This window comes from Notolepis coatsorum (genome assembly GCF_963971535.1).
Source record: "Notolepis coatsorum genome assembly, chromosome: 12".
Taxonomy (NCBI): domain Eukaryota; kingdom Metazoa; phylum Chordata; class Actinopteri; order Aulopiformes; family Paralepididae; genus Notolepis; species Notolepis coatsorum.
In genome coordinates, this window is record NC_140176.1 from 10366115 (window position 1) to 10510293 (window position 144179).

A 144179-nucleotide genomic window follows, 5' to 3' on the forward strand; every position below is an offset into this window, starting at 1 on the left:
GTACAGAAAAAAGGTACAAGTTGTGACGCAATCGCCTTAACCAACTTCTTATTAGTTAAACATTTTGTAGTTCAGTAACAAAAAAATACCTGTTTGATAACTGTTTGAAATATCAGCACAAAAAAAAAAGAGATGAGCAGCCAGAACCGGATCGAGAGTTCGACGCGGCGGAGGTTGGATATCCGAGGATGCAAGTCTAGCGAAAAGTCTCTGCACACGTCCACACAAATGCAGCGTTGTTTTCTGAGTGGTGTGTGTTTTGTCCTGCCCCAGGGAAGGACATGGCAGCAGTGCAGAGAACCCTGATGGCCCTGGGAAGCGTGGCCCTCACCAAGGACGACGGCCATTACAGAGGGGACCGCGACTGGTTCCACAGGTAAGCAGGAAGCTAGTGGCGACCACAGACAGCCCTGCATCGCAGCACTAATATGGGCAACGGACGTTTCAAGTTTGTTTATTAATTGTCACAATAAAATACGTGTACTTTTACGGTGAAATGCTTGGTTCTGTATGAGCCCCTGAGAGTGTGCTTCATACAGTAAAAAAAAAAGTAAATAAAAAGTAAGTAAAGAGGAATATACAATTGAATATACATATATACAATATACAATCTAAAGTACAACCTAGGTACAGTCTAAGTGCAGTGAGTAAAAAAAGTGAGGTACAATGCAGAAAATGAGGTACAAAACTTTGAGGTAAGGTGCAATTGCAAATGAGGTATGAATGTAGTGCAAATCTCTTTAATAATAGATAAATATAATGTAGTGTTAAGGTGAGTGTTAAGGTGAGTGTTTGTTTAAAAGTGAGTGTGTGCATGTGGATGTGTGTGCAATGAGTGTAGATGATGGGTTGTTACATGGAGTCATTGAGCATCCTGATGGCCAGGGGGATAGAGGTTTAGATAAGATTATATTAGATTAAAAATGTATCGTCATCATACAGCACAAGTACAGTACAACGGTATAACTAGTAAGAGTAGGTAAGGTACAGATATAGATATAATATATACATAATATATGTAAAAAGGATTATATAATAATAATAATAATTCATTACATTTATATATGCAGGTATATACAGACAGATATGGATAAATATAGGCGACTGGGTGGCGTAGCGGAGATTGCGCTCGTCACCAATGCAAGAGTCTCCGGTCTCGACTCCCCGAGTCGGCATTGCCTGCGGCTTGGGCCAGTCGTCATACTATCTCAATTGGCAGAGGTAGCGGATGGAAAGTCGATGGGTGGGGGATTGGACGTTGTGGACAGCGACTCCTACAGGTCGGTTGGGTGACCCCTGTACAGCAGAGACAGGAAGTATCGGGGGCAGCGTGAGCCTCCCACGCATTACTCCTCGCCACTGAGAGTCCGTGCTGTCTGGTGAAAAGATGCGACAGGCTGCCTCCTTGTGTACCGGAGGGGACACGTGATGCAAGGCTTCTATCCTCACTACAGCCGACCAGTGGGAGGCATAGTTTAGCAACGTTCAAGACAGGGGAGGGGAGAATTGGCGATATGAAATTGGGATGGGAGAAAAATAAGGAGAAAAAGTGGATAAAAAAAAATATATGGATAAATATATATACAGTATATATAAATATATGTATACGGTATATACAGCAGTATGTATCTTTACCTCTACATAGAGCAGGGGAAATAATTATGTCATGGCATTCAGACGGAATTCCTTCGATAACGACGTACATCACGGTATCGGCTTAGGTGAGGAAAATCACATGCTAGGCAATCCAATTGATTTTCATCATATTGGAGCGCAGAGTGATGGACAGTGTGACACAGTATCAACATTAAACTGTAAACTCTAATATTTTAGAAACACTTAATTAACAGACTTAATTACAGTAAAATTGTGTATCGTGATTTATGTGTACAGTATATATACACACACACACACACACACACACTGCACAGAGACTAGTTAATATATAGACACTATATATACTATATAGACACAATATCTCAGACACTAGGGCGACAGTCTCAACAGTGTTCTTAAAACAACGACCAAGGCCCAGGACAGCTTGACTTAGACATGACATGTCCAAGAAAATCACATCTTGTTCTTTTCTTGTTGTCTTCATATCAGTCTTGTGTGAGACACGACAAAACCCCCTAAACCCATCTTTGTTTTAATAGTTTCATCTTTGTCTTCCTCCCCAACTGGTGTATTTAATTGTAAGTCTGACCAGAGAGTCTTTCTCACTTTCTGGTCAGACGCTCGTGTTTCACTTGTCTCCGATTGTAAACTGAGGATACTTTTCTGTGGCCACAGGAAATAAACTACTATCTGAATTTCTACAGTTCACTGTCTTGGCTCCTTTAACCCTTTCACTACCCCACTACCAAAGGGTTAACCTTTTTCACTGCGACAATACAGAAGGATGACCCTTTCACTGCCACACGGCAAAGGGTTAACACTTTTCACTACCACACGACAGAAGGTTAACCCTTTCACTGCCACACTACAGACGGTTACACTACCACACTACAGAAGGTTAACCCTTTGTAAAGTATTTATTTATTATTATAATTTTTCTGTTTCTGTGCTTGCATGTAATTTTAGCCATCTTAATTGTTAGTTTCATTATGTGTTGAGTACTGACTTTTAATAATTTTGTTTTTGCAATAATACTTGTTTTTGTATGTTTTTTTGTGTGGACCCCAGGAAGACTAGCTGGTTGCTATGGCACCAGCTAATGGGGATCCTTAAAATAAAAATAAAATAAAATCTTTCACTACCACACTATAGAATGTTAACCCTTTCACTACCACACTACAGCAGGTTGTGGTAGTGAAAAGGTTAACCTTCTGTAGTGTGGTAGTGAAAGGGTTAATGAGAGATCGTTTAACCCATTTCATCCGCAGTGGCGATCATTTCACCTTGTAATATAATAACAGGCCCACGGGTTCTCACCGCGGAACGAGCGATTAAAATCTTCTCTAGTGCGGTAGTGAAAGGGTTAAAATATTCCACAACACACACACACACCACACACACACACACACACACACACACACACACACACACACACACACACACACACAGACACACACAGACACACACACACACAAACACAGATTGATGATAAACATGGATCAATAATATCCCTGTGTTGCCAAGTTCTACTCCCACAGTATGTTATGTTCCACCGCCTTGTCTCACTGTGTTACGTTGTGTGTGTGTGTGTGTGTGTGCATGCGCGTGCGTGTGCGTGTGTGTGCGTGTGTGTGTGTGTGCGTGTGTGTGTGCGTGTGTGTGTGTGTGTGTGTGTGTGTGTGTGTGTGTGCAGGAAAGCTCAGGGCTACCGGCGGGAGTTCACCGAGGAGCAGCTCCGGCAGGGCCAGAGTCTGATCGGCCTACAGATGGGCAGCAACCGCGGAGCGTCCCAGTCCGGCATGACGGGCTACGGCCAGCACCGGCAGATCATGTGAAGCCCTCGGGGTCGCCCGCAGTGCCCGCGCCCCTCGCTGCTGCTTCTACGTCTTATTTGCCCAAGGATCCACCCGGTCCTCTATCCCGAGATCTTCCTATATGTAACCTTTTGTACCTGGTCGCTGTGTTGAACCATAGATATATATATATAAAGGCGCTGCTGGCCAATGGAGACCGACGTTGCCACATGGCGGCCATCTTGCCACAGGCAGCACTCATAACATGAATGTCTATGGTGCATGTACTATTGAAATAACCATCGCTTGCTCAATCTTCAACCGATTTCCAAACGGTTTGGTTTGTTATAAACGTCAGAGATGTAGTTATCATATCTGCATACTTATAATGGACTTTTTTTTTCTTTTTTTTTATCCACTTTTTCTCCCATTTACTATTTCGTATTATCCAATTCTACCCTCCCCTGTCTTTGAACGCTGTTTCTTGCCTCCCACAAGCCGGCTGCAATGTGGACTAGTCATACATAGCACGAGTCCCCTCCGGTACTCGAGGTAGCAGCCGTCGCATCTTTCCACCTGCGCGGCGCGATCTTTCAGCGTCAGGGGTCTGCGCTTTGGAGGGACGCCGCCCCCGTCGCTTCCTGATTCTACAGCGCAGGCGCACCAACCGACCTGTAGGAGTCGCTGTCCACAACGCCCGATCCCCACCCATCAGTTTTCCCTCTAATACTGCCAATTGTATTAGTACGGACTACCAGCCAAACTGAAAACAATGTGGAGAGCTGGGCTCGAACCCTTATAATGGACTTTCATATGAAAATAATTTCAACGTGTCCAAGCACGTTTGTAATAAACCAAACCGTTTGTAAATCGGTTGAAAATTTTGCAAGCTATGGTTATTTCAATAGTACATGCACCATAGAGACGTTCATGTTATGAGTGGGCGTGCTGCTGCCTGTGACAAGATGGCCGCCGGTGAACCACGCTGGAGACTCCGCCTTGCACCATATATCTATGTGTTAAACCCCCCCCCCCCCCACAGTTTAGCCCCTTTAGCCTGGACCCCCCCCCCCCCATTTCTGCATCGCACACTTCTGCCCTTTTTCCCCAAACCCCATAATCATTCAATTCAAGTGATCGCCTGATTTGAATCATCAGGATCATTATGGGGATTTTGAATGAAAGGGCGGAAGTGGGCGAATCTGGGAACGGTTTCCCTTCAGCTGCTGCTAGTCCCCAACGAGGTGCCCCTCTGTCCCCCCCCCCCCTCTGTCCCTCTGTCCCCCCTCTGTCCCTCCTCTGTCCCTCCTCTGTCCCTCCTCTGTCCCTCCTCTGTCCCCCCCCCCCCTCTGTCCCTCCTCTGTCCCTCCTCTGTCCCCCCTCTGTCCCTCCTCTGTCCCTCCTCTGTCCCTCCTCTGACCCTCCTCTGTCCCTCCTCTGACCCCCCTCTGTCCCCCCTCTGACCCCCCTCTGTCCCCCCTCTGTCCCTCCTCTGACCCCCCTCTGTCCCTCCTCTGTCCCTCCTCTGACCCTCCTCTGTCCCTCCTCTGTCCCCCCTCTGTCCCCCCTCTGACCCCCCTCTGTCCCTCCTCTGACCCTCCTCTGTCCCTCCTCTGACCCCCCTCTGTCCCCCCTCTGACCCCCCTCTGTCCCTCCTCTGTCCCTCCTCTGACCCTCCTCTGTCCCTCCTCTGTCCCCCCCCCCCCTCTGTCCCTCCTCTGTCCCTCCTCTGTCCCTCCTCTGTCCCTCCTCTGTCCCTCCTCTGTCCCTCCTCTGTCCCTCCTCTGTCCCTCCTCTGTCCCCCCCCCCCCTCTGTCCCTCCTCTGTCCCTCCTCTGTCCCTCCTCTGTCCCCCCCCCCCTCTGTCCCCCCTCTGACCCCCCTCTGTCCCTCCTCTGTCCCTCCTCTGTCCCTCCTCTGTCCCTCCTCTGACCCTCCTCTGTCCCTCCTCTGTCCCCCCTCTGTCCCTCCTCTGTCCCCCCTCTGTCCCCCCCCCCTCATCTGTCCCCCCCTCCCCCCTCTGGCCCCCCCCTCCTCTGTCCCCCCCCCCCCCCCTCTGCACCCCCCCACCCCCCTCCCCCCGTCCCTCCTCTGTCCCCCCCTCCCCCCCCCTCCCCCGTCCCCCCCCTCCCCCGTCCCTCCTCTGTCCCTCCTCTCTCCCCCCCCCCTCCCCTGTCCCTCCTCTCCCCCCGCCTCCTCTGTCCCCGTCCCGCCAAAACATGATGTCAAACGAACCGTTGCCTCTGCTTGTTTACACGTCACGTTGTTTGGTGTGTATTATTACACTGACTTTGGGATCTCTACCTTTCACCTTCCACGTCCAAATTGTCGCTTAATACTTAATAGGGAACAACATTCACCGTTGATTCAGTCTCACAGAGAACCTATATAAGATTCAAAAAATCCTCTGCAAAACAATCCAGTTGTGTTGTATTATTATATTATGTTTTCTCAGTATCATAGAAGGAATACTGTAACAAGCCAGTATTCTAGCATGTTGTATACAATATATATATACTTTTTTTTTGGTATTGTTATATGTATTGTTATGTATGTCACTGTCCAATGCTTTTTTTGGATGATGTATTATTACAGAATGATTGTTTCACATAATTTGAACTCGATGAACGACGATGCCTCTGCTGTCTGGCTGCAGTGTCCTCTGTCACCAGACCACCCTCACGTTGTGCCTGGTGGGGTAAAGGGACGACGGGCACTCCTGTTATGTTGGCCTCGAGCTACGAACTCCAATGAGTTTAGTTCACTCTATGCTGTGCCCTTTACGTGTATTTGTTTAAAAGGGCCATTTCACTGATTTTCAACCTTAACCCTATTGTTCTGTCGCGAGGAGGACATGATAACGTGCTAAAAGGACACAAAACCTACCAATGTGTTCCGTGTCTTTGAGAGCTCGACGTGTCCCATTTTATGCTCAGGCAAGTTCATGATTGTGTAACAGATTGTGTGATAGAAGTGAAGATGCTATATTCAGTTCCAGGTGAGGATATTGCTTGAATGTGTGTTATTTATGTTTATGTGCCATGTTTATATTTTGAAATATATTTATATCCTGAGGCCTATGTGTGGAAAGAAGTTGCAGAAATAAAGTCTTAAACACGTATTTGTTTTATTTAGTGTGTATGTTAAGGATGGGGCATCGTGATGGTTCAGCGGGGAATGAACGTGTATTTGTTCAACGGGGAATGAACACGTATTTGTTTTACTTAGTCTGTGAAGTGTATGTTAAGGATGGGGCATCCCCGATGGTTCAACGGGGAATGTGCTTGTAGTGGCACGTGGGTTTGGGTCTAGTGACAACATGGATAGAGCAGAACAGAAAAGGGACTTTCAGTGTCTTATCACAGTAAATTCCTTTGGTACACCTAAGATGGCTGACATAGAATTTTTATAATGTCACCGTGGAAATGAGCGCTGCTTCGCGTGTGGACAGTACATGAGTCTCAGAAAGTTTGAATGTGGCCGTGCATGAAATGTGTGTAGTTCTTCCAGTATGGCTGTCTGTAGCCATTGGTAACCACTTTCAGAAGAAAATGTCTAATTTCTGTGCAGTGATATATTAGTAGGCAAAACACTAGAAAAGCATGATGTTACTATTCTACTGTGACTACAAGATACCATAATAAGACCAAATTATTACGTTTCTCTTGATATATTTCTCATATATCAACACATAGCAACCGTGGTCTCTTCCATTGGCATGTACAAAGCAACAGTTGCTATGTTACAGGCAGCCATGTTGGAAGAAAGAGAACTACACAAACATGTGGAAGTCCTCTATTTCCATGACATCATCAAACATCCCATGTCAGCCATCTTAGCTGTGTACAAGCCAAATGGCCATTCAGCAATGTACAGTAGATTTGAATGGGAGTGACTTTTCTAACAATGGACCTATCTTAAACCCTGCCCTCTTTTCTTGATCCTCCAATCACAACGGTCGCTGCCCTAGTCTTCTGTCATGGACATTTCTATCTTTCCTGTCCCACTCCACTGTATACTATACCCTAGAAACAAGCTTTAAGGGTCCCATATTGTGGAAAAACTCACCTTATCAGTGGTTGTGCACATACATTTGGGTCTCTGATGGGCCTACTAACACTCAAACTGAAATAAGACAACTCAGTCCGATTTTACACACAGACCGTATTCAGAAACTGCCTTTACACAAGTTGTTTTGACTTCTGTCTTTATGTGATGTCACATGAATAAGCTTATTGCAATGCGTGTCCGTTAAACGAGTGTGTACAAAATGGTGGCTTGCTCACTTTTTTCTGCCTAAAGTTGAACCTAAAACATTTTTAGCAAAACGTTTGATATGATATTGCTGGATCTTGAGTCATATTTGATCTACAACGCCTAGTTTTACACTTTCAACTGAATTTAGTTTGACGGTACAGGCTCATACAGCATTTCTAGATACACGATAATGATTGTATTTGTACAATCGAGGCAGCTCGTTCATTGCAGACACAGAAACAGCCCGTTGAGAACAGGACTGAAACAGGTATAGAGGCTGCTAGAATGAGAACTGAAACAGAGGTATAGAAGCTGCTAGAATGAGAACAGGACTGAAACAGAGGTATAGAGGCTGCTAGAATGAGAACCGGACTGAAACAGGCATAGAGGCTGCTAGAATGAGAACAGGACTGAAACAAAGAGGTATAGAGGCTGCTACAATGAGAACAGGACTGAAACAGAGAGGTATAGAGGCTGCTAGAATGAGAACAGGACTGAAACAGAGGTATAGAGGCTGCTACAATGAGAACAGGACTGAAACGGGGGGGTATAGATGCTGCTAGAATGAGAACAGGACTGAAACGGGGTTATAGAGGCTGCTACAATGAGAACAGGACTGAAACGGGGGGGTATAGATGCTGCTAGAATGAGAACAGGACTGAAACGGGGGTATAGATGCTGCTAGAATGAGAACAGGACTGAAACGGGGGTATAGAGGCTGCTACAATGAGAACAGGACTGAAACGGGGGGGGGGTATAGATGCTGCTAGAATGAGAACAGGACTGAAACGGGAGTATAGAGACTGCTACAATGAGAACAGGACTGAAACAGGTATAGATGCTGCTAGAATGAGAACAGGACTGAAACGGGGGTATAGAGGCTGCTAGAATGAGAACAGGACTGAAACAAAGAGGTATAGAAGCTGCTAGAATGAGAACAGGACTGAAACAGAGGTATAGAGGCTGCTAGAATGAGAACAGGACTGAAACAGAGAGGCATAGAGGCTGCTAGAATGAGAACAGGACTGAAACAGAGAGGCATAGAGACTGCTACAATGAGAACAGGACTGAAACAGAGGTATAGAGGCTGCTAGAATGAGAACAGGACTGAAACAGAGAGGTATAGAGGCTGCTAGAATGAGAACAGGACTGAAATGCCTCTTTGAACTGCTGCGGTCAGGCAAGCGATACCGGAGTCTTAAGGCGAGCACAGAAAGACTCAGAAGAAGCTTCTATCCCCAGGCCATCAGGCTGCTAAACGAACAATAAACACTATGCAACAACCATCAAATGCACACAGCACACACACCCACACGCACACACTCACTTAAACAAACAACACACTGCAGCACCCACTCTCCACACTTTAGATCACACAAACACACTTTATATTTATTGATAAAGGATTTGCACTACAACTCGTACACCTACTGTAAATTGTACCTAAATTGCACCTCATCCCATTTCTGCCTTGCACTATATATAGTATTGTATATTAGTACACTGCACAGTATTGTATATTGTATATTATATGGTAACTCAGTTATGTCTATTCTGCATCGAACATTGTACATATGTCTATACTGAACACTGACCTCATTTTTTTTTACTTCTAATTTACATGCTATACTATGTTATTTTATTTCATACTTATCTTGTCTTGCACAGTCTCTGGAGCGTAACAGTAAGAAGCATTTTGTATAAAAGTATTCTGTACTTCTGTATGACAACTATTAAAGAAACTTGAAACTTGAAACTTGAAATAGGGGGGTATAGAGGCTGCTAGAATGAGAACAGGACTGAAACAGGGGGGTATAGAGGCTGCTAGAATGAGAACAGGACTGAAACCGAGAGGCATAGAGGCTGCAATGAGAACAGGACTGAAACAGGGGGGTGTAGAGGCTGCTAGAATGAGAACAGGACTGAAACAGGTATAGAGGCTGCTAGAATGAGAACAGGACTGAAACAGGTATAGAGGCTGCTAGAATGAGAACAGGACTGAAACAGGGGGGTGTAGAGGCTGCTAGAATGAGAACAGGACTGAAACAGGGGGGTGTAGAGGCTGCTAGAATGAGAACAGGACTGAAACAGCGGGGTGTAGAGGCTGCTAGAATGAGAACAGGACTGAAACAGAGGGATATGGAAGCATGCTAGAATGCATAAAAGAGTGTGCGTTTTTTTTCAACAAAAAACTAAATAATATAGACATTGCTGTGGGAGCTTAAATTCCATCCCACACTTCCAAAGGATTTCCCAGCCCATGGAAGTGCCAGACGACTGAGGAATGCTATCAGTAAAGAAAGATAAGAGGATGGTGCTTAAACAAGAACCACTCCAGCAAGGCATTCGAGTGGGGGGTTGGGTGTATAGGTCGTCAGAGGGAGCGCAAACTGAAAAGGTCAAAGTTTATGGCAATGGTGTAATTCATGGGGTCAAGTTGTTGACATAAACGAGAGATAATCAATTGAGTTGTTGTTTCACATGGTTGAGACGGGATAAGCGCGTATGAATTAACGTCTCGTCCTTGTTACGTGTCGGTTAATAGTTTCCGTCCACACACAACCGCGGGCCACTTCATTGCTGTGCTCTGACATTCAAAATAAAAGCAGTAAATCGAAGCTTATGGGATATAAAACAAGACAACCGTTCTCTATTGTCTTGCACACTTAATAGCTTCCCTTTCTAATGACTGATTACAAAAGGATGCATGCATCCATGTTGATTGGAATGAAGACTGTTATAAGAAAATGTACAATAATTCGGGACGAGTTCAAAATCCTACACCGTTGTCACTGTACGTACGGTAAAGTGAAGACAACACACGTTGTGAAACGGATACTTTGCTTTTTCCGTGTGTGGTTCTTCTGACGTTGCTACACATGGTGAATCTCTCGGCTGATTATTAGCTCCGAGGTGGAAAGGAGAACAACAGCCAGAGGGTCACAGGTGAAGTGGAACTGACGGAGGGGCACAAGCAGAATAAGTAACCCAAAAAGAACAACAACAGTGTGTGACCAATGGGGACGAGAGGCCGGGTGTATTAACGTCACTCGTTGTCCAACGTCCTTGTCCAGTGTGTCTGTCTTCGGTCGATGTCGCGGTTGCCTTTGTCCGCGTTCTTCCTTCTGTGCTCAGACTTTGTGTGTGTGGACCTTTTGAGTGCTTAAACAATGGGGGTGTCGTTATGATTTAGTTTGTGCCTATAGTGGTGTGATTTCTTTAGGGCCAGAGGCAGGAAGTGTTTTGCACGTCAAGGACAATGCTAGAGCTGAGGCTCCGTGTCGCTCTCTTGCTCCTCCTGTTGGCAGTGAGGTGCGTTGCACAGCCACAGACGCAGGCCCAGGGGGGGGTCGCCCCCCAGAAGGGTGCGTGTGTCTGTGGACACCCTGGCATACCAGGGGACCCCGGACACAACGGTATGCCTGGCAGAGATGGCCGAGACGGGCTCAGAGGCGACAAAGGTGATCGAGGTAAGTTAGAAATGTTAAGTTAAAAAAGGCTAAGTTATCCTTCTATCCTATCCTACTCAAATACCCGGTATTTATTCATTATTTCAGATTTTCTTTAAAGGGATAATTCAGATTTTTGGAACCGTAGCCCTATTCTAATGATGCTGTTGATCGTCATGGGGTCAAGCTCCAAGCTGAATGAAGCTCACGAAAATCTACTTTGTGTGCACTAGTGTGTGGAGTCAATTTCAGTGAGTCAGCTTTTATAGATCGGAGCTTGACCCCATTAACCCTTTCACTGTCTGCCACACTACAGAAGGTTAACCCTTTACTATCACACAGTTCAGGAGAGGTGTTTTTGGCTATGCTTCCATTCATTTGTGCTAAGCTATAGGTTTAGGCTTGACTCTAGAGAAGACGGTAAGCATATTTCCCATAATGTTGGTGTGTTCCTTTAAGATTAGATTAGATTAGATTCAATTGTTGTTAAATTAACTCTGCACTGAGCACAGAGTGACAGTTACCATCTTCCTGGACTCTTACTTTTGAAACAGCACTGTGCAATATTACACCTACTGTAGACTTCAGTATATTTTTACTGTATTTATTTACTGTATATTTTATTACATTTTTATTCTATTCTTATCCTAGGCAATTTGATTTGTTTTGTTATTCTTATTCGTGACCTGTTCTGTCTAAATGTTTAATGTTGAGCGATTTGCAAAATTTCCCTCTGGATAACAAAAGTATTTCTATTCTATTCTATTTCTATTCTAATAATTTGTTCATAACAGGTGAGATTGGTGCCAGTGGACCAGCGGGGACAAATGGTGTCAGAGGAGACAAGGGGGAACCTGGTGAGAGTCTTGCAAATATTCTGCACCATTGAGAAGCAAATGTTATCAATTTGTCATGAATAATGTAATCTATAAGAGAGGCCTTTCTCCTACTACTACAAACCGTACAGTATGCTCTTTTAGACCCGTAACACATAGACCTCTCCATGAAGGGGAGGACCCTCCCACCCAAATGGGGGACCCTGATGTAAACAAGACAAAAGTCTTTCTCTGGTCTGCATCCCCTTAACAATTGTGTGGATTGAGCCGTACTGTATTGTACCCATTCTGCAATCTGTTAAATAAAGTTTTCATTCATTCATTCATTCAAGGGTGAAAGGCCTCTAAACATGTGTTTGCGGTCTGCAGGTGTGGTCGGCCCATCAGGGACCAAAGGGAAACGAGGGGACAACGGAGAGAGGGGACCACCGGGGAAAATGGGGCCCCAGGGGGTCCAAGGGCCCCTGGGTCTTAAAGGAAACACGGGAGAGCTGGGACTACCAGGACCCAGAGGGCCTAAAGGGGATATAGGACCCCTTGGAATGGAGGGTCCGAGGGGCGAGGTCGGCCCTCAGGGAGACAGAGGCATTCAGGGGCCGTTCGGCCCCCCCGGCAGGCCCGGCCCCAAGGGGGACCTCGGCGTCCCCGGTCACAAGGGGAGCATCGGCTACCGCGGAGAGAAAGGGAATCAAGGAGACACGGGGGAGCGGGGCGACAAGGGCGACGCGGTGGTCATCCCCAAGAGCGCCTTCTCCGTGGGTCTCACGGAGGCCAGCAAGCTGCCGGCGGCCAACGGGCCGATCCGCTTCGACAAGATCATCTTCAACCGGCTGAACCACTACGACCCGCAGACGGGCCGGTTCACGGCCAGCGTGGCCGGCGCCTACTACTTCGCCTACCACATCACCGTGTTCTCGCGCAACGTGAAGGTGGCGCTGGTGAAGAACGGCGCCAAGGTCATCCACACCACGGACAACTACCAGAGCAGCGAGGACCAGGCGTCCGGCGCCGCCGTGCTCTACCTGGAGGCGGGGGACCGGGTGTGGCTACAGGTGGTGGGCGGGGAGCTCTTCAACGGGCTGTTCGCCGACGAGGACGACGACACCGTCTTCTCCGGGTTCCTGATCTACGGGGCCGACTGAGTCACGGTGACATTTCTTATGAAGCTTGATCAGAGCCGAGGACCAGAGTAACACACTTCAAATTCAAGATTATTTGTCATAATGTCATATGTAGATTTTTGGATGACGCGTCCTGTCAGCGTCTATTCGAAGCCTAACCGGTTCATGCTTCCGCGTTCGCGTTTTGCGAATCTGATTGGCCACTGCCGTTTCTGGTGCGATCTGATTGGCCACTGACGTTTCTGGTCATGTGACATGTGCGCCCAATCGCGTGACGCGCCCATTTCCGCCTCGACCAGCGGCAAACTACCTAACGCCTAGTTTATCACTGGTTAAGCTTAGGCGACTCTTTCGAAGTTGGTTAAGGTTAGAGTTTGGAATCAGGGCTGGCGTTCTATCGCCCTGCTCTAAGACAAACTCTAACCTTAACCAACTTCGAAAGAGTGCCTAAGCTTAACCGGCGAAAGAACTTGCCGTCACACGATTGGTGCGACCAGAAACATCAGTGGCCAATCAGAGCGCAAAACGCAAACGCGGAAGCATGAACCGGTTAGGCTTCGAATAGACGCGTCCTGTCATAAAGATTATCGTAACGTTTATTAGGAGTCTATTATATGGGATCATTTCTAACCTGGGTCATACATTTTATTTTTCAAATAGTTCCAAGCATTACGTTTTAACCTGCTTGGAGTGCCAGGTGGGTGGGGTTTGCCACACACAGGAAAATACAGTGTGAGTGTCAGAAGGTTTTTTAGACTATTTGAAAGTTGAATTGTTATAGATCTCTGTTATTGGCACCATAACTGACACTGAATCTGAACAGTGCCGATGGAGTCAAATCCACCCATCTAGTACTCAAAGTACTTGGAATTATTTAAAAAAAACATTATTTGATCCAGGTGTGGATTAGGTGTGTGTATCATCTAATCTCACTAACTGTGGAGGTGCACCAATACCACCTTTTGCTGATCATGTACAAGTATATCCTTTGTTTTGAGTACTCAAATGAGTACCGGTACTTTGCTTGATATTGACAATTTTTAACACATATTCGATTATTTTGAAAATCGCGGGAGAAAACATTCTTTATACAGTTACACCTTAATGTGTAATCAATCAAATCCCAACCTCTCATTGTATTTTCTAATGTAAATGACAGATAAACATAATTTCATTTCAACTACCACACTACAGAAGGTTAACCTTTTCACTACCACACTACAGACGGTTAACCGTTTGGTAGTGTGGTAGTGAAAGGGTTAAACATGATTAAAAACACTTAGATTTTCCACTGTCAGTGCCGAGAGGTCCTCACTAGTTCATATTAAGATATATAGGGCATAGGACTACACATATAATTCTTAACGGTGATGTATTTGACTAGAATTAGGCTACATGTTTTGAAGATCCAGTGCTGATGATGAATACATAATCTGTGGCTTTCTGCAACTGATAACCATGTCCTTGGTTTTCAAGGCGTTATCTTTGAGGCAACAGGTTTGGCCACATGCAGTAACTGCCTCTGTCTGTCCAGGCAGAGATCCCATCAGATTATCAGAGAGGGATTCGGCCTGATACCAGGCAAGTTACTAAATCTTCTTATTTAATTATGTTTTTGGTAGATATTTTTATTATTGGTTTTTGCTACCGGGCAGTCTGGTAGAGAGAGAGAGAGAGAGAGAGAGAGAGAGAGAGAGAGAGAGAGAGAGAGAGAGGAAGTATGGGAGATAGAGGGGGGAAGACATTCGGTGGCAGAAAGGTCACCGAGTCCGGGAGTCGAACCCGGGATGGCCGCGTTGCACCGCAGCGCTGTACATGGTGCGCCACCATGGCACCCTACTCAATCTTTTCTTTTAGAAAGTGAGTTTAGTAGGAGGAAATAACATTTTAAACATTTTGGATGTGTCCTTCAGTTATTGATGTAAAATTGTGGAATTCTCTTCATAGCGATCTTAAGGGGTGTAATAATATTTATCAATTCAAAGAAATGTATACAAATTAAATATTTAGTCATTATCAATATGAATCTGAATAGTGAGATCTTTTATTTTCTTTATTTCCTTTTTTTCTTGTTTCATCTGTGAATTTGTTTCTTTGTATATTGTATAAATGATTGTTGTGTGTAAATTAGGTTGTGCACCGACCATCAAGTGTTACTTGTTTAGTTCAGGAATAGGGGGCATTTTCATTCCTGCTCCTTTTTGATGGGGGAACTGGATTTATGTTGTTTATATGAGAACTGTATGATTTATATTACTTCCATATGGCAAATAAAACTGAATCTGAATACTCATACTCCAATGTTCGGAATTTCCATAATGTAATTTGTCATCGTTATTGTTCATGGAAGAAAATGTCTGATAAATGTCCGTAAATAAAATGTTATCATGCTGTTGTCTAGTTTTCTGCATCCCCTTGATCTTTACAGCCTTTCAGTTGACTATAGTTGAGTTCAGTAGCCCATCATAAATGCAATAGACCTGGGGAGAGAGGTTCCACCTGTGATCTATAGACCTGGGGAGTGAGGTTCCACCTGTGATCTATAGACCTGGGGAGTGAGGTTCCACCTGTGATCTATAGACCTGGGGAGTGAGGTTCCACCTCCACCTGTGATCTATAGACCTGGGGAGTGAGGTTCCACCTGTGATCAATAGACCTGGGGAGTGAGGTTCCACCTGTGATCTATATTATATGTGTTTTATATCCTAATCTTTACTCGTTTGCATGGTAACTACTACAATACCCATAGACCTCACCAATCTTTTACAGTCTATGGACCAATCAGATCACAACCACTCCAACGTTTGTATCCCTTGTCATTCTCATTGGTTATCACGGCATTCACCGCCATCTTTGTTTTCATAGAGAGGCGAAGTCCCTTCCCCTGGACCACCATGAGACACTATTTTGAAAAAAATATCAATGGCGAGAGACAAATAGTTTTTTGATCCTGTTTGAATTGTGCCATGAATTACACATATCACATGTGTAATGTGTGTAGGGTGCGACAGTGGCTCGGGAGGTAGAACAGTCATCTGGTAATCCGCAGGTTCCCGGTTCGATTCCCGCTCCTCCCGGGCAGCGTGTCGAAGTGTCCTTGAGCAAGACACTTAACCCCTAACTGCTCCCGATGAGCAGGTCGGCACTTTGCATGGTCGCCTCCGCCGTCGGTGTGTGAATGTGTGAACAAATGTGAGGAACAAATTATAAAGCGCTTTGGATGAAAGCAATATATAAATGCAGCCATTTACATATCACATATTACATATCACGTGACTCCCCTGTGCATAATTCTATGATTAACCTAGTAGTGCATGAGCTTGCCGCATGGCATAATATGAGGAAACAAGCCACAGAACGTGCACTAGCAAATAACTGGACAGTCCTGTCTTGTTTGTCTCACAACACTGCGCATGGTTAGGAGAAAATGCATACCACAGTTAAAAGAAGGCGCAGGAAGGAAGACTTGCATTCGTCTTGCTACTTTATTCAATGGAGTACATCTCAGGGTGGACAGTATTCCACTGTATTTGTATTCTAATTGAGTGTATACTCTACTTCTACTACATCCTGCACAATTGTACCCTGTCCTATATTCTATTCTATTGTACTTTTAGTTCAAATGTGTTGATATATATTCCATTATTATTTTATTCTACCATAATTGTCTGTGAATGTTGCACCAAATGGCCAAAAAACATTCCTTGTATCAAACTTACTTGGCAATAAAGTCAAGACCTTTCTGATTCTGAAGTATGATATTTAGACAAGGTCCCTCCCCACAATTATTGGAAGTGAATTAAGTAGACTAGTAGTGGTGTTGACAGCGGAGACAGGGACAGCAGTGATCACTAACTTACTAGTAGATGACTTTACATAGAGAGGTAAGAAGACTGTTGAAACTTGACAAGTTCCACTAAAGTGAAATATCCCTTTAAGTGGTCACGGTACTTGTCAAGTGAACCGTGATTGGCGCTCACCAAGGAAATAAAACAAGGACGGGGCAATACGTCACCGTGTAGCGCGTGAACGCACATTGGTGCCAAGTGTGGGAAACTTTGAATGGGCTCACCATCTCCTCCGTTTATGACCTGCCGCTGCCATTGATTTAAGTTTAACCCAGGCTATTACCTCTGGTGTCAGAATCATCAGTAATCTGTTGCATTGTTAACTAGCTAACGTTTAATATATTGTATATTTTGAATTTAAATACAGGCTTGCCTTCAATATAACTGGCAAAGTCTAGCAACAAACAGAAGCTGGTATTCCGACGTGTGTGTGACCCTTCCTTGTTTTATAGCTTCCTTGGCGCTCACCAGGATGGTCACGTCGCGCGCGGTCAACCACAAACCTCGTAGCCACGCCCCCCCCATGGCCCCTCCCCCAGGATGGTCACGTCGCGCGCGGTCAACCACAAACCGAGTCGTAACCACGCCCCCCCATGGCTCCTCCCCCAGGATGGTCACCTCGCGGTGCTCGCGGTCAACCACAAACCTCGTAGCCACGCCCCCCCATGGCTCCTCCCCCAGGATGGTCCACCTCGCGGTGCTCGCGGTCAACCACAAACCTCGTAACCACGCCCCCTCCCCATGGCTCCTCCCCACGGAACCGGTACACGCAGCCAGGATGGTCACGTCGCCTCGCGGTCAACCACAAACCTCGTAGCCACGCCCCCCTCTCCATGGCTCCTCCCCCTGCAATCATTGCAACAAGTGCAGTGATGCTGCCGCTGCTCCTCCGAGCTCCGAGGAACACTGCTCCTACTTCAGCATCAACCGACTACTTCTGAGTTTGTTTCAACGACTTCGGGGGCTAAAAGTGACTAATTCTTTACCTGTTATTCCAGCGTCAACTCTACCATAGTGTCTTTTTCATTTGGGGAAAAACCCAAATAAACCAACTTTGGCTGAATTGGCTGAATATAAGTGACTAGTGGGCGAGCTGTAGCTCCGGGAGGAGGAGGCAGCAGCTCCGAGCAGCACCGTGTTTGAAAGTTAGCCGTTTGTCTCTCAGTAATAATATCATGTCGCAAGGTTGGTTTTCCTGGAAGCAGATCACCTGCTCACATCCGACATGTTTTCGCGAGTGATTATCGATTACAACAACGAGGCGGAAGACCTTTGGACCCCGGAGAGACTAGGTGCGAAATGGCAACAAGAAGACAACAAAACCAGCTGCTCGTCTTGAGGTGAAACTCTCGGTGTGTCTTTTATTAAAGACAGGACGACGGCGAGCATGAGGAGGGTAAGTACGTTTCATTGGGAATAATAATACCCCAGCTGTTTACTAATATATACACGTAAATACATCTGTCGTTACAGTGTTGTTACATTAACTGAAAAGGGCAGCCATAACTTGTTTTTAAAATGTTGCTCCATTTGAAACAAGGAGCCAGGGGGTTATTTATTATTGCAGCCCTGGTTGTTATAGTGATGCTGAGGGATGCCAGGCTGTGCAGTGAGGTGGTGGTGGAGGGGAGGGAGGGGCTGCAACAACAGCTACAAAGAGCTTTATGGCCACAGCAAGTTAATTAATGCACAAATAAATAAGCAGTTTGCACCCCCCCCCACGAGTAATGTTAATCCACCTCACTCACAGCTCCTTGTTTTCAAGTTCCATTCACCCTGATCACTCTCCTTTTTTAAAGACCACCACTAGATTAGATTAAAATGTATTGTCATTATACAGCACAAGTACAGTACACAACGAAAATAAGCTTGGCATCTGCAGTGCAAATGTAACGGTAAAGTGCAATAGTCATTTACAATGTGCAGGTAATTGGACTTGATATAAAAGATATACATTTGTACGTCTACTGGGTAATAGTGCTCTAATCAGATGTATGTACAGAGTTGTAGTATTATTGTTTACAGTGATACAGGTATAAAGACACTATGGTAAAGTAAGTTAGTCATACTGGCCAGCAGTGTAACTAGTATGAGTAGGATTATATGTACAGATATAGATATAGTGTATCATCTACACAGATATGTAAAAAGCACTATATGCAGGTATACAGATGTGGATATAATAGGATGTCCGATATTATCGGCCTACCGATATTGGCATTAAAATGTGATATCGGAAAATATCGGTATCTGTTTAAAAAAAATATATATATATTTTTTTACATTTCTATAACCTTTATTTACCCAGGCAAGCAAGTAAGAACAAATTCTGATTTTATTTATTGTCAAAAGTATGTATAATGTTGTGTTAATTCCACAACAAGAGATATGTAATGTTAATTACCTGAAATTATTCCATTTGGGGGGGGGGGGGGGGGGGGACCCTGCATATATCGGTATCGGTTGATATCGGTATCGGAAATTAAGAGTTGGACAATATCGGTATATCGGTATCGGTAAAAAAGCCAATATCGAACATCCCATGTATATATACAGTCATACATACACATATATATATACACATACTACACCAACCTTTTCTGCATGAAATTACACGTGCATGCAGCCATGCACACATTACACACTCAGTCTTCCCCTTCAAACAACTTTTTTACATCGTCTCCCAACTCGCTGCACAGCATCGATGAGAAGAATGGTGACGTTTGTGTGCAACATTCTTGTTCTATTAATAGTTCAGCGGGCCAGAGGTCTCATTCTGTAACTGGTTGTTGTTTACACTATATGACAAAAGAGAGTGACAGAGTAGAATAACTAAGTTATAATAAAGAGATTCCAACACACACACACAAACAAACAAGCTTAGTAGAATGCTACTTAACACATTGGCGGCCACTGGGATGAGTCTAATATCACTAGAGACGACCAGCATTTGTAAACAGACTTGGGGCTGTTTGTAGAGCTAAATCTATACTTTATTATAGTATTGCTATCTGTCCATTCTCATTGTCAATTGAGTCCATAAACCGTCCCTTCAAAATGGCTTAAAGAAAAAAAAATGTCATCAATACGTTCTCATTTTATAGCGCCGTGAATATAAGCGTTATACAGCATTTGGTCTAGTATATTTCCTGGAAGCCGAGATAAAGGGCTAATAGGTAGCTACTAACGGTATATCCAATGGCATTTTTGTTATACATAAGCTACAGTTAAAACTCAAACTGCATATGATCGGCACAATCCTCAAGCATGTATGCATGAAAGGGGGCGGGGGACGTCGTTTCTTATTATTGATTACCAATAACCGTGTTTGTCTAAGTAGCCACATACGCTGATCGTATTGTATCATGACAAGGCCCGATCGGGCTGTAATTTACATGAAAAAGATCTTACCATGAGCCGGTTGGATCCCCCCGAGCATTTCCCCGTTATCGATCGCCATCTGGTAGATCGATATGTCCATTGGCTGATGATAAATCCCCTTCCTTATTGCATAGTGAAATCCGCGATCCAAAACGTATTCTGTGCAACAGACATAGCCATCGCTTCAGGTGAGTAGAAAACGACATTAGAGATAAAAAGAAAAAAAACGTCAACTTCGGCCACAGGGAACACTGCATTATCGCGATAGCGCCCCTAAGAGGATCTGGCCGGTAAGCACTTTCTCGAATTCAAAGAGTAGGGTACATCTGCAGTGCAGCTCGGCGACCTTGAATAGGTTATTAAAATGGAATAAAAGCCAAAACAACTTGCCACGGATGTATCCGTCCTTTGGTCCATTAAGCATGGATTCGAAAGCCGGATATATCCGTGCTTGGGCGCCATTGTGTTAAAAGGGACAGTTCACCCAAAATAAAATAGAAAACCCCCCCCCCCCCCCCCCCCCCCCCCCCCTTACCCGGAGTGCCATCTATCCATCTAGATCGTTTCAGTGTGGTTTGCTTAGTTTTGGAGATATCTGCCGTAGAGATGTCTGTCGTCACTCCGATACGATAAGATGGAGTTGAATGCCACTCGTCATAATGGTAAATATATGCATAATAATGAATGTGTGTGTGTGTACTGTAGTAGTTTGGTTGAAAATAGTTCCTACGTGAAAGGTCTGTGGATTTTCTTGAGTAGCCAGGTTATGATTTCTTGTAAGAGACATTTGCTTTTGAGTTTTTCAAATGTTATTCAGAGCTTGAGCCTGTAACCCTGTTTTCCTCACAAAGTCTCCTTCCTAATAAGAATCCAGAGAGCAAGCCAAATGTCTTTGTTTTTAACCCTTTCACTACCACACTACAGCAGGTTAACCTTTCACTACCACACTACAGACGGTTAACCTTCTGTAGTGTGGTAGTGAAAGGGTTAACCTTCTGTAGTGTGGTAGTGAAAGGGCTAACCCTTTGTCGTGTGGCAGTGAAAGGGTTAACCTTTGGTAGTGTGGTAGTGAAAGGGCTAACCCTTTGTCGTGTGGCAGAGAAAGGGTTAACCTTCTGTATTGTCGCAGTGAAAGGGTTAACCATTTGGTAGTGTGGTAGTGAAAGGGTTAACCAGGCTTCATCCACCGCGGTCACCGTTCTACTGAGCTCACTGTCCTTTCCCTTTTACATTAGCAAAGAAGTGTGCGACTGTGCGCATGGTCAATGTGCTGCAGTGCAAAATAATGTTTTTTAAGAGTGAGAATACATTCATATGCTGAATCCGTGAACGTAAAGCGTAACTTGTTTTACATGCGATGCATGTAATGTTTCATGGCTTCTGGACGGACTGAGTCGACAGTAAGCCGTGCTCTCCCTCCCACCACCTCCCGCCACAAACGGGCTGTATCACATAATTGGCATGTTTTTGAATTGGCTGCATTTGAAATCGTTCTCCTCCTCATTCATGCGTTGTGTGTTAAAAAGCAGATATAGGATGGCAATATATCTCATTGTTGTAAAGCTGTCGGGTCATATTGTTGACTGTCGACAACTAGGTCTGGTCGTGTATTATCCTCTCTTAAGCTCTGTACACTGTGTGGTGTTGGGTGTCTGGGCGACTGTCTCTATGACAATCCACAGTGGATCAGGTGAATCACTGGAGCAACCACTCTCTTGAGTGTGGTTGACACACCCTCACTTAGCCCTTACCTGGCTTCCCACGATATATGGAGGGGGGGGGGGGGTGTCCTTCCACTCTCTTGTATTTTCTCATTGGCTCATAAAACAAGGAACTAGGTCACACAGACATGTGAGAAAATCCAACAAGGTGACTACAGAAGGAACCTACCGCTACGACAGCTTTGTGTTACGGCCGGGAGTTTAACCCGAGCTAGACGAGACATGTTGCCCATTTCGCCAAAATCACTTCAATCTGTTAAGCAGCCTGATGGCGTAGGGAGGGAGATTGCTGCCTGTTGTTGACATTTGGGTTAGTGTCAGTGAATCTGTCTCCCCGCGCCAAGCTTATGGTGTCACCCTGATGTACAAGCAGATGGGCAACGCTGATCTCTCTCTCTCTCTCTCTCTCTCTCTCGCAGTCCTTTGCGTAGCATTTCTATAGGGACTGGGCAGGGACTAAGAGGCTGACGCACTTTTATTTATTCATATAATTATCATTGTTTATTATTATTTTTTGTACACTTTTTTTTATTTGGGGAGGGGACTGGGTGGCGGGTATGTGTGGGTTCTTCTGAGTTCAGGGACAGATGAATGAATATGTTGATTTATACTAGGGATGGTTCGTATACCTCTTTTTAATTATTTCTGAAACCAATATCGCAACCATGAGTACACCCCCCCCCCCCCTTAAACAATTACTAACCTGTTAATAATCCATGTGTATTGGATGTAGGTTGCTTAAGTTAGCCATCTAAAAACATGCAGAGGCTGTGCAACAAATACCTACACTACCCCCCTAAAGGAAGAGATCCATAGCCCACAGTATGACACAGTAGTATGAGTCATGCAATTGTGCTGCTGGTTTTTATTTAGCCAAACCTTTTAACACAGAACAACTTCAGCATGTTTTAATGGCCAGCAGCACTGGAATTTGGCACATGGGTACAAGCATGTAGTAGTTCAGGCTAGATTTGTCAACAGATCGTATTGGATTAAAAAAGAGAAATCTCCCAATACGGGTGTCCCCCAGGGCTCGGTCCTTGGACCCCTTCTCTTCTCCCTCTACACTAAATCTCTGGGTAACATCACGTCTCATGCCTTCTCATATCATTGCTATGCCGATGATACTCAACTCTTCTTCTCCTTCCCTCCCTCAGATATCCACGTCTCTGAGCGGATCTCGCCCTGTCTGTCCGACATCTCCGCCTGGATGACGTCCAACCACCTCAAACTGAACCTAAGCTAAACAGAATTGCTTCACCTGCCGGCAGGGACCGAAACTAAAGCCTGCCGCCCGCCAGGGGCGGTCAGTTTTTACCTTTGGCGCTTGACACTTAGAGGGCTGCCCGCCGTGTGTCGTGTAATCAATCAAGTTCATAACGATACTCTTATTTTGAAAATCTGTGCGGGTCTCATTTCCGCCCCAAGCGCATCTCCAGTCATAATATCGATTAGCAACAATTAGGTTTGTATGATACTCTTATTTTGAAAAGAACCGTGGCAACGAGTCATATCCGCCCAGCCCTGCAGCGGGATACTATTGGCTAAGGGCTTCTGCTCCCAGTGCTCATGTCAACACAGGCAGTCTGCTCTAGAAGAGCGGACTTCCATGAGCTACCGTTACTGTTTAAACAATGACCCAGTCAACTATTCACTTTTAGTTTAATACATGACAAGGCATTGTCTAACGGTATCTAGCTGGCTAGCTACTGATAGCTGCTGATATCAACAAATGCTCCAGCAATAGTCTACTCGAGTGCATAATACCTCCGTTCCCTCGTTAGCTCGCGTTAGCTAGCTCACGATAGATCGATCTGTCCCAGTAAACTAAATTGTCTTAACGTTATCTACCGGGCTAGCAGTAGCTACAGATAGCTCCTGATATCAATGTCTTATAACATTGATTGAATGCGTATTCTAGCTGAGGGCATGTTGAATGTGATTTGACAAAAGAACCGTAACGTAACGTTATAAATAGGGTCCAGCTGCATCGCCGGAGAATCCTTGCATGCTGAATGTAGGGTCTAGCTGAATATAGGGTCTAGCTGCAGGGCCGGAGAATCCTTGCTGGAGCTGGAGGCTACTCAAGTATACACACAGACAGTGGAGCTGTTTGCAGATAGCAAGCATTTTGACTTATTGCGTGGTGGCGATGTCTCGCAGATAATACAACTACAAGTATGATTATATAATATATATTTTATTTAAAAAAATTTTTTTTATATAAAATATATATATATATTTTTTTTAATCAAAAAATTTTTGGCAGGTAAGAAATATGCTTGGCGGGTAGACTCTTCCCATCTACCCGCCACTGGCCGGTGAGTCAAAAAGTTAATTTCGCTCCCTGCCTGCCGGCCAAATCCTCCCCCCTGACCGACCTTTCCATCACAGTCGAGAATTCAACTGTGACCACATCCCCGACCGCCAACAACCTTGGTGTTGTCCTTTGACGACCAGTTGAACTTCTCCGCTCACATCGCAGCGACAACCAGAACCTGCAGATTCCTCCTGATCAACGTCAGAAGGATCCGCCCCTTCCTGACAAAAGAAGCCACCCAACTGCTCGTCCAATCAACAGTCATCTCCCGCCTCGACTACTGCAACGCACTACTTGCTGGCCTTCCGACCACTGCCACCAAGCCTCTTCAACTCATTCAGAACGCAGCGGCCCGCCTGATCTCAATTCTCAAACCTACCGAAGTCAGCCCATGTCACCCCACTTCTCGGGGACCTGCACTGGCTCCCCATGGCCGCTCGAATCTGCTTCAAGGCCCTTGACCTGGCATATCGCACGGCGAAGGGAACGGCTCCCGCTTACCTCCGGTCAATGGTCTCTAACTACACACCCTCAAGACCCCTACGCTCTGCATCCTCTGGCCGCCTCAGACCCACTCCTATCCGAGCTCCGGGAGGGTCATCAAAGAGAAGTCGCCTATTCTCGGTCCTTGCCCAGCAATGGTGGAATGAACTACCCACCACAGTTAGGACAGCCGAAACCCGTCCAATCTTTCGCCGTCGACTAAAGACGCACTTCTTCAATCATTATCTGAAATAAAATCACAAAATAAAAATAACCTTACTGTCATGCACTTGTCCTAATATACTAACCACCAGCACTATAACACTCAACACTTTGATGAACATTGTTACTCAGCTGATAGAGTTGTACCCTTCCTGATGACTTGTTGTACAAAACTTGTAAGTCGCTTACTCGCTTTGGATAAAAGCGTCAGCTAAATGACAAAATGTAAATGTAATGCAATATCCCACCTAGTGTTTTTGTCCAGTATTGGACTGATACCAGTACTTAGTATAGACTGTTTCACTGGAATTTTGGACCCAAGTGTATTTCTTGTCCGATGATTGCATTAGCAAACATTGCAACAGGAAATAAACATGGGTCCTTTTTAGGATCGACCCCAAAGTATTTAATTTTCCACTATTCTCCACCGGGGATGTATAATACTGTGTATATTCGATTTCGATTTTTAAATAGAAAATGAAGAGCGTTCAATTTCGGATATCTAAACTAGACACAGAATCCACGATTTCTGGGTCATGTCATGTTTGGCCAACCACTTTTAAGTCAAAGTCTGCTTTATTGTCGCTTCTCATAATGTGCAAGACATACAGAGAAATGAAATCTCGTTTCCCCCTTCCCACGGTGTATATAAAAAAAGATCTAATGGGGCGCCCAAGTGCCGAACCACGTAACGCGCTGCGTTGCGGCGCGGCCGACCCGGGTTCGATTCCCGGACCCGGCGTTCTTTGCCGAATGTCTTCCCCCCGCTCTGTCTCCCATTCTTCTCTCTCTCTCTCTCTCTCTCTCTCTCTCTCTCTCTCTCTCTCTCTCTCTCTCTCTCTCTCTACCGGACTGCCCGGTAGTAAAAAAAACAATACAAATCTACCAAAAACACAATAAAAAAAAATATAATAATATAAACATAAAGTAACATAATAGGACACTATAAACATAAGTAACATTATGGGACACGATGTACATACACTATACAGGATTATATAGCTTTGGCTAACACTGTCTCACACATTTACATTTATGTTCATTAATGCTGTCCCTGTTCAAATAAAGTTTAAACTGAAACAGACTATATATACAGTATAAGCAGTGGCTAAAAAATTATTAAAATAAAAAAGGTTTAAGGTAGAGTAAGCACGTGTACCACGCCAACTTCAGTGACTCAGAATGTAAACAGAAACCGACTTCAAAGCTCTTCAGAATACCGGTAGCTCAGTGAACGTAACGTGAACCTCTTCCAGGACACAGATACTGCTTGTTGTGTTGATCCTCTATCCAGTCAGTCAGCGCTACAGAAGCACTTCGGCTTCCTTGTGACTTTGTCTAACAACGTTTTTTGTGTCATTGATGAAAGGGTTGCCGGGTCCGTTATGTATCCGTTTTGGCTACTGTACCAAACCCCCCCCATGCAGTGCACCACGGTCGACAACACGAGTTACTTACTAACATGACCGCATTTCAACACAAGTGCATTAGCTCCCGCTGTACAATGATGCTGAGGCTAACGTTACTGAGGGCCTGGCGGCCGAGGATGGGTGGGTTTCCACTGCAGAGAACACAGAGCTGCTTGACCGTCGCAGAACACTAGAGAGGTTTGTGAAATCGAAAACCCAGTTTTTCAAACTCTCAATCTATGATGCTCACTCACACACACGTTTTGTTATCTATAAAAGGTTTAATAAAATGTTTTGAGAAACCGATATAACAATAGTTGATCCCATCTGTTGAAGAGGGGGGGGGGGGGGGGGGTAAACAATTCTAATTTCTACCTTTTTTACTGCCAGTTATGCCAATTCCCTCCTGGTCGTTCAGTCTACTGTCCGTCTGGGGAGGGTGTGGAACTACCACATGCATCCTCCCGTACACGTGGAGTTGCCAGCCGCCTCTTGTCACCTGACAGCTAGGAGTTTCACTGGGAAAGTGCAATGCGTGCAGCGGTTCATATATACTTACTGATAGTGCCGTTATTCAACTAATAACATACATGCATACTTGCTGATAGTGCCGTTATTCAACTAATAACATACATGCATACTTACTGATAGTGCCGTTATTCAACTAATAACATACATGCATACTTGCTGATAGTGCCGTTATTCAACTAATAACATACTGTACATGCATACTTACTGATAGTGCCGTTATTCAACTAAATAACATACATGCATACTTACTGATAGTGCAGTTATTCAACTAATAACATACATGCATACTTACTGATAGTGCAGTTATTCAACTAATAACATACTGATAGTGCAGTTATTCAACCAATAACATACATGCATACATATACTGATGGTGTATTATCGTCATTACGACTGAAATTCATAGTTTACTCACCTTTTATTTGACCACTTCATCATTGATCAACATTCACCCTCCTGTAAAGTGCAGGACACCTAGGCCTAGTTGCCCCTTTCACCCTCCTCCAAAGTGCAGTACACCTAGGCCTAGTTGCCCCTTCCACCCTCCTCCAAAGTGCAGGACACCTAGGCCTAGTTGCCCCTTCCACCCTCCTCCAAAGTGCAGTACACCTAGGCCTAGTTGCCCCTTCCACCCTCCTCCAAAGTGCAGTACACCTAGACCTAGTTGCCCCTTCCACCCTCCTCCAAAGTGCAGGACACCTAGACCTAGTTGCCCCTTCCACCCTCCTCCAAAGTGCAGTACACCTAGGCCTAGTTGCCCCTTCCACCCTCCTCCAAAGTGCAGTACACCTAGACCTAGTTGCCCCTTCCACCCTCCTCCAAAGTGCAGGACACCTAGACCTAGTTGCCCCTTCCACCCTCCTCCAAAGTGCAGTACACCTAGGCCTAGTTGCCCCTTCCACCCTCCTCCAAAGTGCAGTACACCTAGGCCTAGTTGCCCCTTCCACCCTCCTCCAAAGTGCAGTACACCTAGGCCTAGTTGCCCCTTCCACCCTCCTCCAAAGTGCAGGACACCTAGACCTAGCTGCCCCTTCCACCCTCCTCCAAAGTGCAGGACACCTAGACCTACAGTAGTTGCCCCTTCCACCCTCCTCTAAAGTGCAGTACACCTAGGCCTAGTTGCCCCTTCCACCATCTTGTAAAGTACAGTACGCCTAGGCCTAGTTTGCTGCCCTCCTGTAAAGTGTGGTTCACCTAGACCTTCCTGCCCCTTCCGCCAAATTAGACTTCTCACAAACATCTTATATGGCTAATTAGTTGTCTCTTTAATCATCAGGTTATAATGTGTGGATGAAACCAGGTAAAGCTCCAGTAATCAGATTAGCATTGGGAGGGAAGAGGAGCAGGCTCCACACACACACTCCCACTCCCCCCTCGAACACTGGCCTCTGCTGCTGGACTCAGCCATGCATGTCTTGCTTTGATGTTTCCCCACACAGCCGCTCTCTGGCCTGGCCTGGAGAAAGGCTTCAGAGGGGCGAGCTACACGCGGACCTGAGCAAAACCACATCTTTTATATTGGTTTTTTAGGTATGCTTGATTTATCTTAGGAAACATAAACATTAGGGGTGTAACTGTACACACAAAACACGGTACGGTACGTACCTCGGTTTTGAAGTCAAGGTTCGGTACTGGTTTTCGGTACAGTGGGGGAAAGTTTGTCTTTCCATGTTCCACTCAGGGTTGATGTAGTGTGCAGTAACTAATTGTACTTGTAGGGCTGTCAACGAATATTCTATATTGAAATTAATAATAGAATAATTATATTAGATTGTGAAAAAAACAGCCCCCGAACATACCGTTGTATTCGTTCGGTACGCTACACAGCCGTTCGGTACGGTACACACTGAAACTTGTTCGGTTAGGTACGTATACGTGTACCCCTAATAAACATAGCATCAAAAGTGGCTGCACCTGCAATAAACTGCAATATGCAATCAAATTCAAATCAAAATCTTTTTCTTTCTTTCTTTTTCTCACCCAGTGTTGAAAATGTAGGGATACCACTTCGGGAGGACTACAGTCTGTATGGAGTACCGATCGATCCGCCAGGGGCCATTTGTTAGGAACTAGAGCCAGCCTAGGGGTATGTCTTAAGGCGATCCAGACTCTAGCCTTAACATCAAGTGTATTGTTGAGGAAAAGACGAGGACACGGAACAAAAGGGCTGGTTTTCAATTAACAGAGAAATAACCATAGGTTATCTTACCAGAATCTGCCACTGTCTGGGCCCTCCCGGGGGGGATGTGACCACTGTCGGGGCCCTCCCAGGGGGGGATGTGACCACTGTCGGGGCCCTCCCGGGGGGGATGTGACCACTGTCTGGGCCCTCCCGGGGGGGATGTGACCACTGTCTGGGCCCTCCCGGGGGGGATGTGACCACTGTCTGGGCCCTCCCGGGGGGGATGTGACCACTGTCGGGGCCCTCCCGGGGGGGATGTGACCACTGTCGGGGCCCTCCCGGGGGGGATGTGACCACTGTCTGGGCCCTCCCGGGGGGGATGTGACCACTGTCTGGGCCCTCCCGGGGGGGATGTGACCACTGTCTGGGCCCTCCCGGGGGGGATGTGACCACTGTCGGGGCCCTCCCGGGGGGGATGTCATGTGACTACTGTCTGGGCCCTCCCGGGGGGGATGTGACCACTGTCTGGGCCCTCCCGGGGGGGATGTCATGTGACTACTGTCTGGGCCCTCCCGGGGGGATGTGACCACTGTCTGGGCCCTCCCGGGGGGGATGTGACCACTGTCTGGGCCCTCCCGGGGGGGATGTGACCACTGTCTGGGCCCTCCCGGGGGGGATGTCATGTGACTACTGTCTGGGCCCTCCCGGGGGGATGTGACCACTGTCTGGGCCCTCCCGGGGGGGATGTGACCACTGTCTGGGCCCTCCCAGGGGGGATGTGACCACTGTCTGGGCCCTCCCGGGGGGATGTGACCACTGTCGGGGCCCTCCCGGGGGGGATGTGACCACTGTCTGGGCCCTCCCAGGGGGGATGTGACCACTGTCGGGGCCCTCCCGGGGGGATGTGACCACTGTCTGGGCCCTCCCGGGGGGCATGTGACCACTGTCTGGGCCCTCCCGGGGGGGATGTGACCACTGTCTGGGCCCTCCCGGGGGGATGTGACCACTGTCTGGGCCCTCCCAGGGGGGATGTGACCACTGTCGGGGCCCTCCCGGGGGGATGTGACCACTGTCTGGGCCCTCCCGGGGGGCATGTGACCACTGTCTGGGCCCTCCCGGGGGGGATGTGACCACTGTCTGGGCCCTCCCGGGGGGATGTGACCACTGTCGGGGCCCTCCCGGGGGGGATGTGACCACTGTCGGGGCCCTCCCGGGGGGATGTGACCACTGTCGGGGCCCTCCCGGGGGGGATGTGACCACTGTCTGGGCCCTCCCGGGGGGGATGTGACCACTGTCGGGGCCCTCCCGGGGGGGATGTGACCACTGTCGGGGCCCTCCCGGGGGGGGGATGTGACCACTGTCGGGGCCCTCCCGGGGGGGGGATGTGACCACTGTCGGGGCCCTCCCAGGGGGGGGATGTGACCACTGTCGGGGCCCTCCCGGGGGGGGGATGTGACCACTGTCGGGGCCCTCCCTGGGGGGGATGTGACTACTGTCGGGGCCCTCCCGGGGGGGATGTGACCACTGTCTGGGGGCCCTCCCGGGGGGGATGTGACCACTGTCGGGGCCCTCCCAGGGGGGATGTGACCACTGTCTGGGCCCTCCCGGGGGGGATTGTGACCACTGTCTGGGCCCTCCCGGGGGGGATGTGACCACTGTCTGGGCCCTCCCGGGGGGGATGTGACCACTGTCTGGGCCCTCCCGGGGGGGATGTGAGCGTGGCAGCGGTCAAGACGATAGTTATTTCAGTTTTCTTTATAGTTTAGTTGGTCTGGTGACAAACAAAATGCTGTTTTTCTAATCAAACAAATATGAATCGGTCTTCACCATGAGTAGCTTCTAGGGGTGTCACTGTACACAAAAACCACGGTTCGGTACGTACCTCTGTTTTGAAGTCACCGTTCGGTATGGGTTTTCGGGACAGGGGGTATGTTCCACTCAGGGGGGATGTAGTGTGCAGTAACTGTTAAGTAGGGCTGTCAACGAATATTGTATATTCAAATTAATAATCGACTTGTTAAGAAAATAAGCCCTGGTTGGAAATACTTCGGATTTGGATTAACTTGTGGAACCTCGAGACAGTTTGTATGCAAGCTACTGTATGTAAACTACCGCTGGCCTACCTGGTCTTTTATGCTAATGCTATTTTGGGAGTTCTATAGCGTCAAGAATGTAAGTAGTCTACTTTTCTGTTTTAGCACTTTATTGTAAATCATCCCTCAGGGTAAAACGTTATTGAATAGAGATAGAAGTGTCATGCAGGTCCTGTTTCATGCCAAGGAAAAGATATCGCTTCATGTTTATCACACCTTGTTCGGAGGCGTATTGGGCGAAATTGGAGCCCGCCAAGCGCCATTGGCGGTCAGTTTTTACGTTTGGCGAGTGCCACTGAGAGGTCTGCCCGCCGTGTGGCGGGTACCAAATAGTCAGGAAAAAAAATTTAAATCTGCGGTGTGTTTTGGTTTTACGACAGTCGCAGTTTTTTGGCAACCCTGTCTCTCACGGCGCGTCATCTCGTTGGCTTGTTTACCAACGTGACATCCGCTGCACGCTCTTCTTCTGCTCTGTAGGGAGCTCGGCTAACGTTACGCCCACCTAGCTAACGGCGAGTAGCCAACGTTAGCGAAATGTAATAACGTTAAATAACATTAATCACTGATACAGTATGTGGAACCATATTAAAGGAGTAAGCCGGCCGGTAAAAAGACAACTCACCGCGGAAGAAGTGGCAGCGAGAGCGAGCTGGCTCGTTAGCTCACGTTAGCTCTATATGTCCCAGTAAACGAAATAGTTCACTGAGGCGTTGTCTTAAGTAACGTTATCTAGCGGGCTAGCAGTAGCTACAGATAGCTCCTGATATCAATGTCTTATAACATTGATTCAATGCGTATTCTAGCTGAGGGCATGCTGAATGTGATTTGACCAAAGCACAGTAACGTTATACCAATAGGGACCAGCTGCAGCGCCGGAGAATCCTTGCATGCTGAATGTAGAGTATAGGTCCAGCTGCAGCGCCGGAGAATCCTTGCTGGAGCTGGAGGCTACTCGAGTATACACACAGACAGTGGAGCTGTTTGCAGATAGCGAGCATTTTGACTTGGTGGCGATGTCTCGCAGATAATACAACTATAAGTATGATTATATAATATATATATTTTATAAAAAAAAATTAAAAAATTGGCTGGTAAGAAATTTGCTTGGCGGGTAGATTCTTCCCATCTACCCGCCACTGGCCGGTGAGTCAAAAAGTTAATTTCGCTCCCTGGGCGTATAGTATATGAGACGTAAACGATCATTCATTTGATTTCCGAGAGACGGCCCCTTCTCAATCTAGCACCAATTCCACCTCACGCACACAGAGAGAGAGAGAGAGAGAGAGTGTGTGTGTGTTCGCCACACTATGAGGCTATGCTAAATTACAGGTCATCTCTGTGTTGCGTGTGTGGGCTATAAATTAATTTTAATCTTTATCTAGACTCAAAATCACATTGAGGGGCAGCCCTAATTGTCAATGCCGTTAAGTATAATTATATAGTCATCATCGATACATTTTACAAAGAAGAGAAAAAAAATAACACTGTACTAATAAAAACAGATTGTGATGACCTGCTTGGTCACCAGTGCTCTAACATGTACAGTACACTAGTGCAGAAGACCGAAGACAAAGGCAGATCTAACAAGTTCAGCATAAACTCTAGACACTTTACGTTTGAGACAGTCATTTGTTTGTGTACCATAGGTCCAGAGGTCCATTCCAATAATGAAGTGTTGGACAATATCTTCATATCTTCAATCAATATCTAAAAAAAACAATAATAATCACGCAAGTGCTTTCATGCACTCGTCCTAATATACTAACCTACAGTACACTGTAGCACTCAACACTTTGATGAACATTGTTACTCAGCTGATAGAGTTGTGCCCTTCCTGCTGACTTGTCGTACAGAACTTGTAAGTCGCTTTGGATAAAAGCGTCAGCCAAATGACTAAATGTAAAAATATTATTTGGACAATCGCCAATTATGGCTTTACAGTATATAGAAACGAGGGGCGGCTACGTGGCGTAGTGGGCAAGGCGCTCGCCACGAATGCGGAGACGCTGGGCTCGCCTGTTCGAGCCCAGCGCTCCACATTGCTTTCAGTTTAGCTGGTCGTTCATACTAATACACATTGGCCGTATTAGGGGGTGGGAAACTGATGGGTGGGGATCGGGCGTTGTGGACAGTGACTCCTACAGGTCGGTTGGTGCGCCTGCGCAGTAGAATCAGGAAGTGTCGGGGGCAGCGTGAGCCTCCCACGCGTTACTCCTCGCCACTGAGAGATCGAGCTGCGCAGGTGAAAAGATGCGACTGCTGTTACCTCAAGTACCGGAGGGGACTTGTGCTATGTATGACTTAGTCCACATTGCAGCCGGCTTGTGGGAGGCAAGAAACAGCGTTCGTGACAGGGGAGGCCAGGGTTGAATTAGATGATACGAAATTGGGATGGGAGAAAATATAGAAAAATGGGAGAAAAAGTGGATAAAAAAAACAGTATATAGAAACGAATGCCAGTGCAAATCTTGTCTTTCCGCCAAAGAGGACCATCCAACCCTATTGTACAGGACACAATGGTGAGTATAACTATCACCGGTGATAAATCTAATGGCTGAATGATATACAGAGTCTGGAAACTGTCTCATGTCTATAAATCACATCTCCATAATCCAAAACACAGGAAAACGGCTCCAACAACTCTTTTCTCTGCTACCCATTGGCAAGCTGGCTCTAATTCTGTACAGAAATCCAATCTTTTGCCACAATTTACCGGCAAGAACGTTCACATGGTATTTAAATGTAAATATAATATCACGTTAAGTCAAATTCCATGGTATTTTTCATGTCTGACCCATTCACAGTAGATATACAAACGTCATTGTAAACTATATCTCTGGCTCTAGAGAACAACATAATGTGAAGTGAGTAAAGTGACTGTGGCGAGTAGCGGTGCTATGGGTTAAACTCCCTCTCATCCTCAAAAGACACATAGACACGTTACAAAGCAGTGAGTTCACTTCTTGGTATAGCGGTCTGTGCTGTTGCCCGCAGTGTGAGAGACCACGGGTTCGAAACTCCCTCGGGGCATCGAAGTTTAAGGTGACGATTTCACAACCGTTACATATACATAATCTGTTTGATCTAATAACTTGATAATGTTTTCAGTAATGATTAATTATTAATTTTTTTTTTAATATCTATACTTTAATTAATTAATAACTTTTATTTATATAGCACCCTTCACAGCACGAATGCACAGGGTGCTTTACACTACAGCTTAGTATATAAAAAACAAAATTCAGAAATAAATGACAACAACAACAGACAGCAGTTAAAAACAGTGAAACCAGATACAAAGTAGAATAAAATAATTTAGATAAAATCATCAGTCACTAATTAAAAAACAAAACTATAGGAACAGTGAGGACAAGAAAGAGTGCCTATGTATGACCAAAGCCAAAGGCCTGTCTAAACATGTGTGTTTTTAGTTGTTTTTTTAAAAGAGTTTTCAGAGGGGGCAGTTCGCAGGTCCAGGGGGAGAGCGTTCCAGAGCCTTGGTGCCGTCACCTCGAAGGCTCGATCACCCCTTGTTTTCAGCCTGGACCTGGGGACCACCAGGACCACTTGTCACTGTATCGACATAATACCGGCATGCAAAATATTGCTGTATATATTGCTGTATACATTTATTTTCCCACCCCTAGGGACCTCCGTCTGAGAAGACCCCACTCTGAGAACCACTGAGCTAGACGACCGGTAGAGTAGCCCAGCTCAGGGAGGAATGGCACCAGTGCCTCAGGGTACCTGTGTCCGTCTCTGAGAGCTTAGCCCCACCATACAACATGGTTACAAAGCTCACTTTCCCCTGATACTCTCTCCGTCTGTCCCCATCTTCTGTGGGTTCTCGGTTCATTTCAGCCTAATTAGCTTTATCCCGGCCCAGGGCAGAGCATACCTCTGCAGAGGTGAACTAGGGGCAGTTGTTCACTAATCATTATGCATTTATGGCCCCTTATATAAGAGGATGACTTCTTCAGCCCAACGGGAAGGGAGTCAAGGTCAAGGACTTGGACATGCCTGCCTCCCCGCTCTCTCTGTGTGTGTGTGTGCGAGTGTGTGTGTGTACACTGTACGCACTGTGAGAAACAACGTCCCTACCGCATTCTTTATGAGATGTTTGTTTGTGTAGTGCACATTTTGTGTGTGTGCAGACATGTGGGAAACAGCATCCCTAAACTCATTATTTGCATGTGTTTGTGGAGTGCACATTTTGTGTGTGCAGTGCATACTTTTCACTATTCGATGTTCGTGTGTGTGTGTGTGCGTGCATGTTGTTCCTCTCTGGGAGTGTAAGCTGTGGCTGGCTCTAGCTGGCAGCCATGTGGGGGGGGGGGGGGGGGCTCTCTGAGCTCTTAATTAACTGGACCAGAGCTTCAGAGCTCCACTCCCATCCACGGCTGAGGCGGGAGGAGACCATGGAAGACCCGGCACTGAAACCACTGGTTCTCAATGTGGGGTCTGGGGACCCCCACCGGGTCCTTGAGTGGTTTCCAGGGGGTCTCTATTCCAGAACAATGGGGACTAGTTTAATTGCACTTCAAAAAAACAAAAGATGTCACCAACTTTGAGAACATTCATACCTACATACTCTTTGGATGTTGTTTTTTTAAGTGTATGTTTTTTTGGTTTAGTAAGTAAGAGCTTCTTTCTTGGAAGGCGTAACTCTATTAATTAATAAATTAATTTCACTATTTCATTCACTAGAATTGACCGTTCCCATCGGTTTTCTCCACTGTTTATCTCCAACCACAGCACAGACGGCTATGTAATCCTGGACAAAACTGAATCGACCTGGAGCATGTTTTATGCTCGAGCATCAAAGTGGGTGGCACCGCTAGTGGGTCTACAATGTGCAGCTGGCCCAAAATGGAACCGCACGTTGGGCGACACCGACGACGTAGAGGTGTGCTGGTCGGAGAAAGGTGCGGCGACGGAACTATAATTCAGCCTTTATTTGTATCAATTTAGGGGTCCAACAACGTTAAGAACCACAGCTGTGAACGAGAGAGCGAGGATGATACAGCAGATCAGGAGGAGGAGATACAGGAGAGGAGCTCAGCGCAACTACCAGTAAAAGTGAATTGCACCAATTGCACCACAGTTATAGTCAAATGATTTTACGAGCGGTAGAGAAACGAGACATGATTATAGGCTATTGTAGTGGATGAGTCGCAGTACCGCCGCATTGGTGCTCGCCTCAAAGGAGCAAGATATATGGCCCCTCATGACATCATAATGCTGGAAGGGCAGGCGGAGCGAACGCAGGTAAAAGTGCTTCTAGATCGTTGTTGATGATTTACACAGCGGGGGCAGACTGCAGTGTCTTGTCCTGCTGGCCTGGCACATGGATTATCCCACCGGTGTGATGCGGGTCCGGGCAGACTGTGGTGCCAAGAGCTGGTTGATGCCAAGCCGGGTGAGTGGGCATAGGGGTGTTGTTGAGGGGAATTTTTGTGTTGTATTTATTTACCCAGAGAACATTTGCTGACTGCCGCCATGGGCTATGCGTAGCAAATTATCATACATGTCACTCATGCATGGACATTTGCGAGGGACGTTTCATAGGGCGCATCATGTGTAGGTCATGTAGGTGTTTGTGCATCATGGGCCTGGACTAGGGCTGTAACTAACAAACGATTATTTTGTTATCGATTAATCTGTCGATTGTTTTATCGATTCATCTAAAGTTTAAACGATTAATTTACCAGAAAAATCAACAATTGATTCTATTTGCAATTGAATATTTCAAAATGTTCTACTAGTACCCTCGGGTCACATGGGGGTAGTTGCCTCTCTGACACCACCTACTGAATACCCAGAGTGGGAGATGAGCCATGACGTTTATTTATGAATCATTGCAGCCTGTCTGAGAGAGTCTGGAGAGCCTCATGCTTGTTCAGCAGCATCTTACTTCACACTCACACAGCTCCACTGTTGGGGGTTAAGTGCCTTGCTCAAGGGCACTTCAGGCAGGGTATACCTCTGTCAAGTCAAGTCAAGAGTTTTATTTGTCACGGCATACAAGCATACAGTGAAATGCGGGAGGTCATGCCTGCAGCGATTGTGCAATAATACAAGTAATAAGAATAGGAATGAGAATAAGACATTTGTGCAATAATACAAGTAATAATAATAAGACATAACAGGTATAATGTACATAAAGTTTACAAAAAGCATGGTAAGACATGCTAAGGTCCTGCGATAGTGCAATACAATGTTAGCTACGGATGAGGCTCTGGCGCCTAAGTGTAAGTGGTATTGTTCAACTTGAATGCATAGTATGTGTGGTATAGGCATAGTAGATAGTAGTATAGACATAGTAGTAGTGATGCACGATATATCGGCCGCTGATATAATATTCATTTTTTTTTTTACACATCGGTATCGGTCCGATATCAAGATAGGGCTGATATAAAAAAAATATATATATATTTTTTTTTTGTAATCTTATTATTTTTTTTTACATGTTTTGGTCTTAAATAGTTTCAAAATATCAGTCATTTCTGAAAAGAAGTTACAAAAGTAAAAAAAAAATGCTTTTTGGAAAATAGCTCTTTATTTGATTATCATAAAAAAGTGTTTTCTATACAGAGATATCGACATCGTTAAATATCGGTATCGACCAGAACAGCAATATTAATATCGGTTATCGGTATCGGCCACAATTTTCACATCAGTGCATCTCACTACATAGTAGAATAGTATATAATAGTAGAAGACAGACCATTGACCAGAGATAGGAGGGAGATGTTCGCCTTGTTGCACAGTGTGCCAGGTCGAGAACCTTGAAGTGTAGATGCACCACAATGGGAAGCCAGTGCAGCTCTCTGAGAGGTGGCGTGACGTGTGCTGACTTTGGTAGGTTGTAGATCAGGTGGCGGGCCCCTGCGTCCTGCATGAGTTGAAGAAGTGCCTTGGTGGCGCAAGCCAATAAACCGGCTAGCAGTGCATTGCAGTAGTCGGGGGGAGACATGACTGTTGATTGTAGGAGGAGTTGGGTGTCTTCTTTTGTTAGGAAGGGGTGGATGATCCTCAGGAAGAAGCAATTCTCCACTTGCACAACCTGAAAGTAGGCACTTCCGGCTGACTTCCGGTTGCCAATGGTACTTCCTGTCCCATCCAAATACATTGGTTTTAGCTACTTTTCTCCCCTTATTTAAACAACTTTGTCATCACAGAGAGGCAATGAAACGTTTGTATTATTATAGTATAGAATGTATTTAATAAGCAAACGTTTGTCAGCAGGGTTTTTGGGCTGTATTTCATGTAAAAACGTTTACTGTTAGTTTCCTTGCTCAGCCAGCATTAGCCTTCATTAGCTAACAGAAGCTAGTGGTTAAACAGGCCGGATTAGCTTTGAGCTAACTATCTTTCCCGACCCATGTATTCATTCCATTCTAAACATAACGTTACAAAACATGACCTGTCTATATAACGTTGAGGAACAAATTATAAGTGTGTGGGTGTGTGTTTTGGTGAACATTGGACTGCAAACAGAAAATGCATCACAGTTACAGACAGTAGCTACTGTTAGCTGCACTCAGGCTGGCTGCACTCAGGCGGCGCGATCAGCCTGTTGGACAGGGAATGAAGATCTCCAGCGAACACTTCATTGCCTCGGATTATGTTGTTGGGGGTGGAAGGTTTGTCCAGAAGACCACTAATCAGCTGAAGCCTGATGCGGTTCCCTCGGTCTTCGACAGACAGACCGGCGCAGGCTCCCGGGAGCGATGGCTAGCTAGTTAGCACCAGCCGAGGACCGGCGTTAGCTGCCGGGAGCGATGGCTAGCTAGTTAGCACCAGCCGGGGACCTGGAGCGATGGCTAGCTAGTTAGCACCAGTCGGGGACTGGCGTTAGCTGCCGGGAGCGATGGCTAGCTAGTTAGCACCAGCCGGGGACCGGCGTCAGCTCCCGGGAGCTGACGGTTGGTCCCCGGCTGGTGCTAACTAGCTAGCCATCGCTCCTGGCAGCTAACGCCGGTCCCCGACTGGTGCTAACTAGCTAGCCATCGCTCCCGGCAGCTGACGCCGGTCCCCGACTGGTGCTAACTAGCTAGCCATCGCTCCCGGTCCCCGGCTGGTGCTAACTAGCTAGCCATCGCTCCCGGGAGCTGACGCCGGTCCCCGGCTGGTGCTAACTAGCTAGCCATCGCTCCCGGCAGCTAACGCTGGTCCCCGACTGGTGCTAACTAGCTAGCCATCGCTCCCGGCAGCTGACGCCGGTCCCCGACTGGTGCTAACTAGCTAGCCATCGCTCCCGGTCCCCGGCTGGTGCTAACTAGCTAGCCATCGCTCCCGGGAGCTGACGCCGGTCCCCGGCTGGTGCTAACTAGCTAGCCATCGCTCCCGGCAGCTAACGCCGGTCCCCGGCTGGTGCTAACTAGCTAGCCATCGCTCCCGGCAGCTAACGCCGGTCCTCGGCTGGTGCTAACTAGCTAGCCATCGCTCCCGGGAGCCTGCGCCGGTCTGTCTGTCGAAGACCGAGGGAACCGCATTAGGCTTCAACTGATTAGTGGTCTTCTGGACAAACCTTCCACCCCCAACAACATAATCCGAGGCAATGAAGTGTTCGCTGGAGATCTTCATTCCCTGTCCAACAGGCTGATCGCGCCGCCTGAGTGCAGCCAGCCTGAGTGCAGCTAACAGTAGCTACTGTCTGTAACTGTGATGCATTTTCTGTTGCAGTCCAATGTTCACCAAAACACACACCCACACACTTATAATTTGTTCCTCAACGTTATATAGACAGGTCATGTTTTGTAAACTAACGTTATGTTTAGAATGGAATGAATACATGGGTCGGGAAAGATAGTTAGCTCAAAGCTAATCCGGCCTGTTTAACCACTAGCTTCTGTTAGCTAATGAAGGCTAATGCTGGCTGAGCAAGGAAACTAACAGTAAATGTTGTGAAGGGCCAGATTAAACCGAATATATATATTTATTTATATATATATATTTAATTGTATTTGTATATTCTCTAATATTCCCTGATATCCCTTGTATATTCCTTGTACAATATGCATTGAATATCCATTCTAGCCTACTGAACATCCCATAATAGTCTCCATTCTACTATTGGTCGAGACCTTGGTGCCAGGCTGCCATACCCCTCAGACCCAGTTCAAACGTACCGCTCCACATGTACGAACAAGTCCTAGTTCCGCGTAGGAATCTGGCTACCGCACCACTAATGGGACTATTTGTTCATAGTGCGTATATATACTGCGCTACTAAAGTAGGACTTTCCTTTTCAGTCCAGTTTCTTACCCTCCAATAGTCACAGACGTAAAGCCTCCCCGCGACGCCACGTGTGGGAGTAAGGCCAAGTTCGCCTACCATCGGTATTGAGACATCGTGTATATTAATATTTGAATAGTCATATTTGGTAGGGGTGCACCGATATGAAAATTGGCCACCGATACCGATAACGATTGTTCAACTAACACAATCGGCCGATACCGATACCGATACCGATAATTGTGGCAAAAAATAAGTATTTTTTATTTTTTTTTATTTTTTTTTTTATTTATTTTTTTTTTTTTTAAAAAATTTTAATGAAACTACTGTATATTTGTATGTGTGTTTGTATTTGTAGGCCTCTTTACTTACTTAAAAAAGGAAACATCAAGAAATATGTTTATGGTATCACTGATCCCTCTCCCAGTATCGTCTGGCGGCCTGCAGAGGGATACTATTTTCTCAACCAGAGCTTTCAACCAATGCAATGGAACCATTCTGGCGGCCTGCAGCGGGATACTATTCTCTCAACCAGAGCTTTCAACCAATGCAATGGAACCATTTTGATTGACAGTCGATTCGGCCAATTACGCCACACCGCTAGCACCCACCTCCTGCTTACCACCAAGCGTTTATTCATTTTTCTACTTCTGGGCATGCCGCCATTGATCTGCTTGCGAGAATGCGAGTCAAACTTAGAACCACAACAAGCTAATACGTTAGCTGCCCGGCAGTGCCCGCCGACCAGCGCGCTCCACAGGATGGCCAAACGAGACACAATGATTTTACTGCAACAAATTTTATAATAAAACAAAGCCTTTCTATACATTTGTCTGGTTGAAAACTTTATTAACAGATTGCAGAATGTGTAGTTGGGTACGGAATGAGCAACGGAATGTAACCGAGCTATGCACGGCTTGCTTGCTATCTTCGGGTAAATACTATGCTGATGTAATTGAACGTGTAACTAACTATAATAACGTTAATGCCACAAAACGAATGTTTGTGTCATTTTAACAGCAGATACTTTCTTAAATGCCATCCTCCCGACAGAGCGGTGTTGATGGGGAGCTCTGATGGATTCGCTTGGTTGTGTTATTAACATTGAACAGCTAACCGAAAGCTAGGGTTAACTAATGTTAAAGGTTTAGCCATAACGTTACGTTGGCTAAAGTTGGGGCTATTCTTAATCCAGTAATAATGGCTGCAGACCTGCAAGCAAAGTACAGCAAGTTGGCAAAGGAGTATTCCAACGTAAATCACATTTTCACCAGTAACGTTAGTCTTCTGCCTCCCGGCTATGAACGGACTCGGAGTAATGCCTTGCTGCTATGGGTAATAATAATATGCTGATGTTATTGTCCGTGTAACACTAACTATATAACGTTAATGCCACAAAACGAATGCCTTGTTAATCATAAATAGTAACTTTGATGCAGTAGCTTGTGTGGTGTGGGGGGGACGGCGGGCGTTGTGCAGGTAGGTCGCGAGTGAATTTTTTTTTTTGCCTTTTGACGCTACACAAATGGATGGTTAGTTATCGGCGACTGCTATCGGCACATTTGAGCTTATCGGCCGATAGGCCGATAGCAGTCAACAAGGCACTTATCGGCCGATACCGATACCCGACCGATATATCGGTGCACCCCTAATATTTGGCACTATATCGTCGAGTTGAACGTAGTCTATTAAGCTAATAATAGTCTGTTAATATATAGTGCTTCGTGCGGTGAGAATACTACCGTAGTCAGTACCCCATCGTTTCGGGCAGAGAACTGGCTGCTTACCCAGGGTGGTTGACCCTACGTGAAGCTGCACCCGAGGAGCCCCAGAGCCGACGAGCGAGTGGACCTGTATACCGGATTATTCTACCGACGACAGCCCGCCTTCCCAGGCACGGATTATGCTTTGTATACTTTGATTATTCCATGGATAAAGACCCCCGACACTGCCGTGTGTTGGAACCCCCCCCCCTGGAGAGGACGCAAGGTGAGGAGACGCTCTGCAAGACGAGGTCGCTTCACGTCTCTCCCCCGTGGACCGGAGAGAGCCGGCCCACAAAGAGTCCACCTGCTTTCATCTGTGGTCCAAGGATCGCCGGCGCATTGAACGGCACTACAGTGGGTTCACCTGGGATACCCTTGGCCGGACGAGGCAGCCGGATTCTACCCCCCCCCCCCCTCCTACTCCTGTCGGCTTACAAGCGACCGGATTAACCCCCTCTAGTGTATCTAGTATATAATCATTAAAGTATCATTGCTGTTATTCCTTACCTATTCCAGGTCGTATATTTACCACCTGCGCCTTCAGAGATTGGACATTCTCTATTGATATACCGAGGAATACTCTTTGCCATAAAAGTGCATACTATTTCAATTCATAAATGTAATTAAGTGATTAAGTGCTTGTTCTACACACCATCGCTGTGTAGAAATAAAGACCTGTTTCGACTTCGTACATTTGTGTTGGATCCGTTTCATCTACGTGAGAGTGTTTATGATAATATATTTATGCCGTGTACTGGGTGGCCGAATATTAAGTACAAAGGTAGTGGTAGTAAGTATCATATCTAGTAATACAGTCAGGGAATTGTACCCCTCAGTTACAGTAAACGTTTTTACATGAAATACAGCCCAAAAACCCTGCTGACAAACGTTTGCTTATTAAATACATTCTATACTATAATAATACAAACGTTTCATTTGCCTCTCTGTGACGACAAAGTTGTTTAAATAAGGGGAGAAAAGTAGCTAAAACCAATGTATTTGGATGGGACAGGAAGTACCATTGGCAACCGGAAGTCAGCCGGAAGTGCCTACTTTCAGGTTGTGCAAGTGCCTGCCGCCGAGGACCACACCTAGGTTCCTGATGGTCAGCGACGGAGCCACGGCTACCTTCTCCACTGTGATCGAAAGGTCAGTCAGTGAGGAGGATTCAGCCGGCAAGTGAAGTAACTCCATTTCTTTTTAGATTCACAAAAACATTTTCAAACCTAATTTATGTTGTGTTGTTGCTTCCATTCAAGGCTTGAATCCTGTCTGATGATGTATCACAGTGATTAGGATTAACTTTACAGCTGTAAATGCATGGGCTCTGGGCTATCCCAGACATTTTAAAACTGACTTATATGGTTCTTTCTTGTTGCACTCTTTTTTGTCTTACTACTATTTAGGGATGGGTGTGGTTACTTGAGTATGTGACTATTCATTAAAAATGACACAGGCATTCTACTGTAGCTCATGGTTTAATTTGGTTTCCCCCCCCCCTCTTCTATGTATGTTCAATAAATTAAACAAATGTAATTTGATTTCTTTATTTGATGAAAAAATAGAATGAGAATTCATTACATTTATAATATAGCGCTTTTCTAGACACTCAAAACGCTCTCCACAATGTAGGGTGGAAATGGCCTCCTTCACCACCACTGGTAGCACCCAACCTTGGGCTACGCAGGCTCAATGGCTGCCATACACTGGCACCCGCCACACATCACACTACACAATGGCTGAACGGCTCAGGAGACAGGGATGGATATCGGCCAATTAAGGGGAAGGGATGATTAGGTGGCCTTGATGTCAGAGAGACCGAATTGGGAATTTGGCCAGGAACGTCGGGGAACCCCCTACTCTTTGTGATAGGCGTCCTGGGTTCTTTAACGACCGAGATTCAGTCATGCAATGATAATAGCTTGTTTAGTGAATGCAAGGATCACGGGAAGCCCTTCAGGCTACAGCATGAGATACAATATCCTTTTCTTTTAGGTAACTGAAGTTTTGTCAATAGAATAATTGAATATTTTCAAACCTTTATTTCACCTCGTAAGACGAGGTTACCCTCATTTACAGCAACGACAAGCTTACAAAACAACACATAGTTTATTAGCAAATTCATACATGATATAGGCACAACAAATAAGAAGAAAACAATACAATATCAGCTAAGACCGTTACAAGCCGACACATAGACATGGAAGAACCTTCAGCGTCAGAGTCAGTTGGAGCGTATTCCAGGTGTTGGAAGCATAGAAGGAAAAAGCATTTTTCCCCCCTAGTTCAGAGCAAACTCGAGGAACCCTAAGAACTAACCAGTCATTTGAACATGTAGAATAGGTTCCAGGATTTCATCCCAACAGTTTTGTGAGTGGGGAAGTTTACCAATCGGGGCTTTAAAAATAAACAAATACACCTTTCAACTAGGGCTGAACGATTAATCGATTTTTTTAAATCGAAATCGCAATTTGAAATGATGCAATTAGCAAATCGCTAATTCTTTTATTTTTATTTTTATTTTTTTTAACTGTTTTGTTTTTAACCAGGAAGTCCCATTGAGATACAAGATCTCCTTTGCAAGTTGTTGTTATTGTTGTAGGGACGGTTTGGGAGAGGGAGGTAAGGGGTTTTAGATTGTGTGTTGTGAAGTTTAGACTTCAGAGAGGGAGAGTAAAGTACAGAAAAAAAGGTACCGTTGGGTACCGGTGTCGATTCCCAGGTAAAAAGAAAAATTTTCAGGCTCGGTGTCCCGAACAGACTCACCGTGTAGGCCAGATGCAAGCTGCATTTTACAATAAACCTCTGTGGGGCTGCTTAAAAATAATTTATTATAATCGCAAATTTAATCGCAATCACAATATCTGTCCGAAAAATCGCAATAGATTAGAGGATACAGTGGTGGGTATCATATTAACATGCCTTCAAATGCTCCCCATTGCTACTACCGTTCACTGCCCGTTTCCCAGTCGCCAGGGAAGAAGAAAGAACAGACAACAATGCAGCGTACAAGCTTTGACAGCGGCGCATTGTCCGCTGCGTACTGTCCATCAACAGCGGTGCTTGGCAGCGGAGGCTCTGTGTTTACACAAGTGTGCAGTGTGATGGAGTGGGCCGCTTGAGATGACAACCGATTCCAGAGGCATCTTGAGTGAGAAAAGCCATCTGCCGTGGGAAGAGCACAGCGCCCCGGGGCGGGGGAGTGACGGGAGGGAGGGAGGGAGGGAGGGTCCTCCCTGTGGGAGAAAGTCCCACGCTGTAGTAGACCACGTCATTATGATGAGCCCTGTGCCTTCTCTGTTCTGCCTGGGGTAGAAGTCCTTTCCTTTCCCCTCTCCCAGTAATGTTGTCCTTGGTCCTGCATGTACAGGGTTAATGGGGAAATTGCATTTTACCAAAGGATTTTATGTTTTGTTAATGTTCCAAATCGAATGTTTACTTTTTGTTATGTTTAATTCATACACACTTGGTAGTAAAACGTAAAATGATTAATAAAAATATGAATCCAGCAAAGAAAACAATAATAATGAAGATTGTACTGGGTTCCATTGTTAGAAACCTTCATTTGACACACAACAAACTGAGCCAAATAGACACATTCAATTGTCATTGCTGATAATCATAGATAACCATGATGAACAGAAAATAATCATCCATAACTGACTGAATTCGGTCGTTAAAGAACCCAGGCTGCCTATCGCAAAGAGTCGGGAGTTCCCCAGACGTTCCTGGCCAAATTCCCAATCAGGGCTCTGACATCAAGGCCACCTAAATCATCCCTTTCCCTTAATTGGCTGATATCAATCCCTGTCTCCTGAGCCGTTCAGCCATTGTGTAGTGTGATGTGTGCCGGGTGCCAGTGTGTATGGCAGCCATTGAGCCTGCATAGCCCAAGGTTGGGTGCTACCAGTGGTGGTGAAGGAGGCAATTTCCATCCTACATTGTGTGGGGAGCGCTTTGAGTGTCTAGAAAAGTGAATTATTATTATTATAACTGGGAGTAGAAATGTTTTATTCACATTGGTTGAGGGGGGCGTTATGGAACATGGACATCAGATGGGGGAGGGGGGGGGGCGTTATGGAACAGGGACATCCGGTATGGGGGGGGGGTCGTTATGGAACGGGGGGGGGGCGGGCGTTATGGAGCATGGACATCAGATAGGGGGGCCTTATGGAACATGGACATCAGATAGGGGGGCGTTGACCCAAAACAGGTTGAGAACCACTGTGCCAGAGGGACCATGGCTTGTCAGTAGGAGAAATACATTGTTTGTTTGGGCTTTTTCATAGGCTATGTTGACACTAAGAAACGTATAAAATGACACTGGCCTTATGTTTTAGATGCTTCAATGGGTCACAGGAATGTCAGGATGGGATCACCTGGCTGAAAGGGTTAGGTCCACACTCCTACGCAGAGCTGTCTCTATGCCTGCACATCACAGCCTGCCCAAGAGAGTAATGTGTACCAAAACAGGAGGTCCGCAACCAAATTAGTTTGTAAGAAAATGCGGCTATAACGTTGAATTGGGTGTATTACTAGTATTTTACTAATACAAATTATATCTTGTCTGAACATTTATGAGTTATGCAGTGATGTTAGTTATAAGAAAACTAAACGGACTACAGTGCTGCTATGTCTTTTCTGCGTACCTTTACGGTTGCATTCATTTCCATAGACACAGTGAATAAACGAGGAGGCTGCACCATAAAATTAAATAATTAAACTTTTTTCAACAACTCTTCGATTCTTATTTATAAAATATGTGGGGAAAGATAATAACACATAATATATTTAGCATGTTAAAGGAAAATAATACGAATAAAAGGTAGCAGCACCGTTTGTTTACTTCCTCTTTGGGCACAGATGTTTGACAGTGGAACGTTGTCCAACTCTCTGCGTAGGAGAATGGGTTAGGTGCTCTAACCTTAGTTGTGGACAATCGGGAGAAGGAGCTGAACATTCCCTCAGCGATTGGACTTCAGGAACCACACAACCACCCCCCCACCCCACTGATCTCCTCTCACCTCCTCCTCCTCCTCCTGCTGACTCACCTCCTCCCGCTAACTCTCCTCTCCCTCCACAGCCCCAGATCCACCTCAACCGTCAGCGTAATCTGGAGAAAACCAGGCAATTTACTGCATTAATCACAATGGATTAGCGATTCTCATTGCTTAGTCATGCTTAGTCAATGCTCCCCAAAGGCCGTCATCAAAGCCCTGATGCGTTAACTACCGCCTTGGCTCACAGTCTCACACTTACTCTAACACACACACGCACGCACGCGCACGCACGCACACACACACACACACACACACACACACACACACACACACACACACACACACACACACACACACACACACACACACACACACACACACACACACACACACACACACACACACACACACACACACACACACACACACAGGGGGCTCAGTGCACCTCCCTTGGCTGGGCCTCTTGGCTCCTTGGACGTAGAAAGAAACGCAGCACTAAGGAGAAATAACCTCAGTGCTGCTTTCACAGTGAAAGATGGCCTGCTACTCCCCCTACTACCACTGCCAACCTCTCTCTCTCTCTATCTCTGTCTCTATCTCTATCTCTCCATATCTCTGTTGCACTCACGCACACACACACGCACACGCACACACACCTCACGTCAAACAGACATGCACACAAACGGAACAGACTGAAAACACAGCACAGTTCCCTTCCACACACACTCCCCTCCTCTCCCATAAACACATCATGTAAACTGTCCACGTCATCATCACCAGACCCTGCAGGAGGAATTCTTACTAAAATGTCTTCACACTATTTTCTGGGAAGAAACGTGCTGCTATCAGTACTATCCTACTGTACCATAACAATCTCTCTCTCTCTCTCTCTCTCTCTCTCTCTCTCTCTCTCTCTCTCTCTCTCTCTCTCTCTCTCTCTCTCTCTCTCTCTGTTCAACAACTCCTCCTACCTCTCGTTGTCTGACTCTGTGTTTGAGATCTCTCCCCGGGCTCAGCCTGTTGTTACGTTAGCCCATGTTAACCTTTGAATGAGGACAGAGGGGGATAAAGTTCATATTTTCATGTTATGTGAATTTCAGTGTTTAGCCTACAGCAGGGACTTACTGTGTCGGCCTAAACACGCTTGTGTACCAGATTCCTTTATTGTCCAGTCAATCAGTACTTTTCAGCACAAAAAAAAGAGTGAAATTCACTTTGTTGTGGTTCCTCAACAATAGTAGCATCCAATATAAATACAATTGGCATAGAATAATAAAAAAGAAAAAAAGACTAAATAAAGATGACTATGTACAGTTCTAAAAGGTGTGCAGTGCAGATAACAGGATAGCTATTATACTAATTAAAATAACAAAAGGCTATTGTCCATAGTCTATACCAGGGGTTCTCCCACACTTAATGTATCGGGTAATTTCAACGTGGAATTAAGGAATATCAAAATAAAAGCACACGTTGTTGAACTTGAGCATGCATATTTATTAGAAAATGTTATTACAGCACTATGTTATCAATACACATTTATAAAATGAGGCATATTTAGCAAAAATATTTGGCCAGAACATAAAAAAAAAAAACATTATTTTTATTTAATCTTTTTGCTTTCCAATGCGCGACCCCACTTTCACCTACCCGCGACCCCAATTTGGGTCGCAACCCTTAGTTTGAGAACCACTGGTCTATACCATAGTCTCCAAGTGCAGGCCTGCGTGCACACTGTGTGGACGGACAGTCCACAGTCCTTTCATAGTCCAGACGTAGCGGCCCTTTGATCCACCGGCCTCCTTTGATCCGCACACATGCTGAGCCATAATAATTTGCTGACAGAAGAATTGGACGTGCCTATGACGTTCTGGCTTTGAAATCTCTTCACTCGCTTAAAAGAAAAGAGGGCAAAGCATGTCCTTGTCATTCCATGAAAAAGTTGCATAGCGCTGGTTTAAATTCACATCGCCTGACAATATTAACTTCAATGATATGGATGAACATAACGGGCTTAAAGGAACACGCCAACATTTTGGGAAATTAGCTCATCGTCTTCTCCAGAGAGAGAGACAAGAAGATAGAGACCAGTTTCCTCTCTGTGCGTTCAGTAGAAAGCTGAAATCTGGCTGCATGTTAGCCTAGCTTAGCACAATGAATGGAAGCGGACATGAGCGGTTAGCCTAGGCATTGTCCAACTAACACCTCTCCCGAAGGCTAACCGGTTATGTCCGCACAGGTTACTGAACGCACAGAAAGGAAACTGGTATCTATCTTCTTGTCTCTCTCTCTGGAGAAGACTGTAAGCTAATATTCCAAAATGTTGGCGTGTTCCTTTAAAGGTAATGTTTTCAGGTGATGTGAATTTAAACCAGCACCATGTAGCTTTTTCATGGAATGACAAGGATATGCTTTGCCCTCTTTTCTTGATCTTCCAATCACAACCGTTGCTTCGTTTGTCCGAGGAAAGCAACGGTTGTGATTGGAGGATCATGAACACAGGGCGGGGTTTGAGATGGGTCAATTGCAGATACTAGCTCTTCTGGTCTGGCATGAACTCTACAAACGTTTTTAGAACTACTGTACATAAAAGGCTTTTTGGAGCATACATGTGAAAGACATACAAATTAAAAACAGTGCCCAAAGTTACCTTGGTTGAAGATTAAGAAATGTCTTTTTCTTGCCATTTCCTTTGCCATTGTGCAAAAGTTAGGCCGAGATAGAGCAGCTTTCATGAGTCGGAGACCATTTAGACTCAACTATCATTACATTTTCTTCATTGATTTAAATAATTTAAAAATGTCTTTACGCCTGACGATTGCATACCCAAAGTAATTTGCTTATAGCAGCACATGCATGAGTCTGGTCTATTTTGAAAGGAAACATTCTGAACTTTCTTCCACAACAGGAAGAATCACTCGGAGTGCTAATGAAGTTACAGAGGTTTGAACACGTTTTGTTTTCTCACATTTCTGTTTACTTGTTGCCAGATGCCTGTTTTTGAGTTCCAGCTGAGAGTAAAGGCTTCCGCAGAGCTCCGCGCGGACTGTGTGTGTGTGTGTGTGTGTGTGTGAGGTCCGCGCCAACTCAAAGCCACGCTTTTCTAATGTGCGGACGTCCGCGTCGCCCACCGGTCTCACACAAAAGGCTGCTCGCCGTGTTTGTTGACATCGACCTGCGTTAACTCATTGACTGCCAGCTATTCGACGGGGCCCGTCGTCGTAGCAATGCCACGCTTTAAAAGATAGGAGTGTGTCACCTTGTTTGTAGAGCTATAACTATATTCTATATTATAGCTATGGATATACAATACTATGGCCCATTTGACATCACCTATCTATCGTTCAATATGTGAAAAATTATAAATTTTCTTCATCCATACGTTCCCGTGTTATACCGTGGTCAATATAAGTATTGTTATAGCGTGGTCTGGGGTAATTCCCGAAAGGCTGAGTAATAGCCTTATATGTCAATTGTACTATAAACGTTGCCGTTTTTTGCCTGTACACGCTACTATTCCCAAATCTATATCATAGGTAGGGGGGGGGGGGGGGGGGGTTGTTTTTTGATGCTTTGATCGTCACAAACGGCATACGTTGTGGAGTAACGTTACACACACTCGTTGCAATCGAGGTGAAGACATGGTTGGATCAACACAGGATTGATATCATATATAGCCCTTACCTTCACTAGGATGTACCCCAAAAACAATATTCCAATTATCTGATTGCGAGTCCCAGTATTTGTGTCGATCGTGTCGCCAACATAATCCACCACACATCATGCATCGGGAGCATATTTGACGCTTCTCAATCCGATCGCTATAACCGCTCCATTCGCCCGACAAAGAAAAGTGCGCCCGGTGACATTTTGACCGTTGCACAGGCCAAGATACAAGGTTTCAAAGGGTGCTCGATACCGCCGTCTAGCTGGATGCGGCCGGTATTGCACTTTGGCGATCTCAGACTCATTCCCTATGGTAACGCCAAGGTCCCTGGATGAATAATGAATAAAAATATCGAATAAAAGAATAAACGACCAAAACCCGAGATATCTCGGGTCTGGCAGCCAACGCATGTCGAGTTAACCCGACTTATCTCGGGTTTGGCAATTAAAGAGTTAAATGTAGTAAACTAACACATTTTGATCTGTCGCAAATCGCTTCCGCACTACCTGTTGAATACGGGGGTCAGCACATCACAGATGCAATCCGTTGCTTCCGTTTTGCACACGGCCCTGGCCTTATAAAGAGACGGCGGGGCTTTTTATTAGTATCAGTATTAGTATCATTAAGAATAGCCTGATGCTGTATCTTCTATGAGTTGAGTGGATGCATGACCAGAGCACTAGCTTTAATAATACAACAATAATAATAATAATAATAATAATAATAATAATAATAATAATAATAATAATAATAATAATAATAATATATTTGATTAGTAGGGCGCTTTATAGTTGTGGAGCAAATCCCAAAGCACTACATTGTAAAATAACATAAAAGCTAGCAGGAGAGCAGGGCGGCTGAGTGGCGCAGTGGGCAAGGCGCTCGCCAATCATGCAGGAGATGCTGGTATCGAGTAGGGGTGGGAATCACCAGTTTCATCATGATACGATATCGATTCTTTGGACAACGATACGATATTTGCCGATATCACAAAGTCTCTCACGATACAATACGATACGATTAGATTCAGGTGCCTGCGATCGATATGAGATGATATCATATGCCCATTTAACACAATCAGTAACATTTAGATCAACTAAAAAAAGGTAATGAAAATATCATTTGACATTTGTATTTTTGAGCTCTTCCAGACATTTTAAGGAAAATCAATCTATTGTTTTTAATACAAATAGACCTCCTGTTCACTGTAAAGTGCCACGTTTTTATATATTGAGCTTTAAACTTTAAGCTACATTTTTTGGAACTCAAAACTCACAACCTCCCTCTCCCAAACCGTTCCTACAACAATTTGTTGATGTTGCATGATCATGTATAGGCCTACATTTATTATGTATTATATTGTTTATGTTTAAATAACATTTAAACATCAAACTCCTCTGACCTCATCTGGTCTTTCCAAAGACGCGCGCACACACACACACACAGAAAGGGAGAATGCTATGCTGTAACATCTACACACACGGAGCTACTGCTGTTGTTCTTGGGCGGATATGAGACTCGCCACAGGATTTTCAAAATAAGAGTATCGATATGAATCGATCTTATTACATCGCATCGATCCGATTCGATTGTTGATAATTACATCGATGTATCGATCTGGATCGATGTATCGTCCCACCCCTAGTATCGAGCCCAGCTCTCTGCGTTGCTACCGGCTGGCCGGCCGTCATACTAACACAATTGGCAGTGTTAGAGGGTGGGAAAGCCGGTGGGTGGGGATTGGACGTTGTGGACAGCGACTCCTACAGGTCGGTTGGGTGACGCCGGTGCGACAGGCTGCCTCCTCGTGTACCGGAGGGGACACGTGATGCAAGGCTTCTATCCTCACTACAGCCGACCAGTGGGAGGCATGGTCTAGCAACGTTCAAGACAGGGGAGGGAAGAATTGGAAATTCGAAATTGGGATGGGAGAAAAATAGAAAATGGGTTGAAAAAGTGGATAAAAAAAAAATATATAGCAGGAGAGTAGAGTTTAAATTTTGTAATTTTTTATAATCGATTATGTTCTGCCACTGCATCGATGCAGAATCATCAACATCCGCATCGCGATGCATCTTAGAATCAAGAAATGTCCACAGACACCCCCAACGAGAATGTGCTTCTAGTTTGAGAATGAGTGACGTACTTCATTCAGGGGATCGCAGCTGCGATCGTTTTGGCAACTTACTGTAAGAGAACCTCTCCACGCGCCGTTGATGAATCCGGGGGTAACTGTCGTAGGTTTTGTCTTACCAATTTCCAACGAGGTTGTCGTAAGAGAAAACTTACGACAATGTTGGTGAATGAGGTCCAGCAGTGTCCCACTGGCCATCCAGACCCCAAAGTATTTTAACAGGCAGGCAGGCTGCCCGCTCCATGTTCAGCAAGTCTATGTATTCCTCCAGCCAAGAATCATTAGAAAAGCCTTCCTATAAGCCAGTTGTCCAGAGCGAGTTATTTGACACCGTTATCTGGTATTTGGCCCAGCAGGCATGTTATGATTCATACAGAGAAATTAACGTTTAAAAAAAAAAACTGACATTCGGCATATTACTTCTAACCAGTGTTTTAACAGCTGCTGGACATTCCCAAAGCAGATGGAGTAATAATACGCTTCCATTGCCACATTTGCCGACATACATCTTGACGTTTGTTGTCCCATCTTGGATGATCTAATGGGGGGTAATAATGTACGCTGTACTCGGAATATAATTGTATTGTATGATCTTAAATCTCATACATTTAGATGAGCTCAGAAGTTCGAACCGTCATCCAAATTGTACTTCTACGCTGAGAAAGCAGTCGAGGATAAATTATGTTATGGTCACGCTCCCAAGCCAGCTGGACAGAAGAATATGCATTAGAGGCAGCCCTAAAACATTAACCCTTTCACTGCCTCACTACCAAACGGTTAACATTTACATTTAGTCATTCAGCTGAAACGCTTTTATCCAAAGCGACTTACAAGTTTTGTACAACAAGACAGCAGGAGGAAGGGTACAACTCTTATCATCTGAGTAACAATGTTCATCAAAGTGTTAACCCTTTCACTGTGACAATACGGAAGGTTAACCCTTTCACTGCCACACGACAGCAGGTTAACCCTTTCACTACCACACGACAGCAGGTTAACCCTTTACTATCACACTACCGACGGTAACCCGTCGGTAGTGTGATAGTTAGTGATGCATCATGCACCGATGTGAAAATTGTGGCCGATACCGATAACCGATATTAATATTGCTGTTCTGGCCGATACCGATATTTACCGATGTCGATATCTCTGTATAGAAAACACTTTTTTTATGATAATCAAATAAAGAGCTATTTTCCAAAACGCATAATTCTTTTACTTTTGTAACTTATTTTCAGAAATGACTGATATTTTGAAACTATTTAAGGCCAAAACATGTAAAAAGAAAAAAAAAATATTATTATTATTTTTTTTTAATATCGGCCCTATCTTGATATCGGACCGATACCGATGTGTAAAAAAACGGCCATATCGGCTGATATTATATCGGCGGCCGATATATCGGTATATCACTAGTGATAGTAAAGGGTTAACCTTCTGTAGTGTGCTAGTGAAAGGGTTAAACTTTAAAATATAAATATTGAGACTAAACGCTTGACAAGGTTATTACGTACTTAATTCGTAAAGTTTCCATGCGGTCGAGTGTACTGTATGTGGTCTTCATTCCACTCGATTGGAAATCTTACACGGAGCAGCTTTAAGTGTTTAGCCCGTACTGACTCCAGGGAGTGTCGGCCTGCTACGTACTTTCATTGGAGCCAGCAGCACAGTGGGAGCTTTGTACATTTAACAGACCGTCGATGGGTTTTTGCCCCCGAGTTGTTGTTGGGCCCGGCTGGGGTATCTGCAGTGGGTTAAGTCTGCCAGCCTGCACACAACGTGGCAGGTTGACCTACCTGCCTGGCTGCGTGTTGTTCTCTCATAACGCAGTCTGAGGATATTCCTTTATTGATCCCCTTGGGCCTGGGGGAAGGTCAGGTGTCATAGCAGCATGGGGGGGAGGGGAGATACAGGTATGGGCAGGGTATTAGAACGAAGACATAAATATAGGCAATACAAAATTTTATCTGATTATAGAATACGAGAAAACTTTACATTATACACACAAAGGTGCAGATAAGGGTCTGTACGGTGAGGGTTATAACTTATAATACATGTGGCAATAAAAATTTCATCTGAAATATAAACTGAATAAAAGTAAACTGTATACACAGTAATACATTGAAGTTAAAGCCATCTGTGGAATCCCTCTCCTTCCACAAAACTAATTGGCAGCATGTCCTTCACACTACCATCTTTGTGATTAGCCCGGTGGTTTCTTCTGCACGCTTGTCATCACAAGGACGCGACCTCACGGTGAAGCTTGTAATGGATGGCTGTTGTGAAGTCTCTTTAGCCGTCGCTGTTGGACGCTTCGCCTTCACATGCGTCGTGTGCATTGTTGTTGTTGATTTGTGTGGTAGGCCAACTTGGCATTGCACAGCTTGCATTTGACCTCGCTTTCATTGGTTTTGTCGAAATAGTTCCACATGGAACTTTTCATGCGTGCCTTTCCCTCCATCTTTGGACGCTATAGTTAAATGCGCCGCATCGCCCTCTCATGTGAAAGGTGCGTGTTAGGGCTGTCACGATTCGTCGACCTAGTCGACGTCGCCGATGAGCAAATTTAGTCGATTTGCATATTAATTATCGACTTTTGTGGTGGAAATGGCAGATGTGCAGATAACATGCACAATGTGTAATAAATGGCTAAATGGTAAATGGCTGCATTTATATAGCGCTTTTATCCAAAGCGCTTTACAATTTGTTCCTCACATTTTACCCATTCACTCACACGTTCACACACCGATGGCGGAGGCAACCATGCAAGGTGCCAACCTGCTCATTGGGAGCAATTAGGGGTTAAGTGTCTTGCTCAAGGACACATCGACACACTGCCCGGGAGGAGTAGGAATTGAACCGGGAACCTCCGGATTGCCAGACGACTCTTTTTTTTGCTCTACCTCCTGAGCCACTAATGCGCAGTGAATCACGTTCAAAATAGAATGACCTTCTCTTAGACCACTATTGGTGATTCTGCCTAGAGCCAGGACTCGACAGTCACATAACTTCCGTGTTTCGCTCCAGCCAGGAAGCGAGGGGCTGAGCCTGGCTGAGACCCACACTTTACAGTTTAGAAGCAGCTTGGCAGCTCTTCAGCCCTGCGTTCTATAGCCTGTGATAACTCCTCTTGGGAGTCACGCTGTTTCTATGTAAACTCCGCGAGCAACGGGTCCAATAAATGCGTCTTTAACCAGCTTTATATCCTCGCCATTACTATAGACCGCTGCACTTCCGCGTTACATTGAGCTCATGGAGGCGAGAGCGGGGGGAGAAAATAGTGCGCATAAATATACACTGTGTTCCAAACACGAGCATCCTGTACTCCTTTTTGTAAAGATTTGTATCTTTACTATTTGGTTATTTTCTTTTAAAATACAAAAGTGAGTCATTGCTTGTTTTGTTTTATTGATAGGCGTATTTAAACTAAAACAAATTTTTTTAAGAAGTGTATCCTGATGCCCCCCAGTAAAATAAATATAAAAAAGTAAAGAGTTTACGAGGCTTCAAAATCTTTGCATGAAGACTCTCGATGGCTTGAATCATTCCGCTCCTAAATGACTCTTTTCTCTTCCCCTCACGCAGGCAGGGCAGACGGACGGGGCTTTGTCCACCAGCCAGGACTCCCTCCCCTCCCTCCACAGCTCCCCCGCTCCACCGCCGACCCGGAGTCGACCCCTCAGCGACGTCTACCCCCTCCTCCACGCCGGTCACCACGCCGAGAGGAGCGGCGCGGGGACTCCGTGCCGGCGGTCCGGCTGCGTGGCCCCGGTCCAGCCGGTGACCTCGGACCGGCGCTCCGAGGAGAGCCGGCTGAACGGCCTCAACGCCCCCCCCCCCGCCGCCTGGTCCTCCGGCCCCCCCGTCATAGGACAGCCGGAGGGCAAGCCGCCGCCGCACCCCTCCAGGATCATGAGGCTGTTCTCGAACCCCCGGAAGTGCACCGTCCCGGGACACGCTCCCGCCACCGTCGGCGACACGCTCGCCTCCGTCCAGCAGGGCCCCCACCACGGCGCCCCCACTAACGGCCCCTGGGGGCCTGCCGTCGTGGACTCCTTCAAGAGGCTCCGCTCCTCCGTGCTCCAGGGCATCCAGAACAGAGCCAGTCAGGAGGAGGAAGAGTGGGACCCCGCCGTAGCCAACCGGCAAACCGAGAACGGCACGGCCATCGTGACCGATCACGGCCACGGGACTGGCGATACGGCCGGTCACGTAACGTTCCGCGAGGGCTCCGGCGGGTCTAACGGAGTCCTGCGTGGCCGACGGTTGGCGAGGGTGAGGAGCCAATGTGGCGGCTCTGAGCACGAGGAGGACGAGGAGGATAACGAAGAGGAGGAGGACGCCGATGGAGACGGACTCACGAGGAACTCCAGGTTCTCCAGGAGCATCAGGAGAGCGTACAGGGCGGGTCGTATCTCCTTGCTCGACGCGGGGCTGGGCAGACGAGGGAGTAGCCGAGACTCGGGCGCTGCCGCTGCGGACGGTCCGAAGGTTCTGAGGTGGTCGGTGTCGGAGGTGGACCGCCCCCCCGCAGCGGGAGCCAACGAGAACGCCAACGGCAAGGTTCTGAGGTGGTCGGTGTCGGAGGTGGACCGCCCCCCCGCAGCGGGAGCCAACGAGAACGCCAACGGCCGCGTCCTCCGCAGACTGAGCAAGAGCGCGGAGAACATTAACTTATTCAAGACCCCCTTCAGACGCAACGCCCCGTCTCCCGGGCCGCCCCCCTCTTCGCCCCGGCCGGACTCTCCGGAGGCCCCCAGGCCCAACGGCACCGCGGCGCAGCCGCACATCCAGAGGACGGCCAGCGCCTCGTCCGTGGACCGTCGCGGCCGCAGCCCCAACCGCTCGAGGGCCAAGGGCCACATGCTGAAGCTGGTGGGCAGCATGACCGACCTGACCGTCCGACGCCGGCCCAGCAGCCCCTCCCCCGGACCCTCCTCCCCCGGACCCTCCCCCGCCTCCCCTCAGTCGCACCTCAGCCGTCTCCACGACGACTACTCGCGCCGCACGCCGTGCTTGCCCGTCGGCGAGCGGCAGCGGCGGCCCTCGCCCCCCGGGAAGTGCGCGGAGAGGGGGGCGGAGAGGACGGGTAGGACGACGCAGCAGGCGCCCCCCGGCGAACACGCGGTTCACCGGCAGCCCGAAGAAGCCGAGCCGGTCCAACACCACCGGGCCCTCATCAGCCCTGTTCACGCGGAGCCCCCCGAGGAGGAGGAGGAGGCGGACCGGGCCACTGAGGCCACGCCTCCTCTCTCCTCCTCTCACCGGGAGGCCCCTGAGGACCGGGCCACGCCTTCTCTCTCCTCTCACTGTGAGCCCCCTGCTGCAGACTCCACTGGTGCTCCTGGGCTGAGAGCAGCAGCGTGTGCCTCCTCCCCTCCGCTCCCCTATGGAGGTGAACCCTCCAGACACAAACACCACGACGCGTTACTAACGGAGGAGGTAAGAGAACAACAACGCTCAGCGATGGTTTCAACACGTAGTATAGACTCAGACCAGTAGTTTTAGGACAGAAAGGATTGAGGTAGAATCCTTTTTTACACACACACTCACACTCACACTCACTCACTCACTCACTCACTCACTCACTCACTCACTCTCTCACTCTCTCACTCTCTCACTCTCTCACTCTCTCACTCTCTCTCTTACTCACTCACTCTCTCACTCTTTCTCTCTCTATAAGGCTGTCCCCGAAGCCTGTTTTTGGGATTCGAACTTCGTCAGGGTTTTACGAACGAACGTTCAAACCTTCGTTTTTAATAATTTTATTTTAAATTTTTTAATAAAAATTCAAAGTTTTAAATATCCTCAAACTAAATCCTCAATTTGAATAGTGATTAATCTGATTAAATGAGTCTCTTTTTTATTAAATCAACTTTCTTTAATGAATATAATGTTTTTTTTAATACTATAATATTAGTGTAGCCTAATCTTTATCTGCAACTGAAGAAAAACCACATTGGTTCAAACAGAATGAATAGACGCATAAAAGAAACATAATTTTTATTTTATTTTATTATTAAAAATAAAAAATAAAAAATAAAAAATTCAAATTTTGATTTAAAATTCAAATGTTAACATAACGAACGAATGTTCGAACATTCGGGCTCAGCCTTAACACACACACACACACACACTAGGGTTGCCGTGATGGTGAGATTTCCCATGATTAATAAACTCATCATGACTGGACATTTTACAAAATGATGCTCAATATCTGTAGGGCGCTTACTTTGATATTTAAAGGAACACGCCAACATTTTGGGAAATTGGCTTTTACCAGTTTCCTCTCTGTGCGTTCAGTAGAAAGCTATCTGGCTGCACGTTAGCCTAGCTTAGCACAATGAATGGAAGCGGACATGGCCGGTTGGCCTTCGGGAGAGGCGTTAGTTGGACAATGCCTAGGCTAACCGCCGGCCATGTCCGCTTCTATTCATTGTGCTAAGCTAGGCTAACGTGCAGCCGGATAGCTTTCTACTGAACGCACAGAGAGAAATCTCAGTGGTAAGCTAATTTCCCAAAATGTTGGCGTGTTCCTTTTAATGTTATGCAGCTACATTGATCCGCTGTGTCTATCCATCACAGGCCAAATTCCCAATCAGGTCTCTGACATCAAGGTCACCTAATCATCCCTTCCCCTTAATTAGCTGATATCAATCCCTGTCTCCTGAGCCGTTCAGCCATTGTGTAGTAGTGTGATGTGTGCCTGGTGCCAGTGTATGGCAGCCATTGCGCCTGCGTAGCCCAAGGTTGGATGCTACCAGTGGTGGTGAAGGAGGCCATTTCCACCCTACATTTTGGGGAGCGCTTTGAGTGTCTAGAAAAGCGCTATATAAATGTAATGATCATTCATTCATTAATTCAAGCCTAACACACACACACAATAAAAACAAGTTGCTTTGATTTTTACATGTTACAAATCCTCCCAATAGAGAATGTGAAGTGGGCGGTTACTACACTACAGGGTTAAGCTACCATCTGTCGAGAATTACTCTGGTGTGTTGACATGATTTGTGGTTTAGAAGATGGGTTTTGGACGTCTTGTCGTGTGAAAAGCTGCTGCAGAAAGTCTCACGACCGTCATGAGAGAAACTTCAACCCTTCCTCCATTTTTTACATTTGACATTTCTCAATACAAATCAATGTAAGTGAACCTCACAAGATGGCGACCTGCATCCACATAGCAACCGTCTTAATTCTCTGCCCTTTTCACGTTCTCTATACTGTTAGCCCTATTTTAGCCTGGTGTCGGCCCCATATCTGATCTTGGTATCCATGGAGGTAAGGGAATTAATAATAGGGATGCCCGAAACGACTTTGTCAGTACTGATACCTGGGCCATCGGTATCGGTCGATACTTTTAATGAACAGTGTACAGACTTGGACTGTCATTTTGGCGTCATTGGACAAAATGAATTGAGAATTTGAGATATAATTGACCTATAATACATTTACAGTTAACGGTGTCAAAAATGCAGGAAATCAAGTCACTTTGCTTTGATTTCTGGCACGTTAGACGTGTTTTTTGGTATCTGATTTAGTATCTGGGAAATTCTCTATTCTATTTGAACCCGGTATCGGACTGGTATTGGTGCATGATCCCTAATTGATGACGTAACACTCAGTAGTGACTGTGAGTAGGGGTGGGAATCGCCAGAGACTTCACGATACGATACTATCGCGATACTTGCGGCACGATACGATAGTATCGCGATACTAAATATATCGCGATACACTGAGTATTGCGATATTAATATTGCGATATTATTATTATACTTTTTTTTATCACATTTTATGTATTACCTTTTTTCAACTGCAAAGTAAAACTGTCAACATGTTTTATCTAATAAAATAAAGTTCAGTCTGTTCATCTCACTTCAATCATTTTTATTGCAGAACATGGTATTTTCTCAAGCAGACAGATATGTAAACACTGTAATCTGTGTTGCATGTACCTGACAAACTGAACTGTTTGTATTACAGTCATATTCAGTACAGTCAGTGGACTACAGTGGACTACTGTACTATTACAGGTATTGAAATGAACAATGCAACTTCCTTATACAAAAACATTATTATTATTTTTATTTATTTATGAATAATTAAATATCGATACTTGGCGTCCCTGTATCGATACAGTATCGCCACGCAAAGTATCGCGATACTGCTACGTATCGATTTCCCCCCTCACCCCTAGTAATGAGCAGTCAGTTATGTGCAGTCAGTGCCTCCGGTCTCCCTCTCCCTGGTTCATCACACTGTTCTGTTCCACGTCCTCTTGTGTCTGGCGGGAGTTGGTGTTTACATTCGGATGCTTTGCGCTTGAAGGACAAGATTACGATTAATAAAAAAGAACAGGAGGCTGTTGTCTGTATGCAGCTGTCTGTGTCACTGTCAACACGGTACTGCGCCATAGCTTGATCAGCTATGGGCTGGAGAGGAGAGGAGAGTAGGGGAGAGGGGAGGGGGGGGTGGGAAGAGAGGAGAGTAGGGGAGAGGAGAGGGGAGGGGGCGGTGGGAAGAGAGGAGAGGAGAGTAGGGGAGGGGGGGGGGGAAGAGAGGAGAGGAGAGTAGGGGAGGGGGGGGGGAAGAGGGGAGGGGGGGGGTGGGAAGAGAGGAGGGGAGGGGGGGGGGTGGCAAGAGAGGAGAGTAGGGGAGGGGGGGGGGATGGGAGGAGAGGAGAGGAGTGGAGAAATATAGAAATCAAGGTAAATATTGATTACTGTATATATATATTAAAAAAAATTACAAGTTGAAGGTGTTCTGAACATTTTGTCCGTAAATCAATCTGACCTTATAACCACACTCGTTATCTACTCCCGATTATCTTAGCTGACCTACACAAAGCCAGAGGCAATCAGTATGACTACTACTACTACTACTACTACTACTACTACTACTACTACTACTACTACTACTACTACTACTACTACTACTACTACTACTACTACTATAACCACACTCATTATCTACTCCTGATTATCTTATCTGAGCTACAGAAAGCCAGAGTAAGATCAGTATGACTACTACTACTGCTACTTAGGGATGGGTACCGAATTAGGTACTTTTAAAGGTACCTACCGAATCACGTCGGTACTACCGAGTACCGATTCACGTGAGATTCGTCGATGCCAAGATTTCGGTACTGTAAAAAAAAAAAAAAAAAAAAATCTAATTTTTTTTCTTTTTTTTTTCTTTTTTCATCTTTTTTTACGTCAACGTTCAACACGCACAATATACGCTTACCTAGGATTTTACTTGATTCAACAACAAAGAAGTTGGGGCAATGGCAAGCCGAAAACGGTCGAAAGTGTGGTTATTTGATGTTTGGATTTTTTTTTCTCACAACTGTGGTACCGGTAGGTAGATTACATTTTTAGAGACTAAAGTACAGAAAAAAGGTACCGTTGGGTACTGGTATCGATTCACAGGTACCGGTACCGTATCGGTTCAAATGTGAACGGTACCCATCCCTACTACTGCTACTACTACTACTACTACTACTACTACTACTACTACTACTACTACTACTACTACTACTACTACTACTACTATTATTATAACCACACTTGTTATCTACTCCCGATTATCTTAGCTGACCTACAGAAAGCCAGAGGCAGATCAGTATGACTGTTGGTATTTATTCCTCCATACTTATACACGATCACAACGGCGGACCCGTGTTCAGGTGATGATAATCTTAACATCAGCTGGACACTTTGGTACAACGCTTAAATGTAGGAGATTAGCTCTCCTTCTTTCCCTCCGTTACTCAAGAAGTCTCCAGCGTTCAAGACCCCCAAGCTCACCTCCCTCAACAGCTCTCAGTCTTAACCCTTTCACTACCACACTACAGACGGTTAACCACACGACAGCAGTATGTAGTGTGTGTGTGGTAGTGGAAGGTTAACCTTCTGTAGTGTGGTAGTGAAAGCGTTAAAGCAACGCTCACACAGTTGCATGTATTATTGCTACAACCTGTAGATCCAGCAGAGCACAGGGTTATTTGAGACCTCGTCCAGCCATCTCACTGTGTTAACAACAGCGCAGGCGTTAACGTTCTGCCCACTTAGGAGACGGGAATTATTACATGATTTTCACCCCATTGTTGTTGCTTTGACTGAGTTGTCTTTCCTTATTTTAGTATCTTTGATGATAGGACCTGTACTGTGTGGTTGAAATAGACCTGGGAGCTAGGGCTGGGCGATATTGGAAACAAATTATATCACCATATTCATAAGCCCTTTTGTGATTGTGTGAAACAGCTCCCATATATATATATATATACTGTATCAAATTGATTGCGTCACACCGGCTCCCATTACCGTACATGATCAATGTAAGAAATATTGATTGGATTATATCATATGCGATTTTTCTAAACCTTGTAAGCAGATATTGTGATATATATGATCAATATTGATATATATATCACAATATCTGCTTAGGTTTAGAAAAATCACATATAATGATGATATAATCCAAGTTCAAGTTCTTTAATAGTTGTCATACAGAAGTACAGAATACTTTCATACAAAATGCTTCTTACTGTTACGCTCCAGAGACTGTGCTAGACAAGATAGTATCAAATAACATAATAACATAATATAGCATGAATTTAGAAGAAGAAAATGAGGTCACAGTTGTTCGGTATAGACATATGTACAATGTTCTGAGTTACCATATAATATACAATACACAATACTATGCAGTGTACTAATGTACAGTACTATCTAGTGCAAAGCAGAAATGGGATGAGGTACAATTTTAGGTACAATTTACAGTAAGGTGTACGAGTTGTAGTGCAATCCTTCATCCATAAATATAAAGTGTGGGGAGTGGGTGCTACAGTGTGTTTGTTTAAAGTGGGTGTGTGCTATAAAGTGTGTGTAGTGGGTGCTACAGTGTGTTTGTTTAAAGTGAGTGTGTGCGTGTGGATGTGTGTGCTATGTGTGTTTGGTGGTTGTTGTTGTGTAGTGTTCATTCATTGTTCGTTTAGCAGCCTGATGGCCTGGGGATAGAAGCTACTTCTGAGTCTTTCTGTGCTCGCCTTGAGACTCCTGTATCGCTTGCCTGACGGCAGCAGTTCAAAGAGGCAGTTGTTCGGGTGGCTCGAGTCCTTAATAATTCTCTTAGCCTTCCCCTTGCAACGCTTGTAGTAAATGTTCTGGAGGGTGGGGAGCCCCCCTCCAATTGTGCGTTCGGCTGAACGTGTCACTCTTTGTAGTCTGCTTTGGTCTTTTGCAGTGCTATTCCCAAACCAGGAGGTGATGTTGCCGGTCAAGATGCTCTCTATTGTACATGAGTAGAAGTTCTTAAGGATCTTCTGGCTGACTTGGAACTTCCTTAGGCGCCTGAGGAAGTAGAGGCGTTGTCGTGCCTTCTTCACCACACTGTTAATGTGTATGGTCCATGTCAAGTCCTCGGATATGTGGGCTCCGAGGTACTTGAAGCTGTTGACTCTCTCAACCGGTGCCCCGTCGATGCTGAGGGGGCTGTAGTCCTTGACCCCCGACCTCCTGAAGTCCACAATCATCTCCTTTGTTTTGCTGACGTTCAGGGAGAGGCTGTTTTCCTGGCACCATCCCGCCAGGACCTTGACCTCTTCCAGGTAGGCCCTCTCGTCGTTGGCAGAGATCAGGCCCACCACCACTGTGTCGTCAGCAAATTTGACGATTGTATTGCTACTCCGCTGAGCCACACAGTCGTGTGTGTACAGGGAGTAGAGGAGGGGACTCAGAACACAGCCCTGGGGGGCCCCTATGTTGAGGGTGATGGATGAGGAGGTGCAGTTGCCTGCTCTCACCACCTGGGGTCTGCCAGTCAGGAAGTCCAAGACCCACTGGCAGAGGTCATAGCCCAAGCCCAGGTCCCTGAGCTTGGCTATGAGTATGGAGGGGACTATGGTATTGAATGCCGAGCTGTAGTCGATGAATAGCATTCTCAAATAGTTCCCCTGCCTCTTGTCCAGGTGTGATGCTGCTGTGTGCAGCACATGGGATATGGCGTCCTCCGTGGACCTGTTGGGGCGGTATGCAAATCGATATTTCTCACATTGATCATGTACGGTAATGGGAGCCGGTGTGACGCAACCAATTTGATACAGTATATATATATATATGGGAGCTGTTTCACACAATCACATACTAGTATCTCCTTTTAATCAGTGAACACAAACCATAGGAAGTGGGGAATTGTAAATCAATCGTTGGGTCACTGGGATTGTGTGCAGCTATGGCTCAAAGAGGAAGGAGACATTGGGTCTGTGAGACGGAGACAAAGGACATAATACGTCTCGTCCTTATCATTAAGAGCAGTATTATTATTGAATTATGAACATCTGATGTCATTGACCCTTGGAAGGAACACACTGACCCTGATGGTAGTGTTTTTATGAAGTGTTTTTTTTTATGATAAGTTGAAAGCGGGCGTGATCGGAGCGGTGCCGGTCTCTCATGCTGCCAACACATTAGGACGGTAACTGGTAAGGGTTGTGTGTAGCAGGTCCAAGTCCCAGCCAGCGTTATGGGACATGTTCTTCTTACCGTCTTCTTCAGAGTCAGACGAGAAGATCGATACCAATGTCCTCTGCGCGTTCAGTAGAAAGCTATCCAGCTGCTAAGCCAGCCTAGCTTAGCTCAAATGAATGGAAGCGGATACGGACCACTAGCCTGCCTAGCTTAGCTCAAATGAATGGAAGCGGATACGGACCACTAGCCTAGCTTAGCTCAAATGAATGGACGCGGATACGGACCACTAGCCTAGCTTAGCTCAAATGAATGGACGCGGATACGGACCACTAGCCTAGCTTAGCTCAAATGAATGGAAGCGGATACGGACCACTAGCCTAGCTTAGCTCAAATTAATGGACGTAGATACGGACCACTAGCCTAGCTTAGCTCAAATTAATGGACACTGATACGGACCACTAGCCTAGTTTAGCTCAAATTAATGGAAGCGGATATGGACCACTAGCCTAGCTTAGCTCAAATTAATGGACGTGGATACGGACCACTAGCCTAGCTTAGCTCAAATGAATGGATACGGGCCACTAGCTTAGCTTAGCTCAAATTAATGGAAGCGGATACGGACCACTAGCCTAGCTTAGCTCAAATGAATGGAAGCGGATACGGACCACTAGCCTAGCTTAGCTCAAATGAATGGACGCGGATACGGACCACTAGCCTAGCTTAGCTCAAATGAATGGAAGCGGATACGGACCACTAGCCTAGCTTAGCTCAAATGAATGGACGCGGATACGGACCACTAGCCTAGCTTAGCTCAAATGAATGGAAGCGGATACGGACCACTAGCCTAGCTTAGCTCAAATGAATGGACGCGGATACGGACCACTAGCCTAGCTTAGCTCAAATGAATGGACGCGGATACGGACCACTAGCCTAGCTTAGCTCAAATGAATGGACGCGGATACGGACCACTAGCCTAGCTTAGCTCAAATGAATGGACGCGGATACGGACCACTAGCCTAGCTTAGCTCAAATGAATGGACGCGGATACGGACCAGCTCAAGCACAAGACCCGTCTCTTCCCCACTGCCTTCTCATAGCCCCCCCCCCCCCCCCATCCATCTTCGTGTCTTTGTTTGTGTTACGCTTGTCTGTTGTTTGTCTCACTACCACCACCCCTTATTTTATTTTTAAATGTTTTATTTCATCTTTATTTACCCAGGCAAGCAAGTAAGAACAAATTCTTATATACAAAAGCAGCCTGACCAAAAAGCAAAGGCCTTTTGAGGAAGGGGGGGGGGGGGGGGCTGCAACAAAAACAAGGTTATGTACATGCATACAAGTAAATAAAAAAAATAATGACCGTAGCAATAGTATACAAGGAAAATTACAATAAATAAGGGAGAGAGACGGAAAGAGAGAGAGGGAAAAAGGGAGAGTGAGAACCAGAGGGAGAGTGAGATAAGAAAGGGGGAGAAGGAGGGAGGGAGGTAGGTGAGGGGGCTTCTTAGGGGGAGGGGAGGGGAGTCTGAGGGCTGTGCATGTGATTGGGAGGCAGTCAGCAGGTGCAACAGTCGGTTATGATCTTATTGTAAAGGGACTTTGAGTTCTAGAAAATTATTATTATTAGTATTAATAGTAATATTAATATTATTTATTATCCCAGCTTGTCGCTACCACAGATAAAAAAAAAACTGTGTAAAACACTGCATCATAATTAGGGTTGGGCACCGAGAACCGGTTCTAATAGGAACTGGTTCCTAACTTCCGGTTCTGGAACCGGAAGTAACATATTTGCATTTCGATTCTTAATTTCGATTCTTAAAAAAAATTATACATTTTTTATTTTTTTTTACTTTGTTAATTCATACCCTAGTTACAGTACAGCAACCAAATTAAACTGTATCAAGTCAACTAACAATGTGAATAGTATGAACAAAATTAAAGATTTTTCAAAAAAAAAAAAAAAAATTCTCCTGCGAAATAAGCTGTGACCTGTCTTGACCTGCACCTCAAAGAATCGGAACCGAGAACAGGAATCAAAATGGAGAATCGGAATCGGAACCGGAATTGTTCAAATCCAAACGATGCCCAACCCTAATCATAATCTACTAGCATTTGTCTGGTAACGCCCCGGGCCAGTGGCAAGTTCCCACCCTTTCGGCCGCCCATCAAACGCCGCTGCCGTTGCCCTTCTGAAAAGGCACGACGACCTTTGTCTCCCCTCCCGTTCCCTCGTGTCACATACATCTGGGTGTTCTTTTCTTTCTTGTCCTCCTTGTGTCCTTCCCTCCCGACCACCATGTGACGTCGTCGTTCCACTAACTCCCGCCGCAGAGCGAGGTCACATGATGATGCTCCCTGAGTGGCCCCAGCTGTGCTGTGCGCTGCTACCTGCCACACTGAAGGAGCGACCCTGGAGTTAATGATTAGGCTTTGTTTATGATTAGTGGCCTGTGTTGCGCAAAAGCTCCTCGCTCTCCTGCCCCTCGCTATGGCCGAGCGAGCGGAGCAGCCATATCAGTAAGTGTCGCCCCCCCCCCCCCCCCCCCCTCTCTCTTGGCGGCGGTCCACCGGATCAAAGTCCAACGGCAACAGCCACATGAGCCAGCTAGAGTTACAGGTATACAGCCGGGTGGTGCAGAGAGAGCCACAAACGCACCGTTATATTGACCGAGGATTTTTTTTTAGGAATGTGTTTTGACCGAAGGCGAACCAAGACGACTGGACTCTATTGATGGGAGGGAGACGGCAGATTTCTTTACATTAGAAGAGCGAGAGGCGGGAGGCGTCGACCGAATGGGTGGGGGGGGGGGGTGTCTCTCACTCTTCTTGGCCTTGAGGACGCGGGGGCCTGTGTTTGTGTTGGACCACCATGGTGCTCGTCCACTGTGTGCCGTTCCAGTGCATATGGAGCGCAGGGGCACGGGACCAGGAGGAGGTGAGGTGGTTTCATCACGCTGCTATAGCTTCTCACTCACTGGCTTATTGACGACTTAGAAAAACACACACTTTCACATGAGTGACCTTTAGCCTAATGTTTGAGTGTTAACCGGTCGTATGATTGATAACATTGAATGAGGAGAATACTTGTGTTTTATTATTACTGCTGCCGCTCCTGTTTGCAGACGTGATAAGGCAATGTGCCGAGTGTATTGTGAGCCAATCACTGTGGGAACTTGGAATACTTTCACATGACGACCATTGCCAAGTTTCGGATGAGATCGTCGCCACAACGGTGTTTCCTGAAAATCTGCGGTTTTCCTTTGAAAGATTCTGCCCGTCTCAGAGCTGTATTCTTTTAAGACCATTGCACCAATTTTGGCGACTTTATGACGCGTCAACTAAACACCGTGTTCTGTTTCTGATTAACAGACGTTCTTAACTACAGACGCTTGTGTTCCTCAGGCTGTCGTTCACCTCTGGACCGCTGTAGGTCATTAACATGGAGGGCCAATATTAACGCTAGCTGACCTGTGACCTTTTAACCTTTCCCCTCTGACCCCTAGGATACGTCGGACCAACAGAGGAGAGACTCTCTTCTCCCGGCCTCTCCAGCGTCACCCCGCACCCCCCCCTTCTCACCGCCCTGCCTCTCGGACTCGCCCTCGTCACCCACGGCAACGGATGTCACACCAACGACGGCCGCCTCGCCCACAGAAACTCCGCCTTCGTCGTCCGTCAGTCACAGGCGGAGGGCGGGACGAGCGCGGCCTCGGCCAATCTCTGACTTCGGGCAGCTTGTGTCAAGGAAGTACCCCATCCCGGAGGAAGAGGTGGAACTGCGTCTCGAGGCCAGGACTACAAACGACTCGCCGGGTCCAAACTACAGTAATGGAGGCAGCCCGGAGAGCTGTGGCGTCGACGGGGACGTGCAGGACGGGAGGCAGAGGCCCAACTCGGTGATCGGAGGCGTGGACCTGTACTCTCTGTCCCCCGGCTCGGACCGAGAGGACGGGCTGCCCTCGGTGAGGCCTTCACCCTGGCACTGCCACACTACCAACGGGTTAACCCTTTCACTCCCACACTACCAACGGGTTAACCCTGGCACTGCCACACTACCAACGGGTTAACCCCTTCACTGCGACACTACATGAGGTTAACCCTTTCACTCCCACACTACCAACGGGTTAACCCTGGCACTGCCACACTACCAACGGGTTAACCCCTTCACTGCGACACTACATGAGGTTAACCCTTTCACTCCCACACTACCAACAGGTTAACCCTTTCACTGCCACACTACCAACGGGTTAACCCTGGCACTGCCACACTACCAACGGGTTAACCCAGTTTCACTGCCACACTACCAACGGGTTAACCCCTTCACTGCCACACTACCAACGGGTTAACCCCTTCACTGCGACACTACAGGAGGTTAACCCTTTCACTCCCACACTACCAACAGGTTAACCCTTTCACTCCCACACTACCAACAGGTTAACCCTTTCACTGCCACACTACCAACGGGTTAACCCTGGCACTGCCACACTACCAACGGGTTAACCCAGTTTCACTGCCACACTACCAACAGGTTAACCCTTTCACTGCCACACTACCAACGGGTTAACCCTGGCACTGCCACACTACCAACAGGTTAACCCAGTTTCACTGCCACACTACCAACGGGTTAACCCAGTTTCACTGCCACACTACCAACGGGTTAACCCTTTCACTCCCACACTACCAACGGGTTAACCCTTTCACTACCACACTACCAACGGGTTAACCCTTTCACTCCCACACTACCAACAGGTTAACCCTTTCACTCCCACACTACCAACGGGTTAACCCTTTCACTGCCACACTACCAACGGGTTAACCCTCTCACTGCCACACTACCAACGGGTTAACCCTCTCACTGCCACACTACCAACGGGTTAACCCTTTCACTGCCACACTACCAACGGGTTAACCCAGTTTCACTGCCACACTACCAACGGGTTAACCCTTTCACTGCCACACTACCAACGGGTTAACCCTTTCACTGCGACACTACAGAAGGTTAACCCTTTCACTCCCACACTACCAACGGGTTAACCCTTTCACTGCGACACTACATTTTTATTTTTTATTTGACCAGGGAGTCACTTGAGATCAAAGATCTCTTTTTCGAGCAAGACCTGGCCAAAATGGCAGCAAAAACAAAAACAAACATACAAAATACACAAAACACAGACAGAGACATAAAAGGCAAAGTGGGGCAAGGGGATACATTTGAGCTGCAGCAAATCAGATTGAATGGGATTGGGGGAGATTGGAGGGTAGGGTAAAAAGGTAGAAAGAGGATGGAAGGTGAGGCTTTGCAGGAGGTTGCTGGGGAGAGAAGGTCAGGTTAAATATAAAATATAACACACCACATTATGCAGTGAAGCAGCGACATTCTCCCATCTCATTCTTTAAAATGCCCTTAATTTGAACTTTAAAATCAGATATGGTAGTGAGGGCCTGCAGTTTCAACGTTTTTTGAAGTCCATTCCAGGCAGAGGGAGCAGAGAACATGAAGGCCCTTTTCCAAAACTCTGTGCGGGTTCTGGGTACTGAGGCATATAAATAGTCCTGGGATCGTAAGCTGTAAAATGGGTTTGATGTGATGGTGAGGTATGAACCGAGGTAAAAAAGGGAGCTGACCAATAATTGCTTTATAAATGAAGGTGTACCAATGAAGCAGTCTACGGGCAGTCAAGGACGGCCAGTTAACTTTAGCATACAGAGTGCAATGATGGGTAAGTGATCTATATCCAGAAATAAATCTTAATACACCATGGTAAGCACTGCAGTGTCCAACATGTGTAGTGAGGTGGAACAGGCATTCATGTATAAAACATCACCATAATCTAATACTGGTAAAAAAAGTGGCAGCAACTAGTTGCTTCTTTGCAATTAAAAGAAAAGCTCGATTTGTTTCTGAAAAAGAAACCCAACCTCACTTTTAGCCTCTTGACCAGGCTTTCAACGTGTGGTTTAAAAGACAAGCTGTCATCAAGTAAAAAGCCAAGGTATTTAAAAGTCGACACAATCTGAATTGGAATGCCTTGCGATGTGTGTATAGAGGCAAGACAAGGCACTTTTGTTTTGGATTTAGTAAAAATCATCAACATAAGGTTAACCCTTTCACTACCACACTACCAACGGGTTAACCCTTTCACTGTGACACTACAGAAGATTAACCCTTTCACTACCACACTACCAACGGGTTAACCCTTTCACTACCACACTACCAACGGGTTAACCCTTTCACTAGCACACTACAGAAGGTTAACCCGTTCACTGCCACAAATGGTTAACCCTTTCACTACCACACGACAGAAGGTTAACCCTTTCACTACCACACTACGGAATGGTTAACCCTTTCACTGCCACACTACAGAAGGTTAACCCTTTCACTACCACACTACATAAGGTTAACCCTTTCACTACCACACTACAGACGGTTAACCTTTCACTACCACACTACAGAAGGTTAACCCTTTCACTACCACACTACAGACGGTGTGTTAGTGAAAGGGTTAACCTTCTGTAGTGTGGTAGTGAAAGGGTTAACAATGTTTATGTTGATGATTTCAACCTAAACTCTGGATATGACACCATTCAATGCATTTTTGCCATCGATTTGAAGAATGTACATGTTCTACCCGTGCCTCGGGACAGTTCAGTGGATATTTGTGTTATCGGTTACAAAACATGATAACGGTCATAGTTTGCACCCAGCGGATAGTGGGGCGTAGAAATAAAAGTGTAAAATAATATCTAATCTGGCTCAGAGCTGTTAGCAACACTAGCATATAAAGCTCATCCAGGCAGAACTGAACTTAACATATAAAGCTCATCCAGACAGAACTTAACATATAAAGCTCATCCAGGCAGAACTTAACATATAAAGCTCATCCAGGCAGAACTGAACTTAACATATAAAGCTCATCCAGGCAGAACTGAACTTAACATATAAAGCTCATCCAGGCAGAACTGAACTTAACATATAAAGCTCATCCAGGCAGAACTTAACATATAAAGCTCATCCAGGCAGAACTTAACATATAAACCTCATCCAGCTGCAGAACTTAACATATAAAGCTCATCCAGCTGCAGAACTTAACATATAAAGCTCATCCAGGCAGAACTTAACATATAAACCTCATCCAGCTGCAGAACTTAACATATAAAGCTCATCCAGGCAGAACTTGACATATAAACATCATCCAGGCAGAACTTAACATATAAACCTCATCCAGGCAGAACTTAACATATAAAGCTCATCCAGGCAGAACTCAACTTAACATATAAACATCATCCAGGCAGAACTTAACATATAAAGCTCATCCAGGCAGAACTTAACATATAAACATCATCCAGGCTGCAGAACTTAACATATAAAGCTCATCCAGGCAGAACTTAACATATAAAGCTCATCCAGGCAGAACTTAACATATAAACATCATCCAGGCAGAACTTAACATATAAACCTCATCCAGGCAGAACTTAACATATAAACCTCATCCAGGCAGAACTTAACATATAAAGCTCATCCAGACAGAACTTAACATATAAAGCTCATCCAGGCAGAACTTAACATATAAAGCTCATCCAGGCAGAACTTAACATATAAACCTCATCCAGCTGCAGAACTTAACATATAAAGCTCATCCAGGCAGAACTTAACATATAAACCTCATCCAGCTGCAGAACTTAACATATAAAGCTCATCCAGGCAGAACTTGACATATAAACATCATCCAGGCAGAACTTAACATATAAACCTCATCCAGGCAGAACTTAACATATAAAGCTCATCCAGGCAGAACTCAACTTAACATATAAACATCATCCAGGCAGAACTTAACATATAAAGCTCATCCAGGCAGAACTTAACATATAAACATCATCCAGGCTGCAGAACTTAACATATAAAGCTCATCCAGGCAGAACTTAACATATACATTTACATTTACATTTAGTCATTTAGCTGACGCTTTTATCCAAAGCGACTTACAAGTTCTGTACGACAAGCCATCAGGAAGAGCACAACTCTATCAGCTGAGTAACAATGTTCATCAAAGTGTTGAGTGCTACAGTGTAGGTTAGTTTATTAGGACAAGTGCATGACAGTATGGTTAGTTAGGGTTAGATTTTTTATTTTTTTTTAATTCAGATAATGGTTGAAGAAGTGCGTCTTTAGTCGACGGCGAAAGATTGGACGTGTTTCGGCTGTCCTAACTGGGGTGGGTAGTTCATTCCACCATTGTGGGGCAAGGACTGAGAATAGGCGACTTCTCTTTGATGACCCTCCCGGAGCTTGGATAGGAGTAGGTCTGAGGCGGCCAGAAGATGCAGAGCGTAGGGGTCTTGAGGGTGTGTAGTTAGAGACCATTGACCGGAGGTAGGCGGGAGCAGTTCCCTTTGCCGCACGGTATGCTAGGTCGAGGGCCTTGAAGCGGATTCGTGCAGCAATGGGGAGCCAGTGCAGGTCCCTAAGAAGTGGGGTGACATGGGCCGACTTCGGTAGGTTTGAGATCAGGCGGGCCGCTGCGTTCTGAATGAGTTGAAGAGGCTTAGTGGCAGTGGCCGGGAGGCCAGCGAGCAGTGCGTTGCAGTAGTCGAGGCGGGAGATGACTGTTGATTGGACGAGGAGTTGGGTGGCTTCTTTTGTCAGGAAGGGGCGTATCCTTCTGACGTTGCTCAGGAGGAATCGGCAGGTTCTGGTTGTCGCTGCGATGTGAGCAGAGAAGTTCAACTGGTCGTCGAGGACAACACCAAGGTTCTTGGCGGTCGGGGACGCGGTCACAGCTGCATTCTCGACTGTGATGGAAAGGTCGGTCAGGGGGGAGGATTTGGCCGGCAGGTGGAGCAATTCTGTTTTGCTTAGGTTCAGTTTGAGGTGGTTGGTCGTCATCCAGGCGGAGATGTCGGACAGACAGGCCGAGATCCGCTCAGAGACGTGGATATCTGAGGGAGGGAAGGAGAGGAAGAGTTGAGTATCGTCGGCATAACAGTGGTAGGAGAAGCCATGAGACGTGATAATGTTACCCAGTGATTTAGTGTAGAGGAAGAAGAGAAGGGGTCCTAAAACCGAGCCCTGGGGGACACCCGTCCGCAGGGGGCGGGTGGCCGACAGGGTCCCTCTCCATGACACTTGGTAGGAGCGGTCATTGAGGTATGATGACAACCATGTCAGCGCAGAGCCAGCCACTCCCATTCCTGCGAGGGCCGCGAGGAGGATCTGGTGGTTGACTGTGTCGAAGGCTGCAGATAGATCTAGGAGAATCAGGACAGAGGAGAGGCCTTTCGCTTTTGCTAAGTGAAGTGCCTCTGTGACCGCAATGAGGGCTGTCTCTGTGGAGTGACCAGTCCTGAAGCCTGACTGATTAGGGTCTAGGAGGTCATTCTGTAAGAGATAAGCAGTAAGTTGGTTGGATACAGCACGTTCAAGTGTTTTAGAAAGGAAGGAGAGAAGAGAGACAGGACGGTAGTTGCCTATGACGGTAGGGTTCAGGGATGGTTTTTTTATGAGGGGCGTGACTCTGGCTTGTTTTAGGGAGGTGGGGACCACCCCCGAGTTGAGTGAGGAGTTGATGGTTGCAGTTAGGAATGGGAGGATGTCTGGTGCTATGGACTGGAGGAGTGGGGAAGGTAGCCGGTCCAGCTGGCATGTAGTCAGACGGTTCGACGTTACCAGTGTCAGGGTCTCGGCTTCTGTAATGGGAGAGAAAGATGACAGAGTGAAGGATGAGGTTCTCGATTCAGCATTTGGAATGGGTGGGGGTTGGGAGAAGGAGCTGCGGATGTTCTCCACTTTTTCCTCAAAGAAGATCGCAAAGTCTTCGGCAGAGAAAGATGAGGGAGGGGGGGGGTGGGGGGGGAGTGAGGAGGGAGGACATGGTAGCATGCAGTTTGCGAAGATTCTTGGCAGAGGCCTCGATCCTATGGTGAAAGAAAGAAGCTTTGGCATTAGTAATGGTTTTGGAGAATGTTAACAAGAGGTTGTGATATGTGTCGATGTCAGCAGTGAGGCGTGACTTTCTATACTTCCTTTCAGCTGCTCTCAGGACCTGTCTTTGTTCTCTCACTGGATCTGTCAGCCATGGACTGGGTGGGGAACGGCGGGCAGGTTTCTCAACGAGGGGACAGAGCTTGTCGAAGGAGGTTGCAAGGGCTGAGAGGAGGGTGGAGGTTGCCATCTCTGTGGAGAGAGCAGAGAAGGTGTCACTCAAAGGTAGAGTGGATAGTATGTCAGAGGAGAGGGTGGAGGGGGATAGGGAGGGCAGGTTGCGTCTGAGTGAGACGGTTTGAGTTGGGGTGAAGACCTTTCGGTTAAGCATGAGAGTTAGTGAGAAGGATATGAAGGAATGGTCAGATACATGTAGGGGAGTTACCGTGGTGTTAATGATGCTGGAGTTACGGGAAAATATGAGATCCAAGGAGTTGCCTGCTTTGTGGGTGGGAGGCATGGCAGTGGGAGTCAGGTCAAATGATTGTAGGAGGGAGACTACTATGACTGACTGAGATGAGTCAGGCAGGTTGAAGTCGCCCAATAGAAGGAGAGGGGTACCATCTTCCGGTAAGGAGCTTAGAAGCATGTCCAGCTCATCTGTGAAGTGATCGAGCGGACCTGGAGGGCGGTAGAGTGTAACAATGGTGAGATTGAAAGGATTTGAGACAGATACTGCATGATATTCAAAAGAGGAGAGTGACAGTGCTGGGAGGGGTGTTAAGTTTGTAGTCCATGAAGGAGATGTCATGAGGCCAGTGCCTCCACCCCGCCTGGAAGGTCGAGGTGTGTGAGTGAAGTTATAGTTTGTAGATAATGCTGCAGGTGTTGATGAGTTATTGGGGGTTATCCAGGTCTCAGTTAGAGCCAGGAGCTGCAGATTTTGACTATGGGCGTAGGCAGTAATGAAGTCAGCTTTCTTGACTGCTGATTGACAATTCCATAGGCCTCCCTGTACTGTGACAGGTGTATTAGTGGCTGTAGGAGGGTAGGATAGATTAGCCGGGTTGCTAGCAAACTGCCGTGGGTGGGTTGAGTCTGTTCTGGGGGAGCAGATTGTGGATATGAGACACATTGTGGTGTCAAGAGTGGCAGGGAGGAAGTAGAGAAATAGCAGAGTGGGAGGGAAAGGGAGATTTTTCAGAGTGGAGTGTAAGATAGGATTATGATGTACTTAGCACTGGGTGGATCCCTGGATTCCTCCAGGAAAACTCCTCTTTGTCCCTAAAGCTCATCCAGGCAGAACTTAACATATAAACATCATCCAGGCTGCAGAACTTAACATATAAAGCTCATCCAGGCAGAACTTAACATATAAACATCATCCAGGCTGCAGAACTTAACATATAAAGCTCATCCAGGCAGAACTTAACATATAAAGCTCATCCAGGCAGAACTTAACATATAAAGCTCATCCAGGCAGAACTTAACATATAAAGCTCATCCAGCTGCAGAACTTAACATATAAAGCTCATCCAGGCAGAACTTAACATATAAACCTCATCCAGCTGCAGAACTTAACATATAAAGCTCATCCAGACAGAACTTAACATATAAAGCTCATCCAGGCAGAACTTAACATATAAACCTCATCCAGCTGCAGAACTTAACATATAAAGCTCATCCAGGCAGAACTTAACATATAAACCTCATCCAGCTGCAGAACTTAACATATAAAGCTCATCCAGGCAGAACTTGACATATAAACATCATCCAGGCAGAACTTAACATATAAACCTCATCCAGGCAGAACTTAACATATAAAGCTCATCCAGGCAGAACTTAACATATAAAGCTCATCCAGGCAGAACTTAACATATAAACCTCATCCAGGCAGAACTTAACATATAAAGCTCATCCAGGCAGAACTCAACTTAACAGTTTAAGGCCTCCATAAAGTTGGAGCCCCATTCACAGTCATGGCAGCAGCCCCAGATTATACATCCGGGTGACATCATCACACATACAGTGTCTAGTACAAGGGATCCCTTTCTGATTCCCGGCCTCGGGAGAGAGCGGTGCGGTGCGGTGCATGTTCACACATGGGCTGCTTTCAGAAGGATTCTGTTGCCATCCCGTTGCCAGGGGCAACAGCTTCGGCCCCTGTCTTTATTAACCCGTCGGCGGCTGTATTAACGAACAACAACGCAACAGGAAATACAAAGGTGTCTATTTTAGAACGTTTATAATATGTTATATTGGCCGAACTGTCCCGGGGGAACAGGAATAACACGTGTGCATTCTTAAAATAGACGGCATTCCCCTTTAAAACTGCTAGTGGAGTGTTGTGTGTTTTGACCATAGACATGTCATGAAAACAGGCTGTTTTAACCCTTTCACTGCCACACAACAGAAGGTTAACCCTTTACTATCACACAACTGACGGCGATACTCCATCCGCGGAGCTAATGATGGAGCATCGCCGTCGGTTGTGTGATAGTAAAGGACTAACCTTCTGTATTCTCGCAGTGAAAGGGTTAACCGGCTGTCGTGTGGCAGTGAAAGGGTTAACAGTAGTTAATCAATACACTACCTGTACTTCATGATGCGCTCAAACATGTGTCCTTTTCCATCGTACAAACGGACACACACAAAACTAAATGAACACCTTTGGTGGTGGTTGCACACCCTAACAGTGAAGATGTCCTCCGTACAACAAAACGATGAATAGTGTGAAATCAGTGAGTTGTTGAGTGTCTTCTCGGGTCGCTTGCTGCGTCTCGACAAGGCCGGCGTCCTCCTACAGGCCTCAGCTGGTTGTTTACATGCCGGTGAAGCACCGTGCGAAGAATTCCAGAGAATACCAGAGACGTGAGCTGTTCCCTAAACCCAGGATGTTTTCCTCTCCTCTCTCTCTTTATGTCTGTCTGTCTCTCTCTCTCTCTCCCTCTCTCTCCCTCAGCCCGTGTCCCGGCCCCCGCTCCCGTCCCACCAGGTGCCCCCCTACAGGGCCGTGTCTGCCAGGTTCCGCCCCTCCTCCACCCTCTCACAGAGCACCCCCATCGGACTGGACCGCGTAGGACGCCACAGGCTCCACAGAGTCCTCAGCGGTGGGTAGAGAGAGAGAGAGAGAGAGAGAGGGAGAGAGAGAGAGAGAGGGTGAGAGAGAGAGAGAGAGAGGGTGAGAGAAATAAAGAGGGAGGGAGAGACAGACAGACAGAGAGACAGACAGACAGAGGGTGTGAGAAATAAAGAGGGAAAGGGACGGAGAGAGACAGAGTTAGAGGGAGAGTTCATCACATCTGCGGTAGTCAGTCAGTCAGTCTGGGAATGTCGTGCGTGTCGGAGGAGGAAGATGGAAATGTAGAAATAGGTCTGTATGGATGTCTGTGTGTGTGTGTCTGACTACGTTTGATTTTGTGGCGCTTATGTTCATAGTGGAAAAGTGTATATTTACTGTTCTTGTAAACACTGCTGTGTGTGTGTGTGTGTGTGTGTGTGTGTGTGTGTGTGTGTGTGTGTGTGTGTGTGTGTGTGTGTGTGTGTGTGTGTGTGTGTGTGTGTGTGTGTGTGTGTGTGTGTGTGTGTGTGTGTGTGTGTGTGTGTGTGTGTGTGTGTGTGTGTGTGTGTGTGTGTGTTGCAGACGATGTCTCTGAGTGCGCCGCAGGGCGGGACGACAGCGTGAGCGAGGAGGAGGAGGGGAGCTTCGACGAGCTCAGTGACGCCACGCCCTACCTGCAGCCAGGGGTGGAGCTGTCTGTGCTCAACAGGGTGAGTCCGTCCGTCCGTCTGTCTGTCTGTCTGCCCGCCAGGCACAGACCCCTTTTTCTCAACAACCAAAGCCGTCACAGATGGGTAAAAACAAACACACAGGGGTTTGTAATGAAAGGCATCCCGAATGTCCCCGGGGACGTTAGACATTGTGGCTGGGACTGGGACAAAACAGATTAAGGGACGGACTCTCTCCCTGGATGGTAGAGGGGGAAAAACGGTGTGAATTGAAGATGAAAAACAAAAAAAGCACACTGGCTACAAAAAAAACAATTATCCAGAGCGGAGGCTTACTGATGCAAAAAATAGTAATGCATTTGTTTATATAAGGCGCCCCAGTGCAGAATAATGTGCTAAAGTAGTAGGCTACACCTCACTAATTCATATACAACCACATTCTTTGGATTTAGGGATGGTTTTGTTTTCCAGTCTGGGGGGGGGGGTTGCCCTAGTTTGGGACGGTTCCAAGACGGTTGTGAAACAAGTTAATTCTGAACAGTCACAGTTGTTTTTGTTTCACTGGAAACCTGCCTGGCCCGGTCCGCCAGATGTCAGCCGTAGAGATGGATAAGACGGATAATTGATGATTTTATTTTATTTAACCAGGAAAGTCCCATTGAGATTAAGAATCTCTTTTCCAAGGGAGACCTGGCGAGACAATTAAAAAAAAACACAGAAAACAGACACAATTATTTAAAGACAATAAAAGCATTTCAAGAGAAATCTTTCATAGCCGGATCAATTGAAAACATTGACATCCTAAGGAATATTCCACTAATCCTTTCATCTGGGATTTAAAAGCATTTAACTAGATTCATTTGTCGAGTCATTCTGCAACATCAGTCATCCAAGCGTCATCAAGGTCACACAGACTTCCCAAGTGTTGTCGTCATTTGGAAAGATCTTGAAATTCATGCTCTTCTTTTGAACACACTGCAGGCTGTTGAGCAACAGTTGTGATTGGAGGATCAAGAAAAGAGGGCGGGGTTTGAGATGGCTCAATTTCCTTACACCCCCACTATGAGACTGCACTGAAGCCGATGACGTCGGGAAGCCCGTGCTCTAATTCTAAGCTAGTTTTGGCTACCAATTATTATTATTATTTTTATTCAAAATCCCCTCCTTATATCAAAGAGAGAAATCAATATTAGAAGGCTTATTTGATTAATTATTTGGCATGACTACCTTATTTGGGCAGGAGAAAGACACACGAGAGAGGTCTATTGCTTGGTATGCTGGTGGGGCACTGGCACCTAAATGGAGTGGAGCCATTATTAATGTCATCAGCTGCAGCTGTGTTGACCCACCGAAGACCGGTCTGAAGGTTCATTGTGAAAAGGGGGTCCTGTATATTCACTGCACGTCACATCGCTAGTAGACTCTCCCCCCCCCACCACGACCGAGCAATGAAAGACGTGAGTTTGATTCGTCAGGATGTAACATTCCTCCCCTCTCTGTCCGTGTGTGTCGTCAAGATGTTTGGCAACAACTCTGCGCAGCTTTTGGCCGCAGACACCAGCGGAACAAACAACCGCTGTCCCAAGAAGTCCAGATGTAATCTTGTTTCCCGGCTTTCCCGGCATGTAATGGTATCTCTGTGTGTGTGTGTGTCTCTGTGTGTGTGTGTGTGTGTGTGTGTGTCTCTGTGTGTGTGTGTGTGTGTGTGTGTGTGTGTGTGTGTCTCTGTGTGTGTGTCTGTGTGTGTGTTCCTCAGCTGGTGAGCTCCGGCCATGCCGTGAACGCCGAGGCCCTCTGGGACCACGTGACCATGGAGGAACATCAGCTGGCCTTCAAGGCCGGGGACGTGATCCGCGTCCTGGACGCCTCCCACAAGGACTGGTGGTGGGGCCGGGGAGCCGACGGGGAGGCCTGGTTCCCCTCTTGCTTTGTCAGGGTAAGTGGACACTCCGACCCCCCCTGTGTCTAATGCATGTTTGCTCTCCAACCCCCCCCCCCCCAAAGCAAAGGCCCGCATACTGGGCCCGGGGCCACACTAGTCCCCTTAACCCTTTCACTACCACAATATGAATTGAAAATGGGGGACCCTGATGTAAACAAGACAAACGTCTTTCTCTGGTCTGCATCCCCTTAACAATTGTGTGTATTGAGCCGTACTGTATTGTACTCATTCTGCAATCTGTTAAATAAAGTTTTCATTCATTCATTCATTCACACTACCAAAGGGTTAACCCTTTCACTGCGACGATACAGAAGGTTAACCCTTTTCACTGCCCCGCGGCAAAGGGTTAGCCCTTTCACAACCACACTACAGAAGGTTAACCCTTTCACTACCACACTACAGATGGGTTATCTCCACATTGCCTGTGGTGCATTTTTTCCTATTGCTAGGTTTTAGTGAGTTTTTCCTTACCTTCACGTGGGGTATTGTCTGGGAGTGTTGCATTCATTTAATAAAAATTCTTTGGACTTCATGGTCTTTTTGTTTTGTTCTTGATTTATTGTGATGTTTCTTCTTGACTTGTTTAAAGAAGACGTGTCCGGCCCATGGGGACATTAACGTGTGTTGTCGGGCCTTACAAATACATTTTGATTTGATTTAGTGCGGTAGTGAAAGGTTAACCTTCTGTAGTGTGGTAGTGAAAGGGTTAATGCCGTGCGTGGAGGGGGCGCTTTGGGGTCCAGAGGCTTCATCCGTTTCTCTGGTGACTGCTGTTGATTGACAGTTGAGTCTTAATTAGTCAAGCTGTGGTAACCATGGTGAGTTAAACTTGATTGACAGACGGGCAACTGCTGTGTAATTGCTTGTAGTGTTCGGCCTCTTATGTTGACGGACGGGAGCTATAGTCAACTGCATATGGTGTTGTTGCCGTGGAGTCTTTTTTAAAGGAATATTCCACCCTGATTAGCTTGATTTGTTCCAAATTGAGTCCTTTCATCAGTTGATGTAAAATGACTTGCTTGCCGTGTTTAGTCTTTTACAATACTGGAAGAAGGAAACCTGCTAAGAAGAGAGGACGTCATGGGGTATGAAAAAAAGCACACATCGCACAAAAGCCCCAGGCTTGCAAACCGCAGTCACGTAAGGGGCTAACATCGCACCTTCGAAACAGAACAACATGCGTTAAAGCTGCACGATGTAACTTTTTCATGTAAGAAATATTGCCACTTTAATAAGCGAAATCACAGCGTTGGAGAAGAGAAAACCCTCTTGATAGCTCTGCGTGAAGCGCAGTGAAGTCCTCCATACTGTAGTAGAAGATCCTCCGGTCAGGCAGGACCGGTCCCACGGAATACATGAAGAGGCTACGGTCTCGGTTGTAAAAATGCAAACGATACAAATGTAAAACAGTCTGAAGTTACATAAAAATAAGGAAGTTCCAGGCACTCTTCTTGTATATAAAAAAGGCTTTAATAAATAGCTTAGTTCATATTAGAACCATTAAAAAAACACCAACATGTTTCGGCCTCTCTATCGGCCTTCTTCAGGGCATACAGACGTACAAATGAGTAAACAGAGCTATATACAAGGTGGAGGCTGTGCTGATTGCTCTATTGAGCTCAGGTGTGTGTACCTAGTCAGCCTGAGGTCTAGCTGTCACAATAGCATGTGCCTCTAGAGGTCCTCAAACATCTAGAGACCAAAACAAGCATAAATCATCATGTATACAATTTTAAACTAGAAAGGCAAAACACCAACACAAATTATTCCCATATTTACAAGTTACCTTGGTGGAAGACATTTATTTTCTTTGGGCTGGTTTTCTCTTATCCACCATGTGTCCCAATATGTTTCTGCATATTCCATGCTTTTATAGGAGGACATAAACATTATTTATTTTTATAGATGTGATCTTCATACCCTGTTGGATTTTTAAATCCACTAGCACTGCTTACAAATGTTAATAATTTCTTCTTTCAATATCTTTGAAAATAATAATAATAATAATAAAGAGAGAAAATACTGGCCTTTTTTTGGACAGATTAAAATGACACCGTTTACATTTTCTTTTTAAATGGGTGGAGTTGATTGCCTCCATTTTTAATGTGCCACGTTTCAACTGGTGCCCACCAGAATGTGTTTTTTTTTTTTTAATGGGGTCAACGGAACGTTTAGATTAATGAATCCATACTGGCATATACGGCACCAGACCCTTCTACTCAAATGGTGCAAATCTGCTGACTGGAGGCGTTCCAGACAGTCTCTCATGCAGTAGTAAAATGATGACCTCACTCTGCCTGTAAAAATGAACACATGATGTAATAACTATAAATCTAGCTGCTATAAATGCGCTGCACGGTGGCAAAGTGGTTAGCAGCACTGCTGCCTCACAGCAAGAAGGTCCTCCTGGGTTCGAACCCCAGCAGGGGGCCTTTCTGTGTGCAGTTTGCATGTTCTCCCTGTGTTCACGTGGGTTTCCTCCAGGCACCCTGGTTTCCTCCCACACCATGAAGACATGCATGTTAGACAGCGACTACAGATGGAAACATAACTCATTAGCTAATTCTGGCACATTTACATTGATGTGGAAACTGAAGATGTTGATTAATAATTAACTGTCCCTGGGTAATTTTTTTTATAAATAACTTGAACTCAACCGGTCTACATGAACCCATTGAAACCGGGAAACACATTTATGTGTATATAAAAGGGGCTGTTCAACCCATTAAAAAAAACATATTTCCCCATCCAGATAGTGTGGTTCTCCTCCTAGCTGTGGAGATATCTCTCGTCTGCCGCCACTCTAATACAATGGAGCTGACTGCCGTTGTTTTTTTAATATTTTTTTATGCATTTGAAAATCTCATAAATCTCTTTCGAGAAATCATGAGCCGGTTACTCAAAGATAACTATTTTCCACAGAACTACACCCCCCTCACCAGGTCATGATTGATTTCTGGAAAGACACATTGCTTTCGGGTTTTTTTCCAAATGTTTTTTTCTTCTTTTATTTTCTGGTGCTTTGAGCGCCACAAACCGAATGCCATTCAGCTCCATTGTATTGGGAGTGACGGCAGATATTTATCAGATATACTAGAATCACACCAGAACTATCTGGATGGATAGATGGCACTCGGTAACAGGGAAACACACTCCCGGTAACAGGGGGAAAAACATGTGTTTCTTAATTTAGGCTGAACTGCCTCTATAAACAGCCTTGATCAAATGCCTATAGAACTATATATTTTTAAACTGGACTTTGAAGAAGTCTTTATTCATTGCACACATTGACAATGTCGTCATGCAGCGCCGCACACACAGATACACACACATGACATCATCTTTAAACACTACATTGTCATCGTTGTTTTCTAGGGATGTCCGATATTGGCATTAAAATGTGATATCGGAAAATATCGGTATCGGTTTCAATTTCTTTTTTATATATATTTTTTAAACATTTCTATAACCTTTATTTACCCAGGCAAGCAAGTAAGAACAAATTCAGATTGTATTTATTGTCAAAAGTATGCATAATGTTATGTTAATTCCACAACAAGACATATGTAATGTTAATTACCTGAAATTATTCAGTTTTTTGGGGGGGGGACCCTGCATATATCGGTATCGGGGTTGATATCGGTATCGGAAATTAAGAGTTGGACAATATCGGTGTATCGGTAAAAAAGCCAATATCGAGCATCCCTATTGTTTTCCCAGGTGCGGGTGAATCAGGAGGACTCCAGCAGCGAGAGCGCAGAGAGCGTCCTGGTGGACCAGGAGCAGTCGGCCCCCCGGGACCCTCACAGCACCCAGCACAAGGAGCAGATGAGGACCAACGTCATCCGGGAGATCATGAACACGGAGCGCATCTACATCAAGCACCTCCGGGACATCTGTGAGGTACGTGATGCTGGACGTCTGTGAGGTACGTGACGCTGGACATCTGTGAGGTACGTGATGCTAGACGTCTGTGAGGTACGTGATGCTAGACGTCTGTGAGGTACGTGATGCTAGACGTCTGTGAGGTACGTGACGCTAGACGTCTGTGAGGTACGTGATGCTAGACGTCTGTGAGGTACGTGATGCTAGACGTCTGTGAGGTACGTGATGCTAGACATCTGTGAGGTACGTGATGCTGGACGTCTGTGAGGTACGTGACGCTAGACATCTGTGAGGTACGTGATGCTAGACGTCTGTGAGGTACGTGACGCTAGACGTCTGTGAGGTACGTGACGCTAGACGTCTGTGAGGTACGTGATGCTAGACGTCTGTGAGGTACGTGATGCTAGACGTCTGTGAGGTACGTGACGCTGGACGTCTGTGAGGTACGTGACGCTAGACATCTGTGAGGTACGTGATGCTGGACGTCTGTGAGGTACGTGACGCTAGACATCTGTGAGGTACGTGATGCTAGACGTCTGTGAGGTACGTGACGCTGGACGTCTGTGAGGTACGTGATGCTAGACGTCTGTGAGGTACGTGATGCTGGACATCTGTGAGGTATGTGACGCTAGTCGTCTGTGAGGTACGTGATGCTAGAAATCTCTCACAGTAACACTTCCGGGTGTGATATTATATGAATGAATGATCATTACATTTATATAGCGCTTTTCTAGACACTCAAAGCACTCTCCACAATGTAGGGTGGAAATTGCCTCCTTCACCACCACTGGTAGCACCCAACCTTGGGCTACACAGGCTCAATGGCTGCCATACACTGGCACCAGGCACACATCACACTACACAATGGCTGAACGGCTCAGGAGACAGGGATTGATATCAGCCAATTAAGGGGAAGGGATGATTAGGTGGCCTTGATGTCAGAGACCTGATTGGCATGCCTCAACCCTTAAATCCTTGGACTCTGTATATCACTGTATATCAGTCTGCCCTCAGATTCATCACTAATGATAGGGGTGTAACGGTACACAAAAACCACGGTACGCTACGTACCTCGGTTTTGAAGTCAAGGTTCGGTACGGTTTTCGGTACAGTGGGGGAAAGTTTGGCTTTCCATGTTCCACTCGGGTTATGTAGTGTGCAGTAACTAATTGTACTTGTAGGGCTGTCAACGAATATTTTATATTGAAATGAATAATCGAAATAATAATAATTATATTAGATTGTGAAAAAAACAGCCCCCGGTGGGCGGTCGTTAGTGGTTAACATACCGTTGTATTCGTTCGGTACACTACACAGCCGTTCGGTACGGTACACACTGAAATGGTTCGGTTCGGTACGGATGCGTGTACCTTTACACCCCTACTAATGATAGATACAACACTCATCACTGTGTCCTTTATGAGAAGGTTGATTGGCCCTCTTAACGGAGAGGTGCAACAAACACTGGTATTTGTTAATTTTTAAGGCTCTTATTGGTAAGCTACCTCCTTATACTACATTATTGGAATGGAATTTTGGTACCTATGTAACCTCTTTTAGTAACTTCTCGAGTTTGCTCTGAATAGAGTACATCTGCATTTCACTATGATGCCCCTCTAGCTCATGGAATGAACTCCAACAGTCCTTAAAGCTTGAGATTCTCCCCTCAGTTTACAACCTTGATCTCCAACCTTTGCAATGATGTTGTACGTGTTTTAATTGATTTGTTATCCTTGCTTTTTGCCTCGTCTTGTTGTCTTATTGTTGTGATTTTATATGCATTTTTAGATAATTTTTATATGTACACTCGACGTGGCTGTAAATGAGAGAAACCTCTGTTGCCTTTCGAATTTAAATAAAGGTTTGAAATTAAATGGAAAAATATCTCTTTTCAATTTCATGACATTTAAAGTGAAAATCAACCAATATCTGTACGGTATTGTGTATTTTAGAAATACAAACAGAATTCATTCAGACATAATACAATAAACACTTTTATATATTATGTTGCACCTTTTATATGAACCACTCTCGTCACCTTTTTCATACATCATTATTATGCTGGTTTTTATTGCGTTTTAATGTGTATTGTATTGTTCTCTCGTGTATTTTATTACCATGCTGTAGGTCGAGGGGACAAGACCCAAGAATCTCGCTCTTTTTTAGTATGAGAAATATGACAAAGATGCAACAATAAAGCTGAATCTGATCTGAAATTGTATTCCCACGGTCTTGGAACATGTCCTATTCTGCAACTCTCCTCTACCCTTGTGCTCCCCCTGTTGGCCAGCCTGTGAACTGTCTCCATATTTCACACCACTGCTGGTCTTAATAATGTGCTTCCATCTCCTCTCCTGCAGGGCTACATCCGCCAGTGTCGTAAGAACCCGGCCATGTTCACGGAGGAGCAGCTGAGGACCATCTTCAGCAACATCGAGGACATCTACCGCTTCCAGAGGCAGTTCCTCCGGGACCTGGAGAAGAAGTACAACAAGGACCAGCCCCACCTGAGCGAGATCGGCTCCTGCTTCCTCCTGCAGGTGAGAGGACCTCTGGGTGCCGGGTGCCGGGGGCGACGGTGGCTCGGGAGGTGGAGCCTTTTGTCCGGTAACCCGAAGGCACCACAGACCGTGGTGGCCCTCAAAACACATCTTTTTAATAGAGCCTTTTGTTGACTTTTATCTAGTTTTAGCTCCACACATTTTATGTTCTTTTACTAGTTTTAGCCCTTCACATTCCATGTTCTTTTTACTCCTTACTAGTTTTAGTAATGCTTATTTTATATATTTTTTTTTCTCTCTTGCTAGCTTTTATGTTATTTTACACTGTAGCGTTTTGAGATTTGTTCCACAATTATAACGCGCCTCTACAACAAATCAAATATATTATTATTAAGGTTCCTGGTTAGATTCCGGCTCCTCCCATGTCGAAGTGTCCTTGAGCGAGACACTTAACCCCTAACCGCCCCCTCGATGAGCAGGTTGACACCTTGCATGGTCGCCTCCGCCGTTGGTGTGTGATTGTGAGGCATAAGTTATAAAGCGCTTTGGATAAAAGAGATGCACTCATTTACATACAGTGCCGTCCGTAACGCCCCGTTTCGACCGACTCCGGCCGAGTCTAGCAAGCACGGCTGCTTTCCATTAATTTCCTAATGTAGAGGAGCGTATTTTTTTTATTTTTTTTATAATATTTTATTTTTTTTAACCAGGAAGTCCCATTGAGATACAAGATGTCTTTTGCAAGGGAGACCTGTCCAAGATAACGGCAATAGAATGTGCGATACATCACACAAGAACTCAAGTCTGAGTCCAGTGAGGCATTTGTTGTCGTTTTGATTCCATACTCCGCCATATTGGATTTGAAATTAAACGATGACTGACTGAGGTTAAAAGTGCAGACTTTCATCCTCACTTGTTTTCACAAGTATAGGAATGTGCAAGTGCACACAGATGTATGAATGCACACACACACACACACACACACACACACACACACACACACGCATGCATTAATTCACTCTTTTCTTTCGTTTATCTGTCTCTCTCTCCTTCTCTTGTCTCTCTCTCTCTCTCTCTCTCTCTCTCTCTCTCTCTCCTCTCAGGGGACAGACGGTTTCTCCATCTACTCTGAGTACTGTAACACCCACCCGGTGGCCTGCTCGGAGCTGCACCGCCTCATGAAGCTGGGCCGCTACAAGCACTTCTTCGAGGCCTGCCGGCTCCTGCAGCAGATGATCGACATCTCCATCGCCGGCTTCCTGCTCACACCCGTCCAGAAGATCTGTAAATACCCCCTGCAGCTGGGAGAGCTGCTCAAGTACACCCCCAAGGACCACGGGTAAGAGACCCCAGGTCCATAATGATACAAGTACACCCCCAAGGACCACGGGTAAGAGACCCCAGGTCCATAATGATACAAGTACACCCCCAAGGACCACGGGTAAGAGACGCCAGGTCCATATAATACAAGGAGGCTGGTCCATCACTGGGACATCCAGTCTAGGGCTCCGCCCCCTTTTAACCCATTAGTCCATTAAACGGTTGGTTTGGACTTAAACCAAACACACAATGCTGATTTTTATTTTGCACATAATCTCACACAAATTCCCAAACTGTTTTGCACATATTAATGTAGTTGGATAGTCATCTAAAGTAAATGAGTTTAAATATGGCCACCAGTGATGTCATCGGGGACATTGAATTATTGTGTTGTTATTAAGTTATTAAGTGAAAAATGCTAAGCAGCTCTCTGGTTTAATGAGCTGGGAAACTGATCTGTTGATTTAAATCAACTAACGGAACATATGATATTACTATTACTGGACTAAGTATTTCTCTAGTCGAAGTCATATGATATTACTATTAGTGGACTAAATATTTCTCTAGTCGAGGTCATATGATATTACTATTAGTGGACTAAGTGTTTCTCTAGTCGAGGTCAGCCCTAGTAATGTCATGAAGGGCTACGCTGTCATAGCAGGTAAATATTATTCCCACAATGTAGCTCTGTACTGAAAGTACATGTTCTGCCACGTTGTAGGGACTACAGTGGAGTGAGCGACGCGTACCAGGCGATGAAGAACGTGGCCAGTCTGATCAACGAGAGGAAGAGGCGGCTGGAGAGTGTGGACACCATCGCTCACTGGCAGGTCTCCATTCTGCACTGGGAGGTAAGGACCGTTATCACATTATCACTGGAACATTCTGCTCTGGGAGGTAAGGACCATTATCACTGGAACATTCTGCTCTGGGAGCTAAGGACCGTTAACACGTGATCACTGGAACATTCTGCTCTGGGAGTTAAGGACCATTATCACTGGAACATTCTGCTCTGGGAGGTAAGGACCGTTAACACATTATCACTGGAACATTCTGCTCTGGGAGGTAAGGACCGTTAACACATTATCACTGGAACATTCTGCTCTGGGAGGTAAGGACCGTTAACACATTATCACTGGAACATTCTGCTCTGGGAGGTAAGGACCATTAACACATTATCACTGGAACATTCTGCTCTGGGAGGTAAGGACCGTTAACACATGATCACTGGAACATTCTGCTCTGGGAGGTAAGGACCGTTAACACATTATCACTGGTACATTCTGCTCTGGGAGGTAAGGACCGTTATCACATTATCACTGGAACATTCTGCTCTGGGAGGTAAGGACCGTTATCACATTATCACTGGTACATTCTGCTCTGGGAGGTAAGGACCGTTATCACATTATCACTGGTACATTCTGCTCTGGGAGTTAAGGACATATTATCACTGAAGGGAGGTAAGGACAGTTAATACATGATCACTACAGGATCATTCCAGTTCAGTGAGTGTGTTTACAGGGAGGTATTTAGGTTCAAAGGTGGTTGGGGCCCTTCTCTCTCTCTCCCTTCTCACCATGTTTATTTATTTTACTGTTTCTCTATTCACTGAAGACCAGAGTAGTGTTTTGACTTCGATACGGATTCTAAAACGATACCACTGCAAAAACCTAAAATATCAGGAAAGGTAATGGAATATACAATATTAGATGACAGAACATGGACAAGTCTTTAATATGAATATTCTTGTGAATAAAATGTTGGCGCTGTTGAAACTTATTATATAATCAAAAATTATATAAGTAAAATAATAATAATTATTCTGTTACAGCTGCTGAGCTATATAAGAGAGAGAGAGAATGGCTTATATAAGATAATGGTATTTCTTTGTTCAAATAAGTGTTAAAAGCTCTACATTCTGACAGCAATCACTGTGTGTTTGCCGTTTGGTCAGCACCCTCAGCTCTGCTGTAAACAATTTCTTTCTGATATCCCATTCCATTTCATCTACCGTAATCAGTAGAGAGAACCTAGATATCTTCACTTATTTTAAGACATTTTGCCAAGCCAGATTTGCTTACTGCACTAGCAGAATTTTTTGCCTGTTTAAAGCATATTTTTGCTTGAAACTAGTTGTTAATTCTTATTTTTGTCAGACCGTTCTCTCTCCTGATTGGATGAAGTTTATTGTCCGTTTACTGCAGAGCGGAGGGACTGGGAGACTCATGTTACTGACTAGGGATGCCCCGATCTATCGGCCAGCGATCGGTATCGGCCGATATTCACTAAAATATATCAGTTTAATTTTTTTTTATATTTTCTTTATATAATATAATAATAAATAAAATAAAAAATAACAATTCAGTACATTTATATCTGTGTTAATTTGTTACATTTAGTTTCACTAAGTTAGGAAAGTAATGTTTTAAGTCAAGCCTGATGTTGCCTTGCACAAAATAATGATCCCAGTCTCTTCCACACAGTGAGGCATACAGTTTATTAATTGAACAATGGGTATTTACATTACATTTAGTCATTTAGCTGACTCTTTTATCCAAAGCGACTTACAAGTTCTGTACGACCAGTGTTTCCCACAGGATTTTGTGAGACTGTGGTGGGTGAACCTCGGACCCTCTAGGGGGTTTTATGTTAAATGCATCAATCTGGTGCACTTTGAGAGCAAAATAAATAGGCTAGATCTATGATGAACTTTGTGCTCAAAACACAAAATCGACTAGAGCATACATTTGAGCCATCAAAGAAATGAAGCAAAAGTGGTTACCTGTGTTGAACTGGTTTATTTTTTAGAAAATAAAAAAATATACTGGATTACTATTACGACTACTACCACTGCCACTACTACTGATACATCCCTAATCCCTATTGGCAAACTTTATGTTAAAAAAAAAGAAAAAAATTTATTAATAAAAAAAGAATTTGTTCATTATAAAACTGTGACGGCACCCAGTCTAGGTAATTAATGGGAAACGCTGACAACAATTCATCAGGAAGGGCACAACTCTTATCAGCTGAGTAACAATGTTGGTTACAATGTTGGTGCTACAGTGTAGGTTAGTATATTAGGACAAGTGCATGACAGTAAGAGTAACAAGTAACAAAACCAAAAACGATCGGTATCGGCCGATATGGCTCATAGAAGATCGGTGATCAGTATCAGTGGCAAAAAACTGATCAGGGCATCTATATTACTGACCAAACATTCTATATCAGTGAAACTTATTTTTGCAGAGAAACTCCGCTTAACTAGCTCCAGGATTAGTTTAACTGTTTTGGGACCAGCTTGGTTGACATTAGCAGCTAATGTTAGTTTAGGTCATTGAACTAAAGCTTGTATGATATAATCTTTACTTACAAATTTTCCGGTTCGCTATTTCACTCGCAAATGCAAGTGAAACGCTTGCACTGTCGAGTCCTGGCTTTAGGCAGAATCACAATATATTTGCGCACATAACATAGCAAATGCTGCTGTCACAAAAAATGCTTAGGAAACGTCAGACGTACGTAGACAAAATGATTAAAAATAGATTTAATAGATTTGTGTCAACAAGGAAGAAAAACATGGGGGGGGGGGGCGACAGTAATTTAGGTGTTCACCTGTGTGAAGAGGTGTGTTTTGAAGGCCGTTTTGAATGTTGACATTGTGGCTTTTATGTAGACTAGAAGTGCATTCCACATGTGCAGTAGAGCTAAAATGCCATTTCAAAATAAATAAATAACTCCATTTGAACCCTTTCACTACCACACTACAGACGGTTAACCATCTACATTTACATTTACATTTAGTCATTTAGCTGACGCTTTTATCCAAAGCGACTTACAAGTTCTGTACGACAAGCCATCAGGAAGGGTACAACTCTATCAGCTGAGCAACAATGTTCATCAAAGTGTTGAGTGCTACAGTGTAGGTTAGTTTATTAGGACAAGTGCATGACAGTACGGTTAGTTAGGGTTAGATTTTTTTCTTTTTTTTTTTTTTCTTTTTTTTTTAATTCAGATAATGGTTGAAGAAGTGCGTCTTTAGTCGACGGCGAAAGATTGGACGTGATTCGGCTGTCCTAACTGGGGTGGGTAGTTCATTCCACCATTGTGGGGCAAGGACTGAGAATAGGCGACTTCTCTTTGATGACCCTCCCGGAGCTTGGATAGGAGTAGGTCTGAGGCGGCCAGAAGATGCAGAGCGTAGGGGTCTTGAGGGTGTGTAGTTAGAGACCATTGACCGGAGGTAGGCGGGAGCGGTTCCCTTTGCCGCACGGTATGCTAGGTCGAGGGCCTTGAAGCGGATTCGTGCAGCAATGGGGAGCCAGTGCAGGTCCCTAAGAAGTGGGGTGACATGGGCCGACTTCGGTAGGTTTGAGATCAGGCGGGCCGCTGCGTTCTGAATGAGTTGAAGAGGCTTAGTGGCAGTGGCCGGGAGGCCAGCGAGCAGTGCATTGCAGTAGTCGAGGCGGGAGATGACTGTTGATTGGACGAGGAGTTGGGTGGCTTCTTTTGTCAGGAAGGGGCGTATCCTTCTGACGTTGCTCAGGAGGAATCGGCAGGTTCTGGTCGTCGCTGCGATGTGAGCAGAGAAGTTCAACTGGTCGTCGAGGACAACACCAAGGTTCTTGGCGGTCGGGGACGCAGTCACAGCTGCATTCTCGACTGTGATTGAAAGGTCGGTTAGGGGGGAGGATTTGGCCGGCAGGTGGAGCAATTCTGTTTTGCTTAGGTTCAGTTTGAGGTGGTTGGACGTCATCCAGGCTGAGATGTCGGACAGACAGGCCGAGATCCGCACAGAGACGTGGATATCTGAGTGAACGGGTTAACCTGTAGTGTGGTTGTGAAAGGGTTAACCCTTTGTCGTGTGGCAGTGAAAGGGTTAACCTTCTTTATTACATGGCGTTTTCACAATCGACGAAATGCTTGCTTGTGATTGGTCAATAGCGCGCGTCAGAGGTCCGTTATCACACAATAACGGACCTCTGCCAAGCAATAATGACCGCTGTGTGCAGCTGTTCGCAATCAAGCCCACTACAACACTGTATCAGTGCTGCTCAGCATATGCACAGCTGCACTCAGTCATCAGTGCAATCAGACCACAGACCTGCCGACTGCCGATAATAATAATCACTTTATTTGGGCTGACAGAGCCACAGAACAACTGCGTTTGCATTTGATCTCGTCTTGTCGATGGTGTACAATGAATTAGGTATATTTGTTAGTAAGTTAGCCATGTAATAAGCGGGATAATGTATAGCTATACTCGATCATTGTCGCAAAATAATTGACCTTCACTGACGTTTAAAACACCTCGGCGCTGCGCCTCGGTATTTTAAACTCTGTGTCGGTCAATTATTTTGCGACAATGACCTCGTAGCTATACATTATCCCTTACGTATTGGCACAGTGAAAGGGTTAACCCTTTGGTACTGTAGTGTGGTAGTGAAAGGGTTAAGACAGTATCTGAGCGTGTGTGTGTATCTGTTGGTGCAGGGAGCGGACACTCTGGAGCGCAGCTGGGAGTTGATGCACTCCGCAGAGCTCACGCTGTGTGTGTATTAGGGTTGGGTAACTTTCACATTTGAACCGGTACCCAACGGTACCTTTTTTCGGTACTTTAGTGTCTAAAAATGTAATCTACCTACCTCAGTTGTAAAAATCTAAATCAAAACTTCAAAGAATTTATTATCATTATTATTTGTTTAGAACAATTTGTTAATATATATATATAATATTGCAGCGAGCGTTGTCTGCATCTAGCTTTGTAAAGTGTAACAACACTTGCGACCGTTTTCGGCTTGCCATTGCCCCGACGGCTTTGTTGTTGAATCAAGTCAAATCCTAGGTAAGCGTGTATTGTGCGCGTGAACGTTGACGTGAACGTGCGGCACACTTCATAGGTTTCGTCTTTTTACAGTACCGTAATGTGGCACCGGCGGATCTCACGTCAATCGTTACTCGATGGTACCGACGTGATTCGGTCGGTACCCTTAAAAGTACCTGATTCAGGGCGGCCGGGTAGCGCAGCGGACTAAGCGTCTGTCTACCACCACGGAGACAGTGGGATCGAATCCAGCTGTGGTGCTTCCGGGTTGGCCGACCGTCCATACTGACACAATTGGCAGTGTCAGCGGGTGGGAAACCCGGCGAGGGTGGGTCCTGGTTGTTGTAAAACAGCGACTCCTACAGTTCGGTCGGGGCGCCTGCACAGCGAGGGAAGGATCTGGGAGAGGTAGTGTGACCCTTCCACATGTTACACTCTCCCAGTGAGAGTCCGCGCTGCCAGGTGAAAAGAAGCGGTGGGCTGGGTACACATGTGTCGGAGGAAGCATGTGATAGTCTCCGCCCTCCCGGACCGACGGTAGGGGGTAGAGTGCGCAACGACCAGGAAGGGGATTGGGAATTGGCATAACGACTAACATTGGGATGGGAGAAAAACGGAAAAAGAATGAGGAAAAAGATGATAATAATAAAAAAAAAATAAAAAAGTACCAGATGCAGTACCCATCCCTAGTGTGTGTATCTGTTGCTGCAGGGGGCGGACGCTCTGGAGCTGATCCACTCCGGGGAGCTCACGCTGTGTGTGTGTTTATATCTGTTAGGGTGCAGACGCTCTGGAGCGCAGCTCGGAGCTGATCCACTCCGGGGAGCTCACGCGGGTGGTCGTGCGGCACGGCAAGACGCAGCAGCGCAGCTTCTTCCTGTTCGACCACCAGCTGGTCTTCTGCAAGAAGGACGTGCTGCGCCGCGACCTGCTCCACTACCGCGGCCGGCTGGACATGGACCAGACGGAGGTGTCGGAGCTGCCCGACGGCCGGGACCCCGACCTGGGCCTGAGCCTGAGGAACGCCCTGCGCCTGCGCGACAGCTCCACCCTGGAGGTCCTGTGTGTGCTCTGCTGCAGGAAGGCCCAGGACAAGGAGAGGTGGCTGCAGGCCTTCGCCCAGGAGCGACGCCGGGTGCAGGAGGACCAGGAGATGGGTGAGCAGCCATGCTGTTTTTTACTCTTTATTTGATCTACATAATTTACTGTAATAAACATTTGTGAAAATGTGTCTGTAATGGAACTCATCACTGTTCCAATTTGGGAAAATCACATTGCAGTTACTGATCTAACAAATGGGTTGTTATTGTTACTTGCGTTATATACATCAGCCTAGCATCCCCCTTCTCCTGTTGTGGAACCCCTCCTAGTTTAAAGGAACACGCCAACTTTTTGGGAAATTAGTAGGGATGCACCGAATGGGAAATTCTTGGCCGAAACCGATACCGAAAATAGGAAACAGTTGGCCGAAAACCGAATGCCGAAAGGCCGAAAATGATTAATATAAATATATATATATATATATTTTTTTTTTTAGCTACCTGATTATGGCAAAAGACATGATTATGGCTAAACTTAACTTAAATAATATTAATAATCACTATTATGGGCCCATAAAACATTTATTCAGCACTTTTGAATGCATACATTAATTCCAGACTGTTAAGACTAAAAGACTACAACGATTGATGACGACTTCCTGTCCTCGCATTTCCATTTCCGGTTTAACGATAATACATTTTCAACAACAGATTGCTGCTAATTAAACACTTCATTTAAACGGAGTAACGTTAACGTTATGTCGAGTTCATACGTGTAGTGTAGTATGAACTCGTCATAACGTTAACATTACTCAGTGTCCACTGTTGCTGCCACCGTTGCGTCGCAGATGGATGGTACACTGTTAGCTCCGTAGCTAATCCGCTCCTAGACTACTGATAGCAGTACCGTTAACGTCGGAGCTGATCAATACTCCGGTTTTTTCTAATTTTGTTTAGAGCCGGGTTTCGGCCGAAAGCCGAAAGAGCCTTTTTAACCATTTTCGGCCGATAATTTTCGGTAGCCGAATTTTCGGTGCATCCCTAGAAATTAGCTTATTTGCATTAGGCTTAGGGAACAGCTGCACCGTTAGCCTAGCTTAGCATCATTCATTGGAAGTAGGTGTGCCAGTGTAGCCTAGTTCCCAACAGTTATGAAATACACTCCAAATACAACTCCACAACTTTCCTGTAAACATTTGGAGTGCATTTCGTGACTGTTGGGAACTAGGCTACACTTCCAGTGAATGACGCTAAGCTAGGCTAACGGCGCGGCTGTTCCCTAATCCTATTGCATGCACAGAGAAGAAAAGGGTATGTATCTGCTTATCTAACTCCAGGGTAGATGGCAAATAAGCTAATTTCCCCAAAAGTTGGCGTGTTCCTTTAATGCTTGTTCCAATTGCTCATCTGAGTGAGAGAGTATACCTTAGAGAGAGAGAGAGAGAGAGCAAGACTACCATTACCCTGTGTTAAGTCATTTGTCCGTTTTTGAGAGAAGCAACAAGTCATGTATAATATATTACTTGTTTTGAGTAACGACCCCAACACTGGTATTGGACGACTGACTCGTTTTCAACTGTACCAGGGCAGTTGTTAGATACACCAGGGCAGTTGTTAGATACACCAGGGCAGTTGGTAGATACACCAGGGCAGTTGTTAGATACACCAGGCCAGGGCAGTAGTTAGATACACCAGGGTAGTTGTTAGATACACCAGGGCAGTTGTTAGATACACCAGGGCAGTTGTTAGATACACCAGGGCAGCTGTTAGATACACCAGGGCAGTTGGTAGATACACCAGGGCAGTTGTTAGATACACCAGGCCAGGGCAGTAGTTAGATACACCAGGGTAGTTGTTGGATACACCAGGGCAGTTGTTAGATACACCAGGCCAGGGCAGTAGTTAGATACACCAGGGTAGTTGTTAGATACACCAGGGCAGCTGTTAGATACACCAGGGCAGTTGGTAGATACACCAGGGCAGTTGTTAGATACACCAGGGCAGTTGTTAGATACACCAGGGCAGTTGTTAGATACACCAGGGCAGTTGTTAGATACACCAGGGCAGTTGTTAGATACACCAGGGTAGCTGTTAGATACACCAGGGTAGTTGTTAGATACACCAGGGCAGTTGTTGGATACACCAGGGTAGTTGTTAGATACGCCAGGGTAGTTGTTAGATACGCCAGGGTAGTTGTTAGATACACCAGGGCAGTTGTTAGATACACCAGGGTAGTTGTTAGATACACCAGGGTAGTTGTTAGATACACCAGGGCAGTTGTTAGATACACCAGGCCAGGGCAGTTGTTAGATACACCAGGGTAGACATCAAATGCACACATCAAGACCACAGCAAATTATAAGCAGCGTCCAATGGCAGGGGGGGGTTAGGAGCGAAGGAAAGGGGACCGGGTGTGGATTGGATGATTAAACTGAATGGCTAACAGAGGAACAGAAAATTACCATAAAGACAGATTATTAGAAGTGTGTTTGTCTGTCTTCTCTCTCATGGCAGGAATGGAGATTAGTGAAGATCAAAGAAAAAAGGCCATTTTTAATGCCAGAAAATCCAAAAAAGGGAAGATCAAGAGTAAGTATAATTTTTTTTTATAATAATAAAATGTCCATGCGGTTCAGAAAGTCCTTCATTCTAAGAAGTGAGCTTTTAAGTGAATGCTTTCATGTGTTTTTGCATTTCCCCCCCCTCTCCAGCCATCGTGTACTCCGGCTCCGTGCCCATCCCTCACCAGAACCTCCTCCCGATACACCAGCGCCACGCCACCGTGCCCACCAGCCTGCCCCAGCAGCAGGTCTACTCATTGGCCGAGCCAGCCAGGCGAAAGCCCGCCCACCTGTGGTACACTTTCACCCGCGGCGCCCTTTTCAGGAAGTGAGGTCGTCGCTCCCGCTCGTCAGTGTCTCTCCATCTCCGTCCGTCCATCTGTCTGTGAATGTCCTGACCGTCCACAGCCGTCCACAACCCAAAAACTGTCCTGAATGTCCTCACCGTCCACAACCCAAAAACTGTCCTGAATGTCCTGACAGTCCACAACCCAAAAACTGTCCTGAATGTCCTGACCGTCCACAACCCAAAAACTGTCCTGAATGTCCTGACAGTCCACAACCCAAAAACTGTCCTGACCGTCCACAGCCGTCCACAACCCAAAAACTGTCCTGAATGTCCTGACCGTCCACAACCCAAAAACTGTCCTGAATGTCCTGACCGTCCACAACCCAAAAACTGTCCTGAATGTCCTGACCGTCCACAACCCAAAAACTGTCCTGAATGTCCTGACCGTCCACAACCCAAAAACTGTCCTGAATGTCCTGACCGTCCACAACCCAAAAACTGTCCTGAATGTCCTCACCGTCCACAACCCAAAAACTGTCCTGAATGTCCTGACCGTCCACAACCCAAAAACTGTCCTGAATGTCCTGACCGTCCACAACCCAAAAACTGTCCTGAATGTCCTGACCGTCCACAGCCCAAAAACTGTCCTGAATGTCCTGACCGTCCACAACCCAAAAAACTGTCCTGAATGTCCTGACCGTCCACAACCCAAAAAACTGTCCTGAATGTCCTGACCGTCCACAACCCAAAAACTGTCCTGAATGTCCTGACCGTCCACAGCCCAAAAACTGTCCTGAGGACTTTTTTTATTTTTTATTTTGGAACCTACCTGTGAATGTACCGTCTGTTTTATGTTAAGTGTTTTTATTTGTATTTTGTCTCTTAATGTATCCGATTATGTGTTTTTTTTTTTCACATGTTGAAGTTCAGTGCCTACAGTTTGGGAGAGGCATCCTAAAAGTGTTAAAATACTGACTCCCATGTTGTTTTGTTATGTGTTAAAAATGCTGCTTATCTTAGTTGAAGAGACCCCCCCCCCACCCTCTATCTTATAAATACCAGCTGAATCTATTTTTTCTTTCTTTTTTTTCTCTAATTGATTATGACAACGATGTATATTCCGCTTTTCATTTGAAGTATTTAACATGCTTTATTTTACTTTTAATGAATTTGAAGTACTTAACACTGTTTTTAGTTTATTTCACTAAGGCTGGTCCCTTTTTGAGTTAGACTCGACGCAGAAGTGAAGGCGGGACTCGCCGTCTCCTCGACACGTTCAACACTAACCACACTAACCACTGTAAATAAAAACTCTTGTATAAAAAAAAAAGTACCCAGAACGGTTGTCATCTTGAACTTGTTTTGAAATTGGGATTAAAAGAAAAAAATCGGTTTTTTCCTTTTTTTTGTTCCTCCTTTTTAGTTTCCGCCTTCTTGTGTCAAAGAGCCACGTTTTAAATATGACTTAATTTGCAATCGATGAATGGGAGAAGACTGCGCTTTTAATGAATGAAACCTTAGCCACAGGACGGAGCCAGATATGTTACCTTTCAGAGACGCCCGCCCCCCCGGTTCCCCACAGCTCACCTGTGCAAAAGGATCTGGTTTCATTGCACCTGTCGTCAGGGGCGGTTTGTGAAGCATCTCCAAGCACCCGTGTTGAGGCTCAGCCATAGATGAGTGCCTCTCTCCCTCTCTCTCTCCCTCTCTCCCTCTCTCTCTCTCTTTCTCTGCCTGTTCTGTTTTCATACGTCGTCAAGTCTTTTGATCCGAGGGGAGATTAGTTAGAGAGTTGTCTCTTCCTCATCATCATCATCGGCAGCAGCGAGAGGTGATCGGGGACTGAGGGGCATGTCTCTGGTCCCTGTGTCATGGGCCCGAGGCGCGTGGAGGAGGACCGCGAGGTGAACGGAGATGAAGACGCTTCTCAGCTGGACACCGCTAGCGTAAGTAGAAGACGCCCCTTGACATTTAAGACTGTTGTTGACATTAAGACTGTTGTTGACATTAAGACTATAGGAAAACACACACACGGGCCGCTTCTAAATAACCCGTTTCCACTTCTTTTGTTTTGATTGGAGGTCTTGGGAGCAATTGATCTCCGTAGCTTTCAGTTGCTGAGGGGCCGCTGTGACGTCATCATTGGAACGTTACGATTCTCAATGTGTGGCGTGTGAGACCGTTGCACCTGAAAGCGTTTTAACAAAACACGTAAAGGGCTGGTTCTGATTTTTACAAAAATTTATAAAATAAATTCCACACATTGTAACCATGGAGTGAGAGTTAAATAAGAGAATAAGAGTTCAGTTCCACTCCCTCCTTCACAATAAGAGTTGGGACACAATTATGATTGAGTTGCTGTACTGAACATGTATTAAAAAAAAAATAAAAGCATTTTCCACCCCCCCCCCCCCCCCTCCCATGAGAATCCATACCTCCTGTTATCTCATGGTGGATTAGGTGGTGCTGGCGGTATGGAATGACACGCGATGAATAATGTATGGCTAGCGGGTAACTCAATGAGCGTGAGCGCTGGACATGATGGAGTCTGAGTACCGCTGTGCTTGGTCCCCCCCCCCCCCCCCCCCTGCATCTCGAGCGGAGGTGACCAGAGATCAAACGGCGTCCGTTGTATAATATGATCCATGGATACATCGGGTGTCGTTTCCTCTCGACATTGATTCGGGTCGCGGTGGACCACCGTGGCGAGATCAGGACCACCACGGATGGATTCAATTGGAATACAGGATGAGGAGGAGGGTTAACCTTCTGTAGTGTGGCAGTGAAAGGGTTAACCTGCTGTTGTGTGGCAGTGAAAGGGTTGACCTGTGTATTGTCGCAGTGAAAGGGTCTGGTAGTGTGGCAGTGAAAGGGTATGACTGCTCCCATTAATGACATCACTCAGTCCTCTTAACCCTTTCACTGCCACACGACAGAAGGTTACTATCACACAACCGATAGTAACCTTCCGTCGTGTGGCAGTGAAAGGGCTAACCGGCTGTTGTGTGGCAGTGAAAGGCTTAACCTGTGTATTGTCGCAGTGAAAGGGTTAACCGTTTTCGTAGTGCGGCAGTGAAAGGGTTAAAGGTGAACACTACTAGAATAAAAACAAAAACATACAGTAATTCATTTGTTATTTCCGTGGCCTATAAGACGGTTCAATCAATATTCGTAAAACGCAGGCTACTCTCTCACCCGAAGCCAGAAACCACAGGAGACTCAAACTTGTGACGGCATCAAGTATAACGTCTGAAGCGGCTCCACTGACGATGAATGGGAGACTGATTTTGTACATCCACAGAATGTTTGTTATATTTATATCCAAATGAGCTTTATTCTATCTATTGTAGTCGTCTCAGTTCTCTGAGACTCTTGAGTCATCTATAAAATATTTCCCCATATTCATTGTCTATGGAGCAGCTTCAGACTTTATTTGATGACATCACAAGTTAGAGTTTTAGCACTCTTATAGTTTTTGGATTTGGGAGAGAGTTTCATTTAATTTTCACTCATATTTTTGGACCGTCTTAAGAGACCAGAGGAATAACGCGTATGCATTCTGAAATTGGGCGTAGTTCCCCTTTAATCTATCCCACAATGCAAATCATTTAACACATCACATCATCTTTTTGCTGTTGGCACAAGTGTTAGTGCTAACATTAGCTACCACAAAGTAGAGCTAATATCGGGTGTAACCATTGGCAGCTCACATACAGTACAGTAGCAGCCAATGGTTAGCACACACAACAATCATAATCAACTATCCAAATATCAACAGTTTTCGTGCTACAACCTGCACAGGAACCAAAACCTAAGAGCAACAGGGATGGACGTGGAAGAAATGCCAAACATCACTTGCCACTACAATTAAAACAAGTAGAGGAATTACTATGATGTGTTCGCAAGATGAGCATGGTTGCCATTAGGGATGCTCGATATTGGCTTTTTTACCTATACCGATATTGTCCAACTCTTAATTTCCGATACCGATATCAACCGATACCGATATATGCAGGGTTTCCCCCCCCAAAAAAACAGAATAATTTCAGGTAATTAACATTACATATCTCTTGTTGTGGAATTAACACAACATTAAGCATACTTTTGACAATAAATAAAATCAGAATTTGTTCTTACTTGCTTGCCTGGGTAAATAAAGGTTATAGAAATGTAAATTATTATAATTTTTTTGTAAACCGATACAGATATTTTCCGACATCACATTTTAATGCCAATATCGGCCGATAATATTGGACATCCCTAGTTGCCATCTATCAAGCCATAGCAGCGTGTGAAAGATCCCTGCTTCATTTCTCCACCCAAGTCATTCGATCGGACAAGAGGCATTCCATGAGTGCTGATGTTCAGTATAACAGCACCGGGACTTAATAAAAAAACGAATAAATCTGACGTACAGGTGTTCTATTAATAACCGTTAATTAGCCGATGGTCCAAGTTCAAGAGCGAAGTTGTGGAACTATTTGTAGGCAGAGCTAAATAAATGATTAAATTAATCAATTTGTTGTTACTTATTACTGTTAACGAATAAGCAATATCACACTCAAGGTCGTGCTGATTATCTTCTGTACTCTGCCACGACCGAATCACGGCCGTGCTGATATTCAGTATAACATATTACGATTCATATAACGACTGTTGAATTGAAACATAGATGTAAAGATCAGAGGAAGGATATATGAAGCATGTGTGAGATCAGTTCTCCTGTATGGTTCAGAAACGTGGGCAATGACAAAGGGTGATGGTGGTGTTAAGAAGCTGTGATCGGAAGAGGTTGAGGTATGTGGCGGGAGTCAGATGGCAGGACGGGAGGACCAGTGCCGAGGTGGATGAGAGATCTGTAGTTTCAGGGAAATTGCTTTCAAGGTGAGATATGGACGTCTCAGGTGGTTTGGACATGTGAGAAGATCGGAGGAGGGGGGGTGGGGGGGGGGGGGGTGTTGAGAGGGGTGGTGGAGGAGATGATTGTGGATGGGCGGAGGCAGACCGAAGCAGACGTGGAGGGGATGTGTGGATAATGATATGAGGGATCTGGAGATAAATGTAGACATGGCACACAAAAAAAAAGTCATTGCCCGTCCAACCTCACTATAGTTGGAAAATAGGGACTTAAAATAATGATGATGATAATATTGCTCAAGTATTACATCTGGAGCTGCTCCATTGTCAATGAATGGGAGACTGATTTCATGGGCCCACAGGTTTGTTGAGTAGTAGTATTCTCGGTTCTGGAACAGAAAATGGACCTGTATACTCAGAACATTCCCCTGCCTGCTCTGTCGCCTATATAGACCTGTTCGCCGTATACGTCAGACTCAGTGTGCGCGCACATCACTGGAGCAGAAAGGAACCTAAATCCTGGTCAGAACAACGGGGCAGACTACAATATTATTTGCATTTGTTAGCCATGATAGTGATCTAAACAATCAATCTATGCCAAAGCTACTGTAGATACTGTATGTAAAAGGTGAAAGACTCACAGCCATGCTCATTTGGCTAAATGACATCCAGCCATTTTCGTTTGAAACAGCTTTTAGTCAGGGGATTGATTGATTGATTGATTGAAAATGTTATTAACAGATTGCAGAATGGGTACAATACAGTACGGCTCAATACACACAATTGTTAAGGGGATGCAGACCAGAGAAAGACTTTCGTCTTGTTTACATCAGGGTCCCCCATTTTCAATTCATCATAAAAGTGCCATGGTTTCTCCATAGAGCCCTGTTACTACTTATTTTAGCGCAGCAGCTTGCGCAGATATTGGGCAACTTACAGTAGTCACGTGACTCAGTTGGTATTGCTGATTGGCTCGAACACCGTATGTTTGTAAAAACGGCGAACAGGTCAATAACATCTCTCCCAATGCATTGTCTATGGAGCAGTTCCAGAATTTATACTTGACATCACAAGTTTTTAAGTTTTAGCTATTCCAGTGTTTAGATTTGGGAGAGAGTTGTTTACTTGTAAACTAATATCTTTAGACCGTCTTAGAACAAAAGAAACAAAACATGTATGACTTCTGACTTATGAAAATGGGTGTAGTTCCCCCTTAAAAAAAAAAGACCTATGTATCCTGATATCCATTCGGTCACCCAAGTTTTTCCGTGACCCATTTGGAGTCATCTGGGGTTGAGTAACATATTAGGCGCTTGTATTGTAATGCACACTATGGCCTGGGAGAGTGATACCATCGGGAGGTCTGGCTCTACTATGCTGTCTGTGTCCCACTGACCCCAGTAGGCTGGTTGTAGATGTTCAAACCTATAACATCCAGTGCAGAGGACATCCTCTCAGCCCCTAAGAGCCCCTATGTCTTCTGACAACAGCTTCCTTTGTCCCGACGCAGAATCCCCTGACTTGTCACTCGATCTGCTCGGCTGAGGACGAAGAGGGAAGATCCTTCTCCTCGTCAGTTCGGCAACATTAAACACCGTTAGAATCGACACCGATTGAACCGCCGCAGACTCCGAAAGGTCAACGGAGAGAACGGCATTTTACCGTCGAATTTACTCGAGGCAATTGAAATTGGGTCTTTGCGGATATCAATCCCAGATGCACAAAGCTACAGATTTCATCAGACGGGTCAGAGTGCAGGGTTTCCTGCCTTGAACAACTGTGGGTGTGCAGTGCCTTGCTCAAGGTAACTTCGGCAAAGATGGTGGGCATCATCATGAGTGTAATGCCAGCCACCCTCTCGGCTGGAATACACCCCCATCGGTGCCGGGAATAAGAACCAGCGACCCTCAGTTACTGGCGAGCCCCACTAAGAAGAAGAGGTCTTTGTCATGCAGATTAACACACGCATGCGAGATGGGCGACCCACAGGAACACACACACACTTGCATTGAGTCGCCGATGAAATGTCTCTCTGCACTTGACCCATCCCGTCGTCCTCCCCCCCCCCCCCCAAGGGCAGCCGGGTTGTTGTGTTCCCTGGGTCCTATGTTCCCCGATTGATTGATTAATTGATTGAACATTTTATACATTTTTATTATTTTATTAATTATTAATGTCCGCCTTGTTTCGAACTGGTTAAGCTTAGGCCCTCTTTCGAAGTTGGTTAAGGTTAGAGTTTGGAATCAGGGGTGGTGGTCTAAAATTTGCAATCAATCAATCAATCGGGGAACATAGGACCCGGGGAACATAGGACCCGGGGAACATAGGACCCGGGGAACATAGACATGCTCCCACCAATCCAAGTGCTCCTGTACGTCTTCGTCAACGGCGTTAGCGATCTGTTCAGCATGTTATTCCTTTGGGTTTATATTCTGGAGGGGAAACCCTTGCGAGCACAGAGGGGGAGAACATGCAAACTCCGCACAGAAAGGCCTGGGAGACCTGGCGACCTGGTTCTCAAGTGGGAATCGAAACCAGGACCTTCTAGCTGTGAGGCGACAGTGTTAACCACTACACCAGCATGCCGCCAACAAAAGCGGTGTCTAACTACACACCCTCAAGACCCCCTACGCTCTGCGTTTTCTGGCCGCCTCAGACCCACTCCTATCCGAGCTCCGGGAGGGTCATCAAGGAGAAGCCGCCTTTTCTCAGTCCTTGCCCCACAATGGTGGAATGAACTACCCAACCCAGTTAGGAGGACAGCCGAAACCCGTCCAATCTTTCGCCGTTGACTAAAGACGCACTTCTTCAACCAATATCTGAAATAAAAAAATATATATGTAAATAAATCAAATCTAACCCTGACTAACCTTACTGTCATGCACTTGTCCTAATAAACTAACCTACACTGTAGCACTGAACACTTTGATGAACATTGTTACTCAGCTGATACTCCTGATGACTTGTCGTACAGAACTTGTAAGTCGCTTTGGATAAAACAAAAGCGTCTGCTAAATCAGTGGTTCCCAAAGTCGGGGTCGCGACCCAAAGGTGGGCCGCGAGCAGCCACGGGAGGGCCGCGAGATGATTTTTTTTTTGTCAGGCCACTGAACTTAGAAGCAGGCCAGGACAGTGTTTCTAGTTGTATTCTAAAATTCTATTCCATTGTATTCTAAAATGTGACTATATGGTTTTATATTAACTTAATAAATAAACAAAAACGAAAAATCTACTTATTTCAACGAACATTTCAAACTAAATAAGATTATGCACATAAAACGCTGAAAACAACCGAAGCAACAATAGTATTTTAATGAGGCTATTATTATTATCATTATTATTTTGCAACAAGTTAGCCCTCTCATAAATAGCACATATAAATGAATAACTAACTTAATAGGATTGAAGTGATATTTGGCCTAAAAAAACGATCGCCTGGCAAAAAAAGAAGAAAAAAAAAGCCAGACGATGTGCATTGGGCCGCGGCTCTCTGACGCCTTATTTTCTGGGTCCCGGCCTGAAAAGTTTGGGAACCCCTGAGCTAAATGACTCAATGCAAATGTAAAAGCCACCCATACAGAAAAAGGAATGGATGGCGATTGTCTCGTTGGTATTTTCTCGTAACGGGGACGCCGTGTTCCCCCTCCAGGCCGCGGACGTGTCGGTGGAGATGTCCACCGTGGACCACACTCTGGAGAAGCTGCGCAGGAGGTACGACCGGTACAGGCAGAGGCGCAGGAAGTCCAGCAAACTGTGGAACTCTCCCCTGTGGAACCTCCAGAACCTGGCCATCCTCATCACCGTGGTGGTGTTCGTGGTGGTGGTGGTCACCTGGTCCCTGCTCTGGGTCTTCCTATGTAAGTTAATATTATATAGCATGTACTGTAATGTTAACCCTTTCACTACTACCACACTACTACAGAAGGTTAACCGCTCACTACACACACCACTACAGGGTGAAAGGGTTGACCTTCTGTAGTGTGGTTGTGAAAGGGTTAACCCTTTGTCGTGTGGCAGTGAAAGGGTTAACCGTATGTATTGTGAAGGGGTTAAAGGAACACATGGCGACATTTTGGGAAATTAGCTCACCGTCTTCTCCAGAGTGAGACGAGAAGATAGATACCAGTTTCCTCTCTGTGCGTTCAGTAGAAAGCTACCTGGCTGCACGTTAGCCTAGCTTAGCACAATGAATGGAAGCGGACAGTGCCGGTTAGCCTTCGGGAGAGGTGTTGGTTGGACAATGCCTAGGCTAACCGGCCATGTCCGCTTCCATTCATTGTGCTAAGCTAGGCTAACGTGCAGCCAGATAGCTTTCTACTGAACGCACAGAGAGGAAACTGGTATCTATCTTCTTGTCTCTCTCTGGAGAAGACTGTAAGCTAATTTCCCAAAATGTTGACGTGTTCCTTTAAGTACATACGGTACATAGGAACCTAGTGGAGATGTAAAGGGGTATTGTTTGTTGTCATTGTAATGTCGCAAGGCTCCAATCGTAATCATGTTCTCAACTCTTCTTTCACAAATTCTCAAGCATATTTCACACCATTTGATTTGGTCCCTGTACTTGGTTTTTTTTAAGTTTAGGTGCAGCAATATACAGCAATACAGTATATCGCAATATTTTGCATACCAATATTATATCAATACTTTGTATCGATGTTATAAAATAATAATATAATAATGTAACAGTTTTCCATTGGGGACATAATTTGCTGAAGGGTAATAAATTGCAATATTGTGACTCTAGGAACGGGGATGATGTACCATGGGGCCTCTGGTGATTCCCACCCCTCATCCATAGCCTCATCTCACATTCAGCTGCCCCCCCCCCCATTCATATGAAACTGAACATATGAAAGTGTATTTCATATAGTGGTCTAAGTGGTGCATTCGGCAGCTGTTATTCATCATGACTTGCATTTTGTTTGTTGCGATTTGATGCCAGTTCGCAGGCAAAGCAACAGCGGAGTGTATTTCGCCGGCATGTTCCGCGTCGCCAACGTGGAGTTCATCCCGGAGTACGGTCAGGCCGAGTCCCCGGAGTTTGTCTCCATGGCGAACAAGATACAGCACGTGGTACGTGTGGACGTCCAGAAGGACAACGGTCGCTATGTATCCCACTGCGGTCATTTACATGTACAAGGAGGTATTCCTCACTTTGCTACGGTTCAGTTAGTTTAGTCGTGGATCAGAGAGAGGAGTCAAACACAGAATTAGAGACTGGAGGCGGGAGGATGCAAAGAGTAACTTTACTGGAGGGATTAGGCGGTTCCAAAAACAGCTCAGTCCAAAGTTCAAACACCAAAGTAAAGTCCAACAGGCAGAGATACAAAAAGATACAAAAAGCTTACAGGCAGTGGAGGACCAGGCAGGCTGATGCAGAAACTGGCAAACTTCAATGACGATCTGGCAAACAACATAGGTGATCTGACTAGTATATATACTAGAGGGACTAATGGTGATCCGACTAGTATATATACTAGAGACTAATGGTGATCTGACTAGTATATATACTAGAGGGACTAATGGTGATCTGACTAGTATATATACTAGAGGGACTAATGGTGATCTGACTAGTATATATACTAGAGGGACTAATGGTGATCTGACTAGTATATATACTAGAGACTAATGGTGATCTGACTAGTATATATACTAGAGAGACTAATGGTGATCTGACTAGTATATATACTAGAGAGACTAATGGTGATCTGACTAGTATATATACTAGAGAGACTAATGGTGATCTGACTAGTATATATACTAGAGGGACTAATGGTGATCTGACTAGTGTATATACTAGAGGGACTAATGGTGATCTGACTAGTATATATACTAGAGGGACTAATGGTGATCTGACTAGTATATATACTAGAGAGACTAGTGGTGATCTGACTAGTGTATATACTAGAGGGACTAATGGTGATCTGACTAGTGTATATACTAGAGGGACTAATGGCGAGGGAACAGGTGCAGATGATCTCTTGATTTCAGGCCAGTGGAAGTGGCAGAGTCTGCGATGACGAAACAGTATATGGCAAAGGCAGGCAGGAAATAAGATAAACAAAGTAATCGGGCAGGATTCATGACCCATTTTAGTTATTCAAACACATCCACAGCAACCGTGACACTTGATGTATCCCCTGCTGGCACGCGTTTAGCCAATGTTAGCCTACGTTAATCTCCCATAGCAACAGATCACTGGTGCCATGAATCTGTTTACATGTGAAAGCTTCCTGTATTATGATGCTAATGTAAAATCTCCTCCTAATGGAGCTCCTAGGTGGATGGCATCCTCACTGTTCACATAGTTAAAGTGGAGTGCCACTCAATTTAAGAAAGTACGTTATGTTATTCATCTGATATATGAGCTACGTAATAATAATACACCTCATTTGTATAGCACCTTTCATGCAAGAATTGCAGCTCAAAGTGCTTCACAGCAGTAAAAAAGATGGGCATAAAATGAGCACAAAATAGGCAGACCAAGAGCAATGCATAACGTGCAGACATAAAATAAGTATAGAGTAAAATAGAGATAAAATAGAATAGACAGAGTAAACGTTGGGAGGTATACCGAATAGGAAGGTACATAGCAGTGCCAAGGATCCATGCAAAGGTATATATTTTTACTATCCCATCATCACCATTTGAATAAAAAAAAAAAACACCATGACAACTGTATTCCAACATAAGTAAGTATGTAAAAGAATATCACAAAACCCACATTGTAATTTGCACTGGAAAACGAAATACTGTTACACCGTCAAAACTATAAGACAACATATTTGATGTGATATTTTGGCCACATCTCTCAGCCCTAAAATGTGAACAATCCTCTCCCAAAGCCAGAAACCAGGGAACACCATCAGGTGTAAAGGTCTGGAGCTGCTCCATAGACGATGAATAGGCCCATATCATTTGTGGGTAGCAGCTTTTATCCAAATCGCTTTACAACTAATGCCTCACATTCACCCAGTCACTCACACACTCACACACCGATGGTGGAGGCGACCATGCAAGGTGCCAACCTGCTCATCGGGAGCAATTATGGGTTGAGCGTCTTGCTCAAGGACACTTCGACATGCTGCCAGGGGGGATGTACATGTCGAAATACTTCATAAAGGTCAGTGAAGTCCACGACCACAACACCAGAGGGAGCTCCACAAATCATGTTCAACCCAGATTAGGCTCAAACAAGGGACTAAACACGTTTCGCAATTATGCCACATCAATGTGGAACGCCCTACCCAAAGCTGTAAAGGAACGTGAATCCCTACCCACTTTCAAAACCGCTCTAAAAAAGCACCTACGGGAGGCCGCAATTCTAAACTGGCCCCGGTAAATGTCCAAACACCCCCCTCCCAACCCCCCCAATGTATAGTTCCCCCCAACCCCCCCCAATGTACAGTTTCCTCCCCCTCAAATGTATATATTCTCTTTTAGAAACTCTGTAAATAAACATTACTGTATCATGTATATATTGTATGTGATAAATGTCTGGATGTAACGGTACTGTATATCTGTGTATGTCATAAATGTTATGAATTGAAAATGGGGGACCCTGATGTAAACAAGACTAAAGTCTTTCTCTGGTCTGCATCCCCTTAACAATTGTGTGTATTGAGCCGTACTGTATTGTACCCATTCTGCAATCTGTTAATAAAGTGTTCAATCAATCAATCAATCAAGCTGGAATTGAACCAGGAACCTTCAGATTATCAGACGACCGCTCTTCCTCCTGAGCCACTGTCGCCCCCCCAAATTAGCTATAATTATTCTACTGTAGTGTTGTGTTCCTACTTTGTACCTGATGACATCACGCATTTGAGTGTCAGCTCTGGTTTCGAGGGTTTTTAGGAGAGAATTGTTCATGTTCATACATATTGATTGCGCTGTCCTAGACCATAGCTGATGCTTTTTTAATGCTGATTATTATATTTTGTATTATTTGTATGTTTATACAAAAGGTAGAAATGCTGATTATTACATGTTTAAAGAGCATTATTTTGTATGTTTATACGAAAGATAAAATGCTGTTTGTTAAATCTTATGTTGGAGAGCATTGGTTTGTGTGTGTGTACTGTATACACAAGGTGGAAAGGAGGCGTTGCACTCTGACTGTAATGTTGTTTCTTTGTCACAGGTGACTAATGTATATAGAATGTCGTCGGTGGGCAGACTCTACAAGCAAGCTGTCATATCAGACCTCAGGTACATCAGCTGTCATATCAGACCTCAGGTCAGCTGTTATATCAGACCTCAGGTACATCAGCTGTTATATCAGACGTCAGGTCAGCTGTTATATCAGACCTCAGGTCAGCTGTTATATCAGACCTCAGGTACATCAGCTGTTATATCAGACCTCAGGTACATCAGCTGTTATATCAGACCTCAGGTCAGCTGTTATATCAGACCTCAGGTACACCAGCTGTTATATCAGACCTCAGGTACATCAGCTGTTATATCAGACCTCAGGTACATCAGCTGTTATATCAGACCTCAGGTCAGCTGTTATATCAGACCTCAGGTCAGCTGTTATATCAGACCTCAGGTACATCAGCTGTTATATCAGACCTCAGGTACATCAGCTGTTATATCAGACCTCAGGTCAGCTGTTATATCAGACCTCAGGTACATCAGCTGTTATATCAGACCTCAGGTACATCAGCTGTTATATCAGACCTCAGGTCAGCTGTTATATCAGACCTCAGGTACATCAGCTGTTATATCAGACCTCAGGTACATCAGCTGTTATATCAGACCTCAGGTCAGCTGTTATATCAGACCTCAGGTACATCAGCTGTTATATCAGACCTCAGGTACATCAGCTGTTATATCAGACCTCAGGTCAGCTGTTATATCAGACCTCAGGTACATCAGCTGTTATATCAGACCTCAGGTACATCAGCTGTTATATCAGACCTCAGGTACATCAGCTGTCATATCAGACCTCAGGTCAGCTGTTATATCAGACCTCAGGTCAGCTGTTATATCAGACCTCCGGTACATCAGCTGTTATATCAGACCTCAGGTCAGCTGTTATATCAGACCTCAGGTACATCAGCTGTTATATCAGACCTCAGGTCAGCTGTTATATCAGACCTCGGGTACATCAGCTGTTATATCAGACGTCAGGTCAGCTGTTATATCAGACCTCAGGTCAGCTGTTATATCAGACCTCAGGTCAGCTGTTATATCAGACCTCCGGTACATCAGCTGTTATATCAGACCTCAGGTCAGCTGTTATATCAGACCTCAGGTCAGCTGTTATATCAGACCTCAGGTCAGCTGTTATATCAGACCTCAGGTCAGCTGTTATATCAGACCTCAGGTCAGCTGTTATATCAGACCTCAGGTACATCAGCTGTTATATCAGACCTCAGGTCAGCTGTTATATCAGACCTCAGGTACATCAGCTGTTATATCAGACCTCAGGTCAGCTGTTATATCAGACCTCAGGTCAGCTGTTATATCAGACCTCAGGTACATCAGCTGTTATATCAGACCTCAGGTCAGCTGTTATATCAGACCTCAGGTCAGCTGTTATATCAGACCTCAGGTCAGCTGTTATATCAGACCTCAGGTCAGCTGTTATATCAGACCTCAGGTCAGCTGTTATATCAGACCTCAGGTCAGCTGTTATATCAGACCTCAGGTACATCAGCTGTTATATCAGACCTCAGGTCAGCTGTTATATCAGACCTCAGGTCAGCTGTTATATCAGACCTCAGGTACATCAGCTGTTATATCAGACCTCAGGTCAGCTGTTATATCAGACCTCAGGTCAGCTGTTATATCAGACCTCAGGTACATCAGCTGTTATATCAGACCTCAGGTCAGCTGTTATATCAGACCTCAGGTCAGCTGTTATATCAGACCTCAGGTCAGCTGTTATATCAGACCTCAGGTCAGCTGTTATATCAGACCTCAGGTCCCATCAGCTGTTATATCAGACCTCAGGTCAGCTGTTATATCAGACCTCAGGTCAGCTGTTATATCAGACCTCAGGTCCCATCAGCTGTTATATCAGACCACAGGTCAGCTGTTATATCAGACCTCAGGTACATCAGCTGTTATATCAGACCTCAGGTCAGCTGTTATATCAGACCTCAGGTCCCATCAGCTAGCAATGATGTCATAATGAACCATGGAAACAGTCAGAAGTAAGCTGGATAATAATACTGTAGCAACGTGGGTGCTACGCCCGACCTTTTGAGTTCGGACCAACTCAATACTCTGAGACATATTTGATATGAAGCTTGAATAGCGCTTTATTGTTCCAGAGACACGCAAGACTTTTAACGGAGCGTTTCTGACAGAACTGATATCAAATGGCAACAAAAACGTCCCGATGTCTGTCCAACCAACGACAGCGAATTACCTTGTTTTCAGATTGGCACCCAGATTGGTTCCCAGTAAAACAAAGAATACATTTCAAGATCCTCGTGTTCATTTACACAAAGCCCTAAACGGTCTCGCCCCAGCTTACATAAAGGAACTCCTGGTCCAGTCAGCCAGCTCCAGATCCCTCAGATCAAACAGTGAAATCTGCCTTAACCCTTTCACTGCCACACGATAGCCGGTTAACTTTCACTGTGACGATACAGAAGGTTAGCAAATGCGGAGCTAATGATGCTAATGATGGAGCATCGCCGTCGGTTGTGTGACAGTAAAGGGCTAACCTTCTGTCGTGTGGCAGTGAAAGGGTTAAAATCCCACACTCAAGACTGGTGACGAAGGGAAACCGGGCATTCGCAGTCGCAGCGCCGACACTCTGGAACAAGCTCCCACCAAACATAAAGTCTGCAAGCACTCTACGCACTTTTAAGGCCATGCTCAAAATAGAATAGAATAGAATATAAATACTTTATTCATCCCGAGGGAAATTTGGCACTACAAATCACTCACGGTAAACAGTAAACATTTAGGGAGACAAAAACAAAAGTCACAAATAAGAATAAAAATAAGAATAAATAGAAAATCCACCTTTTTGCCATAAAAAAAATCCTTGAGCTAGTTTTTGTGTTGTAGTATGACAGGTGTATTATGTCCCTCTGTTCTCTATCTGCCGTAGCTATTGGTTGAGGGGCGCAATATAAATAATTGTATCATATCATGTAATTATGAAGTTCTACATTGGGCTTTGAATGGATCATCATCATGCCATGTAGTCACAACAGGGATAACCTTGTAAACTTAGAATTTATGGTAGAAATTGGAATATAGAGGAGGTCTATTTTACTCCAAACATGACCAACATAAACAAAACCTTTTTCCAGTCAAAACAACAAATAAAAACGTACACTTCTGTATGTTCTGTCTCCCCCAGTACCAATGATAAGGGTGGTGTTCTGTCTGTCCCCCCCCCCCAGTACCAACGATAAGGGTGGTGTTCTGTCCTGTTCTCCCCCCCCAGTACCAACGATAAGGGTGGTGTTCTGGTGCACTTCTGGATGGTGTTCGTGGTGCCTCGCCTGAAGAGCCCCGCGGTGTGTGAGGAGTGTATAGGAGCCATCCTCCGAGACTCTGTGCTCACCAGCCTGAAGAACCGCTCCTCGGTGGGCTACCTGCTGGGCCTGCCGGTGGACATAGACTCCATACTGGTCAACGGTGTGTGTGTGTGCGTGTGTGTGTTCTTGATCTAACTATACAATTGGGGACACAGCAACACTTTTTAACTGCTGCTGTGACCCACTGTGACGCACTGTCACCTCCATTTATATGTAAATAATACTGATCGGATTGTGCAATGTTACTCACTGTGCCTTGTATATATTATATTGATCTATTTTTACCTTATTTTCTAGCACTCGCTTGTATTTAAATATGTTTAAGTTAAGTATTGTGTGATTTTGTGTGAAGGGCGGACTAGCAAAGTAAGAATTTCATTGTATGGCAAACTGTCTGTTTCACTGTGCACATTTTATTTTATTTTATTTTATTAGGGATCCCCATTAGCTGGTGCGATAGCAACCAGCTAGTCTTCCTGGGGTCCACACACAAAAAAACATACAAAAACAATCACTATTGCAAAAACCAAATTATTAAAAGCCAGTACACACAATGCATAATGAAACTACTGTAACAATTAAGATAGCTAAAATTACATTAGTGTAAAACAAAAACAAGTGATAAGCATCCCGTATATATTAAGGTTGGAGGCTAGGAAATAAGTCAATGCAATGTCCCCAATTTTGGCCTAAGTAAACATGAGCGTGTGTGTGCTCATTTTGTGTGCATGTACTTGTGTGTGTTTGAACATCCCAAGTGAATGTAAACTCATACAGTAGAGTAATCGTCTGTTATCTTCCTCAGCTGCTCAGCGCTCAGATTATACATCAACTGCAGCAGGTGAGTTACTGTACTTACAACAAAGGGTGATGAGAGTTGTGTACGTTAATGTGAGTTGTGTACATTAATGAGAGTTGTGTACGTTAATGAGAGTTGTGTACATTAATGAGAGTTGTGTACATACAGTAGAGTTCCTTCCTCACGTCAGTGGGGGTCGAGCTCCTCTCTGTACAGGCTGACTGTGAGGCTCACTGAAATCTACTCTGTGTCGCACCGTGGAGCACGTTTCAGTGAGCGTCAGCTTGTACAGACAGGAGCTCGACCCCATTGATTGTGCTTTGGTTTGTGGCCAAGTAGCTAGTATGAGGAACAGCATGGATTGCGCTGAGAGAGGACTCAAAGGACACCAATCAACATAATTGGTGCAGTAAGCAGCAAGTCAAGTCAAGTGTTCCTTTATTAATCATCTTGGGGAAAGGCAGGTGTCATAGCAGCATGGGGGAGGGGGGGGGGGGGGTACAGGCAGAATAAGTAATAATAGCAATAGTAAATAGTAGCAAAAATCTTTGAATTATCCCTTTTAATGTTGCTGAATGAGAGAGAAGATGTATAAACCTATGTACCTGTGGACCAGAGTTAGGGACAATTCACTTTTAATTCAATCAATTCAAAATGTAAACTGAAATGGCCATTTATCCTGCTGACATTGTGCCAAAACCTCTTAAAAAATTTAGAATTAGAAAGAAAATCCACTTCCTGAATGAATTGATTTGAAAGAAAATCCACTTCCCAAATTAATTGATTTGAAAGAAAATTAACTTCGTAAATGAATAGATTTGAAAGAAAATCCACTTCCTGAATTAATTGATTTGAAAGAAAATCAACTTCCTAAATTAATTGATTTGAAAGAAAATCCGCTTCCTAAATTAATTGATTTGTACCGTCTCCTCTGTGTCTCCTCCTCTGTGTCTCCTCTGTGTCTCCTCTGTGTCTCCTCCTCCTCTGTCTCCTCCTCCTCTGTGTCTCCTCCTCTGTGTCTCCTCCTTTGTGTCTCCTCCTCTGTGTCTCCTCCTCTGTGTCTCCTCCTTTGTGTCTCCTCCTCTGTCTCCTCCTCCTCTGTGTCTCCTCCTCCTCTGTGTCTCCTCCTCCTCCTCTGTGTCTCCCCCTCCTCTGTCTCCTCCTCCTCCTCCTCCTCCTCCGTGTCTCCTCCTCCTCCTCCTCCTCCTCCTCCTCCTCCTCTGTGTCTCCTCCTCCTCCTCCTCCTCTGTGTCTCCTCCTCCTCCTCCTCCTCCTCTGTGTCTCCTCCTCCTCCTCTGTGTCTCCTCCTCCTCCTCCTCCTCCTCCGTGTCTCCTCAGGATCCCAGTGCGTGGACAAGCTGTACACCAACCGGCCCGGGGCCAAGGTCCCCCTGAACGTCTACTCCACGTGGGGCGGCGTCAGCTGTCACGTCAAGCTCACCTCCGCCGCGGGCTCCCTCATCCGGCTGACCATCACCTCATTCCTCATAGAGCCCAGCGACTGTGTGAGCGACGGGCTCACCGTGTACGACGCCCTGCTGCCCATGAGGGGGCGCACTCTCCATAGGTGAGTCCCTGTAGGTAGAGCTGGACTCAAAGGCTGTGATCTATATGAATACTTTGGGGGGGCTATTATTGTATATTCTTCCTGCGCTGAATAAGCAGCATACTCCCCCCCTGCCTCAGTGATGGTCAATCAACTCAGCTGGTTACTAGCCTGTGGTTTGTACAATGTCGTTGTTTTTTTGTTTGCTTTTGACTCCGTTATGGATTACTATATTAAATATGTTTTAGTTACTGTGTTGTGTGTGCACAAACCTCCTCCCTCCCTCTACCTCCTCTCTGTCTCTCTCTCTCTCTCGCTCTCGCTCGCTCGCTATCTGTGCGTCCCCCCTTTTACCTGAAGCATTATACTGATTTAACATGCTTGGATTGGTTATACAATGCTGTCTTCCACACAGCTTTCACTAGTTAAATCAGCTTATTACTTTGATACAAAGCAACAGACAGTTGCTTGCAATATAACATTGAGGTTTTATGTCTTTTTAAAATAAAGCAGAGTTAGGAACGGGAAGTATGGTCAAACGATTGCTTTCCTGTTCCTAACTCAACATAATTTATGTTTTTCTTATTTTTGACATTGTAACAATATTTGATGGCATTTGTTTTTTCCACTATAGTATAGGTGTGTGAGCCAGTATCCAGCCCCACACACACAGTATTCTGAAGTGTGCGTGTCCCTGTCCTGTACAGTGTGTGTGTGAGCCAGTATCCAGCCCCACACACACAGTATTCTGAAGTGTGCGTGTCCCTGTCCTGTACAGTGTGTGTGTGAGCCAGTATCCAGCCCTACACACACAGTATTCTGAAGTGTTTGTGTCTCTCTCCTGTACAGGGTGTGTGAGCCAGTATCCAGCCCCACACACACAGTATTCTGAAGTGTTTGTGTCTCTCTCCTGTACAGGGTGTGTGAGCCAGTATCCAGCCCTACACACACAGTATTCTGAAGTGTGTGTGTCTCTCTCCTGTACAGGGTGTGTGAGCCAGTATCCAGCCCTACACACACAGTATTCTGAAGTGTGTGTGTCCCTCTCCTGTACAGTGTGTGTGTGAGCCAGTATCCAGCCCTACACACACAGTATTCTGAAGTGTGTGTGTCCCTCTCCTGTACAGGGTGTGTGAGCCAGTATCCAGCCCTACACACACAGTATTCTGAAGTGTGTGTGTCCCTGTCCTGTACAGGGTGTGTGTGAGCCAGTATCCAGCCCTACACACACAGTATTCTGAAGTGTGTGTGTCCCTGTCCTGTACAGGGTGTGTGAGCCAGTGTCCAGCCCCCTCTCTCTGGTGTCCACCTCCAACGTCATGCTGCTCGCCTTCAAGATGACCGACAACAACAAGAGCTTCAGAGGATACTTCCAGGCCATCTCCAAGGACAGTAAGATATTTATTATACCTACTGTACCTATATACTGTATACCTGTATAACTATTAACTATAGCGCCGTATCTATCTATTACCTTTTGAACATCCGTTCATTGGGGTGTGTTTATTATCGGCCCAATACGGATTGTGCTTTTTAAAGCCCTTATCTGCCCATTATCTGGTGACATAATTGTATCAGTGAGTGTATCCCTAAAGCTCAGTGATGGTGTCTCTCTTAGTGTTGTATAATGAATGTTGACTGTGTCTCTCTTAGTGTTGTATAATGAATGTTGATGGTGTCTCTCTCTTAGTGTTGTATAATGAATGTTGATGGTGTCTCTCTTAGTGTTGTATAATGAATGTTGATGGTCTCTCTTAGTGTTGTATAATGAATGTTGATGGTGTCTCTCTTAGTGTTGTATAATGAATGTTGATGGTGTCTCTCTTAGTGTTGTATAATGAATGTTGACGGTATCTCTCTTAGTGTTGTATAATGAATGTTGATGGTGTCTCTCTTAGTGTTGTGTAATGAATGTTGACGTGTCTCTCTTAGTGTTGTGTAATGAATGTTGACGGTGTCTCTCTTAGTGTTGTATAATGAATGTTGACGGTATCTCTCTTAGTGTTGTATAATGAATGTTGATGGTGTCTCTCTTAGTGTTGTATAATGAATGTTGATGGTGTCTCTCTTAGTGTTGTGTAATGAATGTTGACGGTGTCTCTCTTAGTGTTGTGTAATGAATGTTGACGGTGTCTCTCTTAGTGTTGTGTAATGAATGTTGACGGTGTCTCTCTTAGTGTTGTGTAATGAATGTTGACGGTGTCTCTCTTAGTGTTGTATAATGAATGTTGATGGTGTCTCTCTTAGTGTTGTATAATGAATGTTGATGGTGTCTCTCTTAGTGTGTGTGTCTCACATTGAGACCCAGGCAGAGGCTGGATACTCGGGTCAGATCTTCAGCCCCTTTCACCCCAGTCTGCTGCCCCCTCAGTGCTCCTGCACCTGGAGGTTTCAGGTAACACACACACGCACACACACACACACACACACACACACACACACACACACACACACACACATACACACACACATACCCACTTACAACCATATGCAACCATATAGGGGAGTAACGATGCATCGATCCTATGTGACGATTCAACTGCATCGATTTGAAAATGTTAGAATCGATAATAATCGGGAAGAAAAAATATTTTTGTGTGTATTGTTTTTATTGACCTATAGTCCATTCATGCTGAGTGAATCAGTTCCCCCAGCCACATTTGTGTATTCAACATTTTTTGGGGAATTAACTGATAGAAAATTAATCGAATCGAATCGTGGTCAAATGAAGAGATTTCATGATGCATTGAATCGTTGCCTGAAGAATCGCAATCGAATCTAATCGTTGTGAGGTCGAATCGTTACACCCCTACAACAATAATAATTCATTTTATTTATATAGTGCTTCTCAATGACCCGAAGTCATTGGTACAACCATACCATACATGCATACCACGATGTGTGTTATTTGAAATGCATGTTTCAAGTAACACACACATGCACACACACACATGTGCACACATACACGCACACAGACACACACAGAAATGTCCTCGTTTGTTAGTGTGTCCTGATTTTGTGAGTGTGTGTAGTCTTGAAACTGTCCTGATTTTGTGAGTGTGTGTAGTCTTGAAACTGTCCTAATTTTGTGAGTGTGTGTAGTCTTGAAACTGTCCTGATTTTGTGAGTGTGTGTAGTCTTGAAACTGTCCTGATTTTGTGAGTGTGTGTAGTCTTGAAACTGTCCTGATTTTGTGAGTGTGTGTAGTCTTGAAACTGTCCTGATTTTGTGAGTGTGTGTAGTCTTGAAACTGTCCTGATTTTGTGAGTGTGTGTAGTCTTGAAACTGTCCTGATTTTGTGAGTGTGTGTAGTCTTGAAACTGTCCTGATTTTGTGAGTGTGTGTAGTCTTGAAACTGTCCTGATTTTGTGAGTGTGTGTAGTCTCTTCACATAAACGAGTGCACATCAGTGCTACCATCCCATCCGTACCACAGACGTGTGTACTGTGTGTGTGAACTTGTTGGAGCAGCTTTTCTTCACTGTGGTCTGCTTGTGTTTTGGCTCCAGACCCCTAACCCTGCTTTAGGGGTCGCTCTGAAGTTTCACAACTATGTGTTAAAACCAAAGGACATGAAGGGATGTGAACACGGATGGTGGAAAGTCAATGAGATCATGTAAGTGTGTCTGTGTGCACTCGTTTCATTACATGTCAAACCTTTATTATTTTTTTGTATCCACTTTTTCTCCTCCTGTTTTTCTGTATTTTCCTCCCATCCCAATTTAGTCGTTATGCCAATTCCCCCCTCCCCTTCCTGGTTGTTGCTCGCATGTGCCACCCACTGGTCGGTCTAGGGAGCCCGGAAGTCTATCACATGCTTCCTCCGATACATAGGAGACAGCCAGCAGCCTCTTTTCACCTGGCAGCGTGGACTCTCATTGGTGAAGTGTAACGCGTGGGAGGGTCACACTACCTTCACCATTTCCCTCCCTCGCTGTGCAGGCGCCCTGACCGACCTGTAGGAGTCGCTGTTTACAACGACCAGGATACTACCCCACCGGCTTCCCTCCCGCTGACACCGCCAATTGTGTCAGTATGACGGCCGGCCCAAGCCGGAGGCAACGCTGACAGCCGGATTCGATCCCGGTGTCTCTTGCGGTGGTGACGAGCGCTTAGTCCGCTGCGCCACCCAGCCGCCTATGTCAAACCTTTATTCAAACTCGAAGGGCAACTGAGGGTTCCCTCATTTACAGTCACGTCGAGTGTACATACAGGAATAAGCAAAAGAAAAAGCATATAAAATAACAATATGACAACAAGACGAGGCAAAAAGCAAAGGATCAAGTCAAGTCAAGTCAAGAGATTTATTTGTCACGGCATACAAGTATACAATGAAATGCGGGTGGTCTTGCCCGCAACGATGTGCAAATAACATATAATAGAATCAACATTGTGCAATAAACAATAAACAATAAGCAATAAGCAATAAACAAGTAACATGTTAGGGCATATCGGTATATGTACATAAGTTATTTACAGAGCATGGAGGACATACTAGGTCCTTTGGTAGTGTCTTCCTGTACATGCTAATTTATACAATCTCCGGTTATACTATACTATTTTTAAAGTGACCTTTCCTTAGTGGCCATAAGTGTGGGCGTGTGCAGCATTATTATAACAAATCAATTAAAACACGTACAACTTTATTGACAAAGGTAGAATCTCAAGCTTTAACGACCAGCCAGTCACTAGAACTAGAAGTGTTTACAGGGCGATTAAATCTGGCACCTTGATACTAATTTACAAAGTAACAAGACAATATCTCAAGTCAATGTAATATAGTTACGTATCACGATACATAATATCATCTCATTGCACCTCATTGCACCTCACCACCACAAGGTGGCACCACAAGCTAAGCTATACCTCACCATTTATACACTGTACTGTACCTGCACTGTATATACTGTACGTACTGTATATTGAATTTTGTTGTTTACACTTGTTTACGTACTTGACTTTCTATTTTATACTTATATTATACTTATTTTATACTATCTTGTTATTATCTAGCACACTCTCAGGAGCAAAACAGAAAGAAGCATTTCATGCAAAGTATTCTGTTTCTGTATGACAACTAATAAAGAAACTTGAAACTTGAAACTTGAATACTGTAAAAGTAGTGAGGGGGATCAATTTGTCCATTTTCAAAGTCTTTTGCATCTCGTTCCAACTGCTGCGAGCAGCAAATTGGAAGGAGGGTCGACAAAAGGAAGTGTTGACACAGGGAACATCTAGCGAGATATGGTGAGCAGCTCTGGTGTTACAGGGAGTAGATGACAGGTGTATCACATGAGGAGGGGGGTCAGAGCAAGGAGGGTTTTTATAAACGAGCGTTAGCCAATGAAGTTCTGGTTTCCCGGTGTAGATTCTGCGGCAGCTACGTGGGCCACTCCACCGTGTTCCGTATCGCCGACGACGACCCCGACGTGGAGTTCCGCTGCAGCTCCCGCGGCGCCGCGCAGCCGTTCCAGGCCGCGTACAGCAGCTACAACATCAGCCAGCGTAAGACCAGAGGCCGCGTGGTGGTGACCTGTGTACGGTCTGCCTGCCCGGCAACTCGCCCGGTGGAGGACGATGAAGCGTTTCAGTCATTTTAGTTCAGAATTTTAGAAAGTTATTAGTTATTAGTTTGTTACGGTTCATAAATAGAAATAGTGGATTAAACTAAAAAAAAAGGATGCTCGATATTGGCTTTTTTACCGATACCGATATACCGATATTGTCCAACTCTTAATTTCCGATACCGATATCAACCAATACCGATATATGCAGGGTTTAAAAAAACTGAATAATTTCAGGTAATTAACATTACATATGTCTTGTTGTGGAATTAACACAACATTATGCATACTTTTTACAATAAATAAAATCAGAATTTGTTCTTACTTGCTTGCGTGGGTAAATAAATGTTATAGAAATGTAAAAAATAAATAAAATCTCATTTAAAAAATAAAATAAAATTTGAAAACCGATACTGATATTTTCCGATATCACATTTGAATGCCAATATCGGCCGATAATATTGGTAGGCCAATAATATCGGACATCCCGTAAAAATGTATTATTCTAATATTGAAATTCTATACATAGAAATGTATTAGATTTATATAAGTGAATATATATATAGGTGTATTTTAAACATAAAAGCAAGGAACATAAACAATGCTATTTGTAAGATTTGCAATTGTTTGCAATGAGGACCATGTTGTTGACTCAACCACGTTAGAATTACATGGCATAAGAATAGAATGGTAATGGTTAAGTTTGGTAAAGTGAGGCTCATTTAGACTCGACCATTAAATTACATGCTTAATCCACGTAATTTGTATACAATTAGGTCTACACTGAAAATCTTACAAATATCCTATAAATACCTTTAAAATAAATTTGTTTTTTGTTTGACTATTTTACATAACCACCTCCCTTGTCTTTTGGCTTCTACACTTCTCTCTCTCAACTTTGATCCGAACAAATATTGATCCCTGGCTTCTTGTTCTCTCTGTATTGATTGATAACTTTATTAGAGGGAACCTTCGTTAGCCACCACACATGCAGATAATAATGATGATGACATGTAAAAACAAACATTACTCTCAAAACATGATTAACTTCAGAAGTATTTTGATTGTATTGATTAAGTATTGATTGACTAACCAATGCGTTGGCAATATATACTGAAATGTACTTCATTCATGCCAATAAAGCTTATTGAATTGAAGTTTTTTTTTATCCAAATACAAACAGTACAATATACAGTGCAATAGTCCCTTTTGCTTCATTCCTGATCCCCCGCTCTCTCTCCATCTTTCTCCATTTCTCTCACTCACTCTCTTTATCTCCATCTCTTTCTCTCTGTCTGACTCTCTCACTCTCTCCATCTCTACATAGAAATGTATTCGATTTCTATGGCTTTCTATTGCTCTCCATCGGCCAACGTTTGGAGACCCCTGCAACTAAAAACAAAAGATACAAATTCTCATTTATAACTACCTCCATTTGTGCCATCAATGGAGGAGGCAGGAGAGGGCGGCTTTGAGGTGGGTGGGTGGGCGGATGGTTGTGGTTGCTTGTTTGTTTGATCTGTACTGTACATGTCTGTCTGTGTTCTTCTTGTTATGTATGTTTGCTGTGTTTTTTTGGAGCTCCTATTTATCTGCTGTAACATGAATTGACCTCTCTCTCTCTCTCTCTCTCTCTCTCTCTCTCTCTCTCTCTCTCTCCCTCCCCCCCCTCCCAGCCTGTCCTGAGGGCCACTTCCAGTGTTCTTCAGGCTTCTGTGTGGAGAAGACGCGCCGCTGCGACGGCCTGGATGACTGTCAGGATGAGAGCGATGAGGTCTTCTGCTGTACGTACCGACACGCGGAGTTATTCATTTTCGTATTTAATTTAGTATTTAATTTTCTCCTTCTTGCAATTGGTGATATTGATATAATTATTTGTATTGATATTAGGGGTGTGACGGTACACAAAAACCACGGTACGGTACGTACCTCGGTTTTGAAGTCACGGTTCGGTACGGGTTTTTGGTACAGCGGGGGAAAGTTTGGCTTTCCATGTTCCACTCAGGGGTGATGTAGTGTGCAGTAACTAATTGTACTTGTAGGGCTGTCAACGAATATTCTATATTGAAATTAATAATCGACTTGTAAACAAATAAAGAAATTAAATAATAATTATTATATTAGACTGTGAAAAAAACGGTGGGCGGTCGTTAGTGGTTTACATACCGTTGTATTAGTTCGGTACACTACACAGCCGTTCGGTACGGTACGGTACACACTGAAACGGTTCCTTTACACCCCTAATTGATATACTATATATATATATATATATATATATATATATATATATATATATATATATATATATATATATATATGACACAGTCCATAAGTCTGAGTAGTCCAGTGAAACATTACATTGTTGCTTTGTCTCTGTACTCATCACATTGATTTGACATGCAACAATGGAACGTGGAACTTATTACAAAAGGAACTGAGGCTCCCAAACCTAATTCCAATAGGGAGGTGTAGTCTGACGTCACTGGTTGTTCCACCCGTATGGAGATTTATCATTGGGAAAATGGATTATCGGCTATTGTAACAATTCTGCCGCATGAACATTGGCAAGCTTTCCATTTTTGCACAAAATGAGTTCCCTTCTACCACTAACATTATTGTTTAAGCATTTTTGGTTGAAATAAAGGTAGTTATAAGGTTTTTAATTAGTTGTAAAAAAAAAGAACTACAATTACCAGTAGGCAGCCTGTTGTTCACTAGCCAGCCTGTTCAGTGCTGTCGCCTGAACCACGTCACGGCCAGCAAGCTAGCTAGCTAGCTAACGTTAACGTCACCTCGCTAAACGTACTAGACGTTAGCAATGTCGTTAACCATTTTAAATCGGGGCATGTAGAGGCGTTTCGGGACCGAGTAAAATGTGCAGGTCCTCTTCTCAAACCTGTGCACTGCATGCATCATGCCGGCTAGCAAGCTAGCTAGCTACACGTCACGGCCGGCTGATGCCACGATAGCTAACTAACGTTACAAGCTCAAAAACCTTATAACTACTACTGTCATGTCCATAAGTTCCCTGGCAGAATACTTTGTCTGTGAGGACAAAAGTAAATAAGAACGATATATATAACGCTGTATAGCATTATTCTCTAAAAAGTATACAAAGAGGAGATAACCATTTTAACACTTTAATCGCCATGGGTTAAATTCATAATTTACCATCCCTCGCCAGCTCTATTTGTCTATGGAGAAGTTCCCCTTCTTTGCAGGGCTATAACTTTTTAAATTCTATTGCTAAACTGCCATTATTATGGCCCATTCAATGTCCTATATGTATTGTTCAGGGTGTAGCAACGTTAAACTTTTTCATTCACATATTCATACTAAAATAATATTTTAGTATGAATATGTGAATGAAAAAGTTATATGGTCTAAAGTATAAGTATGTTTTTATCGTTTTCTGCAGCTTTCTTCAGAACGTGATTTATAGCCCTAAATGCATTATATTGATGATCAAATACAGTTTGGTAGGAATCTGTGCGAGATAAAAAATTTCAACTGCACGTACTTCTAGAAGTTTCTACGCATCATCTGATGTTGACCGGATGGGCGGGGGATCGTTTATAATTCTGTGGGCAACGTTAGATGATTCATCCAGAGTGGGTCATATGTTCATCAGATCAGTTAGTATAGAAAACGTTAGAAAATAACGCTGAATCTTACCGTGGCTTCCTCGCGCCGCTGGCAGATGAGCGTGGAACAGATTTTTTTCTATTATGGGATGTAGAAATGCCCGATCCATTTCCAGGTTGTATAATAGTATATACGTCCAAATAACGTTGTTTATTGAGTTAGGGCGAGCAATCTATTATCCAGTGTTTCAAGATGGAGTCGCGGGAGCTATAGCGAGTGATCGGACCACATATGGAGTGAGCACTACCGGTTCAAAGGTTAATATCCGGTTGGCGATCTGCCGATCGGCCACCAGATGGCGCTCTTGAACCGCTAGAGAGTTGAGAGGAGATCAGCAGTGTGTCTCAGGGCTCCCGAAAGGAAATATGATTTCGATGACAGATTTTTGATATATTGACATCAAAGACGAGATACGGCGTTGTAACTGAGGGGTACAATTCCCTGACTGTATGGTTAGATATGATACTTACTACCACTACCTCTTGTACTTTAGACTCTGGCCACCCAGTACTAGGTATAAATAATTATGATAAACACTCCCACCTGATGAAACGGATCCAACACAAATGTACCAAGTCGAAAGTCTGCGTTTAATAATAATACATAGCAAAAGGTATGTACAACGATCACTTAATTACATTTATGATTTGAAATAGTATGCACTTTTATGGCAAATTAGTATTCGTAGGTAGATCAATATCGAATGTCCAATCTCTGATTGCGCAGGAAGCAAATATACAACCTGGAATATTTAGGGAACAATAGCAATGATACTTGAATGATTATATAGCTGGATACACTAGGGGAAGGTTCCGACTGCTTGTAGGACAGCTGGAGGGGGGGGGGTAGAGTCTGGCTGTATCCCGTCTGGCCGAGGGTATCCTGGGAGAGCCCACAGTCGTGCGACCCGGTGCCCAGCGATCCTCGATCCACAGATGAAAGCAGTTGGACTCTCTGTGGCCGGCGTCCTCCGGTCCACGATGGAGAGACGTGAGGCGACCTCGTCGTGTAGAGCGTCTTCTCACCTGTCGTCCTCTCCGGGGGGGGGTATTTCCAACACACCGCAGTGTTGGCCTTTATCCATAGAATAATCAAAGTACTCAAAGCATAATCCAAGCCGGGGAAGGCTAGCCGTCGTCGGTAGAATAATCCAATATACAGGTCCACTCGCTCTTTGGCCTGGAGCTCCTCGGGTGCAGCTTCACGTGGGGTCAACCACCCTGGATAAGCGTCCAGCTGATGCCCGAAACGATGGGGGTGCTGATTACTATAGAACTCTTACCGCACGAGGCACTATATATGAATAGACTATTATTAGCTTAATAGAATACGTCCAACTCGACGATATAGTGCCAAATATGACTATTCAAATATTAATATACACGATGTCTCAATGCCGATACTGGGCCGAATTGGCCTTACTGCCCACACGTGGTTCGCGGGGAGGCTTTTGCGTCTGTCACTCTGTTGGAGGGTAAGGAACTGGACTAAAAAGAAAGCTCTACTTTAATAGCGCAGTATATATACGCACTATGAACAAATAGTACCATTAGTGGTGCGGTAGACATATTCCTACGCGGAACTAGGACTTGTCCATACATGTTGAGCGGTACGATTGAACCTGGTCTGAGGGGTATGGCGACCTGGCACCAAGGTCTCGTCCAATGGTAGAATGGAGACTATTATGGGATGTTCAGTAGACTAGAAGGGATATTCAATGCATATTGTACAAGGAATATACAAGGGATATCAGGGGATATACAAATACAATTAAATATATATATATAAATAAATATATATATTCGGTTTAATCTGATCCTTCAGAACAGCCGCCCCCTAATTGGTCCCAACCCAATTAGTTAAGCAGAGACAGATTAACCGCACTGTCTACCACTCAAGGGTTCGCTGTAAGGGTCAGTCAACTCACAAAGTCATAGGGTCATAGTCATCATCGATTGTGTCTGGGAGTCGGGGCAGTTCTATGAGCCTTGCCACAGGACGGGTGTAAATGCGCCCCTGGACGAGTACTTCAGCTGCTCGGACCTTGCCATCGGCACCGGTGATCACTTTGCTTACGCGGCCAGCCGGCCACATAGCTCTGGGTAGTGACTGGTCAATAATCATGACGACTGTTCCTTCCGTCAAATTGTCTCTCTCTTTTACCCACTTCTGGCGGGTCTTTAGAGACGGTAGGTAGTGCAGTAGGAAACTGCTCCAAAACTTGTCGGCTAATACTTGGCTGTACCTCCACATTCGTCGGCCGTTCGCTTCTTCAGGCCGGTACATTGTCTGGGGTAACGCGGGATCTAGCCGCCCCATCAGGAGGGTGTTGGGGGTGACTGGGTCGACATCTGCTACATCACTGGAGACGTAACCGAGGGGCTTTGAGTTCAATACTCCCTCAATCTCCGTGAGGACTGTCATTAGGACTTCTTCCGCCACAGTCTGGGCCCCAAGTACTGCGTACAGGGCTGTCTTTATAGAACGTACTTCTCGTTCCCAAGTTCCACCGAAGTGGGGTGCGTTTGGGGGGTTGAATTGGAAGTCAATCTGGGCTGGAGCGAGGTGGGTCTTAAGTTCTGGGCCCATAGCTTGGAAGCTCTCCCTCAGCTCTCTTTCTCCGCCTTTGAAGTTTGTCCCGTGATCGGACAATAATGTAGACTGTTTTCCTTTCCGTGATGTGAATCTTCGGAAGGCCATAAGGAATGAGTCTGCGCTCATGGTCGGAAGGAGCTCGATATGTATCGCTCTGGTGGTCATGCATTTGAATACAATACCCCACCGCTTCTCGGTGCCTCTTCCTTTCTTTATGTGCAGCGGGCCAAAACAGTCCATGCCTGTTGAGTGGAATGGCTTGTCGCCGAGTCGGAGGCGACATGGAGGTAGGTCAGCCATCCGTGGTATGCTGGGCTGCGCGCGCCATTTTCGGCAGTCTAGACAGGTTCGCTGGAAGCGTCGCACCGCCTCTCTTCCTTGAAGTATCCAGTAACGACGTCTGATTTCCGCGAAGACTCTCTCTGCTCCTGCGTGGTGTACATCCTCGTCGTATTTCTTTATAATCAGCTCTGTGACCTTATGTCGGCTGTTCAATACGATCGGGTACTTAATGTCATCCGGTAAATTGGGGGCTCTCCGCAGGCAACCACCCACTCTGATGAGGGTATGTGTGTCACTCTCGGGGGCCAGATGAATCAATCTGCTGTCTGATGGGACGGGCTTTCCTCCCTGTAGACAGTCTAGTTCATCGGGGAACGAGTCTCTCTGGGCTCGTTGCAGTAGAAGCAGTTCTGCTTCCTCGTAGTCAGCTGCTGACATATCAGCGGGGGACTTAATCTCTGGGTGGTGCCGCAGGAATGTCCGTTGCTGCGCACTCTCTATGGTAATGCAATCGTCTATGTTGGGGTCTGCGGAGACAACAGCGCTCAATCCACAGAACATGGGTTTCTTATTCTCAGCCTCCTCGTCACTTGCTTCCCTCGGGGTGGGCGTGGGCCAATCTCCTTCCGGGAGCTTGAGGAATGCTGGTCCGTCACTGTAGATGTTATGACGGGTTAAGTCATCTAGGGACATTCCCCGGGTGATGACGTCAGCTGGGTTGTGTTTTGTATCAACATAGCGCCAGTTTGCTTCTCCGGTTAACTCTCCGGTTAACTCTTGAATCTCAGTGACTCTGACTCCCACGAAGACTTTGTATTTGCATGAATCCGATTTGATCCAGGCGAGTACTGTCGTGGAATCTGACCACAGGATTGTTCTATGCACCGGAATGGTGAGCTCACGTTGGATGAGCGTGGCTAGATGCGCTCCTGCGAGGGCTGCGCAGAGCTCTAGACGTGGGATAGACTGTTGCTTGCGTGGGGCTATTCTCGAGCGGGCGAGGATGAATGCTGTGTAGATCTCTCCCCCCTCTTCTTGGGCCCGCAAGTAGGCTACTGATCCGTAGGCGACCTCGGAGGCGTCACTGAAGACGTGTAGATCCATTTTACATGTCTCTGGCCTCACCGTGGGTGGGAAGTAGCTTCGGCGTATATTAACGCCTGGGAGTGAGTGGAGTTCCATCTCCCACTCTCTCCAGGTGGATGCAAGGTGTGCGGGAATGGGGTCGTCCCAGCCCTGGTCCTTGTCCCACAATGCTCGTACAATCATCTTTGCCCTGGTGGTGTACGGTAGTATACATCCTAACGGGTCATATTGTCGGGCGAGTGTTCTGTACACACTCCGTCTGGTGGTCGGTATTGCCGTCGACCTTCCCTGCTCCGTGGTCAGGGGTTTGTGTCTATAGTGGAGCGAATCTGTTTTGAAGCGCCACACTAGTCCTAGTGTCATCTCTTGGGCTTCTCCTGGGATTGTGGCCATCCAGGTCTCGCTGCTCGCTGCCTTGTCCTCGGAGGAGAGGCTGCGCAGTACGTGCGGATCGCTGCTGGCCCACTGCCTGAGATCAAAGCCGCCTTTGATCAGAGAGGCGCGGAGTTTATGTAGGAGAGCCTCGGCTTCTTCCTGGGTCGAAACGCTTTGTAGACAGTTATCTACGTAGAAGCTGTTCTTCACACTGTGTCGGACCTCTTCGTCCGCTGCTGGGTCCTCTGCGACATGTCTCTGTAGTGCAAATGTAGCACAGCATGGGCTGCATGTAGTTCCGAAAGGGAGGACTTCCCATTGGTAGATGGCTGGGTGCTCATCTCCTGGCCTCTCTCTCCATAGGAACCGCAACAGGGGCTTGTCCTCCTCTACTAATCTCACCTGCAGGAACATCCCTTTGATATCCCCGCTGATAGCCACCTTGTCCTGGCGGAAGCGGAGTAGTACGCCTAGTAGGGAGGGGCCGAGTGTAGGACCGGGCAATAGCTCTTTATTCAGATTTTGGGATCCGATCTGGTAGCTGCAGTTAAACTCGATGCGGTCTTTGCCGTTGTGATGAACCTTGTGGTGGGGCACGTACCACGATTCAGTCGTCTGGTCGGCCTCTTTAATGTCAATCTTTGTGACGTGTCCCGCTGTGATGAGCTTCTCAATCTCAGCGCGGTATACACTTTCTTGGGCGGGGTCCTTGGCTAAGCGCCGCTCTGTGTTTAGTAGGTACCGCTCTGTGGCGTCTTTCTTTGCGTGAAAGGTAGGCATCCCTTCCCGCCGCAGGAGTGGCGTGGCATATCTCAACACGCCGCTGACTGGGACTCTCTTTGTTCCCGTCTCGAGGAGGTTAATGGCGTAGATGTCGTCTTTAGAGCGAATGTCTTTCTTTTCGTTCTTAAAGGGCATTTGTTCTAAGGTCCATAGCCTCTCTACATGCTGCAGGAGTGCGGTGTCTCCCTCTGTGACTCGGGAGTGGAGACAGCTAGTGGCTGTGGTTCGGTTGAGAGATTTGGCGAGTGGGCCTTGGAGAGTCCATCCTAGGCGGGTCTCGACTGCTGCAGGACAGCCTCTGGGTCCGGTATGAACCCGGTCTATCGGGACAATGAGGTCTGCATGGTCGGAGCCTATCAACAGTGTCGGGGTAGCACCGTCTATGAGTGGGATCGGTAGCTTGCGTAGATGTACATATTTCTCCATCAGCTTGGCTACGGGGTATGTGTACCGCGAGAGTCCTATTTCTTGGCTGGTGAAAGCGTCTGTAATCCTGTACCGTCGCTCGGGCTGGCCGCTTGCTGCGATAGAGAATGAGACATTCTCGCCCTTTATCGTTTTCAAATCTCTTCTTATTGTCCGAATTGTCATTTGGTTTTCGCTCCCCCGCAGCCCTAGCTGGGCCGCAGCGGACGCGAGCAGAAGGGTCTTCTCTGACCCGTCATCAAGGACGGCGTAAGTGTCCATGACTTTATTCTGGTAGCTCAATGTCACACGGACTACCTTTAAGAGCACTCTGGCTCCGCTGCTGCTGGCGGGGTCGATGTACATGCCGCTTGCTTTGCTGCTTGATGGTGCGGGTGGAGGCCGCCGTCTGTTACTGTCGTGGAGTATGTCCAGATGGGCTCCATCGCACCGACTGCACTTTTTCTTTAAGCGGCATTCGGCTGCCATGTGTGATCGCGCACAGCGAAAACAGCGTCTGTTGGACTTTATCCATTGACTCGCTTCCTCCGCATTCATCTTGGGGAATGAGTCACATTGTGACAGCCAGTGTTCTTTCTCACAGTAGGGGCACACTATCTTCCACTTCTCCTTTCTTGAGGGGGTACTGTGGCTCCTACTGCTTGGCACTGACTCCGATTGGTGCATGACAGTCACCGATCTTCTTCCATCATTTAGTCTCCTGGTTCCTTCTCTGGAGCCAGGGGTGCTCCGTCCGAATGTATCTAGCCGTAAGCTGCTGACTTCTCTCGCCAGGAAGTCGGCTAGATCGAGGAGGTTCGGTTCGGGGCCATTAGGGTCTCGGTGGTCTCTCTGCCGCCTAAAGCGCTCCTGTCGGGCGGGCGGTAGCTTCTCCAAGATCCTCTCTACATTTGAGTTGGCGTATAGTTCATGCCTACCCTTTTCCCTCTGCGCTCCCAGCATCCCTACTAGGGACTGCACTCTGATGGACAGGTCGTCCAGTGCTCGATTGTCTGTTGCTGGGGGTAGGCGGTCGATGTGCCTGATCTCCTGGATCACGTAATCCCATATACGTCCATATCTCTGGTCCAACGCTACCAGCGCTGCGGTGTATGGGGTCGTGGAAGTGGCGTAGGCGAGCGCTATGTTGTGCGCGCGGGGTACCTTTAAATGCTTCAGTAGTATCGCGTATTTATGGCGTTCATCAATGACATCCACCAACATTGTCTCCAGACACATGCGGAGCTCCGTATACTGGGCCCGGTTCTCCTGGGTGAAGTCTGGTACCATAGGTGTGCCAATGTATGACGCGGATTGTTGATACATCGGCGAGCGTTGGGGGAGAGGCCTCCTAGGCGAGTCTCCTCCTGCTCCTTGGCGTGGGCTGGTACCGGCTGTGTACCATGGCCCGCTGGTCCAGGTGCTGTTCCTTGGTGCGGGTCGTGCGTCGTGCTCACCCGTGAATAGCGTCGGGGGTCTGTAGCGCAGCTCCGCGGGGGTATAGCCTGGGCTGTACTGGACCTCCTGGTCCGGTAGAGTACTGTGCTGTCGTCGGGCGTGGTTCTCCTCCTCTTCCTCTTCGTCTTCCGTTAGGTCATCCAGGGCTTGTAGTCTCTGGTTTAGCCTCTCCGCAGTGTATGCTGCTCCTTCCCGGTGGCTGGGTCTCGCTTGGACCGGTTGGGGAAGGGGGTCTGCGGGGGGTATAAACCTCGTCTGTTGGTCAAGTTCAGGGTCGCTTACTCGGCTAGGGGATGCCGCCCTGGAGTGATGTCTAGACGAGTTCCTGGAGCCTCTGGTGGAGGGAGGGGGTGTTGTCGTCCTTCTGATCAGCTGTTCTATTAGTTGCGCTTGTGCTCTGTCGCGCTCGGCTTCGCGCTTGGTGAGATCCGATTCTCTCTGGGCACCGGTGGCGGCGCGCTGGGCGTCGACCCGGTCTCTTGCCATATTCTCTTCCATCTGAATGCGTCTTATTTCCAGGCGTATGTGCTCTTCTTCGCTCCGTTGCTGTATCTGCAATCGATCGCGTTCACCCTGGAGTCTATCGCGTTCAGTAGAGGCTTTCAGGCTGACGAGGAATGCCTGCTGTAGTGTCCTCTCTGCCTCGCTGGGAGAAGACGGTTGTATAGGGGAGCCGTCCCTTGGGGTACTCCGTGCGGAGTCTTGGAGCTCTATCTCCACGGTGCTCTCCTCATCTTCTTCCGTGCCGAGTTCTCTCTCGGTAGTGTTGTCTTCCTCCCGGGACTCGTCGGGGACTACTTCTTCGGTATTGGCGGGGTGTAAAGTCATGTCTGGTTCCCCCTGGTCCCCACCGTGAGCTGGGTCAGTTACGCTAGAACCCATAGGGGCCTCCATGGTCGGGGTAGCCTGGTCGTTAGGGTTAGACATAATTTTACTTTCTAGTTTTACCGCGTTTACTGTTGGTAGAAGACTAGGTTGTTGACTGACAGCGTAAGCCTCTAGGTACTGAGGGAGCTGTCGTTTGCGCCGCGGGCGTTGTTGGTTAGGAGGATCGTTTCGTGGAGTGTTCATCATAGGCCATTTTAATATTAATAACACTATATTAATATTACACTGACTACCCTCCGGCTCGAAGGACCAATTGTAACTGAGGGGTACAATTCCCTGACTGTATGGTTAGATATGATACTTACTACCACTACCTCTTGTACTTTAGACTCTGGCCACCCAGTACTAGGTATAAATAATTATGATAAACACTCCCACCTGATGAAACGGATCCAACACAAATGTACCAAGTCGAAAGTCTGCGTTTAATAATAATACATAGCAAAAGGTATGTACAACGATCACTTAATTACATTTATGATTTGAAATAGTATGCACTTTTATGGCAAATGAGTATTCGTAGGTAGATCAATATCGAATGTCCAATCTCTGATTGCGCAGGAAGCAAATATACAACCTGGAATATTTAGGGAACAATAGCAATGATACTTGAATGATTATATAGCTGGATACACTAGGGGAAGGTTCCGACTGCTTGTAGGACAGCTGGAGGGGGGGGGGTAGAGTCTGGCTGTATCCCGTCTGGCCGAGGGTATCCTGGGAGAGCCCACAGTCGTGCGACCCGGTGCCCAGCGATCCTCGATCCACAGATGAAAGCAGTTGGACTCTCTGTGGCCGGCGTCCTCCGGTCCACGATGGAGAGACGTGAGGCGACCTCGTCGTGTAGAGCGTCTTCTTACCTGTCGTCCTCTCCGGGGGGGGTATTTCCAACACACCGCAGTGTTGGCCTTTATCCATAGAATAATCAAAGTACTCAAAGCATAATCCAAGCCGGGGAAGGCTAGCCGTCGTCGGTAGAATAATCCAATATACAGGTCCACTCGCTCTTTGGCCTGGAGCTCCTCGGGGTGCAGCTTCACGTGGGGTCAACCACCCTGGATAAGCGTCCAGCTGATGCCCGAAACGATGGGGGTGCTGATTACTATAGAACTCTTACCGCACGAGGCACTATATATGAATAGACTATTATTAGCTTAATAGAATACGTCCAACTCGACGATATAGTGCCAAATATGACTATTCAAATATTAATATACACGATGTCTCAATGCCGATACTGGGCCGAATTGGCCTTACTGCCCACACGTGGTTCGCGGGGAGGCTTTTGCGTCTGTCACTCTGTTGGAGGGTAAGGAACTGGACTAAAAAGAAAGCTCTACTTTAATAGCGCAGTATATATACGCACTATGAACAAATAGTACCATTAGTGGTGCGGTAGACATATTCCTACGCGGAACTAGGACTTGTCCATACATGTTGAGCGGTACGATTGAACCTGGTCTGAGGGGTATGGCGACCTGGCACCAAGGTCTCGTCCAATGGTAGAATGGAGACTATTATGGGATGTTCAGTAGACTAGAAGGGATATTCAATGCATATTGTACAAGGAATATACAAGGGATATCAGGGGATATACAAATACAATTAAATATATATATATAAATAAATATATATATTCGGTTTAATCTGATCCTTCAGAACAGCGTCTTCGGCAGAATGAGCATGGCTCGGAATGACGTGAAAACTCGTCCGCGGCGATCATAGTGTTAAATCGGGGCATGTAGAGCCCGGCGTAAAAACAATAACGTTATATACTATACACAATATGTACAACGAAACAATGATTTACATTAGTATTTACAGTGATTTAATATGCAGTGAATACAAATAATGATAACGTGGTTGTTGCTTTTAGAAATGGTGTTTGGCTTCATCTGTTAAATGGATATGATCACCAGAGAGATACTAGCCACAGATTCAGGGTCAGTTATTTTCCCATTGTACGAATTGTTAAGCTTATCGAATGTAAGGGAAATCTGATCCTAGGTCTGTGACTAAAGCCAGGCGTCTATGCTGTGGTGACGTCAGTCAGCAGCGCCAAATAGCAGTGTAGTTTCCCAGTGAACGAAAACATAAACGTTGTTATTTTTCTACCTTTACGATTAATTGCGAATATTTTCATGTTGAGCTATAGGTTGTGGATAAATACGCACAGAAAGGTACACCATGCCAACGTTAATGCTTTATTTATCTAAAACGAGCCAATTTAGAAATGGTCAATGGGCAAATACATTAAGTGGAACAGAGGGTGGAACAGGAAAAAACGAAAATGACGTAACCACTACACCTCCCTATTGGGGATTTTAAACGTATTTTTTTATTAAATTTTTTTATCCACTTTTTCTCCTTTTTCTGTGATTTTTCTCCCATCCCAATTTCCTCTCGTGCCAATTCTCCCTCCCCTGTCTTGATCGTTGCTCGCACGTGCCCCCCACTGGTCGGTCGTAGGGAGGGTAGATGGATACTATCGCATGTCCCCTCCGATACATGCAGAGTCAGCCCGCCACTTCTTTTCACCTGCCAGCGCGGACCCTCATTGGCGAGGTGTAACGTGTGGGAGGCTCACACTACCCTCGACATCTCCTGTCCTTGCTGTGCAGGCGCCCAGACCGACCTGTAGGAGTCGCTGTTTACTACGATCAGATTACCACCCCACCGGCTTCCCTCCCGCTGACTCTGCCAATCGAGCCAGTATGACGGCCGGCCAAGCCGGAGGCAACGCTGACAGCCGGATTCGATACCACAGTGTCTCTCGCTTTGGTGACGAGCGCAATGTCCGCAATATTGAGAGGGCATCCATGGGGGCCTGTTCTTGTTCTTGCTCTTAATTTATCTAGATTTTAGCTTCTCTTAGATTTTTTTGTTGAGTTACTTGTCTTGTATTTGTCTGGAACTTGTTTTATGTATTGTGTTTGTTTGATGGTGGATCAGGTGTCCCCAATGAGATTTGACCTGTATAAATAAAGGCTTGAAATGAACAATGACTATGAGATTAAAGGTCAGACTTTCAGCTTTAATTGAACTGTTTAGGAATTGTAGCCCTTTTTTCATACATAGTCCTCCAGTTCTATGGGGCCAACAGTAATTGTACCAGTTAACATTCATTCATTTAAATAAAGCCATCATATTTAATATTATTTATTTAATATCAACGATAGCGTGCGTTCGTGAAATGAGTTAGTCTCTCCCGCTGACAAAGCAGAGAGCAATGTCCCTCGATACATTTGAATGGGACTCGGAACACTCCAACACACTGTGTGGGATACTGTGTGTAATTGATGTCTTGTCTGTGTGTCATGTTGTCCGGACCCTGAGGGTTCAAAGAAAATACTAATCATCACCCTCCCGTCACTGTCGGTGTCCTTTTCAAGTCCAATTCTATGGAAGTCAATGGAGAAAACGGGGACAGGAGTGGGTGATGAAATCGCACCCGTCTGTACTTTCACTTACAGTGGAGTGGAGGGTCACTGACAGTTCACCACTCTGCCCCTAGTGCGAGTCACAGGCACTGCGCTTTGTGTGTGAGGCCGAGACCGGCTACAGCTTCGTGTGTCTGTATGACACACTGTGTGTCCTTGTTATGGTAATCACCGGTGTGTATTCTTTTCACAGCAAGGCCCACTAAGAACTGTGGTGCCAACATACCTCTGCACCCCTTCTACGTGTGTAACGGAGAGAGAGATTGTAGCAACGGGAGGGACGAAGCCAACTGCACTCTGGGTACGAATGTGCTGGTTCTCCACATCTTCCTGCGCGTGGGTGTGTGTGTGCGTGCGTGCGCGTGCGTGTGTGTGTGTGTGTGTGTGTGTGTGTGTGTGTGTGTGTGTGTAAAGAGTACAACGTTACTTTACTTAAGAAAAAAGTAGAAATACAGGTACCCCCTATTCTCCGAACTTCCCACCACAGTTAGCCGAGACCTGATCGATCTTTGGCCGTCGACTAAAAACACACTTCTTTAATCAATATCTTAAATAAAAATGTTTTTAATAATAATAACTAACATTCTTACTGTCTTATACTATCATGCACTCCTCCTACTATACGAATATGTCTTTACTACTATGCACTCATCACTGCAGCACCCAAGTTTCAGCACTGTTTGATGAACATTGTTACTCGGCTGTAAGAGTCGTACCCTTCCTGATGAATTGTCATACAGAACCTGTAAGTTGCTTTGGATAAAAGCGGCCGCGGCTAAATGACAAAATGTAAATGTACCACGCTAGGATAATACTCTAGTAGTAAACGTATTTGATGTTGCATGCATCTAGGTATTGAAACTAAAAACAAACATGTCGAGTCAAGTATTCCTTTATTGATCTCCTTGGGGGAAATTCTGTTGTCATAGCAGCAGGGGGAGGGGAGGTACAGGCAGATTTCAATCAATAATAATGGTAATAATAATAATTATATATTAATATAATATACATGGTATATATTGTGGTAGTACACTGCACCAAAGTCCGTTCAGTGTTTAGTATTAAGAGTCAGACGGTCCTAACAGTTCTCAAGTTATCCAGCCGTTAGTTCTCCAGCGGTTCAATGCCCACGGTTGTATATGAAATGCTTGTATTTTACCGCCGCACTACCAACACGGTTAACCCTTTCACTGCCACACGACAGAAGGTTAACCTTATGTCGTGTGGCAGTGAAAGGGTTAATGCTCAGGAACAAAGACATTTACTACATAAAATAGACTAGTATTGTTAGTAGGGTTGTGCATCGTTTGGATTTGAACGATTCCGGTTCCGATTCTCCATATCGATTCCTGTTCTAAACGATTCTCGATTCCGATTCTTTGAGGTGCAGGTCAAAACAGGTCACAGCTTATTTCGCAGGAGATATATTTTTTTGTTGAAAAATCTTAATATTTTTTCATACTATTCACATTTTCAGTTGACTTGATACAGTTTAATTTGGTTGCTGTACTGTAACTAGGGTATTAATTAACAAAGTATCGAAATTAAGAATTGAAATGTTACTTCCGGTTCCAGAACCGGAAGTTAGGAACCGTTTCCTATTAGAACCGGTTTTCGGTGCCCAACCCTAATTGTTAGTCGCTGTGTTGTTTGTGTTTTCAGAGACGAGCTGCTCCACGATCAGGTACCAGTGCAGCAGCGGAAGCTGCATCCGGAAGAAGAACGCAAAGTGTGACGGAGTGTTTGACTGTCGGGACCGCAGCGACGAGAAGGACTGTGGTGAGTGGTGCTCTGTCTTGATTGATTGATTGAATTGATTGAAAACTATATTAACAGATTGCAGAATGGGTACAATACAGCACGGCTCAATACACACACATACGCATTTGATTGCTTTATTGGACAGACCCGGCGGCAGAGAGGAAGGATGGGAGGAGATATGGGGAGGAGACATTCGGCAAAGGGGTCCGGGAGTCGAACCCGGGATGGCCGCGTTGTACTGCAGTGCGTTACGTGGTGCGCCACTCTGGCGCCCCCCCAAGCTAGGCTAACTTTAAAGGACCACACCAACGTTATGGTGAAATGCGCTTACCGCCTTCTCTAGAGTCGGACGAGAAAATAGATACCAGTTTCTTCTCTGTGCGTTCAAGCTATCCTTAGCTTAGCTTAGCACAAGTCAACAGAATAATAATAATACATTGGATTTATAGAGAGAGGCGCCTTTCTCAGACTCGAGGACACTTTACAACGAGAGAGGAGCTATATAAACGAGATGGTGAAAAAAGTCAACGGAAGAAAAAAAGGAAGCAAGGTGCTGTCCAATTGGACGAACGGTAACAGAAAAATAAACAAAAACAACGGGATCGATGGTTTAAAAGAACAGAATCAGGGCGGAACGGAAGCAGATACGGACCACTAGCTTAAAACTCAGCAAGAGTCTGTTTTTGACCAACAGACAGCTATAGGCTAGTTGGTCCGTATCAGCTTACATCACTTTGTATCCGCTTACTTTCCGCCTCTGGAACAACGCCCCCCCCCCCCCCCCCCCCCCCCCCCCACACTCCACCCCCCCGCCCCCCTCTTAGCCGGCCCCTCCGTTTGACCCTTTGTCTGTTCTCATGAGAATGTGTCTGTTATTTCATCATCATCTCAACTGGAGGTGTGTTCCAGCTGACCTGCAGCACTTTGCCAGGTATTTGCCAGGAAACCATTGGCATACCACCATTGCAATAATTATTAATTAATTAATTAAAAAGCTCTTGTTTCATCTACAAATGCCTACATGAACTAGCTCCCCCTCCTGTACAGGAATTCATCTACAAAAAAAGAAACACTGGACTCTGCACCAACTGTCAGACACCAGAGGTGACCGCATGGTCCAACGTAGACTGACCACGTTTGGCCAAAACGTCCTGTCCATAAAAGGCAGTCAAACATGGAACAGTCTCTCCATTTCCATAAGGGAAAGCCCCACCCTTGCTTCTTTTAGAGGGCAACAAAAAAGATGGCTGAAGTCCAACCAGTCATGTGAACACATGTGACATGCTGTTATGTATTTGTAATTTTTTTTTACTGTTTTGATGTGTTCTGTTTTTATGTATTTGTACATTTCTTACTGTTTCTATGAGTCCTGTTTTTATGTTTGGGGACAACGGATGGAAATAAATTAGCCTTGTGCTAAATCCGGCAATTTTTACACTCCACAGTGTTCATTAATTTTGAATTGTCCCGTCCAAATAAACGAAAAAAAAAATAAAACAAAATAAACTGACCTGCAGCACTGACACGACCCCCTCCAATAGCTTTCTGTGTTCACTGTTATTTTATCAAGATGGGGTCTCAAGGGGGCGGGAACAGACGGGCAGGAGCAGGCTTTGATCAACGATACTGCATGCGTGCACAGCACACACACACACACACACACACACACACACACACACACACACACACACACACACACACAAAGACACACACACCTACACACAAAGACACACAAAGACACACACACACACACACACACACACACACACACACACACAAAGACACACACACACGCACACGAAGACACACACACACCAAGACACACACACACGAAGACACACACACACACACACACACACACACGAAGACACACACACACACACACAAAGACACACACACACACACAAACGCACACGAAGATACACACACACGAAGACACACACACACACACACACAGACACACACACACATACACATTCACACACACACACGCATACCTCAAATCTGTTGCTTTTTAATGAGGCGGTACTAGCAGACCTGTCTGTCATGATGGTGACTCAGCATTCTCGCCACACATGGATTAACCATGTAGACACACACACACACGCACACGCACACGCACACACACACACACAAAACAAAAATACACCGTATGACCTTACTAAATTACTCATCTGTAAGAGTAGCCAGTATGAGTGCATGGTTAGAGAAAGACACTGTGTGTATGATGTGCACGTACGCTCGCACACACTTAAAGGGATAGTTCAGATGTTTGGAACCCTGGACCTATTTCTTACTTACCGATAATGTTGTTGATAGGTAGATCAAAATCAATGGGGTCACATTGATTGACAATATTTGTATGATAAAAAATTACGTTTTGCAGTCGTGCCTCAAGAGGCAGTGTGATGTCCGAAAATAAATAAAAAAAAAACACTACACCAACACTGCAAATGACAGTGGATTAATGAATAAGAACTAAACCTAATCGTGTGGATATAGTTATAGTGAAATAGACTGTATTAATATTCCATATTTATACCGTCTTGTTGCGCACTCCTGGTCACCTGTTCAGCACACGCACACACACACACACACACACGCACACGCACGCACACACACACACGCTCACTGTATAGCCCACATGTGTAATGAATGAACAGTAGGCTTATATTATTCAAATAACTTGTTTCATTAGGAGATCGCAGAATACTGTATGCGCTGCCCTATAGTAGTGGAAGCAGACAGTGCCAGTTCTATTGCACACTGTATAGCCTAACTGGATGGTCCTCACTTACTATGCACAGGATGCAGCACTGGTTTATTTTATTGTATAAAGCCATTTTACATTTACATTTAGTCATTTAGCTCGGATGCTTTTATCCAAAGCGACTTACAAGTTCTGTACGACAAGTCAGCAGGAAGGGCACAACTCTGTCAGCTGAGTAACAATGTTCATCAAAGTGTTGAGTGCTACAGTGTAGGTTAGATTATTATTATTATATATATATTGTTTTGAGATAATGGTTGAGGAAGTGCGTCTTTAGTCGACGGCGAAAGATTGGACGGGTTTCGGCTGTCCTAACTGGGGTGGGTAGTTCATTCCACCATTGTGGGGCAAGGACTGAGAAAAGGCAGGTTCTCCTTGATGACCCTCCCGGAGCTCGGATAGGAGTAGGTCTGAGGCGGCCAGAAGATGCAGAGCGTAGGGGTCTTGAGGGTGTGTAGTTAGAGACCATTGACCGGAGGTAGGCGGGAGCGGTTCCCTTTGCCGCACGGTATGCCAGGTCGAGGGCCTTGAAGCGGATTCATGCAGCAATGGGGAGCCAGTGCAGGTCCCTAAGAAGTGGGGTGACATGGGCCGACTTCGGTAGGTTTGAGATCAGGCGGGCCGCTGCGTTCTGAATGAGTTGGCAAACTACCACTGTATATATATGTGCCAGATTTTTAGATCCAGTGCCTGGATACGGTTCCAGGTACCTGCTGTGCGGACTGAGGCTGGAAAAAGGAGTCTTTTTTTATTTTGGTCCTTGGTCTTGGAATGACCTTCAGTCAAGCCTCAAACTGGTGGCACTTGTTCCTTTAGCCAGTTCCTTTAGAGGTTATCTAAGGTCCTTACCACCAGCTGCTCATGTAGTAATACGTAACGTACCTTATTGTTCCAAATGTGCACATATGTAGTGATTGCTTTTTGTTGTGTTGTTCTCTGTGTTTTATATGTTTTTGTTGCGTTTACCATTGTGTGAAAACGTTGCTGCTTTCTTGGCTATACAATGAGATTTTATCTCGATGCTTTTTATCTGGTTAAATAATTGCAGCATATTTAAAAAATGTCTTTCTTATATTAAAGTATATTTAGTTTTTAAGAATTGTAAAGGATAGGCAAAAATAAGCATGTGCTTCAGCCTATTCCTTTTTTCGGTCATTGAGTTTGGATTTTTTTGTGAGAGCTTACTTTGTAAATGTACATTTGTGATTTTTTTCTTTTTTTCTTTTCCGTTTTGAAAGTCCACACGTGTGTTTTTGATTTATCTGTAAACAAAGACCGAAAATAAAACTATTCATCATCTTCATCATCAATAAAGGTTAAAAGAAATAATGTTTTCAGTGGTGGCTGAAACTGAAAGACTTAATGTAGAAATAACTATGATTTAAAATGTTGTGTGATTGATTATTACGAGACGTTGACCAGACCCCCCCTCCCTGTGTGTGCGCAGCCTGTGGGAGGCCCTCCTCCTCGGGGAAGAACGGGGGCTCCTCCTCTTCTGGCCCGGGACGTATTGTGGGCGGGATCAGTGCTTCAGAGGGGGAGTGGCCTTGGCAGGTCAGCCTCCACTTCTCCGGGAACCTGTACTGCGGCGCCTCCGTCCTCTCCTCCGATTGGCTCGTCTCGGCCGCCCACTGCTTCAGCAAGGAAAGGTGAGTGTGACACTTAAAGGGGCACTGCGCGGAAAAACAACGCTGATTCGTTTGGCACATTTTGCAATTTTTTCTACATCTACATCATTTCAAGGACCTGTGATTAACACAACACACGGATTCAACGTCCCCGATGATGACATCACTGGTTGTGCATATTCAAACTAATTCACTCTCGATAACTGTCAAACTAAACAAATGTGTGCACAGGTTTTTAGATGTGTGAGAAGATGTGCAAAATAAATCAGCATTGTTTTTTTTCGTGAAATGCCCCT

General features: G+C 45.5%; 4 protein-coding genes across 4 annotated transcripts in view; all 4 read left to right on the forward strand.

Annotated features, from left to right (window-relative positions):
- Window positions 1-3713, forward strand: part of tagln3b (transgelin 3b) — a 16374-nt gene extending 12661 nt beyond the window's left edge. Inside the window, 2 exon segments of the mRNA XM_084325648.1 lie at window positions 273-376; window positions 3311-3713. Coding sequence (XP_084181774.1) covers window positions 273-376; window positions 3311-3452 — 246 coding nt within the window. The 3' untranslated portion in view covers window positions 3453-3713.
- Window positions 3714-10925: 7212 nt separating this feature from the next.
- c1qtnf9 (C1q and TNF related 9) lies at window positions 10926-13093 on the forward strand (the record flags this gene model as incomplete). Its single annotated transcript, XM_084325545.1, has 3 exons — window positions 10926-11136; window positions 11910-11972; window positions 12321-13093. 3 exons carry the CDS (start codon window positions 10926-10928, stop codon window positions 13091-13093), a joined length of 1047 nt encoding a protein of 348 aa, XP_084181671.1.
- Window positions 13094-17901: 4808 nt separating this feature from the next.
- spata13 (spermatogenesis associated 13) lies at window positions 17902-99829 on the forward strand. The gene is made up of 13 exons (XM_084325734.1): window positions 17902-18316; window positions 56592-58448; window positions 68983-69441; window positions 78361-78508; window positions 79042-79169; window positions 80884-81063; window positions 84790-84972; window positions 87315-87494; window positions 88559-88794; window positions 89497-89626; window positions 95378-95756; window positions 98154-98228; window positions 98351-99829. Exons 1-13 carry the CDS (start codon window positions 18308-18310, stop codon window positions 98530-98532), a joined length of 4146 nt encoding a protein of 1381 aa, XP_084181860.1. The 5' UTR covers window positions 17902-18307; the 3' UTR covers window positions 98533-99829.
- Window positions 99830-108329: 8500 nt separating this feature from the next.
- LOC311237608 (uncharacterized protein) overlaps window positions 108330-144179 on the forward strand; it is a gene marked incomplete at both ends in the record, with an annotated part of 81782 nt that continues 45932 nt past the window's right edge. The window contains 13 exons of the mRNA XM_084325546.1: window positions 108330-108422; window positions 111493-111560; window positions 114766-114959; window positions 115665-115700; window positions 116997-117225; window positions 118472-118596; window positions 119487-119599; window positions 120713-120819; window positions 122572-122708; window positions 124444-124551; window positions 137918-138025; window positions 139387-139503; window positions 143703-143904. Coding sequence (XP_084181672.1) covers window positions 108330-108422; window positions 111493-111560; window positions 114766-114959; window positions 115665-115700; window positions 116997-117225; window positions 118472-118596; window positions 119487-119599; window positions 120713-120819; window positions 122572-122708; window positions 124444-124551; window positions 137918-138025; window positions 139387-139503; window positions 143703-143904 — 1637 coding nt within the window. The remainder of the gene's footprint in view (window positions 108423-111492; window positions 111561-114765; window positions 114960-115664; window positions 115701-116996; window positions 117226-118471; window positions 118597-119486; window positions 119600-120712; window positions 120820-122571; window positions 122709-124443; window positions 124552-137917; window positions 138026-139386; window positions 139504-143702; window positions 143905-144179) is intronic.

What these genes read in the sequence shown, in the direction of transcription:
- spata13 (XM_084325734.1), top strand. An exon ending in GCTCCTGCTTCCTCCTGCAG is followed by an intron (nt 87,495 to 88,558) that starts GTGAGAGGACCT and finishes CTCTCCTCTCAG; the next exon opens with GGGACAGACGGTTTCTCCAT. An exon ending in TCTCCATTCTGCACTGGGAG is followed by an intron (nt 89,627 to 95,377) that starts GTAAGGACCGTT and finishes TATATCTGTTAG; the next exon opens with GGTGCAGACGCTCTGGAGCG.